This window comes from Aulonocara sp. 'chitande type north' Nkhata Bay, linkage group LG8 (genome assembly GCF_057382095.1).
Source record: "Aulonocara sp. 'chitande type north' Nkhata Bay isolate Kocher_YH1m ecotype deep benthic linkage group LG8, A_spYH_male_GT1.1, whole genome shotgun sequence".
Lineage (NCBI taxonomy): Eukaryota > Metazoa > Chordata > Actinopteri > Cichliformes > Cichlidae > Aulonocara > Aulonocara sp. 'chitande type north' Nkhata Bay.
The window spans coordinates 10,633,847-10,775,282 of NC_141351.1; the positions used below are offsets into that span (position 1 = coordinate 10,633,847).

The following is a 141,436-nucleotide window of genomic DNA, read 5'->3' on the forward strand; positions in this document are numbered from 1 at the left end:
GCCTTGAGACCTTTGTATGGTATGCCATACAGATGAAGCAAAATGGGAATGATAATATACATGGCTGACATACCTATGTACAGTGATTAAAATGACTGTATTCCCTTGGTATTGAAGGCTCAGAACATGAATTGTGACACAGACATTTTAAACATTTGAGCCAACAGCTTGAAATAATGAATAAACTTGAAATAATGAGTAATAATACTGATCACAGAGAGTCAGCAATGTGCATTTCATTTGATATTCTGGTCAGGCACTTAAGTCTGTTGTCATTAGTAATCCGGGTCCAAACTCTTCCTTGGTACCCAAACTCACTGAAGCAAACATCACTGTAGCATCACTGAGAGAGTGATGATAACTGTAATGCACAGTTATCAAGTAAATGCATATCAAGTCTCCACAAAAGACAAATTCAATGACCAAGATCAAGTATTATTGTGATAGTCAACCTTAACGACACACAGTTAAAAGCAAAGCACCTCTCAATACCAGCATGAAAAATGTAAAAATAACACTTTTGTCATTGCACTATTGTAAAAAAAGATGCAATAATTTTTATTAATGCTAGAGTAATGGTAAAACTACATCACAGCACAATAATCTATGACAGAGTACACTCAAATGTAAGCAATTCACCTGCTCAGTTTCCTCTGGTGTGAATGACACTTTCCGTTATCTGTGAAATCAGCTGCTCTCAGTATATCACTAATCAGTGTTGGGCAGGAAGAGGAAAAACATGTGACTGTCTTCAACAGTTCAACATAATCTTTGGCAATCTGTACATGTATCACGTGATTTCACCTCTTCATCAACTCTTATGAGACATCCATGACAGGCTTCAACAGCTAGCAGATTACAGGCTACACTTCTGCAACAATAAACCAGAGCGTGCATTCCAGTGCAGGAACATATACATCAAATAATGATATGACTTTTTTCAAGTGAATATTTAAATGTGTCCCAAAGGATTTCTTTCATTCTTATCCACTAGATCAAGATGTTCCCCAAGCAAACAGGATATTTCAATGTGTATCGGCCCACACAGCCCCTGCCAGTGGCCACGGGACCAGTGAATCTGCATCCAGTGCTTCTCGACCTCTCTTATGTCTTCTGCTGCTGGCATGCCTCTGTGTCTATTTTATATAATTTGGACCTGTGATGAACTGCTGTGAAAAATATATATTGTACTGCACTTATTAATTTCTTTATATGTTAGCTTGGAAAGTGGTTTTTCATTGATGAGATTTGAATATGTACTTTATATGTACTATATGTATATCATTATAATGGTTGACCAGAAATGCTGCTTATTAAACTTTGAGGGGATTAATGTCAAGCTGGCATGATATTAAACCTTGAAACTAGGTTGCCAAACAAAAATAATTCTGCGCTTGCTATAAAATAGCTGTTTGCTTTGCTTCAGCAAAACATATCTTATAAGAAAAATAAAAAAGTCAATCACTAATTAAAAACATGAGTATGTTTTGAGTATAGGTGGTCATCTTGTGTGTTTGCTATACAAAAAGCAAAGAAAAATATATTTTTTAATTAAATGATCTTGTGCTTTAGCAGTGGAAAATGTTTTCTTGTAGCCAGTTTAAATTAAAACAACACTTGTCTGAAATTGTAATGTGTGATTCTTGTGTAAAGCTACAGGCCTTAGTTTTTCATGATACCATCATCCTGTAATCTCCTTGCAATATTACACCACCAACATCAGCCTGAACAATTAAAACAAGGCAGGATGGATCCATATTGCTATGTTAATGTGAATCTGATACATTTATCTATTTTTTTAATCATTACAATACACGGTTTTATGTCACTCTGGATAAAAACACATGCACAGTATATCAAATGTAAGTTAAACAATTAAGCTATGACATTGAGGTACAGGTAACTTACTCCAATTAAGCTGCTTTGTTGTTTTCTTGCATTAGGTCATTACAGCAGTACATTGTTCACCAGCTATGGTAGAAGGCACAGTACTTCCTGGAGCATGCTAAGCATACTGTAAATCTGACTGACCTTAAGTTACTTTTTCAAGATAAGTCAACAGAGTAAGAAGTGCTTTGATGGAAGGTGCTCTAATAGAGGTACCTGTTAACAATGATTATGACTAATGCTCATTCTGTTAATAGGAAGCATCTACTTGCATGACTAAAATGACCTCTGTAGATACTAGATAGTGACAGCAGGATTAGTATGTCAGCCAAAAGAGAGCAATGTGGGAGTGGTATCTTTTGTCAGTTTGATTTTACTGTCAGCAAAAATTACAGTTGATCAGGAACCAGTCTAGGTGGAGTATGTTACATAGACATAGATAATAGATAATCTGTCAAACCTCTATTCAATTGCATTACTTTTAACATTGAGCATAACCTTTTTTGTACAGTGACTGACTTCATAAGGGCGATGTTCATTGTCCCATCTTAGACAGCGCTCGGGTGCTTGATTTAGTGTGAAAGCCTCCATAAGGAGCTTCCTTGTCTTGATTTCAGTGGTTTCTATATTCTCCTTTGGCTAGGTTATTATCCCAGCAGGGGATATATGATCACCGGCAGGGCGTAGGTGATAACTGACCAGATCTTCTCCTTCCCATTCAGCTGACCCCTCTGGACTTGAGGTGTGTGTGTGTGTGTGTGTGTGTGTGTGTGTGTAAACTTCAGTCCTTTCTTTTTGAAAACAACAAAATGTGAGGTTGTATAAATAAATAAGTAAATACTGACAGTCGGGGATTAAATTAAATGGGAAGAACACAAATGAATTACCAACTGAAGCCTCATATACCTACATACTTACAACATAATTTCAATGGTTAACTAGATTTCACCAAACAAATATTTCACTGAACAACTGATATTGAACTGGGAGAAAAACAAAAGTTTCATATACAATGGAATTCATATTGCATCTCGTTTTTAGATTTCTTTACCACCTGATTTTGAAACATTTTTAAAAATTTACATGATGAACAATGCAATCTTAATTCCTCATCACAATCACTCTAGAAGTTCACCCCACTGATTTTTCATTTGAGCAATAATCACATATTTACATATGATATATTTTTCTCCTCTAATTTCAAACAATCTCTGGATATAGTTTGGAAGGAGATCATTTTGTCCTTTGTACAATATCAGTGTAGTGCTGAGTTAAACAAAATCGTAAAACTTTAAGGCATGCAATTTCATGAATATTCAGCTGCTTTGTTCATGACGATCTGATCCATTTATTATAGCTTTCTTTTAAATATAAATTGGATTAGTATTAGTTTTATGTTTCCCCAAGCCCTCTCAGAGTAGGTCATACATTTGAGTATTGGGGGAGCAATATAGCAATGATGATTAATGATTTTTGATTTAATATTTAATATTTTTACATTGCTTGTATGGGCCGTTCCAACATTACCATTTCCAGAAATATAGTTTTACACACTTCTTCTATTTAAACATCATTCATCACAATCTCTGTATGTGCTAAAAGTGCATCGATTGCTTCCATATGTAATGACTGGTATGTATTATGATCTGATATCTTTGTGTTGGTGTTGTGTTTTATGTCATCATAACTGCTGAACCAGGATAAACATTGCAACTGACAAATGACAAAGTCTGAGCATTCAGTTAGCATTACCCAAGAAGACAGCGAATGCTTTTAAATACAATCAATAGCAAACCAGCACGAGCAACTTGAACTTGGGTAACAGCAAACCTAACTCTTTGTTCTGGGGTTTTATGCAAGCAAAATGATTTTTTTCTTTCCCCCGTGGTTGGTCAGTTGAAATGATAATCCTGGACCAGCATTATTATGGTGATGCAGGAACAACAGCAACATATCACATCAGATACATGCATACAAGCACAAAACGCAACTAGAAGAACAAATCCTCTTTTTCCCCAAAATAAACATTTTCTCGACTTCTGTTTTAACTTCATAATTACACAGGATTTGTTTCTAAAAACCAGGATGAGTATTCTGCTCAAAAATCTTCTTAGAAAGTAGTCTGAGTTAGCATTTTCAACTATATTCACAAACCTAGAAAAAGGATGTTCTGGGCATGAGAAAAAATGGGAAGAAATGAGAAAACATTAGCAGGGACTTCCAGGGGAAAATTACAAGAGCAACTCTAAGCAAGCAATGGACTGAAATGGCCTGCATTTGTATAGCGCTTTACTTAGTCTCTAAGGACCCCAAAGTGCTTTACACTACATTCAGTCATTCACGCACACATTCACACACTGGTGATGGCAAGCTACATTGTAGCCACAGCTGCCCTGGGGTGCACTGACAGAGGGGAAAGGTGAAAGTAGTAACCTATGGTACAATACATTCTTCCAAGAGGTTTGACTGGTTGATGAAACAAAACAAAAACAAAAAATAACCAAAAAATAGAAAAGCTGCCTGTGCCAAAATGAAAACAAACAGAGTCACACACTGTGCATGTGTGCAATGTGTGCTTATGTAATCACTTCTTAAAAGGCAATAAATCAAAGTACTCGTTCCTTCCCTGGGAAGGGAAAAAAAACTCACCTTTAAATGGAAAAATACACCAGTAGAGCCAGACACAGGGAGGGGCAGCAATATACCATCACTACTTGGGCTGAATGGAAAGAGAGACTAGAAAGTCAAAGACAAGAAAACAAACTATGGGAGAGCGAAGACAACATTTAATGTCATGCAGTAGTGGCATGTACTGTTGTAGTAAAATTGGATGCACAAGTTTTAATTCATTTTTCTCTTTTCAGACAAGGTTGAAAGTATACATACAGGGTGATATATGTACATAACAGCCCCACTAATATTAGGTAAAATGAGACTTTTCGTTCACCAAAAAGCTTCTGGCATAATTCTGGCTGGATATTTGACCACTATTCTGGGTAGAGTTAGTGGAGTTCATTTAAATTGGTTAGTTTTCACAGATACACATTTTTTTGTATTTGAAAAAGGAAAGAAAGTGGCTGTGGAAAGTTCCCAGAGCTCTCAGAAGTCTGAGCTGGAATAATAACATGTGACACATTCTTTTAAGAGGCATGATTGGTTGGTCAAATTACAACTTGTTTAAGTGACACATTTTGGGTTCCCACAAGGAGGAAATTTCAGTCTGAGACCTCAAATGGAGCCAGAAGAAAAAACTAGATAATAAAAGAGATAAAAGTAAAGAAAATAATTTTAAAAAGAGAAGATTTTGCTGAAATGAAAAATCCCCTGAAAGCATTAAATGTGTGGAAGGGACAGAAGAAGAAAAACTAGGAAAAATGCTCAAGAGAAAAAGGAAAAAAGGACAAGGACAAGACAGATTAATCTTCTCAGAGAAATTGTTGTTTGTTTGTATCCTTCCTTAGAGCGTCAGTGTGTCAGAGCAGATCACTTTAGCATACCAGAATTTGGCTTGCATGCGCAAATATTACATTTTGAAATACTGTTCGGGAATTTTGTACTATCCCAAATCTCAATTCTTGGACAGGTGAAGGACGCGACTGAACATCGCTTTAATCTGACAACCAACAAGACCAATTGGAAGAAGTAAAGCACTCTGCTCCACCAAAGCATCGGGTTAGGCATAAGACTCTCACCTTAACTTTGGTAATTCAGTGGTGAGGGAGGAATGCTGATTGAGCTCTACTTGCTCTAGCCATCGGTCAGTTCAGGGAAATAAAACAGTAAAGTGCTATCTATCTAAGTTTCCCTTTTGCACCATAGAAGAAATAAGTGCTAGGAAGTGCTCTGATATGTCTTATCTGTCCAGAGAAAATGCAAAATGTGGCAAATGCATAACTCCACCAGGACTGAAAAACAAATTAGAGAAAAGAATTCTTATCCAGCACTTCCATTATGAACTATACAGGGTAGGCCATTTATATGGATACACCATAATAAAATGGGAATGGTTGGTGATATTAAAGTCCTGTTTGTGGCACATTAGTATATGTGTGGGGGCAAACTCCACAAGATGGGTGGTGACCATGGTGGCCATTTAGAAGTCGGACATCTTGGATACAACTTTTGTTTTTCCAATAGGAAGAGGGTCATGTGACACATCAAACTTGGTAACGTTATTCTTTCATGAGTTATTTACAAGTTTCTCTTTGTTCACAGCCGTTGACATGTCAAAGAGGTTAGCACGTGAGGAGCGGATCAAAATTGTGTTGATATCTGGGGAATGCAGTAACTGGGTCATTGCAGCAGATTTCAATGCAAGACACTCTACGAGACCACCCATCTCCCATGCTACAGTTAGCAAACTGTTTGCTAAGTTTTGTGAAACTGGTTCAGTGTTGGATTTGCCAAAATGTGGACGCAAGAAAACTGTCACTAATGAAGAAACATCATTGGCTGTCCTAGCTTCATTCAGCAAGAGCCCACAGCGTAGCACTCGCCGCATGTCACTGGAGAGTGGCATTAGTCGAACATCCCTTTGGCAGATATTAGCTACTCACAAATGGCACCCTTACAAACTCCAGCTGCTGCAGCATCTCAATGAGGATGACCCAGATCGGCGCACAGAATTTGCAGGACCCTCAGTTCACGCAGAAGATTTTGTTCAGTGATGAGGCAAACCTTTATGTGAATGGTGACGTTAACAAACAAAACCACCGCTATTGGTTTGACACTAACCCCACATTGGATGGATCCCTCCAAGACTGTTGGCACAACAAAAGTGATGGTTTGGTGTGGTATATGGGGTACAACGATAGTGGGTCCATTCTTCATCAATGGAAACCTCAAGGCCACTGGATATTTGAAATTACTACATGATGATGTGTTTCCCTCTTTATGCACTGAAGCTGGCACGTTCCCTGAGTTTTTCCAGCAAGATGGTGCACCACCACATTATGGGTGCCAGGTCCGAGCATTCCTAGATGAACAGTTTCCTGGAAAGTGGATTGGTCGTCGTTGGCCAGTTGAATGGGCCCCAAGGTCTCCCGATCTGACCCCCCTTAGACTTTTATCTTTGGGGTCATCTGAAGGCAATTGTCTATGGTGTGAAGATACGAGATGTGCAGCACCTGAAACTACGGATACTGGATGCCTGTGCTGGCATTTCTCCTGCGGTGTTGCTATCAGTGTGTGAAGAGTGGGAGAAGAGGGTTGCATTGACAATCCAACACAATGGGCAGCATATTGAACACATTTTATAAGTGGTCAGAAACTTGTAAATAACTCATGAAAGAATAAAATTACGTTGAAACCAAGCACACCATTGTTTTTCTTGTGACATTACCAATAAGTTTGATGTGTCACATGGCCCTCTTCCTACTGAAAAAACAAAAGTTGTATCCAAGATGGCCGACTTCTAAATGGCCACCATGGTCACCACCCATCTGGTGGAGTTTGCCCCCTCACATATACTAATGTACCACAAAAAGGACTTTACTATAACCAACCATTCCCATTTTATTATGGTGTATCCATATAAATGGCCCACCCTGTATATGTCACCAGTCTCATTATGTCCAGTGTTTATTATGTTTTTTTCTGTTGTGTAGTACTGTCTCTTAGACAAATATTGGTATGGCTGGATCAGTGTACACCTAAATCTGAGTGACAGTTCATGTCAATTAAATTTTATTTACATAGTGCCAAATCACAACAACAGTTTGCATCAAGGTGCTTTATATTGTAAGGTGAAGACCCTACAATAATACAGATAAAACAGAGAAACCCCAAAAGTCAAATGACCCCTATGAGCAAGTGCTTTTTTTCGACAGTGGAAAGGAAAAAAGTCCATTTTAATAGGAAGAAACATCCAGCAGAATCAGGCTCAGGGAGGGGCAGCCATCTGACGCAACTGATTGGGATGAGTGGATGAAGATAGGATAATAACCATTATGCAGAGAGGTGTATAAACACATAATGGGTGGAAAAGGTATCTGACTTGTACTTCTCACCTGACTGGATTCCAATTTATTATCTAGAGGATGACGAAGAATCAGATGCTTCAGTTTAAAATGTATGTTGTGTGTCTGTTTTGTTTCTCATAACAGTTGCTATACACTGTCAGTGCCTATTCCATCTTGTTGTTTGTGCAATATTTGTAGATGTGATGTACTTGCGTAATCTATGAATAATCGAAAGGCAGGACTGGAAAATGTTCAGACTTGGCTCTTGTCTGTGCCAAGCTTACTTGGCCAAATGGAAGGTGTCATAGTGTCATCAGAATCAGAATACTTTATTGATCCCTGGGGGAAATTATTTTTTGTTACAGTGCTCCATTATAAACAAACATTAACAAGACAGACAATACTCTAACTAAGAATAGTACAATATATACATATAGTTATACAGTGGAGCAAAAAAGTATTTAGTCAGCCACCGATTGTGCAAGTTCCCCCACCTAAAATGATGACAGAGGTCAGTAATTTGCACCAGAGGTACACTTCAACTGTGAGAGACAGAATGTGAAAAAAAAATCCATGAATCCACATGGTAGGATTTGTAAAGAATTTATTCGTAAATCAAGGTGGAAAATAAGTATTTGGTCAATAACAAAAATACAACTCAATACTTTGTAACATAACCTTTGTTGGCAATAACAGAGTTCAAACGTTTACTATAGGTCTTTACCAAGTTTGCACACACAGTAGCTGGTATTTTGGCCCATTCCTCCATGCAGATCTTCTCGAGAGCAGTGATGTTTTGGGGCTGTCGCCGAGCAACATGGACTTTCAACTCCCGCCACAGATTTTCTATGGGGTTGAGGTCTGGAGACTGGCTAGGCCACTCCAGGACTTTCAAATGCTTCTTACGGAGCCACTCCTTTGTTGCCCGGGCGGTGTGTTTTGGATCATTGTCATGTTGGAAGACCCAGCCTCGTTTCATCTTCAAAGTTCTCACTGATGGAAGGAGGTTTTGGCTCAAAATCTCACGATACATGGCCCCATTCATTCTGTCCTTAACACGGATCAGTCGTCCTGTCCCCTTGGCAGAAAAACAGCCCCATAGCATGATGTTTCCACCCCCATGCTTCACAGTAGGTATGGTGTTCTTGGGATGCAACTCAGTATTCTTCTTCCTCCAAACACGACGAGTTGAGTTTATACCAAAAAGTTCTACTTTGGTTTCATCTGACCACATGACATTCTCCCAATCCTCTGCTGTATCATCCATGTGCTCTCTGGCAAACTTCAGACGGGCCTGGACATGCACTGGCTTCAGCAGCGGAACACGTCTGGCACTGCGGGATTTGATTCCCTGCCGTTGTAGTGTGTTACTGATGGTGACCTTTGTTACTTTGGTCCCAGCTCTCTGCAGGTCATTCACCAGGTCCCCCCGTGTGGTTCTGGGATCTTTGCTCACCGTTCTCATGATCATTTTGACCCCACGGGATGAGATCTTGCGTGGAGCCCCAGATCGAGGGAGATTATCAGTGGTCTTGTATGTCTTCCATTTTCTGATGATTGCTCCCACAGTTGATTTTTTCACACCAAGCTGCTTGCCTATTGTAGATTCACTCTTCCCAGTCTGGTGCAGGTCTACAATACTTTTCCTGGTGTCCTTCGAAAGCTCTTTGGTCTTGACCATGGCGGAGTTTGGAGTCTGACTGTTTGAGGCTGTGGACAGGTGTCTTTTATACAGATGATGAGTTCAAACAGGTGCCATTCATACAGGTACGAGTGGGGGACAGAAATGCTTCTTACAGAAGACGTTACAGGTCTGTGAGAGCCAGAGATTTTCCTTGTTTGAGGTGACCAAATACTTATTTTCCACCCTAATTTACGAATAAATTCTTTACAAATTCTACCATGTGGATTCATGGATTTTTTTTTCACATTCTGTCTCTCACAGTTGAAGTGTACCTCTGGTTCAAGTTACTGACCTCTGTCATCATTTTAAGTGGGGGAACTTGCACAATCGGTGGCTGACAAAATACTTTTTTGCCCCACTGTATATATATATATGTACATAAAGTCACTTATTAATAAATAGCTGAAAAAGAAACATGTGTAGCTATAGCAGTAAACAGTGTGTTAAGTGGATGCGTTGTACAGGGAGATGGCCACAGGCAGGAAAGATTTCCTGTGTCGTTCAGTGGTGCTTTTCGGTAATCTCAGTCTCTCATTGAACGTGCTCCTTTGACTGACCAGCATATCATGGAGTGGGTGGGAGGTGTTATCCAACATTGTCTTTATCTTGGACAACATCCGCCTCTCCGACACCACCTTGAGGGAGCCCAGCTCCATCCCCACAACATTACTGGCCTAAGGGATCAGTTTATCGAGTCTGTTGGCATCTGCTACCCTCAGCCTGCTCCCCCAGCATGCAACAGCATAGAGGATCGCACTGGCCACAACAGACTCATAGAAAATCCTGAGCACTTTCTGTCAAATGTTGAAGGACCTCAGTCGCCTCAAAAAATAGAGACGACTCTGGCCCTTTCTGTAAAGTGCTGTGGTGTTTTTAGCCCAGTCCAGTTTATTGTCAATGTTTACTCCAAGGTATTTATAGTCCTCTACAATGTCAACACTGACCCCCTGGATTGAAACAGGGGTCAAGTGTTTCCTGGTCTTCCTGAAGTCTACGATCAGTGCCTTGGTCTTTGCCACGTTGAGCTGCAGATGATTCTGCTCACACCACGTGACAAAGGAGTCGACCACAGCCCAGTACTCTGTCTCATCATCCCTGCTGATGCATCCAACCACCGCGCAGTCATCAGAAAACTTCTGAAGATGGCAGGTCTCTGTGCAGTGGCTGAAGTCTGTGGTGTAGAGGGTGAAGAGGAAGGGGGAGAGGACAGTCCCCTGTGGTGCCCCTGTGTTGCTGATTACCTTGTCAGACACACACTTTGCGAGACGTACATATTGTGGTCTTCCTGTCAGGTGATCAACAATCCAGGACACCAGAGAAGCATCCACCTGCATCGCTGCTAACTTATCACCCAGGAGGGTCGGCCTGATGGTATTGAAAGCACTGGAAAAGTCGAAAGACATGACCCTCACAGTGCTCGCCGGCTGGTCCAGATGGGTGTAGACACGATTGATCAGGTTCCCTCCTCACAATTGGCACATAGCGGGGGGTGAGGTGAATCAGGTTATGATCTGACCTACCAAGTGGGGGGAGGGAGAAGGAGCTGTATGCATCCTTGACATTAGCATACAGTAGGTCTAGAATTTTTTCTCCCCTGGTCGGACAGTCCACATATTGTCTGAATGTTGGTAGTGTATTGTCCAGTGATACATGGTTGAAGTCACCCGAGATTACAATAAAGGCACTCGGGTGCTGAGTCTGTAACCAGGCTATGGCAGAGTGGATAGTGTCACATGCAGCTGTGGGGTTAGCAGAGGGAGGAACATAAACAGCCACCAAGATGACGTGAGAGAATGTCCTTATAATCTTTTAATACAGAATATACTCAACAGTACAAGGAAGGAATGTTCTGACTGTATCTCTTTTGCATTGTTTCTTTATTTGGGGGATTAATAACGATAGTCTTTTTTAATTCTTTTTTTTAAAAAAGCCCATTTGTTTTGTTTTGTTTTTTGTTGTTGTTTTTTAAACACAGGACTTCCTTTATGGTAAATCTCAGGATCAAATTATAGCAGTATTGAATTTTCATAAGATTTTTGTATCTCATCAAAATGTAAACCTGATCATCTTAGTATTGCAACTTTTACTTGCAAACTTTCTTTCACCAAAGAGTCTAAATTTCTAGCATTCCCCTGTTGCTTGCTTCCTCCTAATTTCTTGTTAGGAAACTAAATGGAAAAGGTTTACCACTTAAAGACACATCAACATCCTGTGGATTTTTTTAGTCCAACAGATCAAAAACAAAACAACATGTAAAAATAACCTCTCTTCAAATCTGAATGGCATATGTACACCACAACACTTCCATATATGAGTGATATACACACAAAAAACACACGGGAAGTGACTGAGGTAGCTGAGTGTTGCAGCTTTAAAAGGATGCATTCAAACATTCACTAGTAAGCAACACACATTTAATCTCAAAACTCTCTGGAAACAAAATACGGAAGTTTACATCAGATATTTTGATGTATCAAAACTACAAACTTACATTGTTTCCTTCAATGAATTGTCACGGTTCTGGGTCACCGACTGTGGTGAGTGAAATGGACACTCTTTCTGTTCCTTCTGACTCAGGTGCTAGGTTTATTTTTTCAGGAGCTATTTTTTGTGTCTCCTCGGAAAATAACAAGGATTTCTCTGTCTCACCCATGGTCATTGCTCCTAAGACTGCCTTTGTTGAGCCAACGTGTCGTGTTAATGACTGTGATCACGCTGTTGTTTCCATGCCCGGAGTAGCTGAGCCTTGCACTATGAACATAGGGAATTTAAGTGTTAGGGAAGCTTTTTTGTCTCCGTCAGCTCCTTCAGGGAAAGCAATAAACCTTTCTGAAACAGGGTTTTCTGACCATATTGTCCCGTCCTCACTTTCACCCCAGTCAAACATCAAGTCTGTAAAGTTGCCCGCAGTTCAGTCAGCCACTCCACCACCTATCACGCCTCCACTACAACAGTCTCCGCTGCCTATAGCTCAGCTGCCCCGAGCTCAGCAGCCTACCCACTCATTCATTCAGTCACCATCATAATTACAAGCAGGGGACACACTTCATCATTACATCTGCTGGTTCATTTAAGCTGGCCATCTCAGAGACAGTTGCTTCCTCTAGGGCCTCCCCAGAGGCTGGGTGTCAGTCACCAGCCAACTCTGGACCTCTAGAGGTCAAGACACCAACACAAGCAGCTTCACTGGGGAACTTTACTGAGCAGTCTCAGCTGTCATCCCCTGCTGAGAGCTCCAGTGAGTTCGCCCTTCTGCCTCCGTCCTCTGCTGGAAGGTCAGAAGGACCCGTTCAGCCGTCTATATCTCAGCTGGAGGGCCGGAGGAGCCCGTCCAGCCTCAAGCCACGTCAGCTGGGGGTTTGGGAGAACCCAGCCAGCCTCAAGTTTTGTCAGCTGGAGGGCCCAAGCCACCCGTCCAGCCTCAGGCCAAGTTAGCTGGAGGGCCCGAGGAGCCCGTCCAGCCTCAAGCCACGTCAGCTGGGGGTTTGGGAGAACCCAGCCAGCCCCTGGTCTCGTCAGCTGGGGGTTCAGGTGAACCCAGCCAGCATCATGCCTTGTCTGCTGGAGGGCCCGAGTCGCTCATCCAGCTTCAAGCCAAGTTAGCTGGTGGGTCCGAGGAGCCCACCCAGCACCACGCCTCGTCTTGTGGGGGTCCTGGACGACCCAGCCAGCACATCCTCATGTCAGCTGATGGTCCGGGGAAGTCTGTTCAGCCGTCACCTGCTGAACCATCCCCTGCGACTTCTACACCGTCACCTGCAGCATTCACATCACTGCCTGCAGCCTCACCGCCTGCTGCATCCACATCACCGCCTGCTGCATCCACATCACCGCCTGCTGCATCCACATCACCGCCTGCTGCATCATCGCCTGCAGCATCATCGCCTGCACCATCATCGCCTGCAGCATCGCCACTGTCAAGTTCCGCAGCCGCCACCCTGCCGTCAGGTTCCACAGTGTCTTCATCCACGCCTGCAGTGTCAGCCTCATCCATGCCTGCAGCGTCAGCCTCATCCACGCCTGCAGTGTCAGCCTCATCCACGCCTGCAGTGTCAGCCTCATCCTCGTCTGGTCCCGCGGTTGCCACACCGTCATTGGACCCGGCTCGTCCTGTTCCAGGCCTCTAGTTGGGCGTTATGGCCATCAAGGCCGGCCTCCGGAGAGAGTTTGTCGCCACCACTGGCTTCGCGGCCGGCCTCCGGACCTGCTCAGTGGCCGCCACTGCCTTCCAAGTGGCCGGCCTCCTGATTGGTTTTGTCTGCACCGCCGCCGTTGCCTTGTGCACGGTTGGCCCCCAGAACTGTTTGCCCGTCGTCACAGTTGCTGTCCGCACGGCCGGTATCCAGAACTGTCTTGGTCCTTGTGTTGTCGACCCCCGGGTCGACCCCCTGAACTTTTCACGGACTTTTGTTGAGCTCTGGTTTGGTTTTTGGTTTTGATTCTGTTTTCCTGTGTTCTTGGACTCATGAATGGTCTTGTTTTGTGTTGGACTGTTTTCTTACGTTTTTGGACTGATTTGGACTCTTGTGCTCCTTGTTTTTTGTCTCGCTGTGTTTCTCTGTGTGCATTTAAGTCGTGTCTTCTGTCATTGTAGTTGCTGGTCCACCTGTGTATCCACCATGTCTCACCCGTGTGTTCTCCCTGCTGTCCATCATCATTCTCCTCTGCTCGTTCTCATTCTTGTTCAGGTTTGTGTTCTGTATTTAGTTTGTTCCCAGTATAGTTTAGTCCTTCCTCCGTTTGCAATTTGTCCATTTTTAGTTTTGTGCTTAATAAACCACCTTCTCACCCTTACACGTGCCTGCAATTGGATCCTCCTTTATTTTACCACACGGCTCATCTCACTCGCTGTGACATGAATAGAACAAACCAGAATTTCCAGCACAGGTTGAAGCATGTTTAGTCCAACAAAAGCTAAAAGAAGCCACATCATCATACTGTATGTCATTAAAATGGGCAGTGAGCATTCAAAATGTCATAATCTCACAACTCGCCCAGAAACTGGATACACCCCCACCACCTGAAAAAAAACCCAATAAGCTTCAGGATTTATTAGAATACCTATCATAGTTGATATCAGAGTTGCTAACCCATTTACATTACTTGATTTGTGCAGTAACAATTTGGACTCAATATATGCTGACTTCATACCACCATGAAAAGCTGGTTGGATACACAAAAATATGTAAGACCACCAAAAGAACCTACATTGCTGATGGGAGTGTCTGCACTGGAGAACTGAACAATGGAAGAAGGTGGCTTGATCTGATGAATCAGGTTTTCCTTTGTATCATGACTAAGGTCGGGTGGGTCAATACACTCCTAGGAACATATGTCAGCAAGATGCACAAGAGGAAGAAGACAAACTGCTGAAGGCAATGTGATGTTTTGTTTGATGCTTTGACATCCCTGGCCCACTCGAGGTCAGGGATGAGTTCCTGCCCCAAGTGGAGGGGTTTAAGTATCTCGGGGTCTTGTTCATGAGTGACGGGAGAAGGGAGCGGGAGATTGATAGACGGATTGGTGTGGCAGCCGCAGTGATGCGGACTTTGTACCGGTCTGTTGTGGTGAAGAGAGAGCTGAGTGTAAAAGCGAAGCTCTCAAATTACCGGTCGAGCTACGTCCCTACCCTCCCCTATGATCAAAAGATGTGGGTAGTGCCTGAAAGAACGAGATCGCGGACACAAGCGGCGGAAATGGGCTTCCTCCGAAGGGTGGCTGGCCTTTCCCTTAGAGATAGGGTGAGAAGTTCGGCCATTCGGGAGGGGCTCAGAGTAGAGCCGCTGCTCCTCCACGTCGAAAGGAGCCAGTTGAGGCGGCATCTGACAAGGATGCCTCCTGGGCAGTAGCGGTTTTTGATACGGGAGACACGGGCGGTTGCCCGGGGTGGCATCGTGGTGGGGGGCGGCATCACGGGCATCAGCAAAACAAAAAAAAAATAAAAATTGCTCGTACTCATGCTGCCCCGACATCAACCAGCGCATATTGGGAATGGTACAGGCACCGATCAGTTTTCTATCATACGTTTGCTGGGGCGCCCTCCGTTTGCGAGCTGCACCTGCTGCTTGCGGCACAGGGAGGAGAGGGCGGGGCGGCGGGGGATTCTCTGGCTGGCTGGAGCAGCATCTAATAACCAACTCGCAAAATAAAACAAAATAAAAACAAAACAACAAACACGAAAACACCAGACATTATGATACAGACTTATAATTTGCACCGATGTTTTTTTGAAATTATTATACGCGAAAGTGTGCGCGAGAGCCCTCGGTGCGCCTGCTTGCTGCTGAAGTCAAAGTAAACTTTATTGTCATCTCCGCTACATACAGTCCAGTATATAGAGAGACGAGACGACGAGGCTCCAGTTACAGCAGTGCAAGTAAACAAACAATAAATATAAGAACAGTAAGAAAATAAATATACGCTTTAGGACTCGGGGTAAAGGGATCAATAACAATTTAAAATTTATAATTTACAGTTTGATGATTTAAAGTCTCATACACAACCCGTCGAAAGGGGAGGGGGGCTGCTGCTTCCAAATAGAGCACATTTCATTCATAATGTTGTAAATTATGTATTCATGATTTGAATCCTGGGTTGTGTGAAATCCTAGAAATAAACCCTAGACAAAGTGAATATGTGAACTAAGGTGTAGGTCTATTAGGTTATGTTGTGGTGATCCTCGGGTTGGGGAATGGGTGTTCATAATGGAGTTCAAAATTAAAACCAATGGAAGATGGACAAGAAAAGTTCAAAGCCATCAGGTGCTCAGTTTAGAAAAAAGAGAAAAGAAGAGGAGAAACGAGCAAAAGATAGAGGTAAGCAAATATGTCATTGGATAATGGCAGGTCATCCTGAAACAATCAGAATCAGAATACTTTATTAATCCCTAAGGAAATTATGTGGGTTACAGTTGCTCCAAAAAGAAATGGTAAAAATAGTAACAGTAACAGACTAAACTCCAAACAATATATTATGTTACAGATTTTAATATTAATTAGTCATTGTCAATTGTTGATTTGTCCTGTTCTCATTGTATGACGAATTATGATGGCTGTTTGGTAGCTGTTTGCATACGGTGCATACTCTCTCTCTCTCTTCATGTGTGTGTGTGTGTGTGTGTGTTTCTCTGGTGAATTTCGACAGCAGTTTTATGTTAATGTACAATCGTTAATATGTTTTATGTGTGTGTGTGGGGGTGGGGGTGGGGTGGGGGCGCGCCAGAGGGAGTGTTAGCCCGAGGTGCCAAACAGGCTAGGACCGCCACTGCTCCTGGGTGAGGTGTTCAGGGCATGTCCCACCGTTAAATATACTACGTCAGATGCTTCATAGACCTTTCATTTTTAATTTCACCTAAATTAACAGAGGAGATCCTGTTCTCTTCAGCATCATTAGCTGTGTCCAAATAAAACACAAAAAACCTCTTAAACTCATCCAGTTTAAGAAGAAGAGTATTTTTTACGGAGAAGTTCTGAGCAATTATGAAATTATGAACGTATGAACTGAATGGCTTTAATAATTAGGCTTGACAGAAGAATGAAGCTATTACCTGCAGGCTACTGTGTCCAATATGTCTATAACAATCAAAGCTTTGATTGTTCAACCAGCCTCGCAGGATCATTCAAGAAGATGAAACTGTAGAACACGCATCTCAGATTACTGGTTAGTGTAATTACCCGCATAGCATTCTTGTTAGTTGCAATGTATGTCATTTAATTAAAATTAAAATACGGCCATCGAAAACGAACTACACTATTGATAGCTCGAGTTCCAAAATTCAAAGCTGCATTCACACCTTTCAACAAAAAAACACAAGAAAAAAATAATAATTTCTTGCAGACCAAAATAGGCAAGCGTAAATACTCATGAATGTTAAAATGCATACTGTCGGGAATTGGCTACTGGGTTTCCAGGGAAACACTGATAAGTTGTGTTAGCAATCAGTCTCTTTACGTCCTCTTATTAATCATGAATTTGAATGAATTTTTCGACATTTTTTTCTGCAAAATTGAATTATTAATCTCGAAATATCGACTTTATTCTCAAAATGATCGACACTATATTTTTTTTCTTAATGTGGCCCTAATACTCCATCGTACTTCCGGAAATTTTTGGATAACGACCAACTCACATGTCACATGGAGGCGGTGTCCGGCCAGCTGCACAAAAAGAGGGAGGCTGAGGCTAGCTGCATCTGACAACAGGCTGAAAGGACGCACAGGTGCATCAAAGGTAAGACACTGCAGCTTAGGTGAGCTGGACAGAAGGAAGAATTAGGCTACAGTCTGAAAAATGCATGTATTGCATTCTTTTCTCTACTAACATCAGACTGTAGCATTTTAAATTTTAGCAATTTAACTTTCAAAGTTTATATATAGGTAAATTTGTCATTCCATATAGTAGCCTGTGATTGATTGATTCATGTTTGTGTTGCAAGAGCTACATTTTCGTTTTGATGATTTTATATATATATATATATATATATATATATATATATATATATATATATATATATATATATATATATATATATATATATATAAACAATGTGGCTTTTATGCTCGTTTCAGATGAAGTTGTTTGTAGTCGCTGCGCTTGCTGTGTGCGTCCTCGTACCCGCCGCTCACTGCGCATCCGGATCGATAGGTGTGTATTAGCTAAAGGCCTTTTTTTTCATGAAATATTTTGAATTAACTGTTACACTGAATTTGTACTTATGGGAATCTGAATGTCCTGTTTTTTCACCCCTTTTTTCATCCAGCCTGGTGTTATCACCTCCCATCCTGCAGTGAGTACCCAATATCTCCATTATCTATTATATGTTGCCCACTGAGTGACCCCTCCTCGGTGACGTTACGTGTTCTTTCTGCTCATAGATGACACAACCTGGTCAACAATTTCCCCGGAATATTGCAACGGCACCCGACAGTCACCCATTAACATCGTCTCAGCATCTGCCACACAAAACGCCAATCTGACTGAATTCACTTTTGTAAAGTATGACGACACCTCCGCAATGACGTCAATGACAAATACTGGCGACACAGGTGAGCCCGAGTTTATGGCTTAGTGCTTACAAAAGTTTGTTGTTGTGGGTTGTGAAGGAAACGGTTTCCGGGGCCTAATCCGTGGATCGACTTCCTTCGAGGCGTGGACGTCTATCAGCAGAGAATGTCCCTTAGTCTGTAACACAGTCAAATATATTCTCAAGCAATATTCAAGCATGCCATTCAGCGTGTTAGTACGAGCTCGGGAGCAGCTTGGGAGAACAAGAAAACAGAGACTGCTTTAGATTGTCTTCCCAAAGTGACTCAACTTTATTCACAAGTACAACAGTTTATATAGAGGGTAAAATTCATGAGACAGCAGATTATCAGTTTAAACCAGTACAGACCAAGATAAGGGAGCGTCTTCCTGCCCTTGGGTGAAGAAGCATCCTTTGTGTAGTTTATTAGTTCAGCTACAATTGTGATTATCTCAGCGACATATTTTCAAGGCACAAAACAAAGTGTTCTTTCATTAGTGAAATCTGAAACAAACCATTTGGCCTTCAACAGGCGTCTAAAAGATTAAGAAACTAATGTAGCTGAGGGAGTGATCTCTGTGGTATTTCAACCTTGTACCAGCCTGTGATTCTCACACATCAATTCTTGGGTCAAAGAGAAAAATAACTAAAACAAAGGGGCCTTATTGAATGACAGAGTTTTCCTGCATAATGTCACTATAAAACAATATCCAGTAAATGCTACCATGGTACTAAAATACCTAACAGGTTGGTGTTTTTTTTTTTTTTATCTTTGTGTTTCAAAACATATATTTCGACCTAGTTTAACAAAAATAATAATCATCATCATCATCATCATAAAGATAACTTGTCTTACTGGAATTTTTAGCGCCCTTCTCTTTTCTACAACTAAACGCACCCCCTTTGCACCTCAACATTCCCTCTTACTCCTCACCGGTTAGATGTAACCTTATTCTGTTTTTGTTTTTCCTCCTTCTTCCAGTCAAAGTGACCCTTAAGAGCGGAGTTAAGATTTCAGGAGGGGACCTGTCCGAGCAATACGACAGCCTACAGTTCCACTTGCACTGGGGCAACGGCTCCTCTGTGCCCGGCTCCGAGCACACAGTGGATGGAAAGCGCTATCCTATGGAGGTACAGATTTATTTTGATGCTGCTGTGTTTCTTCGATAAATTCATATTAAAATTGTAAATAAAATAAAATAAGCAAGCAAACATCTGTATGATCTTTATGAATTTATGTATTTTCCCAGCTGCATATTGTGAACAGCAAGTCATCCTACAATGGGAATACAAGTCTAGCCGTCAAAGACTCCACCGGACTCGCAGCTCTTGGTTTCTTCATCGAGGTAAGAGAAGCAGCGCACGAGATGATGTAATGCCTGTTGTGTTATTCAGTATTCCAACCTCACTGCATTTTGGTGAGGTGTTGTCCCTTGTTGGTCATTTCCTCTTCTGAGCTGTGGAAAACAATAATAATAATAAAATATATATATACTTTTTTTTCCAGGTAATGTCAGGCAATTCAACTGGCCAGCCAGAAAGCTGGCGCAATTTGACCTCTTACTTGGCCAACATCACACAAAAAGGTGATTTTTTTTTGTGGAAAACCTCCTCTCCTCTTTCTGACTCTAAATTGTGTCACCCATAGTTCCTTCATATAGGTCTTGTTTCTGTCTTCAGGCCAGAAAGTTTCAATTGCAGCTGGGTTTTCCCTGGACGACCTGCTCGTTGGTGTGAATCGCACTAAGTATTACCGCTACCTTGGATCTTTGACGACCCCCACTTGTAATGAGGCGGTGGTCTGGACCGTTTTTAAGGAACCAATTAAAGTCAGCAAAGATCTGGTAGGTGTTATTTCATTTCTTTCTTCTGTCTCTTAATTGTCATTGCTGTGAGCACAGATGGTCTATAAGTGGTTCATGAAGCTAATTGGAATATCATCACCAGATTGACCTCTTCAGCACCACAGTGCGTGTCGAAAACAGCACGTCACAACTCATGACAAATGTCTACAGAAGCCTGCAGCCTGCACAGCCAGTGTCAACTCAGAGCGTCAGGGCCTCTGCCTCCTCAACCTGCTTCTCCCTTGGCCTGCTACTTCTCAGTCTTGCACTGGGCTGGATTTGGAGCTAAAATAGAAAGAGAACGTCATCGTCAACCCGTTGCCTCACTTCAGAACATTCGCTCTTTCTCCCATTTAACTAAAACTGACCTTTGCTGATTTTTAGTGTAGCTCTCTGTGTTTGACATAATCACGAAAAGTGTGAAGAACAATTTTTAAAGGTGAAGGCTACCTCTGCACCAATGTTATCTCTCAACAATATCTCTTGATTATGGCTACCTGTGACAAAGCACTTACCTGTTATCAGATTTGAGTCTGAATGCATGCACGCACCTCATGCATGCAAAGTTTACTTTATGCAATGACATGCACAAGTTTTCATTTTGCGAGGCCAACATGGTGTGAACAATTAAGGCATGTTCCACATCTCTGTTGAGCTGCCAGAGCTAGGCGTGGGTGAGAAAGGGATGCATGATATACCTTGATGTTGGCACATGCAACTAGTTTAGTTTACCAGCTGATGATTGAAGGATATGGTGATTTTATTTCTTTGTTATTTGTATTTATTTTAAACTATTGTAACCTTTCTTGCCTCCATTAGTGCAGCTACTGCTGCATTTGAGGTGCACTGTGCTAAAACCACAAAATGAAAAAAGAAAACATGCCGATTCCTTTATGAAGTTCGTGTTTTGAAGGTTTTGTGTGTTACTTTCTCAGATGAAAAAAATTGTTTATCAGTGATGCACATTGCTTATGTCCTTAACACTGTACTGTATTGCTTCAACATGAAGAAAACTGACTTTCCTGATCTTCTTAAATGGCATTTAAAAAATTTTTGTGAATGTTTGTGCCGCTTTACTCTCTTTTTATAAATTCTTGGAAGTTTCTGGAAATTTTGAAATGATACATAGCTGGCTGGAGTGCTTCATAGGTGCATTTGTTACACCTAACTAGGCCAAGCTGTCTGAGCTTTTGAGAGGTGTCTATTCTAGTTTACAAAATGTGCTTCAACAATGTATTTTAGAACAAAGATCCCTAGTTTTATTCCCAACCTGTGAAGCTGCCAATTATTTGTCCACACTGGTTTTAACCTTGCATGACCCATGCCATTTACTAACAAAGCAGGGCAAACAGACCTGTTTAAACTCAAACCGCTTTGAAGGATTTGGCTGTGTGTGTGTAATGGTTAACTAGCCGTATTATCAATGAAAGGTTGGGGTTGCAGTTAATTTGATTTTAACTAAGTGAAACATATTTTTATAACATATTTTTCAGGCCACAAGACGAGCATTCTTATCACATTGCTCTTCTTTTTGTAATGGCGGTATTTGATGTCCTTGAGATAAATAGGTCCCTGCAAACAGGGAGAGGTGTTCCTAATAATGCTATCATCAATCTGTAACTGAACACACAAACAGAACTGTCACTGGAGAATGACAAGTATTTAATCATTGAAAATGAAACATCTTGAATCTGAACCAGATAAGACAACATGAGGTAACATGCCTTCACACTTGTGGCAAGGGCAGTGACGCCAAAGAAATATGTGTTAAAAGCAAACGACAAAGCTACAAACCAAAACCAAAAGTATAAAATTCAACATTAGGACATTTTAATAGTTTCTGATAACTTATAAATGGTTTTGTTTAAGATTTCTTTCACAGAGATTTTACAAAATGTATATTGTCACTTTACAGTAAGTCTATCTGACTCGAGCTGTGAAAACCACTGAAGGATTTGGTATGTTTCATCTGCAAAGTTAAGCATCTCAGCTTAACACAGCCCAGCCTTAAGAATATTCTACAATGACAGCTATTAATGTCAATGTAAAACAACCAAAACATTGTACATTTGTAAAAACTACACAAATATAAAAAAACAAAATCTTCAATTTACCATAATCCAGATCTGCTTGTGCACTATATATTTTGATATTTTAGCAAAAGCACCAAAATCTAATTATAAATAGATATATTTAAAGATGAAAATGACTTTTGCTGTTAAGTATGTTTGATTTACCTTTTTATCACCCCAAGCACAAGGCGGTGTGCTTGCGTGTGGTGTTAAATGACGTTTCTTTCTTCTGTAAAGCTCATTGTAATTCAATACAAAAATGTCGCAATATGTTTCAGATGAGAAACTGTATTTATAAAAACCCAGGGGGTTTAAGAGAGGCTTTTTTTGCCACTGGGACTCAATTTGAAACTATTGTGTAACTTTATGCAAGTAAGATGACATAAAGTCATTCTATTAATAACCCGCCAGTGGAAAAAAGGGAGAAGTAAACACTGACTCAAGAAAATTACAAACTCATGTTTCTTATAATCTCATTGGTTAGCAGCAAAATAAAAATCAAGAGGAGAGAGCTGCTTCTCAGCGATGAATGCGATCCCAAGAAGATGCAGGTGCATTTTTTTGGGAATCGAGGATTTGTTGGAGTGGAAGTTGAAGGAGGAGCTGGACATCTAAGCCAGTCTACAGCGATGGATTTTGGTGTGACATCATCTTGGTTCAGGTCTCCATTTGTGAGCATCCAGTAGGAATTATCCTTGAAGAAATAGGTATTTCCTTAACAACAAAAAGAAAAAAAGAACACGAAAAGCAATGCAGCTGTTATTTTGTTTCATCAAATTATGAATAAACCAACCCACACAAACTGGATGCTGATTAAAAGGAGTGGAAGACAGCAGCACATTGTAGTTTTTGTAACTACAAAGTAGTTATGTGGTTAGCTCCTGCACTTATGAGGGCTCAGAAAGTGTACTTCTAAATCCTGTCATTTCAAAAGCTCTCTTACCCTGAAGCCAAAGTTTTCAACAGCTTTATTAAAAATACTAAAATTATTGTACTAAATAAATACAAAAATTAAAAATTAGCCCTTTCTGGGTCAGCTGGGAGGCATCCACTGATTTTCAACAAATCACCCACCTGTTAAATTAGTCATATTTGGATTGTCATTCTAATATAAAGTATGCTTTGATGTGATACTACTACTTTTCATACTACATGAAGTAATGAAATAGGCTATGACATGGCATTTTTTTGTGCAGGAATCTTTCCTTTATTCATTTATCTACTTGAATCATGTTGCATCTCAGTGTAAGATGTTATTTAGAACTTCTTATCTTAATCAGCGCTCTTCCACTCCTTTCTGTGCGTCATTCCCTTGAGCGTCTTGGGTGTGACAGCTGACAAAAGCTATCTCCCAAAATAACTTCTCTATCATTGTTGTGTATTTATCTAGAGCAAAGGTGGACAATTCATTTTCCCAAAGGGCCAAGTGAGAAACTGTACCAATAAGCTTAATCCTTATTGGTGCCCAGTTTCTCATGTGGCCCCTTGGGGAAATGAATTGCTCAACTCTGATCTCAAGTTTGTAATAGAAGATCATCACATATGTCTCCATTTTAACACAATGTTACCTTCTCGCCAGCTAATGATGCCATCGATATGGGCAGGCATTCCTTCCCATAGGGTGTTTTCCCGTGGATATCCTTGCTCTGGTTGGATGGTCCTCTGTCCATTCTCAATGTTTTCGTTAAACCTCCAAAACTCCCCTCCGCTGAACAGGTATGTTTTGCCATTATGAGCCCAGTTGAAAGCAGCGTCCACCCTGTTCACTGTCTCACCCGACTTCTTCTTCATGCCCCAGTCAGAGAGAGGCCGAGGGTAACCGGCCATAGCCACTGTGTCCTTGAAGACCCAGTACTGAGCTCCTGGACATGGCGAAAGCAAAACAGAATATTTCAACAGAAAATCACTTAATGTGAGTCGGAACCATATCCTGGTGAATTCTTCGGTTTATCAGCAGAAAACCAAACTGGAAAGTACCGATAATACAGACCCAGTGATACAGGCAATGACCCAAAAGATACAGCAGAAGGTTTGAATGTAAAGAAGTGAAAATATTTGTCTGGGGCAGATCTGTTCAGGACATTGTCTTCAGCTGCATTTCACTTAGCGAGGACAAAACTGAAGGCAGGAAAGACCAAATACAAAAACAGCAGAAAACAGCAGCATTAAAAGCCTGGAACAGAAAGAAAACACCAGGACAAACTGGACCATATTGGCTGACTTTAAAAGTTTAAAAATAAGTATTTTATTTATTATTATTATTATATTAATTTGTACATATTAAAAATAAATCCTCATTGTTTTAACACCCTTTTTTGTTCTGCCTCTTAATTAAAAACTTACAATCTGCACTCCAGTTGCATCTCAATTGTTTCGTCTTCACATCTATTGTGGCAGCGTGTTGAGCCAAAATAATAAAAAAATGCATCACTGTCTAAACACTTCTTGACCTAAATGACGTATATGAAAATATTTATATATGATTTAACATTTCACCCCCCACTCAAAAAAACCACCATGTTTAAAATATAACAGACGTGAGAAGTCACCCACTTCTCACGTCTCTGAACGGCCAAAATTAGATCACCTGAGGCCATACATAACCACAAGATTTAGCTTCTCACCGATGAAGAAGATGATGCGGCTGTCACTCTTCCTCTCATACACAGCATCGATCTTGTTTATTCCTTCTGGAAGGCCCATCCAGAAGTTTTTGATCTGAGCCGGATTTAAGGACACCAAAGATCCATCTTGCTGGGTTCTCCAGAACTGTGCACCTTTTTGAAGAGAAGACACAAAAGAAACAACACGGATAAATAAAATAAAAATACATTTTTTTGACGAATGTGGAAAATTAATTGAGATGTATTTTTTATTCTGTTCAGCACAGATCCACTTTTTCATACCTTTAAAGAAGAAGACCTCTCCCCTAATGTTTCCTATAGCATCAAAGCCTCCCTGACACCGCTCTTGGAATGATGGATCAGAACTAGGAGAGAAAATTGAATCAAAATCAAGTTAAACTTTGCTTTTACTGCATTTGTTTGATAAATACACTAGAGGGTGCTGTGGGGCCAAGAATGCCACAGTGAGAGTCTTTAAGCTACCACTTAAATTAAATAGACTACTACCTTACGATTATATTCACAGAGATTTTTACCCCAAGCTTCATTCATCCAGGAACACACACATTCATACAAGTACGTTTTTTCTATACTTAAGTACAATGTCTAACATTTGTTAACACACGCTCAGACACCAATGGAGCCGTGAGGTTTTAGTATCTTTCCCTTTACGTTGACATGCAAACTGCAGCAGCAGGGTATCAAACTATCAGCCTTTTGACTGATAGGGGCCACAGCCTTCCCTAATTAGTCATTCTTCTTTTTTTTTTTATGTGACTCTGTCTGAATGCATTAATAGTATATTCATAGCTTGTAAAGTCAAATATTATGTGATGATTATCTGGATTAAAGTGCAATCCAGATAATCCCCCCACCCCCAATCCCTCCCATGGTTCAGCTCACTGCTGTGTTGGCCTCGGTGGAGGTGGACTGGGCAGGCGTGGGAAGTGGGGATCATCACCACCTGGTCGGTCAGCATCTTTCACACCTGCAACAGAAGAGTGACAGAAGACACTGTGGAAGAGGAAACGAAAGCTGACGACAGTATAAGAAAAACTCAGCAGGCAACCCACATTCTTCTCAGTGTGCAGAGGTGTTTGTCACACAGGATGCAAGGCTTTTTCTTTTTTAAGACATGAGGAAGATATTCAGTTACATCACTGCATGAATGCAGTATTGCACACAAAACCAGATTAAAACAGTGTTATTGCATTACTGTATTATTTTTATCTTTTGTAGACGTTTTACGTTTTATAGCGTATTAAGCTATAACAGAAATATATCAGTAATGAATATCTGAGAACAACTGTGTAAGAGTTTTATAAAACCTAAGTGTAAAGTGCAATTTTATAAACTAGAAACAAATAGCAGAGACAGCTTATATTTGCAGGACCACATGTCCTCCATGTACATTTGCCCAAATCAAGAGTGGTCATTAGGACTGTGCCATATATCATCTGTGATAAGCCCAGTATCATTTTTTATGTGATATAAAAATATCATATTTAGTTCATTTCAGTTTTATTTATTTAGCACCAAACCATAAAGCACTCATCTCAAGGTGCTTTACTGTAAGGCAAGAAGGCTATAACAATAGAGAGAAAACCCCAACAATCAGATGACCGCTGATGAGAAAGCACTTGGCAGCAGTAGGAAGGGAAAACTCTTTTTTAACAGGAACAAGGCTCAGTGAGGGACAGCCATCAGCCATGACCGATATTGATATGTCATGCCTTTAAGGGAGCGCGAGAACCCTGCAAAATATGCAAGAAAACTGTTTCCGCTGAAAGTGGAAACAATGACCTTAAATGTCTACATGGTGTGCTGCTCAGAGCACTGGCTAGCTGCGCTTGCTAGTAGGTAATCAGTGACTGTTGCTCATTAAAAAAGAGGGATTGAAGACGATGTTCATTAACCTACATAATGTAGGTTGCTAAATGTAAGCATCAATATAAAAATATTTATTATTTTTTTCAATATCATCATTAATATTCTTATCAAAAACTATGTTGAAATATCATGGAATATGTGATACATTTTTGAGGCTATATTGCTGAACTCTTGTGGTTGATATAACTTACATAAAAAAAATCAAGTAATATAATTCACAAATTCACAATCAGTTTGAAAGGGCAAATGGATATGAAGAAAGATTTATTGCTACAATAGTGGTATGATATGGCAATATGAGTGTAATACTCCACCACTATTTTTACATCATCAAGTGCCAGATACTGATTTGACGAGTGTACGACTAGTCAGACTGACCGTAAAGCTGCTGGATGGCGAGCCTGTCATCCATGGCCAGTTTAAAGTGGGCAATGTCTTCCACGGGACCCTGATAGTACGGCCTCATGATGGATGGATCAGAGGAGGAATGAGAAAGGCCCAGTGCATGGCCAAACTCATGCACTGCAACTGTGAACAAGTCAGTACCTCTGCTATCACCTGTGGAAGTGTGAAGGAAAAGTGTTACCGTTTCACAAGAAAGCAATTCAATTCAATTCAATTCAATTTTATTTATATAGCGCCAAATCACAACAAAAGTCGCCTCAAGGCGCTTCATAGATATAGAGAAAAACCCAACAATCATATGACCCCCTATGAGCAAGCACTTTGGCGACAGTGGGAAGGAAAAACTCCCTTTTAACAGGAAGAAACCTCCGGCAGAACCAGGCTCAGGGAGGGGCGGCCATCTGCTGCGACCGGTTGGGGTGAGAGAAGGAAGACAGGATAAAGACATGCTGTGGAAGAGAGACAGAGGTTAATAACAGATATGATTCAATGCAGAGAGGTCTATTAATACATAGTGAGTGAGAAAGGTGACTGGAAAGGAAAAACTCAATGCATCATGGGAATCCCCCGGCAGCCTACATCTATTGCAGCATAACAAAGGGAGGATTCAGGGTCACCTGGTCCAGCCCTAACTATATGCTTTAGAAAAAAGGAAAGTTTTAAGCCTAATCTTAAAAGTAGAGATAGTGTCTGTCTCCCGAATCCAAACTGGAAGCTGGTTCCACAGAAGAAAGCAAAGAAAACCCACTTAAAATTAGATAGTGGACATTCTGGGTAAGTGAATGATGAGGTTTTTTGTATTCTTCATATCCTTTTATATACCTGCGGAGCTCCAGATCTCATCGTCATCAAAGTGTGTATCACCAGATATGTCAAGTGTTCCTGGGAAAAAGGCATGGGCCAGAGTGCCACCTTGCCCATCAAAAGGGTACCCATCGTCGTGAAACATGTGGTCAAAAGACACTCTGATGTCCCCGTTAGCTGTGGCCCCATTGTTGTCTCTCCTCAGCTGACGGAAATTCAAAGGGGCCACGTCACTCCAGGCTTTGAAGGCATGAGTCAGGAGGCTTTCCACGTCATTGTTAGCCAAGCCGGGGGAGGTGGAGGGATTTGGGTAGCTGTGGATACTGGAGACAGAAAACTTAAATGCTGTGACTTGTGTATTTTTCACATTCCTCTTTTTTTTAAATCACACATGATGTTTTAATACTGTCCCGAATTCTTTTGATTGAGGTGTGAGACAAACAACCACTGGTCCAGATGTGTCAAAACAATGATTTTATTAAACACACGCGTGGAAAGAAATACACCATCACAATTCTCAGCATAAATCTCCGCTAGAAAGCACACTTCAAATGGTTTTTATATATCAGGGTTCACGCCTCCTCTTGTGTCAGGCAGATACATGTCATGCATAAATTACAGTTAATGAAAGTCACCTTTAACACACCTAAAGAGACATTTTCACCGTCTCCGAGCCAGATGTTTCCTGTGGATGTTCTCCTTCTCGCTTATCTCTGGAACATCACACATTCTGCAAAATCTGTTGCTTATGCAGGTACAAATTGCAGTTACAAGCAAGTCTCACCTCTACCCTAAAAAATAAATCTACGTAATGTCTGTGTCTGTAAGCGTGCTTGCTTTGACCTTTCTGCACTGTGTCACCTTTCACAATATGTCATCTAGACAGTCAGATGAAGCTTGTAACCCTCAAAAACAGAATGCCAACTCTTTTATGCGCACATTTGCAGTATGTGTAATAATATAATTAAAACTACATGTTTAATAAATGTTTTCAAAAAATGCCACTACTCAAAGATCTCGTTGTCTCACTCCTCGGTCCATTCAGCCACCTCCACCAACGGCATTATGGACCCTGGACCGATTGGCCCCGAATCCACAGCCCTATACATACACAGCTGTATACATACAGCATATTAAAATGTCATTAAAATTCAGCCTTGCAGAAGGCTTATGTTATCTAAAAGTGGAGCCTTCCCTTTTTCTCAATTTTTTTCTCCTTCATTACAAGTTACAGGTCAAATTTAACAAAACAAAAAACAATTTAAACATCAAATTCCAAGGTGTCACTTTGATGCCACATGCTGGTTTGCAAAGTCCTCAAATTTGGCTGAGGTAGACTTATTAAGATACGACATTTCAAGTCATAGGTGGATCTGATTGTACAGAAGAGGATTATGGCCACTCTTTTCTCAGAATTCTGGAAAAGAAGAAAAAAAGATGTGCTCTCTTTTTTTCTGGTGGCCCTAATCTTCTATTTTCTTCTGTATAATTGAGAAACCAAGCAACACTGCATTTATAGGCTGTAATATAGGCTTGTTGTTCTCATATTTGTGCAACAACACAAGAACACAAGTTATCATAGTGGAAAGCTTTAGAATTTTTAAATCCTGCATGCTAGCACTTACTTCAACCTTTAACCTTCAAATGGTAACAGGTTCTCCTCTTTTTCAGCATGTGGGTAAATTTTCTATAATAGAAAGGTGCTATATAGTTGTACTTATATTCAAACTGAGCACTGGTGGAAGACTTAAGATAACCTTTATTAGTCCCACACGTGGGAAATTTGTTGCTCTACCACTTGAGCCACATCCACTCACACATCATTCTGTTAGCACCACACACTATCAGATAGCTTCCTCAATAAAATGCCTCTTTAATCCTGACTTAGTTCCTATATTTGATGTAACATGACTAGCTTGTTGGCCATGACAACTTATGGGGTAAAAAACATGTCAAGTGTTCCTGGGATATTCCCATGATTCATACACATATGATAAAACCACAATGTCACAATCATCACACGAAACCAACCTCCATGTGAGATCTGTCTTATCCCACTTTAGGCCTGATAGTGCATATCTTTTCCTCCTCCTTCGCCTCCTCAGTATGTCGTCTCTTCCGACAATATCAGGAAGAGAGCATCGTGGTTTAGACATTAGTTTGAGCGTTTCCGGGTCTGGAAGAGAAGATGATTAAATATCATGTGTTGAAATGAAAGAAGGTGTTGCAAGAACTGCAAGGCCTCATGTGACCCCTGTCTAGAAAAAAAATGTACAGTGTTGTGCAAAAGTCTTGAGCCATCACTAATTATATTGCATTTTTCCTGTGAAAATGGGAAGAAGGAAATTGCTGAAATGTGCAAATATACACTACCAGTAAAATGTTTTGGAAACATTTTCTCGTTTAATGTTTTTTCTTTATATTGATGACTATTTACATTGTATATTCTCACTGAAGGCATCAAAACTATGAATGAACACATTTGGAATTATGTAGTAAACCAAAAAATGTGAAATAATTAAAAACATGCTTTATAGTTTACATTCTTCAAAATAGCCACCCTTTGATTTAATTACTGCTTTGCACACTCTTGCTATTCTCTTGATGAGCTTCATGAGGTTGTCAGCTGAAATGGATTTCTCTTTACTTAGCTGATTGGTTCTTGCCAGAATATGAATTAACAGTTGTAAAAATAGGGCTGTTAGCTGTGTACCAACCTGACTTCTGCACAACACCACTGATGGCCCCAACCCCATTAAGAAGGCAAGAATTTCCACAAATGACAAGTCACACCTGTGAAGTGAAAACCATTTCAGGTGACTACATCATGAAGCTCACTGAGGGAAGGCCAAGGGTTTGCAGCGCTGTTAACAAAGCAAAGTGTGGCTACTTTCTGGAATCTAAAACATGAGACATACTTTATCAATTTTTTCCTTGCTACATAGTTCCACATATCTTGCTTTGTATATTTGATGTCTTCAGTATGTATCTACGATGTAGAAAGTAGTAAAAATAAAGAAAAGCCATTAAATGAGAAGGCATGTCCAAAGTTTTGACTGGTAGTGTATATGGAAATACAATGTCATCAACATAGCCCGAACTCTTTTTTTAGGGACGTTTTCTTGTCATTTGCAGTTGTTATTTCTTGATATGTCAAGCTTTCAGCTAATACCTTTTTGGGAATAACCTTGGTGCAAAAAACTACCTAATGCCTGTGAATGTCAATGACAATGTGTTTTTGCAATGACCTGCAGGTAATAAAGTGTATAAAAAGGGTTCAAACTGATTCATTTGTTGGATTTGGTGCCTTTTTTTCTGCTTGATGGATGGGAGCAGCTACAATGTTTGCTTTCCTTAACATTTATGAACAGCTTTATTTATTTATTTAGTTATTTTATTATTTATATTTTTTTATTAGTTTTTCTGTTTTCACAAATAGTACATAATTACATAACATAATTAAGTGTACAATTCAGAACCAAAAATAAATAAATAAATAAATAAATAAACAAAAACAAATAGACTGATAACTAAGCACAGAACACCAGCTCAGTTCCATCTAAAAAATAAATAAATAAATAAAGAGAAAATACAATACAATACAATACCTGTGGTCCCAGTAGTACTTTGCAGTTTGAACACTCAAGAGAATCCTTGTAACATAATATTAGAAACATCAGGTTCCACATAATTCAAGTATGGTTCCCACACCTTAAAGAATTGATCTGTTTTTGAGTGCAGTATACATGTAAGATATTCCAATGGCACTAGATCCAACACTACTCTTTGCCAACCTTTAATAGTTGGTGCTTTTTCATAAATCCATTGGAGTAGTATATTCTTCCTTGCCGCATAGGTGAGAACACAGTACAATCTCCTATTATTCTTGGATATTAATCGCCGGCTGGGGAGGCCCAGTATGAGAGACAGAGGGTCCAATTCACAACCGAAAATCGTCTCCATTTCAGATAACACATTAGACCAATATTCTTGCAATTTCAAACATGACCAGAAGCTGTGAGTTAGGGTACCAATTTCTGTCTTACATTTGAGGCACATGGGTGAAAGGGTAGGATTATATTGATGATGTCTGCGAGATATGGATATATGCATTCTGTGTATGATTTTTAACTGTATTGCTTTGGTACGATTACAAACTGAGATTGATTTGGCATAACTCCAGACATCTTTCCATTCTTCATCATCAATTGCTATACCTAACTCCTTTTCCCATGTGCCTTTAAGCCTCTGTGACATCACTGAAAGTACAGAATATAAAGCATTGTAAAATATCTTCACAGGTACCTCTTTGTCTGTTAAAAATAATAATTTTTCAACAGGGGAGACTTCATGACTCTCACTAAAGTTAGTACTTTGTAAAATATAATGCCTTATCTGTAAGTAACGGAAAAAGTCATGTTTGGGGAGAGAATATTTCTCAACCATTTGGTCAAATGGCATAACTACATTGTCGGAGAATAAGTCCCTCAGTCTCTGAATGAACCGCTTTATGAACAGGTGGTTGGATGAAGGACTCCTGGCAGCTTTTTCCCAGTAAAAGTTTTTAATGTCAGTTAAAAATTGACATGGTAAATTCAGGTATTTTGCAATCCACATGAATTCTCCATCTATCTCATCTACACCTGGACCTCTATGTCTTATATGGCAACAACTGAGCATGAATTTAAAAAAGTATCGAAGCAAAAAAAATTTGCATTTATGATATTTTATAATCAAGTTATTCGAGATTAGGGATGGGTATCGTTTAGGTTTTATCCGATACCGGTGCCAAATCGGTACTTTTGAAACGGTGCCGGTGCTCAAACGGTGCTCAAACCGGTGCTTAAAGAATGGAGAACACAAAATTGGTCCAAAAACCTCTCATGGTCAGCTGGTTTTTTGTAAAAAGATAACAATGTTAGCCTTTTCTGCAGCTATGGGGCATATATGGTATCACTCTTAGCTGGAAGCAGTGCTTAAACAATGGAAAAAATACAAACTTTGTCCAAAAACCTCTCATGTTTAGCTGTTTCCCTCTTTTTCTTTGGTCATTTTAGCCTTTTTGGCCAGGGTGAAGGGAGTATCTGCCATCAAACAAGAAGACAGCCGCATGTAGCTATGATGATGTTTGCTAGTTCACCTTACATGCATTAATGTAATAACGTGGTTAGCCTACTCAACGTAAATTACACACGAACAACATTAAGCTACTCACGCAGAGAAGAACGGCTGCTGCTGTCATCAAATACGGCGCATTTCTCGGCTTTTAAAAAAAAAACGCTATGCGTCGCCAGGTGTTTCATCGGATTCGAGGTGTTACCTCCTTTGACAGTATCACAGTATCAGCTTAAAGCACTTGTTGCAGGCTGCTGAGTTTGCATATTTTGCTGTGAAGTACAGCTAGACTTTTGACCGCTTAGCCTTGGGCATTTTTAATCTGTAGCTCTGCATAAAAGAACGTACGTACCTGGGCCCGCCTACTATCCTCGGAAACGTAAAATGATTGGCTAGAAGTGTGTCACAGCTCAGGGAAAAAAAGCACCGAAATAAAGCACCGAAATGTGCGCTGCTTTTCGGTCTGGTTACTACCGTTTATGTCAGAACCATCATGGCACCGGACACCGGTACCCATCCCTATTCGAGATACTCAATGAATCATTGCAGATGTAGATAAGTGGCTTAACAAACATGAGTGAAAAGCCAAGAAAAACACTGAACTATCCCTAGAAAGTTTGGAGAACTATTGCTCAAGACCACTTAAAAAATTATTGATTGATTAAAAAAGTTATAAAACACTCTGGCTCCTTAGAAGCAAATTGCAAAGAAATGAGGGGTAACTCGAGAGCTTTGCACAAAGAATTGTGTATAAATACAGTAATACATTCTCCTAACAGATGTGAGTTAAGAATAACTTACCAAGCTTCCCAGTTTCCCGGAGCCCTCCGAATCTCTGCATGGTACGAACAGCTTCTTCAATCCCTTCTTTCGTCAGCAGCTGACTTGTATGTGGGTCAGGACGAGGAAGGTACCCATACCTACCGAGCCAGTCCTGGACACAAAACAAGAAGAAATTGGTTGATTTCCCAAACTTGATTACTAATGAGGCTAGAAAATGTAAATGCATCCTCACCACAGTGAGTCAGTCATATCTAGCAAGGGTCTACTTTGATGTCATAGGAGTATTTGATACGCACTGTATCCTGCTCCACTTATGACAACGGATCAATCTGAACAAGCGCAGCCCTTTTTTTTCATTAACATTGCATGATCCTCTCTATGTTAAGCAAGTTGATTGATAGCATAAATGCTGTAGAGCAGTGTGTACCACAAAATACACAAGCACACAAAATACACACTTTACACACATACACTGAAACAATGAAATCTCTTTCTTGAACGTGATTTTGAAACCTGCGGTACTCTTACATGTCCTCCACCCTGCAAGCTGCACTTTGACAGGAAAAAGGTGGTGGCTTATTCCATCAACCGTCCTCTTTGATCTCTGCCTTCAAACTCCCTTACTCCCTTACACACACACACACACACACACATGCACACATATACACACATATATCTATATCTATCTATCTATACATATATACATATATATAAAATAATTTACCCCCAGTGAGATTTGCAGCAGTGTCATCCGGGATTTATGCTCTTTTTTCAATCAAAGAAGTAAAACATTTTTCTTTCTCATAACCAAGCCACACATGATATACACATACCACGAAATATAGCGATATTAATTCATATTTGAGGAACTGGAAGTGGGAAGCTTATCGTGCTTGCACGTCACATTTCATGTGAAGTGTGTAACGTAATGTCTATTCTATTTATACAACTAGTGGTTTTTCTGATGAAGGACTAATCTCTCAGAATGGTCAAAAGAAAGTCCCCAAAGCGTTTCATATGTTTGATATATTCTTATAAACCTCAAGAATCTCATATTAAATACCTCTATCTCCCCCCCCCCCCCCCCCCCCCCCCCCCAACACACACACACACCCCTTGCCGTGGGTAGTTAATTTTACCATCTGAAATGAAAAACACGTGGAAATACAATTTCCGATAAAGTACACATTAAATGTCAGATTAAAATTATATGTATATGATATATAGGATTCAAAAGGATACAAAAACAAACTGATGCAAAAGTAACACATACCCTACACTTTCCTCCCCACTTTCAGATACATCAAAGGAATCCACACAGCTGCCGATAAACGTTTACAACTCATAGAGGAATTTTTGTGTGTCGTGAATATTTTGTACTCACCACGGCTCTGCTGTATTGGTCAGGCCCTGCTAATGTGCTTCCCGTAAAGGTCCATATCATTAACAGCAGAAGGCAAAACTCCATCCCAGTCACTGCAAGAAAAGAGGAGGAAAAGTGCTCCACATCATTAACAGGATGTTTAATATTTGGAGGATTCTTGTTTATAATTCCGCAGCTTTCTCTAAATCAGCACATATTCAGGGGAACAGAGACGATGCTCACCGCTTGTTCTTCTTCAGCTGCTTCAGTCTCTCTTGGGACTAGGCTTGGTGGATCGATCGGGGAACTGTTGAGGCGTTCCAGTTACCTCGGAAATGAGAGTTGAGGGCTTTCAATAGTGAAGTCGCATTAGCAAGAAAAAACAGGATTTGATTTTCTCTGGCAAGGTAGAGAGATTCATGCAATACTACAAATACGTGTTTTTGGATCACTGGAAATATTTCTTGTTTTTTGTTGCTTTGTTTTTTACATCACTACCAATAGTTCTTTTTTAAACTAAAAACCAGCTGCAGTATATCCAGGAATAGAGCCTGGACAATGATCTGCTTATGGCTATTTAACGAGTCATAAGTATAAATCAGTCGCAGTACACATTACACGTTTAATTTGACGTGTTCAATTTGAAGTTAGAAGTTTCAGAGTTCCAGTTGGAACCTCAAACGCCTCATGAAGCTGCCTCACAGTCGAAGATGGCTAAGTGTTCAAAACAGTGGTAAAACTTAAGCACTCTGGAGCTGTGTGGGGATGATGGACCCCACATGGGCCCCTGTTAGGTGTGCCCAATCAGGCCCAACAGTAGTTTTAGGGTCCCTAAATGGGTTTTCTATTACCCACAGAGAACCATATGGTAACCCCCAAGTCGGGGGGGGGGGGTTAATGGTTTTCAGTTGAAAAGCCTATTTTGGATTGCTACACAATTACATGGTATGAATTCAAGGTCCAAAGGGACAAATCTGCTATGGGCCCTGGATGGGTCAGCTTACATGAACACCAGGAATACCCACAATTGGCCTGCCCACAAAAAACACATATAGGGGCTTACGGTTTTACTTATATTTACATATACTGCTGACATTTTGGATTGTGAAGTTGGGGTTGGTGGAGCTGGTCAGATTTTCCAAGTTGGAAATCTGAGTTTCCAGTTAGAAATTCTGACTTGAACTGGAACACACTATAAGACATTGCCCCACCCCACCACCACATGAGCTGTTAAGGCGTGAGTAGGGGTTGAAATCTCTTGGAAGGACTCTCAAGCCTGCATTGCATGTGGCTGGTACCTGGTGTTGTTAGCCACCACATCTGTTCAGCAATGGCGGAGTAGAGGTGCATGGCCTCCTTTACTTATCTCTGTCTTCCATCATTTTGGTCCACAATGTGACCACTGGCATTTCTGAAAGAGTACAAACGCACAGCTGAGTCTTGTCCTGTTGCCGTGGCTCTCCTATGCTTTGCCATGTGTTTTGCAATGGTTTTCTGTTTTTTCCTACGTAAAAGTCAGAGGACTATTCACTGTACACTAGTCTATGCACTCTGTGGCTTATGTGAAGCCTCACATGATTAGTGGGTCAAAACATCTTCACATACCTAAACAAGTCCAGTTGCCTTCTTATCACGCATTCAAGCCAAGCAGCACAGGCTGTTTACATTTAGGTTCACAAACCTGTTTATTTACTTATTCATTTGTTTATTAATTTAAACATTTTCAAACCTGAAAATACAGACCAAATGAGACAGAGGACTCATGTACAATTCAGTAGAAATAGAAAGAACCTGTGGCTTTGTGGGCTCTCACACTAGACAAGATTTTTCAGGTCCGAGTCAGTATCACCATTTTTTACCTGATGCTTTGACCTGTCTTTGTTCTGGTACAGGTAATAAAATAGAAGAGACTTAGGGAGTCATTTCTTTAATTTTTCTTTAATTATTATCTGGGTCACATCAAATTATTGGGTTAGAGCAACCACAAACATCATCCTAATGTGTAGTAAACATACTTTGTGTGATTGTATATCCTTCTAAGATCCAGGAATTCATTCTTGTTCTCTGTGTAGGATATGAGTCTGAGACCTCAAGCATAGTTTATGCAATATATATGAGTCCTAATGTCCTATCAAGAGACATGTTGTGCTTTTGCAGTGATGCCACATTTGTAGGGTTTGATTTACAGACAACATGTAAATTCTTTTCAAAAATGAGAGGCACTGCAGCTTCCATGTTCCATAGCAACAATGGTTCATCTGTATTGATTGTATCTACAGTGGGGCAAAAAAGTATTTAGTCAGCCACCGATTGTGCAAGTTCCTCCACTTAAAATGATGACAGAGGTCAGTAATTTGCACCAGAGGTACACTTCAACTGTGAGAGACAGAATGTGAAAAAAAAATCCATGAATTCACATGGTAGGATTTGTAAAGAATTTATTCGTAAATCAGGGTGGAAAATAAGTATTTGGTCAATAACAAAAATACAACCCAATACTTTGTTACATAACCTTTGTTGGCAATAACAGAGGTCAAACGTTTACTATAGGTCTTTACCAGGTTTGCACACACAGTAGCTGGTATTTTGGCCCATTCCTCCATGCAGATCTTCTCGAGAGCAGTGATGTTTTGGGGGTGTCGCCGAGCAACACAGACTTTCAACTCCCGCCACAGATTTTCTATGGGGTTGAGGTCTGGAGATTGGCTAGGCCACTCCAGGACTTTCAAATGCTTCTTACGGAGCCACTCCTTTGTTGCCCGGGCGGTGTGTTTTGGATCATTGTCATGTTGGAAGACCCAGCCTCGTTTCATCTTCAAAGTTCTCACTGATGGAAGGAGGTTTTGGCTCAAAATCTCACGATACATGGCCCCATTCATTCTGTCCTTAACACGGATCAGTCGTCCTGTCCCCTTGGCAGAAAAACAGCCCCATAGCATGATGTTTCCACCCCCATGCTTCACAGTAGGTATGGTGTTCTTGGGATGCAACTCAGTATTCTTCTTCCTCCAAACACGACGAGTTGAGTTTATACCAAAAAGTTCTACTTTGGTTTCATCTGACCACATGACATTCTCCCAATCCTCTGCTGTATCATCCATGTGCTCTCTGGCAAACTTCAGACGGGCCTGGACATGCACTGGCTTCAGCAGCGGAACACGTCTGGCACTGCGGGATTTGATTCCCTGCCGTTGTAGTGTGTTACTGATGGTGACCTTTGTTACTTTGGTCCCAGCTCTCTGCAGGTCATTCACCAGGTCCCCCCGTGTGGTTCTGGGATCTTTGCTCACCGTTCTCATGATCATTTTGACCCCACGGGATGAGATCTTGCGTGGAGCCCCAGATCGAGGGAGATTATCAGTGGTCTTGTATGTCTTCCATTTTCTGATGATTGCTCCCACAGTTGATTTTTTTCACACCAAGCTGCTTGCCTATTGTAGATTCACTCTTCCCAGTCTGGTGCAGGTCTACAATACTTTTCCTGGTGTCCTTCGAAAGCTCTTTGGTCTTGGCCATAGCGGAGTTTGGAGTCTGACTGTTTGAGGCTGTGGACAGGTGTCTTTTATACAGATGATGAGTTCAAACAGGTGCCATTCATACAGGTAACGAGTGGGGGACAGAAAAGCTTCTTACAGAAGACGTTACAGGTCTGTGAGAGCCAGAGATTTTCCTTGTTTGAGGTGACCAAATACTTATTTTCCACCCTAATTTACGAATAAATTCTTTACAAATCCTACCATGTGAATTCATGGATTTTTTTTTCACATTCTGTCTCTCACAGTTGAAGTGTACCTCTGGTGCAAATTACTGACCTCTGTCATCATTTTAAGTGGGGGAACTTGCACAATCGGTGGCTGACTAAATACTTTTTTGCCCCACTGTATTTTGAAAAATCCAATTGTTTCTTCAATTTAGTAGAATGTCGGAAATGTACAGTAATTTTAACACTTAACAAAACACAACTTCACTTATTCAGTCTCTTTGTCCAGAGGGCTGAGTGAACTGCCAAAGGGAAGTGAAACTTATTATTTGTCAGGAAAGGAAACACATTAGAGCAGCTAGGAGAAACCTCAGAGGATGACAAATGCCAAAAAAATGAGTATGACAAAATATACAAAAAAATATACAAACTTTGCAAATACAAAGTTATTTGCAAACAGGGTGATAGAAATTAAATTGAAACTTTTAAAGACATTTTAGCCTTTTTTAACAGCACATGGAAACTGCTCATGGAATTTCTGGAAGTTCTGTCTACCTTTACTCATCAGTCTACGTCTACATTTCTGGAGAACGGATGATGCTGCATTTGGCTTGAGTGCTCTGGCATCTCATAGCACATTATGTTTGTGGGTCTACATTTCCATTCGCTCTGCAAAGCATAACTGGTGTTATCTTTCCCTGCCCCCTCCCCCCCGTCTTCCTCTCCTCCCGTATTTAATTTCTGTTCATCCTCCAGGGCCCAAGTGAGTGGAGCCATTAGCGCATAAATGCAGCCCCGCTAATGGCAGGCCAGTTTCCATCATGCCCACTTCATGTCGCTGCCCTGTGGGAAATGATCAGTCTTTTAGCTGCTCAATATTTAGTAGTAGTGGTTGACAGCATATGTTCCATTCATGCTGTTGAACAAAAGATTCTGAATGGTGAACTCTGGGAAATTGAGTTTAAACAATCTTGCTGGAATGGACAGATGATGTTTTCCAGTTTTCCTGTTTGTTCAAGAAACAGCCTAATACTGTTGGCCTGTACTCTACGGCACCATGCAAAAGTCTTGAGTCACCCATCATTTCTTTATATTTTGATAGATAAATGGGAAATAAATGCAAAAATGTATCAACACATACACACATGGAAATGCATGATAAAAGCCAGAAACAACGTATGTACAAATCTAGGGAGTATCCATCCATCCATCCATCTTCATCCGCTTATCCGAGGTCGGGTCGCGGGGGTAGCAGCCTAAGCAAAGAGGTCCAGACCTCCCTCTCCCCAGCCACCTCCTCCAGCTTGTCCGGGGGAATACCAAGGCGTTCCCAGGCCAGCCGAGAGATATAATCTCTCCAGCGTGTCCTGGGTCTGCCCCGGGGCCTCCTCCCGGTGGGACATGCCTGGAACACCTCGCCCAGGAGGCGCCCAGGGGGCGCCTCCTGGAGTATGACCCCCTTTATTCTTCTACACAGCCTGAACTCTTTTATCAAAGCCTTCTTCTCATTTCTTTAATTAGTCTCCAGTAAAAGTTCTCTAGGCTTCTTGTAGGACTTTCAACCCTGATCTTTGAATGTTGGCTGCCTTTCTGTTGTTGTTATTCCTGCTTCAGTAATGTTGATGTCTGGGTTTTAGCTCCTCAGACGGGGCTTCAGAGATCAGCTGAAGGGTCAGATGCGTATTTAGGATCTGACCTATCTCCCAGGTCCTGTGTCAGGTCTTTGCTGAATTTATTTTTCACATTTCATGCACATGACTTTTAGCTGTTCATCTTCTCTACATAGTCATTTTTTAGGCCTACTACTTCTTTTGTCCAGCACAATTTTTTAAGCACACACTGCACACCAAGCATGCCGAGGTTAACTGCAAATAACCTTTGATTTACTAGCCAATGGTCCAATTTGACTGTATTTTGGAATGAATAATGTTGCTACGTAAATAGCTGACCAGTTACTAGCCTGTTACCAATCTACATACACATCACTATTATCCTTTTCTTTTAAAACTTGTGAAACCATGCAAGTGCAAAACAATGTCACAAACGCAGACCTTTAATGATTCATTACACACAGTTTAATTTTCATTAAAGGGATCCAAGGCCTTCACAAAAGGGTTGACTCTTGGTAGCTATACAGTACTAACACAACACACAACAACAAAAACAACACAAAGGACTTGTGTGAACGAGTGAAAACACAAATAAATAAGGGCCGAAAGACATTTCGTATGAGATGCATCAATAAAACCAATAGTCAGAGGAAAGTGAGCAGAGGTTCAAACTCTGCAGATTACAGCAACAGCTTTTTGTACAATACTTGATTTCATTTCTGATAGGAGCTGATTGTCTGTAGCAGCTTGTTTTGGTCATGCACATTTGTTAAAGCCATTGCTGTTGTATTGACAGTGTTGCATTAACTTCACAGTTATTTACCTCTACTTCCAGCTTTGATTGTCTTTTGAGTGTTTGCACTATGTTTTTGTACTGATTGTCATAGGCTAATAAATATTTATGATGTGGTGTATCGTGTATATATCACTGCAAACTTTGTTATGGAATTGCTTCTGATTTCTTGATTGATTGAATAAAAAGATTACATCCACAGCATATAGAATAGAGACAAAATGTAGCTGATTTACAGTTTGCCCCCCAAAAATCTGCTAATGCCATTTTTATTATTGTGTAGACTGATTTTATGATCAGCCAGTACTGACATCAGCATTACTAATCAAACTTGTGCTTTGAGAGTGAATGAGCCTACAGCATGCTACATTCTTCCCTCCAATAACATCCGACAATATTTCACACTTATCTTCATCATACACAGATGTCTGTACAAAAATATGTGGTCTCAGTGTAATGTTGCTGGCAGGAGAGGCAGGATTTACACTTGTTATGGTATGTTTTGTTTTTTTGTTTTTTTGTTTTTAGTTTCAGTACAAGTGATTGCTGTAAGCAAGTCTAAAATCTTCACAGTAGCCTCACACAGCTTATGCTTAGCGAACAAGCTAGCTATCACAATATCTTTGAGCTGCTCAAGTAACAAGAAACTGTGGTTACACTTCACAATACACCTGACATACGCTGGCCTTAAGGATTGATCTTAAAGCTGAAGGGTAGAAGTAAAGTCAGGTATAATTTAAAACTCAAAGCAATCTCCTGCACCCTTTTTTGATAAACGATCCGAGTGCTTGTGGTGGATGGTTGACCTCTGGGAGGATGGTTTCGCTGGAGGTTAAAAGCAAGTTTTGCTGTTAAATCGATAGTCCTCTTGCGAATATTGTAGGGTCATCACCTTACAACATAAAACCCCTTGAGATGGCTTCTGCTGTCAACTGGCACTATTTAATTAAACTGAACAGAATAAACAACATTTTTGCAACATAATTCTAAAATGTAAACACTTTTTTTTTTCGGAAATGTGTATTGAGCTTTAGGAAGACCAGTATTTTCCTCTTTGTTCTTTTTAGTGCTTTGGCTTGGATCATATATACTTATAAAAGAAAAAACCAGACTGTGTAATGGAATTTTGGAAGGTTTCAAAGCTAAGTCTTAAATATCAAATGCTACATTAAACCCTGATTTAATCCTGACTCTAATCCTAAACACACCTCAGACTGATCCTATACCTAACCCTGACTTCAGCGCTATGTACACATACTATCCAAAAGTGCAACCTGATAATACTAAGATAACACCAGTACAGCCGGAGTACTGTTAAGTGCAACCAAAGCTGCTCTTGGCTGAATTTGTAAACATTTAATGCATTTTTGGGGTCTGCAACCCCTTCGAGGCCCCTCTATAGCTCAGCCCTGTGCTTGCTTATATTCTTTTCTTCGCACTCGTTTTATTTTACATGCCCTTTTTTTCCTTCTTCTTCTCTCGTCGTGCTGATTGGCAACGATTGTCTGTTGTTCACTGTAATCTGGCCCAGTACTGACCCAGGCTCTGACTCATGCTCTGCGGCTCAGTTCCTGGGACCTGGACTGGCACTGACACCCCAGGCGATATGAGCCCTGAATAGAGGAGAAAAACAGTCAGAAGCGTAAAGAGTCAGACAGAAATCACAGATAGAAATAAAGCAAATAACAAAGTGATGCTAATAAACGCTCACCCGTGTTGGAGTTGGCCGAGGGTGGAGACTGCAGATGAGGGGAGGAGTACGCTGATGAGTCAAAGCTGCGTGGTGCAGAAGGAGATGGAGGTAACATGCAGGAGTAGGAGGAGGCCGACTGGGGAGGAATTGACTGAGAGCGGACACAGGAGTGGAGGAGAGAAAGATGTTGGTACGCATTACATACAAGTCTACTTTTAAGAGCAGAATCATTGCTGTCTACTAGACCAGCGGTCTCCAACCTTTTTTGCGCCACGGACCGGTTTATGCCCGACAATATTTTCATGGACCGGCCTTTAAGGTGTCGCGGATAAATACAACAAAATAAAACTAGTACCGGTACCGAAAAAAAGAAGATTTATTCATAACACACGTGAAAAGACCCAGGAAAACAGAGTAAACGATAAAAACGATAACAAAATAATGCTGAAAACCGATAAAAACCCTGAAAACTATACATTTGACACCTGAGCCTCAACTCTCGCGGCCCGGTACCAAAAGACTCACGGACCGGTACCGGTCCGAGGCCCGGCGATTGGGGACCGCTGTACTAGACCATGTAGCACTAAAACAGTTACAGCAACATGGTTTGGGTTTAACCACACGGAGGTGCTAGAGGCTTGTGGTATGGTCGGATTGTGGTTCAGCGCGGCGGCAACAGCAGCATCACGCTTTTGTTTAATACTGCAGATGCAAAAAGAGTCAAGGTTTTCTTTCAAATCTTTTTAAAGATTTAAACGTTGCGATGATAATATTTTCAGAAATCAGACCGGGAAGACATTTCTAATGCATTATTGTTGAGGCTCTGGCACACATGAATTACAATCCACTGGAAACCCACAGAGCTGCGCATCCTACATCCCTCAAAGTGGGGATTAGCTGCAGGCTCCTGACAAAGAATGTGAAAGCAAACTGCATTTTCGTTAAAAAACCATTTCATATTCTATAACAAACCTTTTGTTCAAAGGCTTTTATACAATATTGCAAACCTTCCAGCTTTCAGAACAATGCCAAAGTCTGCCAAGGCCTTCAACCTGACACACCCTTTGCATTTTCCACAGGAGAAATGTTCAATGCAAAATGAATTTGGAATTCAGTGGTTGAAAAATATGATTAATAAAGTTTGGCTGATAAGAAGGAGCTATAAGTTGTCAGAAAAACAAGTGTACATCTCCAGTTTCGTGTATTGGGTGCTTTGCTTGAAGCCACATCTATAAGAACCTTATTAAGAACTGACTGGATCTATTTGACTGTAAAAATGTCCAAATTATGGCATTATGTCAGTCAAAATTTGAGAGAAGCAAAAAACAACCCTAATGTAATTCATATTCATTCACACGATGTCACAATCGTTCATCAGTTTAAAAAAATCTATCAATTTAAAGGTCTTTCAAACCATATGTCTCTAATATTAAAGAATACTGCTGTGACCACGTTTTATTATCAGCTGCAGAATCATTTATTAACTTTGATTAATATGAATTTCAGAGCCTAGAAGTGATAATAAACAGGTTCTGATCTGTTATGATGAATGTGATGTAGTTTGGAAGGTGCTGATGATAAATGATGAATGACGAATGATGAATTTCCAACCTGGACTCCAGATGAGAAAACTGACAGGGAGCTGTAGCTGGGCAGGGACGACTCAGCCTGACTCAACATGGACCCTGGAGAGAGAGAGAGGAAGAGAGCGAGACACACAGGGTGCACGCACAGTGAGCATGTGCGCACAAATTTACGCACAAGCATCTCGCAGTGGAAATGTTTTAATATAGATGCGCTCTAATGGAGAACCTCTAATGGTTTGCCAGCCTGCAAATGTCAAGCAGAGGGAGCTCTGAGGCTGGTAATTATAAACTACTAAAATATTCCTGTCACCAAATACATAAATTATTGAGAGAATAGGTAAAGTCTTGCTTTCAGGCTCCTCGTGTGCTGTATGAGTTAAGTCAACAAACACACCTGAACTGCTGCTGTGCTGCTGATGATAGACAGACGTGTTGAAGGAAGTGCTCAGGGGGGCTTGGCTCTGCGAGCAAGAAGTCACACCGCCTGACCTCCGCTGATTGCGCAGCTTCTCCTCTCTCCTCCACTTGGCTCTTCGGTTTGAAAACCACACCTGCCAATCAAAGAGTCCCGTTGCACCCGTTTGTCTTGTTGTTAACAACTACATTGGTCTATATATTTGGATTCTGTTACAGGTTAGGCCTAACAAATAAATGGGACTGTAGAGGAGGACTGAGAGCTTTCTCACCTGTATCCTGGCCTCAGGTAAATCGATCTTGTTCGCTAATCTCTCCCTTGCAAAAACATCTGGGTAATGCGTCCTTTCAAACTCTGCGGAAGATATAAAGCATCATCAAACACACAAAGTGAGTCCTAAGCCTGGCATGCTCTTCACCTATTTTGGAACCATCATATAATTTAGTCTGAATTAGAATTAAGCAAAAATTGACTTTTATAGAGTCATTTTAGCAGAAATCAACCAACTACATATTGGGTAATTACTGCTTAATATCAGCATTACTAATTATCCTTCTTTGGAACATATAAATCCAGGATGCTGAGCTGTATCCTTACAACCATTTTTGAAATATTTATCTGTTGCACTTTGTATAAAATATTTATGATTATGGAACACGCAGAAAGTTCATATGAAAGGATTCAAGTTGAGAAGCTGTCTAAGCACTTTATTTCACAGAAGGCTGAGTAAAAGTAAACTGAAGAAAAATCCTTGCAGGTTATTGTTTTTCTTAATTAGTATTGGAAAATTGCATTGTTTGTCACTTATTTGCATATAAAGTGACTTACTACAAGGTGTCTAACAAATGGTGTGGCTTGAAACCAGACACTTCGTATTAGTGAGAGTTTCACTTTCAGAGCATCAAAGGAGTTCATTTCTAGGTGACAAACTGCTGACATTTTTGTTGTTGACAAGTCGAAACGCGAATGTGCCTCACCCTGTAAGCGGCAGTCTGATTCATCCTGATGAACTCTGAAGTTTCAGATCTAGTTGTCTTTATAGTCTGAACTGTTTCCGTTCAAATGTTTTAGTAAAATGTCAAGAGAGAAACCGAAACCCGAAAAGTCAGTAAATGATCTGAAATACTTAATGAATACTTATTTAGCAAAAATAATGATACATTTGCAAATTGAGTCTTGCAAATTGTTATAATTGGCTTGGTTATAATTGGCGTCCGTGTCAACACATGATTGTTATTGTGCCTTGGCTGTGCAGTGAGGTCAGTGTACCTCATTAATGTCATTTGCACAGAGTGACCACAGTGATACATTTCCACTCGGCTGCACAGTGGACATTGCGTCCTTATTTAGCTCAAGGGCCCTTTGCAGCCATATCCAGTCAAGGGTGGCTTTCTGATCCCTCTCAGAGGGTATCGGGGCTACGAGGGCCAGATCTCGCTGCATAATACAAACGCGGCAAACACGCATTATCAAACCTCTGCTTTACATGTCCCTGGAGGCTATTCTGGACCAGATCGGGAATATTTGTGGAGTGAGGATTGTGGATAATTTGCATCTGGTAATGTTTATTCTCATCTGCAGGCTCTGATAAAGATGATGTCCTTCCAAAATATACACGGGATGATTTTTGATTTTTCTCATTTGCATCCCCCCCCTCCCCACAGCCATTTAAGAAACTCCTGCAAACAAGGTGTAACAAATATAATCCAATAGAAAAGGTGTTGTCAGGGGGGGGGAAAGCAGCAAGACAAGCTGTGTCATGACACGCTCTGGTCTGGCTCGCACCAGTGGAGAGCAGCGATTGGCTGCAAGGAGAGTGCTGTGCGTGCTTGCATGGCCTGACCTTTCTCCAGAGCCTCGATCTGCTCCTGCGTAAAGCTGGTCCTGTTCCTCTGCAGCTTCCTCTTGAGCTGCAGCCTCAGCTGAGACTCCTCGCCCTCATCCCGCTCCACGGGGACTCCTCCTCCTACCCTGCCCGCTCCACCCCCCCCTGCCTCGGCTCCCATGCTGCCCTCCGTGTCCAGCAGACATCCCTCAGACACTGGCAGCAATGAAGGTGACAAAAGAGATGTGTGTTACATGGGTGTGTGTCTCATATTTTAAGATCGTAAAGGCTGGTGATGTAGCCACGAAACGACTTTGAAAGTGGTTTAAAATCAAAGACATATTCCTTGTGATCTGTGAGGGCTGTGTTATGATCTAGTGAGACAGAAAATGTCCTCTCACCTGTGCTATGTTGCGTCTGGATGGCGGTGGGATCATGGTACCAGTTGTTAGGCCCACTCCAGTTAGAGCTGCTCTGTAGGTTCAGCATGGTTAACTTCTCATACATAATACGAGTGTCCAAACCACCATGAAGAGAAATAAAAGAGTCCCGTCCTGCGTGCGTGTTTGACCCTGTTTACTGGCACCTTGGCTCCTCTCTCCCTTCTTCAATCCTCCAAATCGTACCTCCTAAGGTGGGGTGGGGAGGCAAGGTTTAGGGGTAGGGGAAAAGAGGAGAAGAAGAGGAAGAAGAAGAAGGAGGAGGGGTTCATATCGCATGAATTCACACATGGTTGGCATTGTAGTGAATTAGCCTCATGATGACAGGCAGAAATGGAGTTAGTTACATGCTCGCTGTCGTAACGAGTGTGTGTTATACATTGCTAGGCTAGTATACCAGAGGGAGATGAAGTACATTAGAAACCACTCTGAAAGGCAGTACATTTGTGGTGTTACTTGCTTTCAGCTCCTTTCCCCCCCCCCCAGTAAACCAAAACATGTTCGCAAGTCTGTGCAGCCAAAAAACAGGCAATCACATACTGTACAGCGGCTTTGCGAGCAAGATCAGCCATAAAGCATCCAAAACAAACTCATGGTTAATGGTCACTGTGAAAGATAAAGTGCAAACGTATTTCATTTATCAGTGTTATCAGCTTAAATAAATATTTACCCAGCTCAGAGTTAAAACAAAAGAAACACAAAAAAAAACCCTGCTCTCTTTTCCTGTTGGTTTATGTTTGAGGTGGGAAGATTTCCTCATTGGAGAGTTATACAAGAAGGGTAAAGGTATGTCATTACGGAGCCACATCTTACAAACTACAGCCGTAATAAAATGTCAAAGGTCAAATGTGATTCCGTTAGATCAGGGTGCACAGGGATGACAATTTAAATATAAAGTCCAGAAATCTTTTAAATAAATATCAGTGGTGACGATGCTGACCCCATAGCCCGCGATAAACCGGCAATTAAAGAAGCAACCAAACGAAACACACAGCACAATTTCTTCAAACTTACCAAGCGTCCAGATGAAATGATGAGGGGGTCCTGTGTGTGTTACTCGCCTCCTCCGTGGACCTCTATTCCCCTGGTCCCCCAACGTCCCTTGTTCTCCAGCTTTGTTGACAATACCGTGTGTGTGTAGATGTGCGTGTGTGTGTGGAAAGAGGAGAGTAGGAGAGAGATGGAGAGAGTTAGACAGGGTGAGAGCAAGTGAAAGAGTGAAAGGGGGGGCTCTGGAGAGAAATGCGTCTGCGGGCACTCTTGTCCTCCGAGCGATGGGGAGAGAGAGAGAGAGAGAGAGAAAGCGAGCGAGAGAGAGAGAGAGAGAGAGCCACCGAGGGGTGACAAAGTGAGTCAACATCAGTGTCAAGTTTGAACTTAATGCCAGCAAGAGGAGGAGGGGAGGCCGAGAGACTAGAGCATAAAGCACAGATAATGGAACGATAGTGGCTGATGAATAGATGATGGAATTCAATTTTAGCCATAAATTACACATAAATATTAAGTACAACCAGCTGTCAAGTGTCTAGCAATCAGACACGTAACATAATTAAACTTGCTGTCCTAACTAGCGGGGCCTAATTTGTACTGATTCTTGTTTATAGATGTTTAAATGATGTGATTGACAAAACTTTGATAAAGCTTTGACATATCTATATGTACCTGCTGTCCTGCTGCTACTGCAGAGTCTTGTAGGCATGAGAAGATTCAGTGACTACAAGATAATTGGGAATCATGATGATTGTTGGGGAATAAGACTTTACATCATCGTGAAAATGATGTGAATTAATGTATGCAATGAAATTACTTAGGGACAGGTGTTAGGGCCATAGGCTTAATAATACATATTTTAATACAGAGTCATCAATTTGAACTGCTGAAAATATGTCAAGCATGTTACTTAATTAAAAAAAAAACATAAATATAACAAGTAAGCAAGCAAAATGTTTCTGTCTATTGTGTAATATTAAGGTTAACATTACATTTTATTTTCTTCCAGCTTGTCTAAGAAGCTGGATTGAGGAAGGATGAGCAATCATTTTACTACAAATCTCATTAGATACAAAAATATTCTTTATGACCAGATATAATTAAGGAAAAAAGTTCATTTGCAACCTATAAATACGCTATTTTAGCTATTATTATTAAGCTCATTATTATTTATTTATTCACTGATATTTAAACCTTTGGGATAAATGTACATTTGTTTTTCTGGAAATCTAAATTAAAACAACAGATAGTCTGTTTTAAATGATCTGTATATTCATTCGTCATTTTATCATTTTATAAAACTATGAAATTTCCCTTTTAAGACAAAAATGTCATAGTTTTATGATAATGTATTTTTAGAACATAAACATGTCACGCTATAAAGCAAGTTAAAATGCTGTTTAACAAAACCATTCACTAATTTATTCAGTTAATTATCTTTTACTTTGGCCTACAGCGGCGACTCGCCTGCATTATCATTTGTAGGATTTTCAAAGAAAGAAAATAATTAGGAAACATGTTTACATAACTTTCTTTAGTTTTCATTTTTAGTTATAATTTCAGAAGAAATAGATTTTACAATTCAGGATCCCTTCGTGTATCAGGTTTAAATATTCTCATTTCTCATCTTAAATGATGACTCAGGTATCAAATAATTTCTGGTTTGTTTTACCTGCCTGTGATCTAATTAACTGAGTCCAGCTATACAGTCAAAAGCTTTCAAAAGCAGCTATTTGATATCAGACAACCAAAGTTTTTAAATCTTTACACTGGTGTTTCGGGCCTGTTTAGATGCTGCAGATGGCCAGGTGGTTTGAATTCCAGCTTTTGGGAGAACACCCAGGTATTGTTCCCTGACCACAGAGGTATTGTTCCTCTGCTATAACACGCAGAGCTTACAGCTATGGGACAATGAACAAAGGCAGCGTGTGGCCCCACAGTGGGTTAAAGGAGCACCATACTGAAACCCTTGGCGATAGACACACAAGGTCTGAGTTTAGGTGTAAGTAATGACGCAGGTATGACGGTACACGGTAGAGTCGAAGCCCGAGAACAGAGAAGAATCAGGGTTTAAATATATCTCTTTGCAACGGAAGAAAGGAGAAGAGAGCGATGAAAGATGGGAGCAGAGAGGCAGAGGAGAGAGATGGAGAGAGTGAAGAAGAAGTATGTGACTTTGGGGTGGGTGTAGGGGCTTGGGGATGGGGAGGGTGCCAGCTTGTTTTATTTCCGGTTGACAAGACTTTGCGCTCCCTTTCTCTCTGTCGCTCCCTCTCTCTTTCATACTCTGCTATTCTTTCGCCGCTGCCCCCATTGCTTCATCCAAGCCCCCCTCCCTGCACCTCCCTCTTTCTCTGTTACTTTCCTCCAAGACGTGCCTCGGAGAAAAGAAAAAGACTTGACAAGTTCAAAGGTAAAAAAACAAGGAAGAACAGTGGTGGAAGAAACGTTTAGACACTTTAATTAAGAAAAAAATATTGAATACTTCTTAAAAGAAACCCTCACCCTGACAGGAATAACAGCATGACGTACTTTAAGCACGAATATTAGTTTTTATAATACAGAATAGATAAATTTCACAACTACTCATACATAATGCATATTGTGTGATTACATTGTTTTAAAAAAAGCTTTTTACAGTTGATTCAAATGAGACTTTATCTATTTCATGCTATTTCATAAATCTATTTAATACTTCATTTTTTGTCTCCATTTATTTATTTATACATCTATTAGTACATATTAACCGGCATCTGTGTGTGGACAGCAGAGAAATAATTTCATTGTACAGAGAAATGCTTTTCTTTGCACACATGACAATAAGTACTTTGAATCTTTAGTTGGTTTAAGCTACTTTATGTGCTTTTAAGAAGTTAAATCAGTGCATGGTTAAGCTTTCGGGCAATCTTATACAGAACAAGTATGTTTATCACGTTTCATGTAAAATAATAATTTTCAGAGGAAGTCATTTTACTGTAATAGGAGAACAAGGGGAACCAAACTGTAGAGCTTGTGCAAAAAAAAACAAAATCGAAAAAGAAGTTCCTAAAAATGTAGTAACAAAAAATACTAATAGTGAATACAGAAATCAGGGAATAAGTGAAAGAGTGTTGAGTAACAAAAACTGCTCAGCTGATTTAAAACTGGACCCAAAAATATAGCATTAACACATTACACACACACACACACATTTGCCCCACCCTCTTGTCTTTTTTTTAGCTTGTTAACCTTTTGTTTTTTTCCTGTATTCTGAAATCATTGTTGCATCTTATTGTGTTCCAGTTGTTGGAATGTGGCTTAACCTATGTGATCCCTATGTGCCGACTGGAGTAGTGTGTGTGTGTGTGTGTGTGTGTGTGTGTGTGTGTGTGTGTGTGTGTGTGTGTGTTTGAGTCTCTGTGCGTGTGTGTGACGGCGCGTGCTTCACTGCAAAGATTCATGTAGCTCCGGGACATGCATTTTTTTAGTGCATCTTGTTAGTTCATTCCTGTCACCTCTCTCTCCCGCTCTCTCTCTCCCTCTCTCTCTCGCCATCCCTTGCTTTTTCAGCGCTGAAGGGGGGATGGGGAAGGGGAGGTGGACTGGGCCGGGAGGGGAGGGAAGGGGTGGGGGCAGTGGAGGTGGAGGCAGTCACCATGGTTACAATGCCACGACAAATATTCATCAAGTTGTTAAAATAAAAACAAACGGGAGTGCATTATAATTGCTCTTACTGACTGGATCCAATAATGTGTTCATATATTATGAGTGAGAGGAGCAGAGAGGAATCGCTCGTGCTCAAAAAAAAAGGAAAGACAGAAAAAAGAGCCTGTTAGTGGTAAAAAGGGGATATCGGGTGTCCTGGAGGCAAACACAAGTGAGGCACACACTCACACGCACTCATTTCAACTCTTTTCTTTTTGTGTGTGTGTAACTTCATTTTCCCATTACCTGCGTATGGAATTCCCTATGAGTACTTTCGTGAGTCTCCCCTCTCTTTTCTCTTTGTCCCTCCATCTCTCGCTCTTCCTCTACTGTTGTGTAGCCTCGGGCGATACTGTGATGTGTCCTCCCTCTGTCCCTCCCTCCCTCTCCCTCTCTCTCTGTCCCTGTCACCTTCAATTGCTCTGTGAAACTAGACACACTGCCTGGGGCAGGGAGGGAGGGAGGGAGAGACACAGGCAGGGAAGAGAGGAAAAAGAGAAAGGCAAAAAAGAGAGAAAGACAGACAGCTTTATAGACAGACAGAAGGAATAAACATTTGGTGTCATGTAAAGAAAAATAGGATTACCACAGACCACATGTGTGGCCAACATGTAAAAACAAAATCAGCTGAGGTGATGTTTACAAGTTTGACAATAAGATGTAATCCTCTAATAATGTTATGGGGGAAACAACAGAAAGACTATTTGTCCAATTTAGTGCATGCTTGACCCTGGTTGTGTGTCCCTTGCACACCTGTTAAGCAGATATGGACTATGATCCTTTTGATCTATAAACACATAATATAAGCATGAGGGCAATATAGGTGCAGCTGAATCACACAGGGGCTTTTTAGAATGTGTGCAGTATTGTCAGTTTTATAAAATTAGTCAATAAAATATTTTATGGTTAACTTTGCTAACAGTCGCATGGAGTGTTTATAGGCATAACAATACTGGGTTCAAATGAAAGGCTTATTAATTACTACGCGCAATGTTAATGCAGAGGCAGATTAGACCACTGCCCAACACAACTTTTATACCACTGCTGCCCTAAATTAATAGTACTGGGGCCCGTTCTTCGTACGTGGCTTACTACATCCAAGATCAAATGACACATCCAAGACCAAATCATCGCGCTAACCGTGAGCTCGCTAATCCGGTTCTCCGAACACACCTGCTGTTGACGATCAGTACAGCTGGATGAAGTAATGTGAGATCACTGGGTGTCGTAAAAGGGGCTACGCATCGATAGTGGAAACATTGATCGGCAACCCTCTGATTGGTCGGCGAAAATGTCGAAGGAGCGCGCTCGGTATTTTTCGGCAGCAGAGCAAGAACTCTTGAGTGAGGGATTTCAGGAGTTTCAGAGTTTAATCAGAACGCAAGGGAACACTGCAAAGGCTGCAAAAGCAAGGAGAGAGGGCTGGCAGAAAGTTGCTGACAAATTAAACTCGTAAGTAATTTAATAATAACAATAATAATGGAGTGGATTTATATAGCGCTTTTCAAGGCACCCAAAGCGCATGACAATGCCACTATTCAGTCACTCTCACATTCACACACTGGTGGAGGCAGCTACGGTTGTAGCCACAGCTGCCCTGGGGCAGACTGACAGAAGCCAGGCTGCCATATTGCGCCATCGGCCCCTCTGGCCAACACCAGTAGGCGGTAGGGTAGATTTATCATATCACACTATATTATCCAATATTATATTACATTATATTATATTATAATATGTTATATTACATCCCCTTTAACATTAGAGCCACAACAGGACCCACTAGAACATGGGAACAAGTAAAAGTGAAATATAAGAATATTCTACAGAATGGTAATATTTATCACTTATATTGCTTTTCGTCTCTTGGAAAGAGACCCTGGAATAATCTGTTTGTTTGTTTATAACAGCAACCAAGAAAAGGGCAGAGCAAACAAAGACAGGTGGTGGTCCTGCACCCCCTCGTCAACAAGTTGGTTAAGTAGGCCTAAATAATACCCTCACGGGAAAATCGATATCTCTCTATGAGCACACTGTCGCGCTGAGCTAAAGGATCCTGTCTGTCCCGCAATATACGCTGAATTCTGAAAACTCTCCTTATCAATCTTGCACCTTCCGCAATGGGCTGCTCGCGTATACGGACAGGACATGGCTGCGACAGGCTTCCCAAATCCACCTTCGCTTTTATAGCCGTGGTCTCTCATCTTGATTACACGAAGTAATTTACAATTACTACTCTGAAATATGACTTACATCTGTAATAATCACATACATGTAATAGAATGTTAATAGTACATTTCCCTTTTTTAGGAAATGACCTGTATGTATCTGTGTGAAATCAATAAAAGGATCAAGTGCTGCATTATCTTCAGTTACATTGATGTTATTTATTTATGGTGAAACAGTGGTGGAATATCGCTGTTGCTTTCGTATAAATGAAGCGGACATACCTGCGTGCCCGCGATCTAATCCTGTTTACATAAAGTAAACCTGCTCCCGAGCAGGTTTACGCTTACGGCTCTGTTGCTATGACAGCAAGTCCCGGATGAACTTCGGGGAACCGAACGATCCAGGATCACGCGAAATCGTCAACAATCTAATCCAGCTAACTTACTTAGCGAGGTACGAAGAACGGGCCCCTGGTCATTACCAAAATATTTTTTCTATTTTTTTCTAATGGAAAAAGAGCACCAGTGTCGACAGGCTCTTTAAATAAAATTATATTTTTAGTGCTAAACTATGATTATTGTTTTTAGCCATGAATTTTCAAATTTACAAATTTGAATGAGTAGCCTATAGACAGATGCCTAATAAATAACAATATAATTTATAGTTTTAAACTAGATTTTGACAGATTTCTTCAATATTTGTGTTTTTATGTTTTATTGAGAGGTGGTCTAATAACGTTTTAGAATGTGCCTCAATGGTGATGTTCGGAGTTCTTGAAAAGTTTTGAGGTATTAATATGAAACTGTAAATTTATATGAATAAAAAGAATATTATATTATAACGTTATAATGAGATTAAACCGGTTATTTTCACTAAACAGTACACAATCAACTCATACTAATGCAGCTGGATATATAGCAAGAACATTAAAGCACAGCTCACATGACATTAACTCAAATAAAACAGTTACCAAGTAGTGGAGTAGTCTTGCTCCTCTTTACCAGTAAATACAGAAGTGAAACAAAAGTGCATTCAAATCAAAAACAGGCTTTCATCAACAGGCAAAATGTAAACAACTAAAATTTCTTGGTATGCAAAGAACACCTTTAATAAGCGGAAGAAAAAAAAAAACCTGATACCTGTAACTAAATAAGGGGAGGACAATCTGATTGGTTGGGTTTTCCATTCGGTAAACGTTATTGGTTCCAGCGGATTCAGGGGGGGGGGAGCAAGACTTTCGGTTGGCTGTAGGTGAGCACACAGGTAGACAGACGATTAGGCGCAAAGCGAATACTCGGAATCTCAACGATACTGGTAAAACCCGAAACCTATGATTGTTTTTTTTTGACGCCGTTAAGCAGGGAGGGCGACTTAGACGATTAGAAATGTAATTTTTTTTAAAGACTTAACTGCACAGCTGGAGACTTTGATTAATGATAGAGGACGCTGGGACATATTTACAGTGTTTTATAATTGAGAGATAACCGCCTCGGTAGTAGTTGAACTACATTTGTGATAGAAAACATCGAATCATGTTAGTGATACCGAGATTTTCTGCTGTTTTCTGGTTCGTAACAGGTGAGTAGGTTCCCGTTAGCTTCCCTCGCCATTTTTTTTTTCTTCCCCACCTGAAAAATATCTGCTGTCTGTTCTTGGCTGAGGAAGTCTTTCATTTTCTTTCTTTCTTCTTCTTATTTTTTTTTAAGTAACATTAATTTAAATAATAATAATAAGTTAAAAAAAAAGTCCAGCTACCGTGGTGTACCTATACTTTCCCTCCTCTAGGTATTTTGGCTTCTAACGCCCAAGAATGTGGACGACCACCATTAATGCAGGACAGGATTGTGGGCGGGCTGGATTCGTTACTAGGCGAGTGGCCGTGGCAGGTGGATGTACAGGTGAAGCCTTGGGAACTTAGATTTTTAGTAGATTTTCATGTATTAAATTGTAAAGTGTAGATTTGAATTACTCTACTCACTAAATCCTCATTGGTTACAGAAACACCCTGATGGTCATATCTGTGGAGGCTCTCTGATCACGGAAAACTGGGTTCTATCTGCAGCACATTGTTTCCCAGAGTAAGAACACTTTCCTCTTAGAAATGGGCCTGTTTCTGTTTTTTCTTCTTCTTCTTCTTCTTCTTCTTCTTCTTTTTGGAAGTCTTTCTTGTGTCCTCTCATTTGTTGAAAAAGAATGACATTAACTCATTCACTGCCAGCCATTGGCAGTGAATGAGTTAAACCCATTGACTCATTCACTGCAATTGACGGCTATAGACGTCAATAGCAGTGAATGAGTTAAAAACAGATTATGCTTGATTTGTTGTTGTTGTTTTTCACCCACATGTAGCATTCTTGCATACAAAAACCATCTTATAGACAAAAATTGTGAAACCTAAACCCAGAACTGCTACTTTTTAAAGTTTCTGTTTTCACCAGTCCTCATTTCAGGGAACACCTGCTTGTAAAGTAAATGTTTAGCCTTTAATTCATTGTCTCTTTGTCTTTTTTCCCCCCAGTCCATCTGATGTTAGTTCTTACACTCTCTATGTTGGTCGCTACCAGCAGAATAGCTTCAATCCATACGAGTCCTCACATAAAGTGAAACAGATCGTGGTGCCATATGGTTATACTGACCCTTACAATGGAAAGGATGTGGCGCTGGTGGAACTGGCCAGCCCTGTTACTTGGTCAGATTATGTCAGTCCTGTATGCTTACCCACCTCTGACACCCTGTTCCCAAGTGGCATGATGTGCACTGTCACTGGCTGGGGGAACATCAGGGATAATAGTAAGGCTTTCTAAATTCATGACTTTATTCATTGCATGCATACATATGACTTTTGGACAGCATTTTTATCACCAGATACCTATTATTTTAGAAATGTATAACATTTCATCCCTATGGCCTTAGTGCATCGTGCATACACTTGCTCATTTTTGTGATCGAGGCTTTATATTTATACTGGACACAAACACTCGCCATCCTTTTTGTTCTTCATCCTCTGTCCTCGTATTCCCCTCAGTCCCTCTGCCAGGAGTCGGGACTCTGCAGAAAGTGCAGGTGCCAATCATCTCCCAGAGTTCATGTCAGGAGATGTACCAAACAGACCCGAAGGAGCAGGTGGACATCTTGTATGACATGATCTGTGCAGGATACCAGGAGGGCGGCAAGGACTCCTGCCAGGTACTGTTGGATCAGCTGTTTGTGCTGTGTTTACATTAACAAAACAACAAGTGGCATTAAAAATATTTTGGATTACCCCCTTTTTCTTTTTTTTCCTGTAGTCAGCTAATCTCTGATTTGAGCAATCTTCTGTTTAAGCACTACTGAATTAATCTTTTGGATCCCCCCCCCCCTCTCTCTCTCTCTCTTCTCAGGGTGATTCAGGAGGACCTCTTGTTTGTCAGATGGTAAACGGGTCCTGGGTTCAGGCTGGGGTGGTGAGTTTTGGAACTGGCTGTGCTAACGCAAACAGGCCAGGTGTGTATACCAAGCTGACCAGCTACTCAGATTTCATTAGAAGCACAATACCAGAGATTCAACTCTATGGCCATGCTAATCAAAACAAGTGTGCAGGGGCTCTTGTTGTGTTGTTCAGCTGTGTGATCGCTCTAGTGATGGTACTTCAGAAATAAGACTCTGAAAGATGTAAAGCAATCGGAATTCGCAAAACTGATTGTAACGAGTATAGGTGGTTCAGATTATTCACAATCACAATATTTTACTTTGTATCTGACATGCAAATGATGACAAACTGATTTCTTCTATATGCTGAGGTTGTATTTTAAATCAAGTGAGTAAACATTATCTTTTGTACTTGAAATAAATTGTGGATTTGATACCTGAAGCCAACTTGGTGCTGTCTTCATCTTTGTGTTTGCATCAGTTTATACAGTCACTGGCTAAGGTTGGGCGACATGTAAAAATATTCCAACTGACAATCGTCAGTCCAATAACCAACGACTGATGTGGTATATGTCCATACTTTTTGATGGGTGGAGCAATGTAATCATGGACTGATATGCGCATTTAGAACACAGAATTACGGATGAACTACTTGCCAAATTGCAGACTGGAGGAGAAGGCACAGATAGAAATGGACTGTTACCTCAGCGAGGACGTTGTAGATGGAGAAAACGATCTACTGACTTGGTAGAAAATGCATGAAAAACATTTCATCCATTGATGTCACACATGGCATGGAAATATCTGTGTATACCAGCCACAAGTACACCTTCAGAACGTGTCTTCAGCACCGCTGGTAATATTGTAAACCATCTGTGCACACTGCTAAAACCTGATAAGGTAAACATGATGGTTTTCCTGTCAAAGAATTTCTAAGTTTTGTTTGAAGGGAATGTTTGAGCTTCTTTTCTTGTTTGTTTCAGTGTTAATATAGCTACTTTTTGGATTATTTATTTGAAATTTGCCAGATCGCACAAAGGACTTAACAACAGAGATTTTCTTTTTATGTTCGCTGGAAGAAACATTTTGATTTTTAACTTTTTAATTTTGTATTTGTTGTTTGGTCGAATGTGTAAGACAGATAAACACTGGAACAGTCTGTAAACACAGTTGTAGTGCAAAAAAGAAGGTAGTTTCGCTTTGTTTCCCTCCCCACCTTTGTTTTGTTTTTTATATTTAAATGGTTTTTTTTTTCTGAACATAGACTACTGCCGTTCTTTCTTTCTGTTATGAGTCTGAGTAAATGAATCGCTGCTGCATTTGGGCGCACTCTGAGGAGGGTGCATTTGCTCGCAGCTAAAAGAGGGTGTTGTTAAAACAGCGCTATTATTTATTTATTTTTATTTTTTCTGTTGACTGCTTCTATTAGCTTCAACCAACATTATTAACAAACTTACTCATGGGCAAATAAATAAATAAATTGGTTTTGTAAAAACAATCGACGATAGTCGATATATTTGTCCAATCGCCCAACCTCATCACTGGCCAGTTTATTAGTTACAAGTTACAAGGTTGGACCTCATCTTTCCATCAGCACTGCCTTCATTTTTCAGGTCACAGATTCAACAAGGTCTTGGAAACATTCTTCAGTTTGGTCCATGTTGACAGAATGGCATCACAGTTGCTTCAGATTTGTCGGCTGCACAGCAATGAGAAACTTCTGTTCCAGCACAATGGTGCTCTTTTGGATTATGATCTGATGACTGTTGAGGCAATTTGAGTACAGTGAACTCATGGTCAACAAACCAGTAGGATTTGAGCTTTGTGACTTGGCAGATTGTTCTGCTGGAAGCAACCACCAGAAGACGGTATGTTGTGGTCATGAAGGGAACAACAGCAACCAGCAGTTCAGTACTAAAGTGCACCAAGTGTGTTAATTTGGGGTTAAAGCAACTCCGCGTTGATTGAACTAATTGTTATCAGCCTTTCTGAAACCGAATATTCCGAGTTGGACAGTTCGGGGTTACTCAACCCTGAGTATTGTTTTTTACTCTGAGTTTTCTAAACCGGCTTCCTGAAATAGGGCCCTGTTGCTTTTCTGTTCACTCGAAGCAATCAGGCCATTCTCCTTTGCCATTGTCTACCCTTAGAACTGCTGCTCACTGGATTTTCTCTTCTGCCGACCATTTTCTCTAAACTGAAGAAAAATCCCAGTAGAACAGTAGTTTTTGACGGCCATGCCACATTCAAAGTCACCTAAATCCCCTTTCTTCCCGAGTCTGGTTCTCGGTTTAAACTTCTGCAGGTTGTCTTTATCACGCATACATGCCTAAATGCATTTGAGTTGCTGCCATGCAATTTGCTGATTAAATATCTACATGAACAAGTGGTTTAACATAACAATGTGCCCGGTGATGCGTGTATGGATTAAATCTTCAATTGTGTTCTTTCCAAAGTTCTTTAACACCTCAAGGGCCCCATATCGAATTCCAATACACAACTGTTCTTTGGTAAGTACTTTAAACTTGATCAAGAAAAAAAATTGTTGGCACGTTAATTAGATTATTTTTGTAAAGGATATTAAAATAATTTTCAAATGGCCTTGTCAATATTTATAGTAGATCACACAGAGCTGAGATGGAGGTGATAATACAGTTTTCTTTATTATTAAGAAAGCACAGCATGCCATAATGGTAAAAAAAAATTACTTTGTGGTAGTGCCTGTTTGAAAAGCTAGCTTTTAAATTAATTTAATGGGTTTTCATTGTTAAAAAAACAAACAAACACACAAATCGAGGTGTGGTGCGTCAGGCGTCAGGAGGGATGGTATCAGAGAGAATCATGGGAGAGCCGAGCTGTAACTCCTGCTGCAAAGATTCCAGGTCAGCTGGAGTCATGCGGTGGACCTCGCTCCAGTCAGATAACAATGAAGCCGAGAGGGGGGCTGAGTCGTAACTGAACACAAAAAGGAAAATGCAAAATGCAGGAAAAATATGAAAACTGATATGAAACTGAATAAGATAAGGCCACATAGCCTTTGCATGCAGCTCTTTCAGCAGTATTTTAATAAAAAAACAAGTGTGACAAAGTTGTTTTTCAGCACTTGGTCAAAGTTCCTTTAAAATATGCAGCTCTTACTCTTTTAAGTAATCATTTACACTGGTGCTTATTGTAAAAGTGACACTAAACACACATTAGCTAGATCATTAACTAAAACTAAACAACTCAAAAACCAAACCAAGGACGCTGACGCATTTGATTACATTATACTTTCAAAATGATGGCTAGTTAGGTTGTTTGTACGCAAGACTCATCCAACTTCACTCTGCTCCTTTAGCTGTTTACAAGTAGCTTTATAGAGGATTGTTATGACCCTTATTAAGATATAGTTGATTAGCTGACATACTTACACTACTAGTAACTAGAGATGGCACGATACCACTTTTTTATGTCCAATACCGATACCGATATCATAAATTTGGATATCTGCCGATACCGATATGAATCTGATATAGTGTTTTTTTTAATCAACAAAACTGTTTTTTAAATATCTTGCTGCATTTTGTATAAGTTCATACTCAAGTTTAAAACAACAACTACACTAAAGCTATTCTGTTATACCTGTATGCAAAAAAAAAAATTTCATAGTTCAGCAACACTGATCAATCTAATAAACTTAAACTTACTCCATCCTCCCTATTCTGGTATTTTAAAGAGTACTTAGCATAAATATTAAGCAACCTAACTAATAGGGTTCCAACTCCCAGCAACAACAAAAATAAATAAATAAAAAATAGGGAACCACCCCTCACGCTCCACCTCATGATGCTTAATCGACGTAATCAACCTTAATTTGATGCAGTGTGAAAAAAAAAATGCACAGAAATCAATTATTTTTCAAGAAATATTAAATAGATTCAACATCTTTCTTCAACAAAATTGCAGACTGCACAGATGGTACCTTCCCAAAGGAAAAAGTACTATAGCTTACTAGGGTATATTAGACTTAATAGTTACTATATACAGTAATTGACTTCTATTCATTTTACATCAAATTAAAACTTTGGGTGTCAGATAATTATTTATTAAAATCTAGACATTTTAAATGAGAATAAGAAAGAAAAGTATGTCTTTGTGCCCCCTTTTCCCTGTTAATGCCCTATCGGCCCCCCTGGCTAAACTTTGCTAGATCCGCCCCTGCACAGCTACCAGCCGTCAGCTACGTAGAAAAAGATCCTCGAGTAGAAAGTAATATTAAATAAATTCTAACAACAGCTTATCAAGCTTAAACCTGCTGCTGTTGTTCAGCCGCTGGTTTCCTCTTTCTGCTGCAAAGTGGGCCAAAAGCAAACAAGAGAGACGGACTCGCGACAGAAAAGCCGATCAGCTGATCATTAAGCAGTTTCATGATTGAAGTAGCAGCAAGAAGAGGCAGTCGCTCCATATATCGTTTGTTAAGCTTAACGCAAGAATGCTTTACAAACATTCAGAGATGGACTTACACACTTGCTTTACTTCTCTCGGGATAACTTTGTCGGAGATGAAATGCCGGGTTGCTAGCGAAGCTCCAAATGCTATCCAGACCACCGACAGGTCCTGCATGCCACAGCCGCTCTATCACGTGATGCATACTGCTCCGACGTGCTAACGTTCTGAGGTGAGTTACGGCGTGTTGCAAGTTTTGTGAGGTGCTTTCGTGATATTTAATGGATCGGATTACATTTTTTATTTTTTTCCGATATCCGATCCAGTAATTTAGGTCAGTATCGGACCGATACCGATCCGTAATATCGGATCGGTCCATCTCTACTAGTAACCATAAACTATTCAGGTCAGTGTGTACTTATGCCACAAATCCAGTGGAAAAATAGGGTCATGTTCTCAAATATGACCTGACTTCTTTTTTTGAGACCAGAGAAGTCGACCCTGCAGGCTACTAGAAAGAATGCATGTCTGAGGGACTTACTATTAAATATCTTCACTTTTCAGAACCGGATGTCAGTTCTTTATATTCAGTTCATTGGGTTTCCTTTAGTCTCCTTTCTGAGACTATTTAATAATTTAAATAGTACAACAAAGCAGATGCACATAATGTTTTCATATGAATGAGCAGGAAGTGTTTATTTTTTCTTTCTATAAGAGCTGCGTCAGACCTCACCTTTCTCTGTCACTGTGTTGCAAGTCTGTAAGAGACTGGTTGAGAAGGTCATCCAGGTCAAAGCCCAAGCCGTAGCCAGCCCCGCTGCCCTTAGGGGTGACTGAGAATGCAGGGGGTAAAAGATCCTCTACCTGACACCAGAAAAGAAGAAAAGATTGGCTCAACTGAACTTTGGACCCTTTAAATCACTTTAAGACAAGCAGGAAACTGTGACGTTTAACCCTGGTATTTGTCTAAAGAAGACAACATTTTTAAGGGGAAAAAAACATCGGTGTAACTTCTTTGTAGCAAAATGCACTCTGTGCGGGGAAAAGCTACAGTAAAATAAAAATGCACACCTGGGACTTTGAGAGCTGCAGTGTCACCATATGAATGTCAGGGGCAATGGAAGGTCCTTGCTGTCCAGTATCTGTGAACCCCAAGCTGGACTTTGGCTGAGAGGGGACTCCTAAAGACCCACAGAGAGGATTTGTGGTCTGTGGTGCAGTTTTCTCTCCTACAGAGGGACAGATCTTCTCCATTTGTCCAGCACTTGCAGTCAGCGAGTTGTGGTGGGAGTTGTGATTATTCTGCCCCCTGATATCCACATTCCTGTTTGTATCTCTGGTGCTCAGTGGCGGAGCTTTCGACAAAAAACCCTCCAGGGCAAGCAGCTGTGACTGAGGTTGAGGGTCGAGCTGGGTTTGATTCTGAGGCTGGAGCTGTGGCTGGAGAAAGCTCGACGGCAGCGGCTGTGATGTCCTGTCTGGCTGCGCCCTCGTCTCTAATTGCTGCCCATTCCAATTCCCCAAACAGTTGAATCCACTCTGCCCATTGCTCTCACTGTGAGGTTTGAGTGTGTCGTTTTTAACAAAGCCACTAGTGACAGTCATTATATCTATGCCTCCACTTACAGCGACAACTATATCTGCTGGAGGCTTCGTCTGGCTCATGGAGAAAACTAACGATGGTTGCCGGGTGCTGGGAGCCTGAAACAAGCCCGGCTGGTTAGGTTTAACTTGAGACATTAACTGTTCATGAGACTGAACCTTCCTCGCTTCCTTATCTGTTTTGTTGTTCAGTGCTCCTTGAATGTTGTCACCCATAACTACACCTCTCTGTACATTGCAGTCCTTATTCTTTGCACCGTCGTTATTAGAAGGCTGAGATTTCTCATTGCGACTGTCCATCATCTTTGTCCAGCGCTGCAGAAGACTTTTATCGTTGTCAGTCAGCAGAACCCCGCCCAGCGAATCCCCTTGTTTTCCCTCTCTTTTTTCTTTTTCTCTCATTTTCCTCTCCCTCTCTCTCGCGCGCTCCTGCCTCTTCCTTCTTTTCTCCTCTCTTTCTCGTTGACGCTCCTGGGCTGTGACAGGCCGACGCGACTCCGGAACAGAAGACAGGGAGGACGGCGCAACTCCTCCTGCGCCTGTGTCGGTGCCCAGAGCCGAGGTGCTTCCATCTGCAAAGAAAATATTACATTCAGATGAAGGCGGTCTAAAATTTTAAGCGATTAAAAGCAGATTATGGGAAAGAACCAACTTACCACCCCTGGCTCTATTTCTGAGAGCTGATTTCAATAACGCTGCTTTAAGTGCAGCTTTAGTGTCTTCTGAAATAGCACCTTCTTTTCTGGTTCCCTCTACTGCACATGAAGCAGGTCTGGCGTTCTTGGACAGGGACTGTGAAAGGGATTGAGAAAGTGACTGGGCCTGTGCTGCAGAGAGAGAGAGGGAAGGCACAGTGGTGGGGAGTGTTGTCACTGCCTGTGCTGGCTTTGTAGGAATGGAGTTTGCAGGCTGGGCCATGCTCTGGCTCTGGGTGTTTTGAGCTAGAGGACCCTGACTGCTTGCTAGCTGCCCTTGTGTCTCGCTGTCTCTCATCGTCTCTGGTGGAGCGTCCTGACTAGACACCGGTGTTGTTAAATCTATAGTCTCTGGCTGACCGTTCTCCGAGTTGGCACTTGGCATGTCCACGTCAACCGGGCCACTTTCACTTTTAGAGAGGAGAGGTAAATTGTGATTCACATGGGGTGGGGCGACTTCTAAAGCGGATGCAGGCTTACTGAAGGTCGTCATGTGATTTGTAAATGCGTGGCTCCCTTCTGCTGGTGTGTGGTCTTGTTGCCGCTGAGATTTCACCTCTCTCATTTGCTGTGCTGCTTGTGGGTGCTGCGCCAAGGGAACCACTGATGATTCGTTCAGGTTGACAGTTGCAGGCTGAGCACTGCAGTGGTTACTGCTTTGTGCTGCAGCTCCACCTTTCACCCTCACCAAAGGCCTGAACTGCAGCCTCTGACGAGAGCTTTGTTTGTTTCTGTGAAAGTCCTGGATCTCCATCAGAATTGCCTCTTTAATTTGTTCCTTGTTCAACTGAAGCTTGTCAAACTCAAAGTCAAAAGCTGGCACACAAATTGGCTCGTCATCTGGGTCATGGTATTTAGCCAGGTAAGGATGCTCCAGAGCTTCTGTCACGCTTATTCGCTGGCGAGGGTCAAAGCGCAGCATGGCCGCCAGCAGGTCTAATGCTTCTGGTTCAGCTTGTGGATATAGTTTGGCCAAAGGTATGGGCGATCGTGATGGAAGACTCTGAACATATGCGCGGACCCTGTCAGCCCTACTAGCACCAATTAGACCCTCGGGAGGAGTGCCTAACACATTCAAAATAAGCTGGAGCTGGTGTACATAGTGCTTTCCAGGAAACAGCTGCTTACGGCCCAACATCTCAGCAAAGATGCAGCCCACAGACCACAAGTCAATGGCCAAGCTATAGTGATTCAGAGACAGCAGGAGTTCAGGAGCACGGTACCATCGAGTCGCCACATATTCAGTCATGAAGGAATGAGACTCCTCAGGGTGTGAACTGAGACCCCTTGCCATGCCGAAGTCACCGATTTTTAGTTCACAGTTTTCGTTCACCAGCAAGTTGGAAGGTTTGAGGTCACGGTGGATGACGTTGGCAGAGTGCACATACTTAAGGCCACGAAGGAGCTGGTACAGAAAGTAGCGTGTGTGCTCTGGTGTCAGCGTCTGGGCAGAATGGATAATCTGGTGCAGGTCACTCTCCATGAGGTCCAACACCACATACCTGCACACACAGGAAAAGCAAAAGTAAGGTGAACAACATGCGCACTTGGCAATATATATTTAAATACTTTTTATTTATAAACTGTTGCCCAGGGCAGACAGGGGACCAGTGGCACGTCATTCTTACCCAATGAAATAGACTTCAAAATAAATTTACTAAAACTTATTACTGTTCTAAACAAGAGTCATTAAGATCTTGTGTGCACAAAGATGTCAGGTCAACAATTTTGATTTACACATAACTGGCTTTGTTTTTCACATTTTATAAACCGTTTTAATTTTATTTAAATGTACAAAAAACATTGTGCATGTTTTTTTTTATTTTATTTGTTTGTTTCTAGATCAGGTGGCCCTTTTGTAGGGGGCAGGGGCAGGACAGTAAGCATGCCCTTGTACAGTAAAGGGGTTGCATGTCATGCATTCCTCAGCTCTGATTAAAATCTCTTTGAAAAAACTGCCAAAATTCCTCCCTGCAGGAAGAAGCCTGGACATAACAGAACAACATCCAATTTGATGACTATGTTTCCAGCTCTTGCATTTATTAATAATCTACAGATCTATCTGTGGACGTGTTATTAGCCAAAGTTAGAAAAAAGAAAAGTACATACACAGACTTGAAGGCAGAATGAGGGAGGTTTGGCTGCAGGATGTCTTTGATGGCGATAATGTTGTCATGTTTAAAGTGTTTAAGAATCTTCAGTTCTCTCAGTGTGCGTTTGGCATTTGTCACCACTTCAAAAGCGTTGGAGATTTTCTTTATTGCCACCTGCTGGCCTGCAAAGTGTAAATACAGAACAGAATTAAGGGAGAGACACATTTGATCATTTATTCGGCATTGTACTAAAGACAGAATTAATTATATATATATTTTAAACTAAATTAGCCCTACCATTGTCCCTCCTCCTGGCAGAGGAAACAACACCATAGGCCCCGGTGCCAATGGTTTCTATGATGTCATACTCCTCTCCGACATCAAACTTCACATCTAGAGAATGTGCTTTAAGCAAAGCCAGGTTTTTAGCTGCCGTGCTGGTGTCTGCGTTGCTGCCCGGTACCTCAACTCCCCGTGGGTTCTGGTTTTCTCTGGTTTTGTCTGTGGCCATTCTTTCAGGTGACGCCACAAGTTGACCATTTTTACTCTCTCCGCCCTCCTTAAGTGACATTTTTCTGTAAAGAATGAAAAACAGAAAAGTTTAAAAAGTTATTTGTTTATTTTTTTTTAATTTTCAAACAAACAAATGGAGTATAACACATAGTACATCAAAAACAAAATATCCAGATATACCCCATTTTAAACTTTTTACATTTTGGGAACAAAAAAAACAAAACAAAAAAAAAACGCATAGGGAGAGAAGGCAACAATGTCATACATAGAACTCAACAGGAAATAGAACACAGCACTCAAGTCTCTAAACAGATGAGATTTCAACAAAGTCCGGTTGAAGAGGCTTAATAAAATTGACCCACTCACACCATAACTTGGCAAAAACATTCTTCTTAAGACATATTGAGAATGTAATTATTTCCATTGCATAAATCTCATTCACAATGTCCCTCCAATCTGACATAGTGGGGGGCGCGGGAAGGAGCCGGCATCTTGTAACTGCTTTTTTGGCAGCTGTCACAAGAATCATAAAAAGATATTTATTTCTCATGTCCTGCAGATGATCAAGATTAGTTAGGAATATAGTAGAGAATTGTAAAGGTATATTATTTGCCTTAAATATGGTGATTAAGGCTTTGTGGAACTCGTGCCAAAAGGGCTTAATCTTCGAGCAATCCCAGAATATGTGCCAGTGCCCTGCCTCCTGTGCCCCACACTTTCTCCAACAACCGAGGGTACCCGTGTGCCAATAAGTCATCTGGTTTGGTGTTATAAAAAAACGCATCAGACATTTCCAACTGAAATCCCGCCACACATTAGAATTCGGACATTCCCATATCGATTTACATGCCATCAGCCATTCCTCTTTTGATATTGAAATGTCACCTTCTTTTTCCCACCTTTCTTTAATATAAATAGTGGAATGGGGCCTCCTGGGCAATAGCCCATTTTATAATTTACCAATCATATCCTTAAGTAAGGTAAGCTTTCCGAAAAATTATTAAAACTGGATCATCTCTGTTTTGGTAAGGATGTTTAGCTGGAGGTAGTTCCTCATCTGGATGTATCTAAAATAGTCTAAATTATTAAGCTCAAACTCCGTCTTCCAATATTCAAAATCCTTAATGGCCCCTGGGCCACGAGTTTGAGACCCCTGGTCTGGACTGCCCTATATTTGTAAACAAAAAAGTTTCTATTCACAGAAAATGTCACTGTTGTAAAAACAGAGCTTTCTATAGTGATATTTAAAGAACAAACTTTTATGCCAGTTTATTTATTTACTTAATTATTTGGGGGGTAGTATGAGTGATCATGGGAGAGTCAACAAGACAAAGCTGTAATATTTATTAAAATAAATGTAAACATACAAAATGTATGTTCTCCTTTACATTTTCGATTAAAGTCTCTGCTAGGCCGATTTTAGCCCCCGGACCTTATGCTTGACCCACATGTGTTATGCTGGAGTCTGTAGCAGCAACACTATGCAGTGTTTCTGTCATCATTAAAATCAGTTTTACTGAAAACTAAAATTAAGCCCATATAAAAGCATTTTCTTTGAACACTTGTGCGCATGGAAGCCATCCCAGGAGTGCCTCTGTTAATGTGGGTACTGAGGAACAATAGAGACAGCACCACCACATGCCAAAGTTTTTCTCAATTGAGATTTAGGAGAAAATCTTAAATAAAAAGAAACTGCTGCTTCTGGTAAATAAAAACACACTTTTAAACGCTGATAAACTGTGTGAGAGTGACCTGGTAGGCTCAAACTAGGTGTGATCAGTAACTCCACACCCGTTAGGCCTGGCAGTGAAAGTGGCCAAAACCAAACCTGTAGCTCTCTACTAACGTCTCCACAATGAAGCTGGAGTCTTCATGCGAGAAGCTGAAGGCCAAACCCAGCAGAGGCTGTCTATAAGAACGCACTAATTTCTGTACTACATAGTTATAAACTAACCGCACGACAAAGACGTAACCATGATCGCCACTAGTCGCAGGGGCGTAGGCTAATAACGTTACCTGAAGCTGGAGCACTCTAGACACAGAAATCGTTAAACCGCATTTCTGTATATTATATAACAAAACGGACAAACGCTGACACGTGTTTTCTGTTAAAGGAATGTGCGCTCACCTTGTGAGTCACCCACAACACCCGCATTGACGTTTTAACCCCGTAGTAGCACGACCATCTTTTGTTTTTGTCTGCCGCTTCCTCATATAGTTCCGCGTAGGGGTTGAGTGCCATGTTGCGGACCAACCACATGCGCTGACATAAAGTAGTTCGTCCAATAGGAACAGAGGACGAGTTGGGAGACGGCACATTACTGGTCAGTCTCCGCTTTATTTATGTAAATATAATTATGTATCTTTGTGATTTTTTTTTCTGTTTCTGTTCTTTCTGTTTTCCCCACAGTTCAATTGCTTTAGGAGGAGTCAGATTTGTGCAAAAATACCTGTCCGTGCTGGTGCTTTATATTAACTTTATATATAATATATAATAACATATATCCAACTCAGCCCGAAGGCTGCTCAAACAGATGACAAATGGCAAAGCTGGAGAATATACTAACTACTAACCATAGAAAATTATATTACTGAAATCTCCCAAACTGATAGTATAATTCACAGCTTACTAAGCACGTTGTGTTACTTTATTTAAAGAATTAAGCAGTTGTTACCTCTAGTTAAGCTCAATTTTAATGACGCATTTGCGAGTGGATATGTTTAAAAAAATCAGACACTTTTGGTTAAGTAAAAACAAACAAACAAACAAACAAACAAACAAACAAACAAACAAACAAACAAACAAACAAACAAACAAACAAACAAACAAACTCTTTCAGGTATAATAGTTTAGCAGTGGAATATTCCAGTGGCGTGAGATGAACAGCGAGGGTGGTTATTAACATTCCTCAAATCTCAAACAGACTGAAGTCCACAGAAAAATACAGTGCAAACACCCATCTGCCAACATCTAGACTCCACCGTCCAATGAAAAGCAGTCGCAAAACTAGCACAGACCAATCAAAAGCGACAATCTGAGCACGAACACGTCGTCTTGACTAGGACGGTGACGCTTGAAAGGAAACCAGACTGGACCGTGCAGTTTCAAAACATTAGTGCAATAAATTAATCTTTTAGTGTCCTAATGGGTGCCATTCAGGGGTTCCCCAAATGGGAGCGAAAGGTACGCATGTTTTTGTGCCTTTTCGGTTTGGTTTTGTCTGTTTATGCCCTTCACGTCGAGGTATCCAGGGAGAGAAACCCAGATTACAGAGCGCTGTGCGACCTGGGGGAGTCTGTAAGCTGCTCCAGAGTTTTTACCTCAAGGTATGATTTGACTCCTGCTTTTTGTTTTCCCTCATGCCTGCGCTTTTTGTGCAGAATCAGCTTACCTCGATCTGTTTTCAAGTGACCACTGATCCATATCTGATCCTAACCTTGTCTTCCAGCTGATAATTTAGCATATTTTTTCTAGCCTTTCTACCCCCATTGAATTGCCACGTGTTCTTAATTTATCTGAAAAAACTTTAAAGCAAGTAGCTTCCCGTTTCACATTGTGAGCATACAAGGTATATACATTTATTTTGACATTTCTTGTCATTTTTAAGAGAATAAATCTTTATTACACGCTTAATGTTGTACACTCAAGAAATAATTCTTTGCCCTCATAAACATGAAGCAATAATTTTAAGTAAAATTTAGCTGTAATGTATAAAATCGAAGGTTTATTTATTAAAATAAATAATCATTAATTAAAATATGTTGATTATAAACTGTGTATACCATTCAAGTAAATTTCATTTGCTTAAATTTAACATTTAACATTGTACTTATGTAACAAAATTACATAGAACATTTACATGTATTAAGTTACTGAAAGTAAGCATTTTGGCCATAGATACCTTTTGTGTACATTTAAATGGTCATATCACATTTCATATCTCTGTAAGGCTGATTATATTTCATTGGAATAAAGAAAGAAAGAAAAATATTGTTCATTTTATTTTGAAGAAATTGCTGCCCTGACTGTTACTTCTTTCTTTCTGGCAGATGGGGACGTGGTTTTGGTTTGGTCCAGTACTTTGTGGCCAAAGATAGTCCTCTAAACCAGCCCAACAGTGTTCTTGGCATCATATTTTACACTCTGCAGATGGGCCTTGGTTAGTCTGTGATTGTCTTCTTTAAATTACAGTGCATTGCTGACAGCTTTTTATTCAGAATATCATTTGCAAGTCAATGTGTTTGTGATCCATGGCAAGCACAAGTATTTCAGGTATTTGAAGATTGCATAATATGTATATGGAGCAATACATTTACTCCACTCTGGACGTGAGACTGTGTGGAATTTCCCAATGATGTACTATGTTTGACTGAGGTCCTGATATCCTCTCTATTTGACTTTTTTATTTACAGGACTGTCTGTGTCTAAAAAAGCAGCAGCTTTTTTGGTCTTCTCCTCCTGGGTCTCTGTGGCCGGTTCACTCTATCTTGCATCTATTCTCGCATTTGTTCTGGGAGACTTCTGCATGGTCTGTGTCTCCACGTATATTGTCAACTTTGCATTGCTCTACACCAACCTGAAACGGAGGAGAGCAGTTCAGGAAATTAAGGAAAAAGCCAGATAGAAAGTGTTGCCTGTGAAATGTAACAAATGTTCCCTCCCTGCCTTCCTGAAACCCCGCTGGATTCATCTCACAGTATTTTGCCAGTGTTTACATGAGTTTACATTCAGTATTTTCACAGAAAAACAACTGGAGATTTAACTCTAATATCAGAATATCTATAAGTTGGTTCTCAATACAGAAACTTTGTTGTGCAGCAGCTACTTTTGTATATTGTTATTAACTTGTAATGATTAAAACACATTTTTGAATTCTGACTGTTGTTGTGATTGAATTCTGGGCTGTTATATGGTCAAATGTGTTAAAAGTGGCTATACAGGTCTCCACATTACATTTACTCAGTCCTACCAGCAGATGGAGATAAATGTCTATTTAATAGCAGTTCAAACAAACTTTATTGGAACGACTTTTCAAGTTACCCGTCCTCCCCAAGAAAGTCACCGGACCTACAAAAAACAAAAAAAAGGATGATAAAAAATAAACAAATATATCTAATAAAGTGTGCATCATTAAATATGTACAGTTTTTAACTAATTTATTAGACCACATGTCATAAAAAAGAACAAGCAGTGGCAGCTCATTAGCTCGCCTTCAAAGTAAAAATCTGATTATTAAAATTAAATTTATTTCAACTGTGGTTCAAAAGGACAACGACAAAAACAGTTAATATGGTAAAATGTGTATTGTTATTTCATGGTGCAAACACCTCAATTTCTTACATTTAATGCTTTGTCTATTTCTTACTTACCTGAGAACTGATGAAAATAATAAGTAAGATGACAAGTTTGAACCGTTTGCGCAGGAAAATGTACCGAGCCTTCGAAACAATCTGAAACAATCTCCACAGTGACATCTGCTGGCCAATGTGACTATCGCCACATCTTTTTAATGCTGCTCTGTGAAACAAATGAGGCAGACAAGCCCCGCAATTCCAACAAAACGACTTATTATAACAGTAATGGTGATGAGCACATCTTTTGGAGAAATCCAAATCCAACCAAGGCAAGAAAAACATTGAGACTGTTAAAGACAGCAGGCAGTAACCGTAATAAACAGTGTGCTTCAACAAAATTATATTGACTATTGACATATTTTACTGAGCTCACCCACCAGTCTCCGTTTTTCTCGCCATGTCTATATGAGAGTAATCGCTGAATAAGATATTTACACATTATTTATATATCTATACAATATCTATCTAATTACACTTTTAATTCCAGTCTTTAAGTGATTAAATGGTGTATATTGGTCTTTAAAATTCACAGCAAAAATAGTAATGAAAGATGTGGTATTGTTTTCTTTTACACATGTGAGTGTAATAAATAGAAGAGGTAGTATCAAAAACATTAATTCAGTAATTACAAATGATTCTGGTTCATAAGAAAATAGAATCCTGGCGCTTCCCATGCATACTGAAAACACATTAATGCTCTCCTTTGCAGATTTCACATTTTTCAAAACCATCCTCTGGATTGGACTCATTTACAGGCCAGCTTTGGCCTGTAGCCAGAAGGGCAGAATGACAGACTTGCACTAAGTTCTCATAATAAATAAATAAATAATAAGAAAGAGAGACTAATTGGCTTGCTGAAGGTGGGCAAGAAGATAATGGAATCAGAGTGATGATAACAGAATTAAATTTAGATAAGTATAGCACATGTAAAGTGTAAACACTCTGGAATCCAGGCAGACACGAGAGCACAGACTTCTTGAACTTTCTGTAGCATAATCAATCAAAAGTAAAAGAAAATACAAATCTAAAAAATACAATCACTTTATGCTTCCTGGCTTCACTTTTTAATAACTTCGAGTGTATGAAAATCTGTTCAGTGTGATAACGTTTGTAGAATTCAAATCACTGGCCCTCTAAACTGTCATTTGAATCATGTTGGTGTGTCATCCTAGACCGGCTTTCAGTCACATCAAGTCATTCTCTATGACTTAACTAACTTTGACTGTAATCAAAGCTTTCCATAACATGACTGTTGTCATTTTATTTCACCCAAAATTAGTCAGAATTTCCTGAGAAGGTAGCCTGGGATTCATCACCAGCAGACTAACTTGTAAACATGGTGAGATTATATCAAATTTAAGTGATTTCTGTAGATATACACTGACCAACATTACACTAACCTTATTATAAAAATATATCAGTTTATATGTTGTGTTATTTTTAGTAACAAATAAGTAATATTTTCCACTGCTGAAAACTTTTTGTTTTTATGTAGCTTCCAAAAAGATGGCAGTTCATGAATGACTGGACAGCTCAAACGAAATTACGCAATATTTTCTCATGAAAATTTCTCATTTCATTATTTCCTCTTTTTCTTAATCACCACAGTTTTCTTCCTGATACTTTTCCAATTTAACACTAGTGACATATCTTGAACTCTTCACTTCCCTATACTTCTCTTTTGTAACAAATTTTGACCAGAGATAACTAAGTTTGACTTTAGCATGTTTTGTTTTGGCTCAAACAGTGGAGTGGGGTAAAAATATGAAGGTTAATGCTTTGCATTTTACTGCAGGTGAAAGAGTATACACGGCTTGTCCTTGTGGCATGTGCACAATAACTCTCCTATAAACCTCTTTCAGATTTTAATGACTGATTAGTTGCATGAACTACAAAAAGTAACGTTGTCTTCTAATTCTGTTTTCCCGACTACCTTGTTGGAAACAGTACAGGTTACAGTGAAAACAGTTCCAGTGTTGATGTCTTGATGTCACAAATGTGCTTACACATTGAGCTTACACAAGTAAAACAGGAGAAAGAAGATGAAAAAGTAAATTCTTGACACAGTTCTGGTGTGAAGACTCAAAACACACAATCACACAAAAGTGCAAATCGCTCTGATTAACACAAGGTCATTGCCGTGATGTAAAAAAGTGCTGATTATGTACATTTTTTCTCCAAATAGCACCAAAAATGTTAGCTAATCCTGGCTATATTTAGTTATTTTCCTATTCTGGTTGAACTGGGCTTTCTTTGCATTTGCTGTGCACAGCAGACGTCCAGTGAACAAGTTAGAAGGATTTTGTCTGTCAATGGTCAACAGCCCATATTCAGTTACAATATATTTATGAAGTGATTATAACTCAGCCTTTTACTGAGTTGAAAATTGTGTTTCACAATGAAGAAGTAAAATAACACACACACACACACAAATGTATATATATAAAAATGCTCCCTCGCCCCTGCGGGCAGTCTTTATCCTTCAAGCTCAGGTCCTCTACCAGAGGCCTGGGAGCTTGAGAGTCCTGCGTAGTATCTTAGCTGTTCCAAGGACTGCGCTCTCCTGGACAGAGATCTCGGATGTTCTTCATGGGATCTGCTGAAGCCACTCGCCTAGCTTGGGAGTCACTGCACCTAGTGCTCTGATTACCACTGGGACCACCGTCACCTTCACCCTCCACATCTTCTCAAGCTCTTCTCTGAGCCCTTGGTAATTCTGCAGCTTCTTGTGTTACTTCTTCCTGATGTTGCTGTCATTCAGTATCGCTATGTCAATCACTACAGCCATCTTCCTCTGCTTGTCCAACACTACTATGTCCAGCTGGATAGCCATCACCATTTTGTCCATCTGTATCTGGAAGTCCCACAGGATCTTAGCTCGGTCATTCTCAGCCACCCTAGGGAGTTTCTCCCATTTTGACCTCAGGACTTCGAAGCCATACTCGGCACAGATGTTTCTGTATACTATTCTGGCCACTTGGTTATGGCGTTCCATGTATGCCTTGCCTGCTAGCATCTTGCACCCTGCTGTTATGTGCTGGATTGTCTCAGGGGCATCTTTACACAGCCTGCACCTTGGGTCTTACCTGGTGTGATAGACCCCAGCCTCTATGGATCTTGTGTTCAGAGCTTGTTCCTGTGCTGCCATGATTAGCGCCTCTGTGCTTTATTTCAGTCCAGCTTTGTCCAGCCACTGGTAGGATTTATGTATGTCAGTTACTTCCTCTGTTCTTCCATGATGGTTCCCCCTCCTCTTCCTTTTTCTTGGGTTTCTGCTGCCTGAGGTATTCGCTGATCACAGGGTCTGTTGGGGCCATCTTACTGATGTATACATGGATGTTTGTTGTCTCATCCTGGACTGTGGTGCTGACACTCACTAGTCCCCGGCTTCCTTCCTTGTGCTTACCATACAGCCTCAGGATGCTGGACTTGGGGTGAAACCCTTCATGTATGGCCAGGAGCTTCTTTGTCTTGATTTCAGTGGCTTCTATCTCCTCCTTTGACCAGCTTATTATGCCAGCAGGGTACCTGGCCATGGGCAGGGTGTAGGTGTTGATAGCCCTTATTCTTACCGTTCAGCTGACTCCTCAAGACTTACCTGACCCTCTTCAGGTACTTGGTGGTTGCAGCTTTCCTAGCGGGCTCCTCGTCGTTCCCATTTGCCTGTGGGATTCCCAGGTACTTGTAGCTGTCCTCAATGTCTGCAATGTTGCCTTTTGGTAGTTCAAGCCCCCTCAGTTTTTCCCTCTCTTTGGTATCATCCAACTACACTTCTCCAATCTGAATAGTCATTCCGATGTCACTGCTGTATATCCTGGTGGTGTGGCTCAATAAATCGATTGTCTCATTCACTCTTGGCATACAGCTTGATGTCATCCATGTAGAGAACATGGCTGATGACTGCTCCATTCCAAAGTAGACAGTCTTTTTGATGATATCACTGAGGGGGCTCAGGCCTTTGCAGAACAGTAGTGGGGACAGTGCATCTCCTTGGTAGATCCCACACTTGATGGTGACTTATGTAGAAATATAACAGAAATATAAAGCAAGCAGAAAAGCAAGAATAATGAGATGAACTCGCAAAAAGTTGTAAGGTCTAAAAGGTGTAGACTTAAAGTGCAGCACAAAGCTTCTTCAGATAGATGATAAAATAGCACAGAAAAATATCTACAGAAACTGTGCCTGAAAAAGGAAAAAAAAAGTTTAGTTGATTGGAGGTGTGGTGCTTGTATTTGGAAGATTTTGCTGTGAACAGCCAACATGCAGTCAAATAGAAGGCAGGAGAATAAATCGGCTGTTCTCCACAGAACCATCGAAGCTGTACTCTGAGTGGCAGGGGAACAATATGAGAACAGCATCTCAGACTCGACCAGACTGAGCAATACTGGAAGAGCATAAGGGAGAAGGAAGCAGGACAGAACAGTAATGCTTGGTGGCTAGTGGATCTACTAGCAGACCACAGCAACCTCCCTGAACAGAGTCTAGTGTGGACAAATGTCGAATGAAACACATAAAATTGTATGCAAACTAATACATACATACATACATATAAATACATAGAATCAGAATTAAACCCCTACAACATTACAAAGACACCTAATCCCCACATTTATCGCCTGTCTGCATGTATGAGGACATGATAACAATCCACCCTCCCTAACCATCATCTGGTGACTGCTATTTTTAATTATAATGACCAAATCCAGTGATTTATATCATGAGCTGTCTTTTGCAGGAACAAGATGAATAACTCAACTAGCTGATGCCAGACTGTAGTGTTTTTTGTTTTGTTTTGGTTTTTTTTTTTAGACTTTTCTTTTAGATAAGTCATACAGTACTCTCAGAAAGTGTTTTCCCCCTAACATTTTGTCACATTTTGTCATGGGAAGCTCATCATACAATTGTGTAAATTCTTTTTTACATTCTACACTTAGAATGCCCCAGGGACAAATTAAATTTTCCATTTTCAATTCAATTTATTTATACAGCACCAATTCACAACAACAGTCACCTCAAGGCACTTTATATTGTAAGGTAGACCCTAGAATAATACATACAGACAAAAAAAACATCAACAATCATATGACCCACTATGAGGAAGCACCTTGGTGACAGTGGGGAGGAACATCTCCCTTTTTATGAAGCGCCTTGAGGCGACTTTTGTTGTTATTTGGCGCTATATAAATAAAATTGAATTGAATTGAATTAACAGGAAGAAACCTCCAGCAGAACCAGCCTCAGGGAGAGGCGGCCATCTGCCGCAAGCGGCTGGGGTGAGAGAAGGAAGACAGAACAAAAGACATGCTGTGGAAGAGATTAATAACAAGTATGTTTCAATGCAGAGAGGTCTATTAACACATAGTGAGTGAGAAAGGTGACTGAAGAAGAAATACTCAGTGCATCATGGCAATGCCCCAGCACCCTAGACCTATTGCAGCATAACTAAGGGAGGATTCAGGGTCACCTGATCCAGCCCTAACTATATGCTTTTTAAAAAGGAAAGTTTTAAGCCTAATCTTAAAAGTACAGATAGTGTCTGTCTCCCAAATCCAAACTGGATGCTGGTTCCACAGAAGGGGGGCCTGAAAACTAAAGGCTCTGCCTCTACTTTTAAATACTCTACGAACAACAAGCCTGCAGTGCGAGAGCAAAGTGCTCTAGGTGATACGGTATTCACTATTTTGGATTAATTGAAGGCTTTTCAGGGAGTTTTTATGACATCCTGATCATAATGAATTACAGTAGTCCAGCCTAGAAGTAATAATTGCATGAATTAGTTTTTCAGCGTGATTCTGAGACAGGATATTTCTAATTTTAGTGAGATTGTACAAATGGAAGAAAGCAGTTCTACATATTTGTTTAATTGAAGGTGCATATCCTGGTCAAAAATAACTCCAAGGTTCCTCACAGTGTTACTGGAGGCCAAGGTAATGCCATTCAGAGTGATGATGATGCTGCCCAGGGGAAGCATGTATAATATAAACAGAATTGGTCCTAGCACGGAACCCTGTGGAACTCCATAATTAACCTTAGTGTGTGAAGAGGACTCTCCATTTACATGTATAAATTAGAGTCTATTAGATAGATATGATACAAACCACTGCAGTGCAGTACTTGTAATACTCTATTGCTGTAATGCTCTAATCACTCTAATGGAATATTATGGTCGACAGGATCTAATGGTATCGAACACTGAAGAAGATTTGTAACATTTGTAACCTTCACTAAAGCTGTTTCTGTGCTGTGATGGGCTCTGAAACCTGACTTAAACTCTTCAAATAGGTCAGCCCTCTGCAGATGATCTGTTAGCTGTTTTATAACTACTTTCTCAAGAATTTCTGAGAAAAGCAAGGTTGGAGATTGGCCTATAATTAGCTAAGACTGCTGGGCCAAGAGATGGCCTCATAAGATGGCCTTATAAGTTCCAGTTGAACTACTGCCAGCTTGAAGGCCTGTGGTACATATCTAATTATTAGAGACTGGTTGGAGTAATTAATTGTGGGACTTCTTAGAGCAGTCTTGTAGCAATGGGCTCTAAAAGACATGTTGATGGTTTGGAGGAAGTAATTACTGCAATTAACTCAGACAGAACAATTGGAGAAAAAGACTCTAAATAAATGGTACTGAAAGGAGCTGTAGATAACACTACATGTGTGAGATGATAATGAGTAATTTTTTTCTCTAAAAATTACTCTTAAAATTAAAATTCTCTTAAAATTTTATTTGTGAAGAAGTACATGAAGTCATTACTAGCTAACGTTAAAGGAATGGTTGATAGGCCAAATTTTCAGTTTTGGGTTGGTGAATGGTCTGGCCTGCAGGCAGGGCAGTTCAGCACCTCGACTCGTCTTCTGCAAAGGTATGCCTTTGTAATCAGTGCAGTTTGTGGTTAAACATTGTCTTGCTAAAATATGCAAGGCCTTTTTTTAAAAAAATATGCCATCTGGATGGGAGCATATGTGTATATACTTTTCAGCATTAATTGTGTTTTTTCCAGATGTGAAAGTCACCAGTTCCATTAAACTGAGTGCTGACAACAAACCAGCAATTGAGAAATTTTTTTTTTCTTTTTTATGGTAGATTTCTTTAGTTTAAGACCTTCATTCTGGGCCTGTGGTACATTTAGAGCTCCAGATTTACCTTAATAATGTCTCTTTGCGTTTCTACATTCAGTTTCTGATCATTCTTAACAGGTTTTAATTAGTTGAAGAACATTCCTATAACACAATGCTTTCACTGTTATGCTGACTTGTATTGAGCAGCTGATTATTGATGCCACACTCATCATGGTAGAACTGAGACCAAACATCTGACCACTGCCATAAATCTAAGATATGCTGGAGTGTTGCACTGAGATTGTTTACAGGATTTCTGAAGCTTAGTTGGAATGATCACCAGGTTCTTTGTTACTTCGAGAAGCCTATCAGACTACTTTCGTTGGCCATTGTGGCCATTCTTTATAGCCTTAGCAGATCTGTTGGTTGATATTGTGAATGTCTCAGAGCTCTGCAGAAAGTTGCTTCAGTCTCACGGTGCATTTGGCTTGGTTATCTTACAAAATATTTTAACATGGTTATAGCTGTATAAATCTTTGATTTCAGGCAGTTTAGAATATCAGAGGTGACTTTTTAAAAAAGTATTTTATAAACATCTATAGATATTATGTTTCTGTTTTGTAACCATGAAGTATGGAATGATTCATGACGAGGCAAAAAATTAACAGGAACAATTTTAGTGTTAGGGTGTAAAGGGAATTAGTCATAATGTTTTCTGAATGTGATGTAAATAGTTGTCACATCATGACAACATGATACTGGATAGTCATTAAAACACATGACAAAACCAGTAAATATTTTGTCACTGAAATATCATTTTATGTCGATATAGTAAACTGACTGACTTGTACAGAATTTCACCACAATCTCAGCAGATGACGCTGACTCAGTCTTTGGATATTTTACATATTTAATCTCCTTATTTGGTTCACAATCCACAGGGAGGTTTTTCGATGACTTTGAGAACATTAATGTGGAAAGAAGTACAGAACTGTAAAAAGGGCAGAAGTCTGTAACAAAAACTACTGCCAATATTCGTGTTTATTACAAATATGACATATAAAGAAAATTATATATATTTTTTAAATTGCACTGTGGTCTTTAAATCTTTGTCCCAGAAATTAAAGGTAGAAGGAAATGCTTCAGTTTTCTGGCGGTGGGATGTGCACATGGGCAGGGCAAACATAGTGGCAGGTGACACTCTGCTTATATATTTGCCACTCACTGCTAGCTGGGTGACAAGTACAAAAGAGGGACACACAAGAACTGTGAATTTACACAATGGCGTTGAGGCAGTGGACTCGTTTATTTGCTTTGGTGAGCCTCCTGGCAGCAGGTAAGTCAGGCTTATGCCAACATGTGCATGCAACATAAATGTTTTGACTTAAAATATAAATGCAAATATATATTTTCACTTAAAACCTTTTAAAATTGTCTCCTCTCATGAACAACACTGATCCTGTTGTGTTTCTTTCCAGAATCAAATGCTCAGCCTGATGGTAGGTAAAACAACAGTTTCTCTGATTAAAAAAACAAATCATTAATTCAAATTTATTATTTTTTAATATTAATTATGTATTTTAAAATAAAAAAATTAACCGGGATCCAGATAAAAACAGAAAAAATGTTTTCCGTGTTCCTACAATGATTTATGTTGCTTCTGAAGTTTGATCCTGCTGATCTTTGTTTCAGTATGTGGCACTGCTCCACTCAACGGCAGGATAGTCGGAGGTGAAGATGCTCCACCTGGATACTGGCCGTGGCAGGTCAGCGTGCAGCTACGTGGTAAACATTTTTGTGGCGGTTCCCTCATCAACAAAGAGTGGGTGATGTCTGCTGCTCACTGCTTCTCTGGGTGAGTAACACAAACATCTGTTTAATCTTTATACCTAAACTGATCCAGCTAGAACAGGACTTTGACTAACATTTGTCTAAAAGGCAAATACCAGATTGGAAATTCTAAAAATTATGTAATTCCTGAAACATTTCATGAACATAAATGTTGAAAAACTGACCCAAGCTTTCTTACTCTTCCAGCTCAAATGCAGCATAATGACAAATGTTTACAGTACATTTTTTTGTCAAAACGTCTATATTTTCTTTTCATTTCTATAACTTTAGTTCAAGTCCTTCTGGGTGGACGGTTTCTCTTGGTCTTCAGAGCCTGCAGGGTGCAAATCCAAATAAGGTGTCCAGAAATGTTGTCAAAATCATTTTGCACCCAAACTATGACAGTAAGACCTACGACAATGACATCACTCTGCTCAGACTCTCCTCACCAGTCAGATTCACTGACTACATCAGACCTGTGTGCCTGGCAGCGAGTGGCAGTGTGTTCAACAATGGCACTGATAGCTGGGTGACTGGCTGGGGTGCAGTCAAGGAGGGAGGTGAGGCTGTTGTTGGTGTTTCAGTGTTCATGTGTTCTGTGGTTCATTGGTTTGTGTGTAAACAGCTCCTCGTCTTGCATCCCATCAGTGGCCTTACCCTTCCCTCAAACGCTGCAAGAAGTGGAGGTGCCAGTTGTGGGAAACAGACAGTGTAACTGCCTGAATGGAGTGGGCACAGTCACAGACAACATGATCTGTGCTGGTGTTCTGGCAGGAGGCAAAGACTCATGTCAGGTAGGCTTCATCATCTCATTTGGTTACATAACCAGGTGTTTCAAAGATTCTCAGATGTGTCCTCTTTATCTCTACAGGGAGACTCAGGAGGTCCAATGGTGAGTAAACAGGGCTCTGTTTGGGTCCAGTCTGGAATTGTAAGTTTTGGATCTGGTTGTGCTCGGCCCAATCTGCCAGGAGTCTACTCCAGAGTGTCCCGTTACCAGTCCTGGATCAAGTCCCGCATTCGCTCTAATAGGCCAGGATTTGTGCAGTTCATCTCCAGCGGGCTGGATCCTGACAGCAGCTACACCTGTCCTGGTCTCTAACAAGACTCTTAAGTGAGTCTGAATATGAATGGAAAAAATAAATATATATATAGCTTTCAGACTGTGCTTGGATCTCACTGATTATGAATCCTGTTTTACATCCACAGGGACATAAGAGCAGAGTCTTCATGGTTCCAAGTTGCTGTCGTAACAATCACTGGACGTAAACTGAGCCATGCAGATGTTGACATCTTTACCAAAACCTGAAGATTTGGGTCATTCTTTCAGGAGATTGTTAGTGAAACATCATCTCCTGCAGCACTTTTGACAAGATTTCACCAGATTACTGAGTTTCCTTATTGCTGTCTTTTGCTGTCCTCGTTATCTCCATGTTCCTGTTGTTATGGTTTGTTGTTGTTGGAGGTTGAATTAGTTTGTTATTACAAATGACCAACAGATGCTAACAATCTTCATTAGCACCCATTTATATTTATTTAATGTACTAATAATGCTCAGATCAAAATGAAGAAACTAATTCATATAACCTGATTATTTTGTAATATTTTGGTATGTTTCTGTGAACTAATTATACATAAATATGTCTGTTCTGTGCATTCTCATGCTGTTGTCTAAATATAAATGGTATGATTATGTAAATTTAAAAGTAAATTTAAGAACTAAATTTAAATGCAATTCTAATTACATATAGAATATAATAAACATTCATTAAGCAGAAAAATGATTTTGTTTTTGACATCATTCAAAAGTAAATATTATATATATTATTTATTTGTGAACAATTTGCATCATAAGTGACAATTTTAACAAATCACGGGTGCTTTTTTCACAAGCTAAATCAGTTTGAGCATATATATTTAATTTCACACAAAGGTATATTAAAACATACAATGTCCGTGAAAATATAAACAGAAAATTTTAAATTTAGATGTGCAGTCATGAGCATATTCTTGATAAGCTATTTTAAATTTCATTCTATAATACATCACAATCACAATCTCTTCATCACTCCATCTTCTCGAGTAGTTACATTAAACCTTCAGTCTATTTTATTTAAGGATCCAAATTATAAGAATTATACATCAGATATCAATTCCTGATGACTTCTATTGTGACTCCTTAAAGAAAAATGTGTCTGCTTGTTATATTTCGCCTTCAGGTACCTGTGTGATCTAAGCAGATAATTAACAATTGCATTTTTCTGCTCAGACAGACACTAAAAAACTATCCACATCCCTAAATGCACCGAGTTTCTGCCATGTGATTGGCTGATTAGATATTTGCATTAACAAGCAGCTGAAGTGGTGTACCTGTGAAGTGCATGGTCAGTGTATGTCACAGTCTGGCTACAGACTCATTTTTTCTCAGTTGCAATGTATATACTAAACTGCATTTAACATCTCACGATACACTACAGATACTCCTGCAGTGCAGTCATGTTTTAGAGTCACTGTGGTAATTGTGCTTTTAATGCTTTTAATTACCCGTCTAATAATCACCCTCTACATCAGCCCATATACAACATTCACAAATTACGTGAGAACGCAAATGGACTGAGGGAAACAGAAGCTTAAATACACAGTACAATGACGAGGAAACAGAAAATACATGCGGAACAGAGCTGAGACAAATTAGACATGACGACACCAGGGAACCAAAACTAAACACACTGAGCATGGAACACAAGACCTTCACAATATAACAGGAAATGAATGAATGAATGACTGACACATGAGTTTGACAGAGGAGTGGAGGAAAGGCAGACGAAAGGGAGCAAGGGAACATGAGGGAGAGAGAGGAGACATGATGGGCTCAGGAAACATAGAATGGAAAAGAAGGAGGGAGACAAGACGCAACGGCTCATACAAACACATAAACACAGACACAGAGAGAGAGGCAAAGACACAAGGGGAAACCTAACAACCCAAGAACTAAACAGGGAGTATAAAGAAATTCAAAACAGAACAACTAAGACTATAAATGAACCTGAACATAAACCATAATACAAAATATCACTAGAATAGAAGAAACTCAACATGATGGGTGAAAAGGACCCAGAACCATGACATTTTTAACATTCCCAAGTCATCAGAGGGCTATTTTCTCACACAAAAACAACAATTATAATATCACACATTTAGAAGAGATGCAAACTAAATAAGATCTGAAGTGTAGTTAAGATGTAATAGTTTGCATAGTAGTTTAAAACCAAAATATTGCTCATAGACAAATAGTTTTTCATTGGGTGCATAAAAGATTAAGTGCAGGGTTAATACTAGGCATTTACATTGTGCCGATGGAGCTCTTGGAGTGCAGTGGCATTGACGTATATGCTGTCTGGCGTCTCGTATGTGTTCTCACATATATCCTCATAAATGTTCTCTTCATTCGTGTCTTTTGGTTGCAGACTGTCCATAATGCACTGGTGCAGGAAAATGTACTGGGACTGAAAAGGAAATACCAGACGTTTTTGGTTATTTGAAATGCAGAACTACTGCCTGTAAAGATCATAATATATCATAATATATTATGATCTTTACAGGCAGTAGTTCTGCCCTAACCCCTAACCCTAACCATAAAATATTCTGCAGTAGATCAAAACCGAAACATTAAGTCATTAATCAACATCTGAACATTACCTGATGCTGCTGAAGTGAGACAGAGCAAAGTTACAGGGGTTTTATTAGAGACACAGCTAAGCATTTTGCAATTTTGGATGATTTTAAAAAGTTTAAATTTGTTCAGTAGCCTATTGAACAGCAGAAATGAGTCTTTCTTTTCGGAAGCAAGTGAAAGGGAAAAAAAAAGCAGCGGCCAACAGCGCTGTAAACAACGGTAGCCTTGTGCATAATAAGCAAGCGAATAATGCAGAAAAAAGATTTTTAGATGGGAAACTGTTCTTGGAGAGAGACAGCGAACTCTGCATGAAGTGTGATTTTATCGTGGTGGGAGCAAAACAGCAAAACTAATTCATGACGATGTTTACGTGAAGCGAAATGTGAAGCGTAGTTTGGATCTTCATTTGCTGCTGGTTCAGTCAATATTGTTTGGAGAGAGATAAAAACCTGCAGCTTCTGAATCTAGCGCAAAAAGGGCGTAAATACAAATCGGGAATCAGGGAATCAGTGAGCTGTCAGCTTTCAGCCCCGACCCTGCCCATGCCGTCGGGTGAGAGATCTCACTGCTTCTGATCTGTCGATGGGTCCGCGCTTTGTGTTTGTGTCTTTGTGCAGAATCCGTGTACCTGCTTTCATTTACTGTTTTAGCTGTTTGGTGATTGTTGAAATTTTGTGAGGTTTAACCTGAGATTCTGGCATTTCGGGAAAAATATAATTAGTATTAAAAATCGATTTAGGGTTTTAATGAATTGATTTTACGTTATCCAAGCCCACCTCTACAGCAAAACACTTGATTGAAATTTTATTATAGTCCTGTTTGTGACATTCTGGACAGTATTTGTCTTTGTGTCTATGTCTACATCTTTTTAAGTAAGAGAGCTAAAAAAAAAATTTCATAAAACAAAGCTTGTTGGACCTTTTTGTTTATTAAAAGAATTGGAATGCTTTATTTTTGAGACTGTGCTGCAATGTTGAAAGAAAGCTATAAAATCCCAGGCAAGGAAAGTCGCCTTCATGTTTTTCTGTTTTTTCCTCAGTTACTTTAACACAAAGGCATCTGCTGTGATGCTTACACTTTTGATAAATTCTCACAAGTGTCAGCTTTCTTTTTATAGATATAAAAATATGTACTGATATGTGATCAGAATTATAATATTTCTGACTGAGGCAAAATTTCTCAGATTCAAATCGAATCGAACCGTGGATCGAATCAATTCGGGACCATGTGAATTGGAATCAAATCGCCCTATTTTACTGTAACATGTACAATGAACAAACTGGGCATTAAAGATTTTTTAAAAATATTTTAAGGAGTCATCTGCTGGTTAATGTGTACAAAATTTGAAAACAGAAATTGAACAATAGAAAAAAATCTTTCAAACTCATATTTTAAGATGAAAGGATGGACAATAAGGACCTCAATTTAAAACAAACAAACAAACAAAAAAACAACTGCATATCTTATGATGAATAAAGTGCTGTCTGTGTGTTGTGTCACCAGCTGTGACTATAAAGAAATACATTAGCTAATTAAGGAAGTGGTGGCTCAATCAGAAGCAGTTTAACACAGTTACCTCCGTCTGCACCATGTACGGTCGGCTCAGTCTCATCTTGTGTACGAAGGCATTGATGCCGACTGCTTGTTCTTTCTCCAGCTGCTGAAGCAGCACATCCAGGGAAATGATAGTGCCAGTTCTCCCGACTCCAGCACTAAGAGAGACACAAACGTCATAATAAGATAGCAAAAGGTTTTTAAGGTCACATAGAAAGCTCTCATCACTGTGTCTGTGCCAAAGTTATTATAGTTAACAAAAACTAAACTAGAACCTATAACTAGATGTGAAAACAATGTGGAAAACAATACTGTACACAACAACAACAAGCTTCAATAAAATTATAGAGGAAATGTCTTTAATTATAGTCTTTGTCCCTTTGGTCAAATTTGTCATCACAGCCTGCTCAGTAAGGCTTTAGTGCACGTGTTTGCAATTTGTAATGTAATATCTGCTCAATGCTTTTAAAAATATACCCCTGACAAATACCCTAAATGTTATAATTATTAAAAAAACAACAACACACAAACTAATGAAAGCTTAAATAAAACGGAACATTTCAAAACAGTAAAAACCAAAGTGAAACTAGTAAATGCAAAATGAAACTAAAGTGAGCTGAAAACAAGACATCAAGACAGAAAGAAAAATGGATTAGAAAACACAAAACCTGAATGACACTGTTAGTCACAAAAGACTTTTAATCACAGACAGGAGTGTTTGGGAATGTGATACCAACCCTTCACCTGCTCCTAATACGCTGCCTCGAAACATCACATTATATTTTTACAGTATCAGTCAGACACTGTCCATGCTGTGTCTCTATAAAGTCTCACATATAGTAGAGTTTATATGTGAGTACGTAGTAATTTATAATGTTGTGGTTAATTGAATGCCTCCTCTGCAGATCCCAGAAGAGGTCTGACTATAACTGTAACACAGCATGTTGTATTCTACAAAGTCACTGGAGCACAATTGTGTCGTTGGTGGTATTTATATTTATGAGAATGATCCCAATTTGTTTCAGTGAGTTTTCATAATCTTACAGGATTGAAGGCCACAGAAGGAAAGAAGTAAATATTAGGATGAACTAGTTGCTCCTAACTGAAGATCTTTAAACTCAGCACTTACACAAAAAATGACCTTTAATAAATTATGATTTAATATTAGTAAATTCTTTATGCTGACCAAATTTATGGTCTCCAGCTTTTATGTCACTTCTTCTTAATCTAATGTGAATGAGACTAAAGAAAGCGTGCCTGACAAAACAAAAAGCCCAAAACACCTGGATTTAACCAAGCAAATAGTCTATAGCTTTCCCATTCATACTTACTGCAGTAATCAGTAATAATGTTTAATAATTTTGGCAACCAATAGCTTATTTAACCCTAACCCTGAAGTAGCATCTTATTTATTAAGCGGTTATTTAGGAAGACATATCCTGTAGTAATGAAAAATATGTTAGTCCATTTCAGAAAGGTCAAATTACTGGCCTCCATCAAGCAAAGAAATATAATTGCTGAAACTCCTAAAATGGGTTAAGACATTTCTAAAGCATTAAAAAAAAAATTATAATATAATAAAATCTAAAAATTAATATTAAAATCTGGAGAGAAAGTAATGAGCCATCATCTTTTGAGAGTAAATATGGTTGCAAAATATTCTTGAATGATTGTGATTTGAGCTCAGTTAAATTTAATTTGAGCTCAGTTTGGTGAAACCAAATCATAAAAAACAAAACAAAATACAAAACTATTTGACTTGCTTTCACCACTCAGTTCAAAAAACAGCAGCCGTGTGTGTGTGTGTGTGTGTGTGTGTGTGTGTGTCTGTGGGGTCATTAGTGATAATTCAATAGGATAGGCACCATCAATGTTGAAAACTATAAATATGTTTTAGAGCAACACTTTCAGATAAATATCCCAGAGGTCCTGCAAGTGGCCCTTTTACCTTCTTTTACTTTACTTTTATTACTTTTAATAGGCCATTTGGAGGATCTCTTGGAACTTAGGACTGTTAGGTTGAAATTGTTAAATGTTGTCATTGTGTTACTTAAATTTGTACGCCTTGCCTTAAATTGTATGATCAAAGACATTCTTCTGTTTCTGTTACCATCCCCAGCCTGTTGAATGGTGAGGGAGGTAATTAGCTGTAGTGTTTAACTGTAGAGACATCCTATGTGAAAATTCTCTGTCCTTATTTAGTGAGTATGTTTTACTTCCTGCCATTTATGTCCTCACCTGTATATGGTAAACCGTTGGAAGAAGCTAAGCCAGATAAAGGGGTGAGGGGAGATGACCCTTTGTGATCATAAACACACACACACACACACACACACACACACACACACACACACACACACACACACACACACACACACACACACACACACACATATACACAGGCTTGTATATGCACACACACACATGCACACACACACAGTGCCTTAGTTTTATGACGCACCACAGGGTGGTTTTACAATGGGTGTTTGTGAAACTGTGGGTGCTGGTTCTTTGGAGTCGTTTGCTATAGCATGTGAAAACCGGTTGAGCTGTTCTGCCTTGCATTCTTCATGGGTGATAAGTCTGAACTAGCGGGCCTGCTGAAGCGCAGACTCAACAAGGACCATTCACTTTTATAGTTTAGCTACTCAGTTCTCTTAGATGTTTATAGGCTCTTAAAAGAAGAGGGGCGATGTCCCAACTTTATTGACTTGTGTTGCTGCCATCAAATTTAAAATGAGCTGATATTTATTGTTGGAATTTGGGTTGTAAGTGATGTGAGTTTACCTAAGTTTGTTGACAAGATCATCTAAATGTTTAATGACATATGTCTGAATACAGACAGTGGAAAAATGTCAGTCTTAGTTTTACTGGATCTCAGTGCAGCATTTGATACAGTTGACCACAACTTATTACTCAAACGACTGGAGAACTGGGCAGGTCTTTCAGGAACTGTACTAAACTGGTTCAAAACATACTTCGAAAACAGGAAATACTTTGTATCAATAGGTAACTTCACATCTGAGCAGACAAGTATCACATGTGGAGTTCCCCAAGGTTCCATCTTGGGACCCCTTCTGTTTAACATTTACAGGCTCCCACTGGCACAGATTATAAAGAACAACAAAATAAACTACCACAGCTATGTAGATGACACACAAATATATATCACAATGTCACCAGGAGACCAAGGCCCTGTACAGGCTCTTGGTAAATGCATCGAGGAAATTAATGACTGGTTGTGCCACAATTTTCTCCAGCTAAACAAAAACAAAACTGAGGTAATAGTCTTTGGCGCCAAAGAAAAACGATTACAGGTCACCAGAGAACTTCAATCTATACATCTAAAAACCACAAACCAGGCGAGAAATTTGGGTGTAGTGATGGATGCAGACCTAAACTTAGAGAAACACATTAAGACAATAACAAAGTCAGCTTACTATCACCTCAAGAATATTTCAAGGATAAAAGATCTGATGTCTCAACAGGACCTGGAAAAACTAGTCCATGCGTTCATCTTTAGTAGGCTTGATTACTGTAACAGCATCTTTACAGGTCTACCTAAAAAATCAGTCAGACAACTACAGCTCATTCAGAACTCTGCTGCTCGAGTCCTCACTAAGACCAAAAAAGTGGACCACATCAGTCCAGCTCTGAGGTCTTTACACTGGCTGCCTGTCCGTCAGAGGATAGACTTTAAAGTTCTGATGCTGGTCTATAAAGCTCTGAATGGTTTAGGACCAAAATACATCAGTGACTTCCTGACCCAGTATGAACCTTCCAGATCCCTCAGGTCATCTGGATCCGGTCTTTTATCAGTTTCCAGAGTCAGAACCAGACACGGAGAAGCTGCATTCAGCTTTTATGCTCCTTATATCTGGAACAAACTCCCAGAAAGCCTCAGATCAGCTGAAACACTCAGTTTATTTAAATCCAGGTTGAAGACTCACCTATTCTCAGCTGCATTTGAATAAAGCACCAAATCCACACTTTTAAGCTTAAATTTCAAAACTTACATTTAACTACTGATTTTATCTACTGTTCTGATTTTATCTGTTTTGATTTTATATACTGTTTTGTTTGTTTGTTAATTAGTTTGTTTGTTTGCTTGTTTTAATCAATTTTAAATCATGCTTTTTATTTGTTTTTGTTTCTAATGTCTCTGTAAAGCACTTTGAATCACCTTGTTGTTGAATTGTGCTATACAAATAAACTTGCCTTGCCTTGCCTAAAGTAAAGGTGGTCCAGTATTAGAGTGTGTGACTTTAGCTGGGTGGATATTGTATAAAAGCAACCCTGCACCCATGTAAAAGGAAACACTTATTTCATACCTGGAGTGAACCACAGTTGGTGCTTTGCCCCCTTCTCTCTCTATGTGCTGTCTCACCAGTCCTCTGAACTGGATCAGGATCTCTGTGCACTCTGGGACTCCATGATCAGGCCAGGCAGTAAAGTGGAAATGTTTAACTGTCTGTTCTTCTGAGGTTTTTCTCTGTGAGGAACATTCATATACAGTTACTTTAGGCCTATGTCTTGATATACAGCATAATATTTTAGGTATCAATCAACCATTATTCTTTTAAAAGCAACATTAACAGTTAAAGCCTTCAGTGTTTTCTATTCATGTTTTCTAGCCTTACTTAGTACCATCTACACACACACTCAGAAGATATAAGTAAGTTTTTATACATCTTTCAGGTTGAATTCTCTCAGCGTCCAGTTGGTCTCCTGTTGCTCAGATCTCATGGTGACCAACAGCTCTCCATAAAGGCATGACTTGCTGTCTGCAGGCCAGTATTGTTCACACCTGGTCTAGAAAAATGAGCAAAAAGCAAAAAAAATACACATACAAAATGTATTTTAATCATAGATCTTGATCTGTTCTTTGTGAAGTGACCAGTATGTTTCCTCCTGACAACAACTTCCATGAAAGACTATCAATAAAACATTTTAAGATTTTCCTGAAGACTTACCCGCCCTCCTTCAATGCAGTTGGTTACCATAACGATCCTCTTAACTCTTTGTTCCCAAATCATTCTCCAGAAATCATTAACAGTAGAGGGCAGAGGGCCCTGAGTGGCAATGTACTCTCTGTTACTGCTGTAGCCCTGAAAAGCAGTGGACAAAGTTAATATGTAGACTAATTTAGCTTGTATATCTTCTGCTCGTTATAGAAATGAAAAAAGAAAGCTCATGAAATCGCACAAAGGTGCTTGTTTATATGCTTTCTGTATGGTGTAGTTATAAAGAGATCTTCACTGAACTTTATCTTAATGTAACACTTACCGGCATGTAATTGGCATTGATATAGTCTGAAATTCCATCAGGATCTGATGTAGTTAGCTTCACACGACACCAGTCATCTAATATGAGAAAACAGGTGATTTAACTCCAGTGCACCTCCAGTAGTCCTGACATAGACTGCTAGACTGAGCTCACAACAGCACGGTTCAACAGTCAGAGGAGAGACTCACATGGCAAGACGTTATTGAAACGATTCTTCGCTTTGTTTTCAGGTAGAATAGCAGTCTTTCGTGTCTGGTCTGTTCCAGCAGGAGCGAGGCACTGCATGAACGTAGCAGATAACAAAGCATGAAACTGAGATACTGGCCATCATAAAACAAATAAAATGGTAAGAAATAAAACAGTAAAGACACAAAAACAGGAACACACAGAAGCAGAAGAGGAAAAAAAATCTTGATCTTTTTATGCACCTCATATTCCTCGCTGAAGCCTCTGTTCTCGTCCAAACTCAGCTGATGGAAGTGGTCCGGAAACTTTGCAGCAGGAATAGATCTAAAAATAAATAAATAAATAAAACATAACTCTCTCAATTTTATTAATTAATTTTGCCATAATTAATGTTTTTCTTCATTGTGGGTAATTGTCATTGTAAAAAAAACACTTACTTGCTCTGTGTGTTAGATACTTTGGATCCACCAATGAATGAAGACTTCTTTCTGCTGCAGGATCAAAATTAAGACATTAAATTTGATAAATGTATTAATTTAATTTACTTTATTCTTGTCGGTGAAGTGAGACCCACCTAATAATATCTGGTCTTTTGAGGAAAATTAAGACAACCAGAGCAACCAGGAGACCAAAAAGAAGCACACCAAATACGGACCCTGCAATAACTCCTAAAGGGAGCAAAAGCATAATTGGCAATGAAGTTGAAAAGTTTAGAGGTTTATTTTTTACACTTGCGTGAAATGAAACAATCAAGTCAAAGTTGAAAATACTGTATACTGTTATGATTACAAGCAGCAACATGGTAATATAGTTACTTTTACTCACCCCTTGGATCAGTTTGGCAGTAAAACACATGCGGTTCAGAACTCCTCACCCCAGACATTGAAGTTACAGACACTTTATATTTTTTGGCAGGTTGGAATCCATTGATTGTGATCTCAGTTTCAGGACTAGCTACTGTGTGAGTCTTTCCAGTCACATTCACCTCCGCATTAGTCCACTCGCCCTCTGGGTCTGTCCATTTAATAAGAACAGAGTATCCAGCTGCCCAGTACTCACAGTGAGCATTTAGATTAGGAGGAACTGAGTAAAACAAGAAAAAGGTTTTACAGTCAAAACTAAAGCAGAAAATATATGACTTATAGTAAATATAATGAAACTTTTTATACTACAAAACTTTGTTCTAAAGTAGAAAAAGTAGAAATTTGTTCTAAAGTAGAAAGATTATTTGTCTTACTTTTAGGTCAAAGCAGTGCTCTTATTCTTTAAAAAGTTAATAATAAATTTTTGGATTTTCATATAAAAACAAAGAATGAAGACCTCAAACTTAGACATTGAAAGAATTACTCAGTCTGTATATAATTATAATTAAAAAACAATCTGTAGTAATGATTGATTAACAGCTCAAGTCACAAAAATAATTCCTGCCTTACAGAAGTTAGAATTTTCTGTTTTAGCCTTTTTAATTTGTTGAGATTATTTATCAAAACTAATAAGTTAGTTAATGATAAAATGATACTTGGTTGAAACTCATGTATTCATACTGAATCATATTAAATATGTGTGTTAACCTGTGGTATATAAATTGTACATAAAATTATTTTTCTGCAATAAACTTTTTCAAGATTAAAATTTGAATGCAAGAGTAAAAATTAAAAACTAAATCACAAGAATTCACACTTCATCTTTCAGGAAGTTATTACTTTAAGTTCTTAAATACTAATTTACAGATTCTAGTCCTTCAAATGGTTTCTGTTGTACTCACGAATTGTTAATTTGTGTTCACACTGCAAGAAAACTCTGGAAGACTTTTCATAGACAAGAGAGATGTTATAGGTGGCACCAGGGTAAAGTCCAGTAAACGACACATTTTCACGTCCATCACTGACATGAACGTTAGATCCATTACGGGCCGTTGCGGTCGAAAACAAGCCTTCAATCTTTGCTTTGATTGATGAGTTGGTAACTTTCCAGTCTGCACTGGCACAGTCGATGGCTGAAAGGGGTGAGAAAATAGTTATACGCAAGAACCTGATTCTTTTTTTATACAACTCATTGAATAGAGACAAGAAAAAGTTATAAAAGTCTAACACAGAGATGTTTTGGGGGTTTGTTTACCTGTTACTGTGAAATTCGTATAAGGAGTGCTCCTGAGTCCAGCAAACACTGTGGTTAAGCTGAAATCATACTGTGATCCAGGCTGAAGAGATGTCACTACTTTTCTGATTGTATCTGAGGAGACGTCTGACACACTACTTGGCACATCACCATTGATTTGAAGCTCGTATTGCCAGGCTTTATTCATGTTCTCCCACTCTAGAGTTATGCTGTTAGCAAATCGTTCAGTCACACTGACCCAAGGCACCACTGGTGGAACTGAAAAAACAAAAACAAAACTCAGAAGTGGAATTTGTTCATCTTTTTCTTTTAAAATGAAATACAGGAGTATAGAGCTAGTTCAGTTATCACAAGCTTTTACATACTTAAGCCTGAATAGGTGTGTGAGCTAAATGGCACTCAGCATTAAAATTAATTGAATAAATAATAACTATATATACAAATAATAAAATAATTACATATAAAATATAATAATTAAGCATGCTGCTTGCTAAGAGCACATCATTCATATTTGCTGCTCTATTACAAGCACAAGCCTATCATCAGGGTTAGATGCACACTTCCTTCTTCTCAGAGATATGGTTGGTGGGTGGAGCCTTGATGGATAAATGGCACTGCAGGCCAGAAGGAAAACATGGACATTTCACTTGGACTTATATTGCCCTTTTAAATATATTGTATCAGGAGCTAAAGATGAAATAAAGACAATTTTACAAAGGAAAACAAACAGTTTAAAAAAACCCACTTGATTACATACCTGTCGGTGCACTAAAGTTGTATCCAGAGCTGCTGACGTTCTCAAACACAGTAAAGAGGGTAAAATTGTAGTTTGTCCCAGCAGTCAGAGAAGAGACCACACATGTAACTGATGCACCTGATGTCGTGCATCCGTCCATGTCATTCTTGCCAATAACAATACTACCGCTGTCATATTCTAGGATGTATGTTAGCATGTCGTTAACCTTCTCCCACATCAGAGTTATACTGTTCTCATTTTGTGTCACAGTCACATTCTGGACATTTTTTGGAGCTGAAAGAGGACAAAGAATGATTTCGGAAGCATAAATAGATGTTACTTTTTCCTTTCAAGGCACTCATAGTGACAAAGCAACACACATAGGGGAGATAGTTGTAACGTGGGTCAGTTGTAACACTTCCAATTTCTCCAATCAGGGCTAATATGTTCAGGGTTGGAATATGTTCAAAAGCTAGATTTTTGCATTCTGTCACACACACACATAGCTACATAAATGGCTCTAAGTGCATTCATGTGTTGAATAAACAAAGATTACATGTTAATGTTTTGTTAGTACCCTTATTTCATTGTGTTACATTTTACCCCAGGATATGTTACAACTAACCCAGACTATGGGGTTAATTGTAACATTTCACTCTTCGTGTTTGAGACCATACCATGCAATGGGTAATTGTGCTGCAGAGAAAATAGCTGCACTATTTAATAGCAGAGACATGTAAATACTTTGCATTACATTTTGAATCCACTACCTTAAAAGAGCTTCAATTTACAGACAGAAATGTCAAAAATGTTACAACTATCCCCGGTCTCCCCTATGTTAATAAATAAATGAAGCTCTGGTCTCATTTAGTCTGATTCAAATGCAGTTGCTGTGAATTATAAGGAGCTAAAGATGAAATAAAGACAATTTTACAAATTCTGATTCACAAATGACATCCTTAAGTAACCATTTTGGTTTCCTAAGTTTTAGTAAGGATGTATTCTGGGATGTTTTTAACCTTTTCCCACTGCAGTGTTATGCTCATCTCATTTTGATGCACCACAGTCACATTATTAACACTTTGTGGTAAGATAACAGCGGAAAGTGGCTTTGACAAAAAAAATCTCTCCATCAGCTAAAGTTTCAAGTACTAATGAGGCGTCCATCTGGGCTAATTTATCTATAATACAGAAAATATGTCTTACCACCATCAGTGACTGCGATGCAGTTTACTCCACTGCTTCTGACATTTCCAAACACAGTGAAGAGAGTGAAATTGTATCTGGTTCCACTGGTCAAGTCTGACACTCTGTATTCTTTTTCAGAATTACTAATATTGATCTTGCTCCCATTAAACGCAAGAATGTATTTGTCAATGTTGGGGACTGTTTTCCACTCCAGAGTTATGCTGGTCTCATCTTGTCCATTTTTCTTAAAGTCGTCAGCATTACGAGGAGCTAGAATAGAAAAACGCACAAACAAGAAACTGTAACAACATTTTCTGTCAGACACAGAAACATGGAGCGAGGCTTCAGTTTCAGTATTTTTATCAGTCCTTTTGAAAAATATTAGGTGAGCTACACTCTTCTGTTTCTGAGAAACCTTAAACATCATTATAGAGCTCTGCCCTTGTTCATGTTGTAGAGGAGCATCAACTGTGGAACATTTTAAAGGACTATGACTGTTTTAGATGTTTTTAATCTGTTAACCTCCACCAGGTTAGCAGTAAGCAGTCTAGGATTATAGGTCGGGTTAGTATTTGACATATTCAAATTGGAAAATTTGACAAATGTTTATGTTATTATTCTGTAGGATGTATTCTGGGATGTTTTTAACCTTGTTCCACTCCAGTGGTATACTCATCTCATTTTGATGCACCACAGTCACATTATTAACACTTTGTAGAGCTAAAGATAAGAGAGGAAAGTGGCTTTGATTTTAAAAAAAAAACACACAAAAAAAAACAACAACTCTCCATCAGCTAAAGTTTCAAGTACTAATGAGCCGGTCCATCCTGGTTTATCTATCTATGTTAGAGAAAATATATCTTACCAGTGACTGCGATGCAGTTTACTCCACTGCTTCTGACATTTCCAAACACAGTGAAGAGAGTGAAAGTGTATCTGGTTCCACTGGTCAAATTTAACACTCTGTATTCTTTTTCAGAATTACTAATGTTGATCTCTCTTTCATTAAACACAAGAATATAATTGTTGATGTTGGGGACTGTTTTCCACTCCAGAGTTATGCTGGTCTCATTTTGATGCACCACAGTCACATTATTAACACTTTGTGGAGCTAAAGATAACAGAGGAAAGCGGTTTTGATAAACAAACAAACAAAAAAAAACACACAAAAAAAAACAACAACTCTCCATCAGCTAAAGTTTCAAGTACTAATGAGCCGGTCCATCCTGGTTTATCTGTCTATGTTAGAGAAATTACATCTCACCAGTAACTGCGATGCAGTTTACTCCACTGCTTCTGACATTATCAAACACAGTGAAGAGAGTGAAATTGTATCTGGTTCCACTGGTCAAATTTAACACTCTGTATTCTTTTTCAGAATTACTAATATTGATCTTGCTCCCATTAAACGCAAGAATGTATTTGTCGATGTTGGGGACTGTTTTCCACCCCAGATTTATGCTGGTCTCATCTTGTCCATTTTTCTTAAAGTCGTCAGCATTACGAGGAGCTAGAATAGAAAAACGCACAAACAAGAAACTGTAACAACATTTTCTGTCAGACACAGAAACATGGAGCGAGGCTTCAGTTTCAGTATTTTTATCAGTCCTTTTGAAAAATATTAGGTGAGCTACACTCTTCTGTTTCTGAGAAACCTTAAACATCATTATAGAGCTCTGCTCTTGTTCATGTTGTAGAGGAGCATCAACTGTGGAACATTTTAAAGGACTATGACTGTTTTAGATGTTTTTAATCTGTTAACCTCCACCAGGTTAGCAGTAAGCAGTCTAGGATTATAGGTCGGGTTAGTATTTGACATATTCAAATTGGAAAATTTGACAAATGTTTATGTTATTATTCTGTAGGATGTATTCTGGGATGTTTTTAACCTTGTTCCACTCCAGTGGTATACTCATCTCATTTTGATGCACCACAGTCACATTATTAACACTTTGTAGAGCTAAAGATAACAGAGGAAAGTGGCTTTGATTTAAAAAAAAAACACACAAAAAAAAACAACAACTCTCCATCAGCTAAAGTTTCAAGTACTAATGAGCCGGTCCATCCTGGTTTATCTGTCTATGTTAGAGAAAATATATCTTACCAGTGACTGCGATGCAGTTTACTCCACTGCTTCTGACATTTCCAAACACAGTGAAGAGAGTGAAAGTGTATCTGGTTCCACTGGTCAAATTTAACACTCTGTATTCTTTTTCAGAATTACTAATGTTGATCTCTCTTTCATTAAACACAAGAATATAATTGTTGATGTTGGGGACTGTTTTCCATCCCAGAGTTATGCTGGTCTCATTTTGATGCACCACAGTCACATTATTAACACTTTGTGGAGCTAAAGATAACAGAGGAAAGCGGTTTTGATAAACAAACAAACAAAAAAAAACACACAAAAAACAACAACTCTCCATCAGCTAAAGTTTCAAGTACTAATGAACCGGTCCATCCTGGTTTATCTATCTATGTTAGAGAAATTACATCTCACCAGTAACTGCGATGCAGTTTACTCCACTGCTTCTGACATTATCAAACACAGTGAAGAGAGTGAAATTGTATCTGGTTCCACTGGTCAAATTTAACACTCTGTATTCTTTTTCAGAATTACTAATGTTGATCTTGCTCCCATTAAACGCAAGAATGTATTTGTCGATGTTGGGGACTGTTTTCCACCCCAGAGTTATGCTGGTCTCATCTTGTCCATTTTTCTTAAAGTCATCAGCATTACGAGGAGCTAGAATAGAAAAACGCACAAACAAGAAACTGTAACAACATTTTCTGTCAGAAACAGAAACATGGAGCGAGGCTTCAGTTTCAGTATTTTTATCAGTCCTTTTGAAAAATATTAGGTGAGCTACACTCTTCTGTTTCTGAGAAACCTTAAACATCATTATAGAGCTCTGCTCTTGTTCATGTTGTAGAGGAGCATCAACTGTGGAACATTTTAAAGGACTATGACTGTTTTAGATGTTTTTAATCTGTTAACCTCCACCAGGTTAGCAGTAAGCAGTCTAGGATTATAGGTCGGGTTAGTATTTGACATATTCAAATTGGAAAATTTGACAAATGTTTATGTTATTATTCTGTAGGATGTATTCTGGGATGTTTTTAACCTTGTTCCACTCCAGTGGTATACTCATCTCATTTTGATGCACCACAGTCACATTATTAACACTTTGTGGAGCTAAAGATAACAGAGGAAAGTGGCTTTGATTAAAAAAAACACACACACACACAAAAAACATCAACTCTCCATCAGCTAACGTTTCAAGTACTAATGAGCCGGTCCATCCTGGTTTATCTGTCTATGTTAGAGAAAATATATCTTACCAGTGACTGCGATGCAGTTTACTCCACTGCTTCTGACATTTCCAAACACAGTGAAGAGAGTGAAAGTGTATCTGGTTCCACTGGTCAAATTTAACACTCTGTATTCGTTTTCAGAATTACTAATGCTGATCTCTCTTTCATTAAACACAAGTAGATAACTGTCACTGTTGGAGACTGTTTTCCATTGCAGATTTATGCTGTTCTCATTTTGACCAACGGCCTCGAATTCTTCAGCATTACGAGGAGCTAGAATAGAAAAACACACACAAAAGAAACTAAAACAATGTTCCCAACAACATCTTGTATTTTGTTTATGTTTTAATTAGACTGAATGTTTTATTCAGTGCTCACTAACCTGTCACAGCACTGAATCTGTATCCACTGCTGTTGAGTCCATCAGACGTGGTGAAGAGAGTGAATATGTAGTTTGTCCCAGCAGTCAGAGAAGTGACCACATGTACTATGGGTCCTTCTTCAGTTTTAATAATATCTTCTCTTATATTACCATATTGCAGGATGTATGTTGGGATGTTCTTAACCTTGTTCCAGGTCAGAGTTATACTGTTCTCATTTTGTGTGGTCACATCCACTCTGTCAACATTATCTGGAGCTGAAAAAGAAAAGACACACAGTGGTTGTAGTTCAAAAAAAGTTTAAAAAAGAACAAGAACTGAAGCACTGACTATACTGCTTTCACTCCTTTTTTGTTACATTGTCAGGAGCTGTGATGATTTGAGAGTGGTGTTCACCTTTTACCACAATAAAAACCCAGAATGACATTCACTTCAGTTTTACCGATCACCAACAAAAGTCTAGTATAGTGTTTCATTCTTACGGGCTTTTGCTGTTGTAGATGTTGTTTGCACTGTTGAAGTCTGTGGAGTGGGATTTGTTTGAGCCAGTGGAGTAAATGTTTGTGTTGTTTGAGTTAGTGGAGAGGTTTTTTGTGTTGTACCTGTCAGCAGATTGGTTCTTAGTCTTGTGCTTGTTTCTGTTTTTGCTGTACTTTTCTGTCCTGCTTTCACTGTCGTCGTCACTGTTGATGTGATTGTTGTATTGGAGTCAGTTGTGCCCTAAAAGCAGAAAAAGAGTGAAAAATACAGAATCTAAAATCTGTGAAAAAAAATCACCATTGAATACCCAGTTAACACGAGTCTGTGGCAGAGTCACAGAGCGATGTTTGCTGCTTTTAATTTCACATCTACATTATATCACAAACATTATGTGAACAGTAATACTTCGAGATATCCTCTGAGCTTTCTGCTTTATAAGAACAAAAACTTTCACTAAAAAAAAAAAAAAATGATGTGCAGGAAACAAATAAGTCAGTGTCAAATTATTTTAGCATTTTATGTGTCAGCTTCTACAACTAGCAACATCTATAACATAAAAATCACAGAGCTGGCAAAAAATCTATTAATTAAGTGTTTGCTTTTACTAAAAATGCAAATCATATGTATTATTATATTGTATATTATAGCTACAGTTACTTACATTTACTGGCCTATGAAATATCTAACACATTTCTCCTCGGACACACTCTTTAAAATTCCACATCTGATTTGATTAAATCATGAGCACTGCACCATGTAAGTGTTTAAGATATTGTTGAATTTTCTTCTTTCATCCTCTTTTTGTTCTCAGAGGAAACAGATCGGTGTCGCAAAGAAGGAATAAATTCATGTTTCAAAATCTGGAAAAGTCCAGAATTTTCATGCCATTTAACAAGATTTTGTTGTTCTTGTATTTCTGTACAAACCAGTATTTCACAAAACATAACTATAGTGTTTCAAATACATAATGAAGCATGTCATGCATTTAGGCTTCACTGTGGTTTTGACTGCACTGCTTCCTTTTGTCGAGGGTAACCTACACTGAGCTTCGCTATCTGATCACCATCAAAGTGAAAGGTAAAAAAAAACTTACCCAGAGTAGACTCAGGAAGACACAGAGCAACAAGTGGTCTGAGATAAGGGATAAAAGCTTCATCGTCTTCAGGACTCCTAACTGGCACACATACTTTGAACTTGTTCAATTCCTTTGTTTTCCCCGGATAACCTTGTAGCTGCTATTTTCAGCACCTCTGCTGGTATGTTGACAAAAACCACACTTAAGCTTGGCAAAGAATTTCTCTGACATGCACTATGATAACTTTAATTCAAAGTTGTTGACTTTTAATTCTTAGCTACATCCTCCTCTCGTAACCTCTGGTCCCTTTTCATATTGGCAAATGACTAAGTAAATAACTGCTTTTCCTTTCTGGCCTTGTACAACTACAGAGACCTTTGCCCCGCCTGTTACTTCCTTATTAACGGTCATGCTGTGCTGCTTGTCAAAGGTACGTCAATCAAGAGCATTTGCCTCTCTTACATGTTTATTGGAGGTAATTGCTGCATATCAGCTGCTATTTATCTGTTCATGCTTGTGGCCGCTTGTGTGCCTTTATTATGGGCAAATAAAAGATGAGACGTTTTTGTTTATGATCACAGGTAAAGTTGTGAACTGCTACTTTGAATAAATAATATTTGTGTTGTTTTATTTTAAGAATTTCCAGTCTTTTTAAGGTTTTAAGTAAAATCACTGTTTAGGTTCCTCCGCTGATTGCTTTCACAGCAGAGTGGATCTCCTTCTTGTGTCTTAGCACTGTCTCAGAAAGTTGTGATATTTATCGCTTCCTTGTGGTTGATCTCAATAAGGAACTGCGAACAGAAACTTACCCTCATACTGTTAACTGCGCACAAAGTCACAACAGTCTTTATGGTGTCATATTTTGAGTAGCGCTCAATAAAAGTGCTGATATTTCAAAGAAAATTGTTGTCCACTGTGGAAACATGATGGGGAAGTTAGGATTCATAAATGATAATAGTTTTCCTCATCTGTTAATATGGAGTCATTTCAATTTTTGAGCTTCCGTGTTATACTGAGGATAAAGATAGCTCTTTTTAAACAAGTGCATACATTGACTATTGATAGACAAATAACAGTATTTTATGACAAGGGGAGCCATCTGCACAATCATTCGCATGTTTTTAAGACTTGTGAAAGTTGGGTTGGGTGTCCAGGTAAGGGAGCAACCTTTTATGGGTGCAGCTTGTCTCAGACCCAGACCACTTTGTCTTGTCCCCTTTCTGTGTGTGTCAGTTGTAATTAACTCCGAGCAAGCCTATATGGGGATCTGCAAGTTGGGACTGTAGAATATTTAGCTGATTTAGAGTTTAGAAATGTGTTAAAATATAATGTAGAACTGTTGTAGAGACACTGACACTGCCCTCACTATAATAAAGGCTGATTGTAGGAGTAGATTGTAGACCTCCCCCACTGAGTGGAAATTCCCCAGAGGAAGTTTTAGGGTGGGGGTCTCAACATTTGTAACTATGGTCTGGAAGTGAGAGGGGTTTTATGACCTCTAGGGAGTCACCTACACCCACAGTGTTTTAACGGTCATGCACACACATCCACACGCACACTCACTCATGTGCACACACATACACACAGGTATGCGCACACACCCACAAGGAGCAACAGGACAATTGACCTACTGTATGCTAATGTGAGAGATGCATACAGAGCCACCCCCCTCCCCCCACTAGGGAAGTCAGACCACAACCTGGTTTACCTACAGCCACAATACACACCCCTCGTCCAAAGGCAGCCTGTCACAACGCGCTCCATCCGGAGATGGACCCCAGAAAAGGAGGATGCTCTGAGGGACTGTTATGACACCACAGACTGGGATGTGCTCCTGAGCCCACATGGTGAGGACATAGAGGGGGCGACACACTGTCTTACAGACAACCTCAACTTTTGTGTGGACACGGTCGCCCCTGCTAAGACGGTACGGTGTTATCCTAATAACAAACCGTGGGTAACACAGGAAGTCAAAGCTGTCCTCAACATGAAGAAGAAGGCTTTCAGGAGCAAAGTGAAGGAGGAGATGAAAGCAGCACAGCGGGAGGTGAAACGCTGCCTGAGGGAAGCAAAGGACACCTACAGGAGGAAGGTGGAGCAGAAGTTGGAGAGGAACAATATGAGGGAGGTCTGGAATGGTGTGAAAACCATCACAGGCCACAACACCAAGAAAAGCACAGTGGGGGGGACTGTGGAGAAGGCAAACGAACTCAACAACTTCTTCAACAGGTTTGACCAGCCCACAACCCCCCCACCCTCACCCTCACCTTCACTACAGAGTCCAATCCCCACTCTCCTACCTCCCTCGCTTCCCCCCCTTCCTGACACCATGACACCCCCCTCCTCCAATCCCTCTCTCAGCAGCAAGACATCTCCCCCCCTCCCCTCCTCCCAAACATCTCCCTGTGTCACAGTGGATCAGGTCAGGAGACAACTGAGGAAGCTTCGCCCCAGAAAGGCAGCAGGCCCAGACAAGGTGTGTCCTAGGATGCTAAAGGCGTGTGCTGCTGAACTTGGGGAGCCGCTACAACGAGTCTTCAACCTCAGTCTGCGACTGGGGAGAGTGCCCGCCCTATGGAAGACATCCTGCATTGTCCCGGTCCCCAAAAAGAACCGGCCCAATGAGCTGAATGACTTCCGACCAGTGGCACTGACGTCACATCTTATGAAGACTCTAGAGCGGCTCTTCCTCAACCTCCTCCGACCACAGGTACAACATGCCCAGGACCCACTACAGTTTGCATACAAGGCGGGTGCCGGAGTGGAGGATGCCATCCTGTACCTCCTACACAGAGCCCACTCACACCTGGATGGGGGAAAAGGCACGGTCAGGATCCTGTTTCTTGACTTTTCCAGTGCCTTTAATACCATCCGGCCCTGTATGCTTCAGGAAAAACTGAACAGGATGCAGGTGGACCCCTGCCTGGTGGCTTGGATCTCCGACTACCTCACCGACAGACCACAGTACGTCAGGCTGAAGGACATCACGTCTGACACAGTGGTCAGCAGCACAGGAGCACCACAGGGAACTGTGCTGCCCCCTCTTCTCTTCACCCTGTACACCTCTGACTTCTGCTACAACTCTGAATTATGCCACATTCAGAAGTTTGCAGACGACACAGCCATCATGGGGTGTATCTGGGATGATCAGGAAGAGGAGTACAGAAGTCTAGTGAGGAACTTTGTCGCATGGAGTCACACAAACCACCTGCAACTCAACACCTCAAAGACTAAGGAACTGGTTGTGGACTTCGGGAGGTCTAGAGCAGGTCCACTGCCGGTTCAGATAGAGGGGGAGGAGGTGGAGGTGGTCAACAAGTACAAGTACCTCGGGCTGTGGGTGGACAATAAACTGGACTGGTCATGCAACACAGAGCACCTGTATAAAAAAGCCCAAAGCCGACTGTACTTCCTCAGGAGGCTGAGGTCTTTTAACATCTGCAGGAAGCTCCTGAGGATGTTTTACCAGTCGGTGGTTGCTGGAGTACTTTTCTATGCTGTGGTGTGCTGGGGGAGCAGCACAGCAAAGAAGGACTCATCCAGGCTGGAGAAACTGATCAGGAGGGCTAGCTCTGTGGTCGGCATGAAGCTGGACACTCTGCTGACAGTGGCAGAGAAAAGGACATTAAAGAAACTGATGGACATTATGGACAATGCCAGGCATCCTCTGCACACGGCCATTAATAACCAGAAGAGTCTGTTCAGTGACAGGTTGCTTCTCCCAAAGACAAGAACTAACAGACTTAAAAACTCCTTTGTCCCACACGCCATCAGACTGTTTAACTCCTCTCTGAAGGGGAGAGGGAGGGGAAACAGGAGGACAAAGGAGGGGGGAACAACTAAGCTGTAGTGCCTCTTCACCTCACTGTGCAATACCTTTTGTGTAATACTTTTGTAAATAGTCAACAGTGCAATAGACCTCAATACTTGAAATGTGCAATTCACTTGTATTTTTATTTTTTATTCCTATTTATTCTATTTATCCCCTTCGTATATTTTATTTATATTGTCTCTGTATTTATATATATATATGTGTGTGTGTGTGTGTGTGTGTGTGTATATATATATATATATATATTTATATATATATATATATATATATATATATATATATAAAATATTCTGTAACTCTATACACAGCAAATTCAAAAGTGTTAAATGTTTTGGTGTTAATAGTCTTCTTGCAAAAGTAGAGTTAATTTTACCCTAAGCAGAGTCACATTCTTTTAATGTAACTCTGAGGTGTAAAATGATAGTAGTTAAAATCGAGTGTTAAAAATGAGTGTTTCTCTGTCAAATCTGGAGGTGTTACAATGGAAACATTAACTCTTGACCTCTTAACTCTGAACTCCTAGAAGGGCTATGACACCAACAGAGTAAATTCACAGACTCCGCCCCCAGCACGGCTCCAATCGAAGCTGAAGTGAAGCCGTTTCAGAACATTTGCTCTACATATTTGAGTTGTTTGCCATGCTTGGTAAGTCATTTTTTCAAAGATTGTTTCAATTATTATTATGAGCTTTTACTTCTGTGGCTCTTTGGAGTTGAGACAAAGCTGTGTGAAAGGCATTAGCCATGTTGCTCGGTGATAGCATAATATTCTGTTTTAGCTAGCTGAAAGGTATTGTTTGCAGGCAAATACCACAGCCTTGAAAAAAAGCTTGCATGTGAATTTTCAGTCAAACTTTTGGTCAAATACACCTAAAACAATGTCTAGAATGTGAAATGTTGGTATAATGGTGCTACTTGAAGCCTGAAAACGATCGCCCATAAAAATAAAAAAAAACGAGCAAACAGCAGTAGCAGACGTCCTGACTGGATTCTACGTTAGCATAGATCCCTCCAGAGTTTTGTGCACACGGTTTAGGTAAAAATGAAAAAGGTTGAGGTTTTACATTTAGTTCAGTATTACCTGTTGCCTGTGTCTTTGTCTTTTGGGAAAATACTTTACACAAGTAATGGCTCAAAGAGGATTCCTTTTTTTTTTCTTTTTTTTTTACTGTGCTGCAATTGTTTACTGGATTATTAGTGCCATTAATTAGTGTCAACTAATTTTTATTCAATCTCCACACAGGATATGCTTGTGAAGATGGAATATGGGGGAGAGCAGAAGTGCGTTGAAGTTCCACAAAGGGATGAATGAAGGACATGCATATTGTATTGAAGAAATAAGTGATGAGAATGCTGTTATTTGTATTTACCAGCTCACCTATGTCAGACCTTTTGATAAACAAAACTCTAATGAAAGTGAGAACATGTATACTGTTACATCTTTCAGAAAATGTTTTGAAATTGTGGTGCACAGTTCAGAATAAATGTTTTTCAAAAACCATTGCATCTTTTTAGTAAATGTTTATTTCCAAAATAAATTTTTAGAAGTTCAGAACGGTGAAATTCCCGCTTTTTAGAATGAATTAGAAGATAACTCTTACGTAGTTAAACTAAAATACTCTTTGAGAGTTAATATATAAACTCTTAACACCAAGTGTTAAATTATCAACTCCAGACAGATTTGGTGTTTAACACTAAATCAGAGTTAACGTACCAACCCTCCAAAAAGAGTTAAATTAACACTCTCTGGTGTGGACCCATATAGACACTTTAATAGTGTTGAAATCAAATCCGACAGTGTTAATTTGGACATGCTGGATTTGCTGTGTAACTTCTGTCGGTGCTGTGCTTTTTTGGAAATCGAATTTCCCAGAGGAACCCACCCGAGGGATTAATAAAGTTCTATCTAATCTAATCGAATCTAATCTACACTCACTCACGAGCACTCACATAGACACAGACACAGAGTTTCCAGCACACCGTGGGGGTTTTATGATGGGGACAGCCTCTATAAAGCTGGCTGTAACTAACAAAGGGGTGAAGATTTGGAGAGGGACACCGGCCTCGTCTTCCCTTCTAGAAGTGCATGCTTAAATGAAGATGAATAAAGATTTTGTGAAAATGACTACTGAGTCCGGTGCCATCTCTGAACGCTCGAGGAATGAAAAGAACCAGGGTAAAACTGATTTCGCAACAGGACATACCACAACTCCGGATCATTGGAGGGGGGGGGATTTAACTCTTTTATGCATGCTTGTGGGCTGATCAGCCATTTTTTAAGTTACCCCTTTGTCTCGATTAGGTAGGTCAGTTTGTTTGTGTTAGTAGTACTGTTTTTTGCTAGCTTTTGAGTAGAGTTCTATGATTTTGACCTCTTTTATCGTCCCAAGATTGAGATTTTTCTATCCAATTTAACCAACTTAGTTTTGGTGTTAACCCTTTAAAACCGGTCGGAGCGGGCACACTCTGTTTTGCGTAACTATTTTTAAATCGCGGTAGCACTGCAACCACATAAGCCAGCGCAATAATTTTTTTTGCATATGAAACCGGAGGAGTTGTACTTACTAGTGATGTGACGTCCTGTATCGAGGCTTCAAAGCTTGTGTCGAGTAATTGAGGGGGCATTTCCGCGATGCGCGTATCGAGGTTTGCTTCATTTATGGGAGGAGCTGAAAATGATGACGTCCAAAGCCTCGCTGCCCGGCTGTACCACGTGAAGACAGACGAGACAGTTTGGAGAGAGTTTGGAGGTTTATGACAGTGAGGAGAGAAAGCCAGGAGAGAATGGAGCCAGCTAAGAAGAGGAGGATGTCCTCCCCTGTGTGGGAACATTGGGATTTTATTCCTCCCAACAAGGTATGCAAATTTCTACAGAAGATGTATTTTCACAATACTGATGGTGCAATACAATTTATGTTAAGCGGCTTTACTTTTGTACAAGGTGAAGTGTTTGCTATGTGCCAGGGAGCTGGGGCCCGTTCTTCGTACCTCGCTAAGTAAGTTAGCTGGATTTGATTGTTGACGATTTCGCGTGATCTTGGATCATTCGGTTCCCCGAAGCTCATCCGGGACGTGCTGTCATAGCAACAGAGCCATAAGCGTAAACCTGCTCGGGAGCAGGTTTACTTTATGTAAACAGGATTAGATCGCGGGCACGCAGGTATGTCCGCTTCATTTATACGAAAGCAACAGCGATATTCCACCACTGTTTCACGATAAATAAATAACATCAATGTAACTGAAGATAATGCAGCACTTGATCCTTTTATTGATTTCACACAGATACATACAGGTCATTTCCTAAAAAAGGGAAATGTACTATTAACATTCTATTACATGTATGTGATTATTACAGATGTAATTCATATTTCAGAGTAGTAATTGTAAATTACTTCGTGTAATCAAGATGAGAGACCACGGCTATAAAAGCGAAGGTGGATTTGGGAAGCCTGTTGCAGCCATGTCCTGTCCGTTTACGCGAGCCACCCATTGCGGAAGGTGCAAGATTGATAAGGAGAGTTTTCAGAATTCAGCGTATATTGCGGGACAGACAGGATCCTTTAGCTCAGCGCGACAGTGTGCTCATTGAGAGATATCGATTTTCCCGTGAGGGTATTATTTACTTAACCAACTTGTTGACGAGGGGGTGCAGGACCACCACCTGTCTTTTTTTGCTCTGCCCTTTTCTTGGTTGCTGTTATAAACAAACAAACAGATTATTTCAGGGTCTCTTTCCAAGAGACGAAAAGCAATATAAGTGATAAATATTACCATTCTGTAGAATATTCTTATATTTCACTTTTACTTGTTCCCATGTTCTAGTGGGTCCTGTTGTGGCTCTAATGTGAAAGGGGATATAATATAACATATTATAATATAATATAATGTAATATAATATTGGATAATATAGTGTGATATGATAAATCTACCCTACCGCCTACTGGTGTTGGCCAGAGGGGCCGATGGCGCGATATGGCAGCCTGGCTTCTGTCAGTCTGCCCCAGGGCAGCTGTGGCTACAACCGTAGCTGCCTCCACCAGTGTGTGAATGTGAGAGTGACTGAATAGTGGCATTGTCATGCGCTTTGGGTGCCTTGAAAAGCGCTATATAAATCCACTCCATTATTATTGTTATTATTAAATTACTTCCGAGTTTAATTTGTCAGCAACTTTCTGCCAGCCCTCTCTCCTTGCTTTTGCAGCCTTTGCAGTGTTCCCTTGCGTTCTGATTAAACTCTGAAACTCCTGAAATCCCTCACTCAAGAGTTCTTGCTCTGCTGCCGAAAAATACCGAGCGCGCTCCTTCGACATTTTCGCCGACCAATCAGAGGGTTGCCGATCAATGTTTCTACTATCGATGCGTAGCCCCTTTTACGACACCCAGTGATCTCACATTACTTCATCCAGCTGTACTGATCGTCAACAGCAGGTGTGTTCGGAGAACCGGATTAGCGAGCTCATGGTTAGCGCGATGATTTGGTCTTGGATGTGTCATTTGATCTTGGATGTAGTAAGCGACGTACGAAGAACGGGCCCCTGGGATATAACAACACCTCATCCATGCTTAGGCACTACAGAGCTTTGCATGAGAATAAGGGGAACACCGATTGTGGCGCAAGACCAGGTGAGCCATCAAATGCCATGATAATATAGCATGCCGTAATGTTACTAAATGATATAACAATATTATACAACTGTTATAAGTTACGTGTGTGATATTTATATTTATATTGTGCTGTCTTTCCTCAGGAGAACAATCTCAAATAGATGAAGACCTGGTTAGCATGGTGATTAAGGACTCCCAGCCATTTAGCATTGTGGAGGACAAAGGATTTAAAAGATTTGTTAAATCATTAAATGTTTTAAATGTTCTTCCCACTAAAAAGGCCATAAAAGCAGTGAAAATTTAGTTTTTACAGAATAAAATGTGGGCAGGACTGAGGCTCAAAGCCTCAGTGTGTAGCTGTCAATACCTCAACATTACAAAAGCACAACCACTGTCCACAACCCAACCAGGGCCTCATGAGCCTATACTGGTGTTATTAAAAGTTATCTTTGACTTTATGACTTTCTGTGTCGTTTCTGGGATGCTTAGGACTCATATTGCACTGCTGGAAATAGTTTATTTTGATGCATATGCTGCTTTTTTGCAAATTTGCATTATAATATTTATTTTCGTTTTTCCTGCAGTATATAAAAATTGGTGTATTTCAAAAATAAAACTATGAAGACACTCAAAATAAATTTCCGGTGGTGGGAAACTATTTTGTGCAACTTTTTTGTATTTACAGTTTTGAGAGATAAGCCTCTTAAATTTCTCTAACTAGAAATATATGTTAAAAAAACAAAAATGATTTTCAATTTTTTTGTAGTTTATTGCACTTTTTTGCAATTTATGTAATTGCTATGCACTTAATGCAGACATATTATTAAAATTTGGGCTATAATGGTTGTATTGATGTATAGCAACTTGAAATGCTCCCAAAAATGGCACTACAGCATGTAAAAATATAATATAAGCTCTGGTGGACTTGGTTCTATGGTAGCCCATATGGAAAAGATATATATAAATCTTATAAAGTTTTTATCTGTCTTTTATGAAACTTGTATGAAAAGCATACAAGAGTGAAAACACATATAAGATCCCTTGAAAAATTATATAATGAAACTTGTATGTTTTGTATACTTACTAAAAAAATATATATGAAAGTAATGAGAAAGTGGCCACTTTCATGAGTAAATCATATATGTTTTTACTATTTCTTTTCCATATGGGAGGTCTTAAAAAGTTAAATAAAAAAACTTTTTTGGGGGGACTTTCCTTCACTGCTCAGTCCATCACCACAGAACATTGTCATTGAGGGTTCCAAGCTTACATTTTCCTAACTACTGAATGGGGGTGCCTAAAGAGCCAGTTGTTTGCTTGTTCTCTACTTCAGGAAGCAGTTTTCTACCTTCCAGTCTTACATGTTCCAGCCCTACCTCCCCCACTCTCTCATACAACACATCACTTGCACACAATTGAAGGAAATTAATATGGTAAGCTGTGAAAATCTATGAATAATGTTACTGTTATTTAATGAAATAATAGTGAAACAAACCCCTCAGTTTCTTACATTTAATTGTTTCTGTTTCTTGATTAGCTAAGAATTGATAAAAACACAGTGCGATGTGAGCAGATATGTGAGCACAGATCTTCTTTGTTTAACTTACTGTAAAACAGAGCTTCATATTAAACCTTTGCACTCTGCATTTCTTTTTAGTGTGTTAAATTTTGAAGAATTTAAATTACTGTCTCTTTAAATTGTCATTTAAAATAATGTTGCTGCATCATCCTAGGCCAGGTTTCAGTCAACAGTTTTTCAGGATATGAATCAGCCTGTATGCCTTTGACAGCACAGGTAACTGCAGAAATATCTGTAGATTTATCAACTGCAGAATAACGTGCTAACATGGTGACATTACATTGACATTACACTGGGAGGATTGCTGAACGCTGGATGATTGAGCATGGATCAAGACAACTTGAGAAACATTTTTTGTTGATCGATGTAGCTGTTCCAAATGACAGCAACATCAGGAAGAAGGAACACGAGAAGTTCGAGAAATACCAAGGGCTCAGAGAAGAGCTCGAGAAGATGTGGAGGGTGAAGGTGACAGTGGTCCCAATGGTAATCGGAGCACTAGTTGCAGTGACTCCCAAGCTAGGCGAGTGGCTCCAGCAGATGCAGGGAACAACATCGCAGATCTCTGTCCAGAAGAGCGCAGTCCTAGGAACAGCTAAGATACTGCACAGGACCCTCAAGCTCCCAGGCCTCTGGTAGAGGACCCGAGCTTGAAGGATTAACCACCCACAGGGGCGAGCAGGGAATTTTTTAAAAATATATCTATATATATATATATATATATATATTATACGGTATTGAACCGTTCGATACAGTGCTTTCGGTTCGGTACGCAGATGTATCGAACAATACAAAATTTTTAATTTATTTTATCAACTTCTCTTCTGATGATGCTGTCTGTGTTGAGAGCTCATTGGATCTACGCTCGACTACTCCGCCTAGGCTGCACTGTCAAGCGCAGATTCACTGAGCGCAGCGCAAGCTAGCGAGACAGAAGCTCGTTGCAACATGGCCACTGCCTCAACGCTACCCGAAATTGAACCTCCCCCACCCTCATTCATATCTGGCCTTTGGAACGATTTTGGTTTTCATGTGAAGCATGACCCTGAAGGTAAGCGCGTCATGGACAAAAGTAAAACATTATGTCGGATGTGCCACGCAATGCTCAATTGGTGGGAATTAGTGCGTTAGCGCAGTTAGCTCGTTAACGTGTTGACGCCGTCCAGCCCCATGCACGGGGCGATACGCGGTAACTTGTTAACGGAGATTTGCCGCGTTATGGCGCTAATGTCATTTTAACGAGACTAACGCTGACAGCACTAGTGGGAACACAACGAATATGACTGCACATTTACAACATGATCCTAGTGCAAAGACAAGTGGAAGCAGACAAAAACAACAAGCACGCATGCTACAAACTTTACCCGAGTCATTTAGACAGCGGTTAGCACATGATTCTCCTTATGGGGACCTGAAATGTTTAATATGCTGCTGAGAATATACCCCAGAAGATAGATAGTTAATGATTTATGTAATAATTTAAAATAAATTATTTATGTTTTTATGAAATACAATATAATTATGATATTTTAAAAATCTGTTTGCAATTCTTATAATAATAAACATTAAAATGTACCTAAATATTTGATCATTAATGCATTCTGTAAATGTGTATATCAACAAATACTGTAGAATTATCATAGACAACAGTAATGTATGATTACACTATCTTGCACTAACCTCAGTATTCCAACTGTAGATTGTATAGATATTGGATTTATGTGGTAGATGATTTTAGTTATCATCCTACTGCTATTTGTGCATCCGAATCGATTCAGCCTTTTAAATCCTGATTGAAAACCCATTTATTCAATCTAGCTTTCCCTGGTTAGTGTCGGTATCCTGCAGATGTTCCCTTATGTAGTTTTAATCATTTTACTTTATTGCTGAATAACCTCTTAGTCAAGTTGTGTTTTGTATTTTCTTTTATTTTTTACACTGCGTTGGTGTATTTATACCCTGTTATTGTTCCTATCTCTAATTTATTGTATGACTGTGAAGCACTTCGGTGAACCACTGGTTTTTAAATGTGCTATACAAATGAAGTTGTATTGTATTGTATTGTATTGTATCATTGTGAGTTCTTTGATGTTGTGTACCTGTGAGTAAGTAGGACTGATTCTTCCTCCTCCTTCACCATTAAATATGTAGACGCTGCCTTCACCATTATTCTCCAAAGGTGCTCCAACTGCCAAATCCCTGAATCCATCTGAGTTTAGATCAGGCAGCACAGCAAGAGAAGAGCCGAACCTTCCTTTGACAGCTGCATGTCCTCTTAGTACTAATGGATCATCAAAATTACACTCCACAAACTAAAAGCAGGAGAGTGAATATTTTATAGTTAATAAAAATTTGACAAATAAAACGATTAATTTAATTGGATTAGATGAAACTGTGATTTACCAAACCAGTTAATCTGCAAACATAAACTCTTCCCTCTCTATCAGGCTCCATGTACATTGGAGCAGATATGAAGATTAGATCAGTGATGTCATCATCATTTGTGCCCATGGTACACACCTCTGCCCCGAAATATTCCCCAGTCTGATACTGTGTAAGGAACACATTATTATTCTTTTATTTGAGAAAAATAATTTATATATTATTTACAAGGTCATTCAGATCTGTCATGCTGCAAATTCATACCTGTGATGCCAAGGGCTCAATTATTTGATTTTCAAAGTTTTCTCTGTTAACAGCGACTGTTAACTCCTCTGTGTTTATATCTTGGAGCACCAACAACTGTCAGACAGCTGCTTTGAGTTTTAGCAATTGCCACTGAGTAACCTAGAATTTAGGTATTTAAAATGAGAAAAAGGATTAAGTCTCCTCTTTTAAATTGTGCCCATTTTTCAAACTCATTGGTGTGTTTTACATGACAGAATTACAGCAGAGCTGTTTATATACATGAACACATTTGTATGAATTAGATTGTCAAAGCTGTAATATTCTTACCAAGATAACTGTCAGGCTCCAAAGACACATCCTCATATGTTTTCACCTTCTGGCCTCCTGTTGTGTATTGCACGTAGCCTCCCTTCCACTGGTTTGCACCAACAATAGACATCTGAATTCCCTACAGTGTAGACAGAAAATACATTTAAAATACAATTTATTTTCACTTAAAATCCGGACTGTGTTTAACTGTTTATTTGCCTTTAGGCCATAAAAACTGCCACAAAGGCACATGTGAATCTTTCTTTCTATGACTAAACTGTCTGGTGATTTTCAGGTAGTTTTAATTACCTCAGGCACATGAACTGCACTGAATCCCTCTTGAGATATTTCCATTTCCAGTGACTCTCCACTGCTTTGAGATCCTGTAACAGAAAAATAAACAAAAAGGTAAAAGAGAGACACAATACAACAAATAAAATTTTACAGGTTCATTCTTTCATTATGCTTCAATTAATTATCTTAAATGATGTTTTTACAGTTTATTATAAAAGTGAGCATTTATTGTTCATTTTACAAATGTACAGTTACGTTTAATTTAAAATGTGACTTTAATGAATAAAATACAATAAAGTTAATAGAATGTGGTGATTTAGTTTCTTCTTAGTGTAGCAGTTTACACATTAAATGAACGTTTACTGCTTCAATTCAAGAAGGACGCAAATCCATGTAATAAATGTGAAATAAAATCCTTGTAAATAAGTGATCAGCTCAAAGTAGCATTCAATACAATGTAATTATTTTCATTTTTCGAACATTTACATTTACTTTAAGAAAATTGTAACAATAAAAAAATGTTTGTACCTTCGATGGAGAAAATTTTGTCCTGCAGAATGTGTCTTATTACTTCAAGTGTGTCAAAGTTCTTCACTTGAAAGACGTGTTTGACTGAGGGAGACGATGCAATGGTGTGCAGTTCTCTTCTGGCATAACGGTCAGTAAATACATCCCCCACCTATGATTGTTGACAAATTTGTTTGAGTCCTCATACTATGCATAATGTTTTGCTGACTTTATTAAAATGTCATTAAACTTGATTTTTAATAAAATTTACACACAGACATTAAACTCTCTAACCCTGAATAAAACCCAAATCCAGGATAGCATTTATCTCATGCTGTAAAATAGTTTTAATATATTTTCCTCTAGTAGCTAGATTTGTTTTACACACATATCTCATGTTTCCATCAATATTTCAGCTCTTTAATTTATTTAAGAAACTTAATTTCAAGTTTACATGGTCAGCTTATATACAAATGTGTGGCCAGTATATTCAATTCAATTCAATTCAATTTTATTTATATAGTGCCAAATCACAACAACAGGCTCCTCAAGGCGCTTTATATTGTAAGGTAGACCCTACAATAATAGATAGAGAGAAAAACCCAACAATCAAATGAAAATGAAAAAACCCAACAATCTTTGAGCAAGCACTTTGGCGACAGTGAGAAGGAAAAACTCCCTTTTAACAGGAAGAAACCTCCAGCAGAACCAGGCTCAGGGAGGGGCGGCCATCTGCTGCGACCGGTTGGGGTTAGAGAAGGAACGCAGGATAGAAGACATGCTGTGGAAGAGAGACAAGAGATTAATAACAGATATGATTCAATGCAGAAAGGTCTATTAACACATAATGAGTGAAAAAGGTGACTGAAAAGGAAAAATTCAATGCATCATGGGAATCCCCCAGCATCCTATGCCTATTGCAGCATAACTAAGGGAGGATTCAGGGTCACCTGATCCAGCCTAAACTATATACTTTAGCACAGGAGTCGGCAACCCTGGGTTGGGTTAACTGATGGCACGACCATAGCTGGACTGGCCATCAGGCAAACCGGGCATTTGCCGATGGTGATTTTTTGTTTTTATGGGCCTGAACTTCACGTAAGAAGTTATGACCTGCAGTCTATCTGGGTCAGATAGGAACCAAGTTTAGGTAGAGTTTATTTTTGTTATGCTGACTTTTTACAGTCAGTTACAATAACTCGTACTGCGTACTAGCTAGCATGATGGAGTTTCTATACAGCTGGGCGGGTGCTATGATGTTACTGATAGTGAACTTTATTTTATTCATAAGGTTAGTTAGTAGAGTTGCCAACCGTTCTGTAAAAGACGGAATCGTCCCGCATTCAGAGAAAACGTATTGAGCTGAAAAGGAACACAGTTTGTCCTGTACTTCAGCTAGAATGGAAAAAGACACAAAGCTGAAGTAATTCTGCGTCTTTTCACTGCACAGCTGTTTCTTCTTCTCTCATTCTCCCCCCTCCCTCTCCTTTTGCTACTTCAATCACGAAACTGATCAATGATGAAACTGATCAGCTTTTCTCTCTTGCTTATTTATCGCCCACTTTGCACCAGAAAGAGGAAACCAGCGGATGTCGCACTAAACAATGGCAGCACGTTTAAGCTTGATCAGCTGTTGTTATAATTTATTTAATATTAATTTCTAGTATCAGCTGATGTTTGCTGGAGCCACAGCTGTAAAAGCTGCTGGTCATGATAGCGGTTTGGATATGTGGTGAGAGGGAAACATGAAGATGAAACCAGGAGATGTCCTTACTGAATCATCAGAGCTGAACAGGTGATGAGAAACAGGTTTACCTTGAATGAGTTGAAGGGAAGTTATGAACTGTTTCTGAGAGACAAATAACACCAGGATCCTTTTCTAAGTAGCTGACAGATGGTAACTGTGCAGGGGCGGGTCTAGCAAAGTTTTGCCAAGGGGCCAGGTAGGACATTAACAGGGAAAGGGGGGCACAAAGAAATACTTTTCTTTCTTACTCTCATTTTTAAAATGTCTAGCTTTTAATAAATAATTATCTGAATCTTACAACCAAAGTTTTTATCTGACGTAAAATGTATAGAAATCATAGATATACCAACAAGAGTGTTTTCCTATAACACCTGGTGGGCCGGTCTCTAGTCAAAATGCCTGGGCAGTTTTTTTGTCCCAGTCCAGCCCTGGGTAAGACACGCGGTGAATTAATCTGAGAAGGCGAATTAAAAAATAAATGGCCGTGCCAGCGGTGCACATCGCAAATTAGCTCCCATAGACCCATTAGTTGTGCTGCTTCTTAATGACGGTATCTTAGCTAACAACCCCCAATTACCAGATTCAACTTGTAATTGGCTAAAAATCACTTAGCCTACTGGTGAGAGGGACGTTGCTAGCTGGCAGTTTTTCCAATGTGGCAGGATGAATATTATGTCTTGGTTCATCCCACTTTCAGTCAGGCGCATTAGGGGGCGCTAGTATAAATAGGAGCAGCCATCTGAGCACCCCTGAATCGCGTACCTGTTATCTCCTTTCGGTCACCTGACTTCGCCCGGTGTTGCAGGTAGGAGCTGCGTACATGTCGTTGTTGCCTCAGCCTGAATTGGCAGTACTTGTGTTGATTGTGGTGTTCGTGTTACAGAGATCACCCGTGGATTTCCTTCCTGAAGCCTCCATCGTGGCTGGTATGTGTGTATTTGGTGCTGTGCGTACATTATTTAGCTGTGGTAAACCAGTGTTGTTTATAGGTCATAGCTGTAGAAGCCTCCTATGGGCTACTCTGTTCATGAATTGAGTGACGCCGTTTAATTGGTACGTAACTCAGCTTCGTTGTGATCTCTGCCTTTTATTGTTGTTTTATAGTAAACGCTTATTATGTATTGCAGGAAGTGTGGGCCTTAGAGGGCAGCCAGTAGCTTTACAGCAAGGTCACTACGGTTTTCTATGCTACGCTAACAGAAGTGCTGCTGCTTTGCCTTTTACCGTCTGTTTCCGTTTGCGAGGGTTATTTTTCCCTGCTGCTGCCAGCCTCTTAAGAGTGGATGTCAGCGTGGACAGCGGCTACATACATGCCGGCTACGGGAGTCAGCTGGCGTGCATGTTGATAGACTGAATTGTTAAATTAAAGTAGTCGGGCGGACAGCAAATTGGAGTAATACGGTAACTCCGTCTGCTCTAGATTTAAGGTTTTATTTAGTTTGTATGTTCGGTTGTTTTGATTTGTAGTTTATTTTTTTTGTTACACCACCGGTAGGAGGCCCTTTATCGAGTTGCGGATCACCAGTGTGTTCCTGCAGTTGGGCTAACCCCAGTGTGTGCAAACTATTTTTTTTGGAATATATTAAAATTTTCTTTGTTTCTTTTATTCAGATGTGGAGGGCCTGACGTGGAGGAGACCGGGGTGCCTTGGTTGTGGGATCCTTTGAGTGTTACACACCTGCATTTTTAGTTTATTAGTGTGAGCGTGTGATAGTGTGCTGCACTTGTGTATTGGTGAGTTTTCTTTTCTTTTTGAGCTGTTTTTGTGCGTGGCATCCCTGCCCCTCCACTGGCAAGCCTCGGCTCGTGTTTTTATATGCTGTTTTAAATCATTATTAATAAATTGTCTGTTTTATCACTGATAAAACAGTATATTGAGTATAATGGATCTTAGTGTCTTCCTGGTAATTAGCATTATTTAGATCCAGTATTCTCTGGGTGAAATTCACAGGGTGGCATTGTCTTTTAAATTGAGTATTTATTCCATCCCCACCTCTTGCTGCCACACCAAGCGACGTTGACATTTCCACATTCCAACACTTCAAATGCTTCAGGAGCTGTCCACTCATCAGCATCAGCACCACGTATATACATGGATACATCTGAAGACTCGAGACAGAATTCACAATTTGTTTTTGGGACTTTCAGGTGTATGGACCAATGTATTTTTTTCTGATCAAACCAGAAAGCTTTAATGAGCAGCTGGATTTGTCTTGCATTAACTGGCTGGACACAGAGGACATCGAAGTGCACCTGATTGAACCAAAAAGCTCGACTTTGTGGGGGTCAAAGTTTGCAGAACTACAAACGCAGTTGGAATCCATAGCTGTGCGTGTTCATGGAGCTTGCATTTTCACCTGCTGGACATCACTACCTGACAAGTTTAACTGTCTTCAGAACATTGCAGAAGCATTATTGACAGTACTTGGCTCTACATGTCTGTGTGAGCAGATTTTCTCTCACATGAGTGTCCTCAGGTCTGAATGCTGGACACTCGTAGACCTGTGTCTCTGTATTAACAAACATGCCATATTGGCCCAGTTTATTTTTCTTATCATTGTTGTGAGGAGACCATAAATAGCATTTGCATTTTCTGTTGTACAGTTCATTTGCTGTTATGGAGTTCTTGTTATGGATAAAAAGTATCTTTTTTTTGTTTCAAAATAGCTGATAACTATTCGCTGATAGCTGCCAACATCTGCGAACAAATATAATCCTATAAAGTTGTTCTATATAGTGTGTAGCTGTTGATATAGAGCGTTATTAAATTTATTGCTAATGCAATCATATGCCACATTGACTTCTGAGGAAATTTTGAATGGCACTCATCTATGGGCTCAAAATGTGGTCATAAATATTTTGTACTTGTAAATCGGTTTTGTACTTGTAAAAAAGATTTGTATGTGTAAAAAAGATTTGTATGTGTAAAAAAAATTTGTGCGTGCGTAAAAAAGATTTGTATGTGTAAAAAAGATTTGTGCGTGGACTTAGCCCAAAAAAACCCTGCAAGTTACAACTACAAATTTTGACCCTATTTTTCTTCCTTTAAGCTGATTGGTCAATGTCATGTCAATCACAAATTAAACAGGTATCTGTAGTTTCAGTTACTTTTACTCGCCAGATTTGAAAACAAATGTAGTTTCTACTCCTTACTTTTTCAAGCGTGTTTGATTCTTATGTGCAGTTATTGTTGCTCCAAACTGACATAAAATTCGGTTTCAAAAATCAAACAGACTTTTAGGGAAGAAGCACTGATGATGCATGATGAATACAATAATGATGTATTCATCATTAGTTATTATGGCACACAAAGAGATAAAAGAAGCCAAAAACATTTATGCATTATTTACAACACTATTAACACTGTTCTACAGGGTAAAAGTGTCAGGAAGTTGTGGTTGTGGTACTTTTATATCTAGCAAGTATATAGCTAGCTAGTTCCATTAGCACTTAACTCCTCGACACGTCAAATGCTCAACAGACTTAAACTAATACCAGTGAAGAAGGAAATTCAGCAGTGTTCATATTAGCTTAGCTTAACTTTTTAAGTGGCAGGTAATTTTAGATGTAACTTTGAAAACAGCCCAATGAACATCAGAAATTACACAAATTTTCTGTGCAGTTTGCCGCAGTCACACTCCTCAGCTAGTTAAAGCTGCAGCTGCTGCGTTTAACTGGAAGAGAAATAAATTTGAGATAACTTCAGTCAAAGATAGAGAAAGATGAATTAAGGCTGAGAGGAAGAAGAGGCCACAGCAGCAGACCATATGATTTGGGCGGGCAGGCAACTTTGACAATTCAATTCGGCTCAGTTTGGCTTTCCATGAAAAAAACAAACAAATTAAAATTAAATAAAAATAAATAAATTTAAAAAAATTTAAAAATTGTTTAGATTGCTGTGATTATACTTAATGTGTGAGTGCAAGTGCTCATACATGCTATACATAATTACAACCATACTGTTCACACACACCTGGTGAGTTTAACTAAGGCTGCGTTCACACTGCATGCGACCCATATCCGATCATGGTATGACAGTTTGAACAGCACAAGTCCGATATTTTCAAATCCGACCTAGGTCACTTTTGTATGTGGTACTGAATCCGATACATATCTGATGTTTTAAAAAGCGACTGCTGTTTGAATGGTCATGTCGCATTAAATCCTTCTTTTACATCACTGACACAAGACAGAAGCCAATTATCAGTGCTGGAGTAGACAAACGAGAAATCATGGTGGCGGAAACTGGAGACGGAGCGAGTCAACCCATATGGAAAAGAAATAGTAAAAACTTATAAAAGACTTGCATAAGATGTGGCCTACTTCATGTAGTGAATCATATAAGGCTTATATGATTTACTCATGAAAGTGGCCACTTTCTCATTACTTTCATATATTGTTTTAGTAAGTATCCAAAACATCCAAGTTTCATTTATATGATTTTTCAAGGGATCTTATATCTGTTTTCAATCTTGTATGCTTTTCATACACGTTTCATACAAGACAGATAAAACTTTATAAGATTTATATATATCTTTTCCATATGGGTATGGACAGAAACTGAGGTTTTGGACTTGATTAGCATATGGGGAGACAATTCTATTCAAGCTGCGCGGAGGTAGCAGCCACTGCTCCAAACAAAGCCATTGTTAAAGCACAGGGTCTCTTTTTTTCACAGTGTCCTTCTTTCTCTAATTAATTTGTCAAAATTCTGTCGGTTATGAGTGTGCAGAAATTGATAGACTGCTGCAACAACACCTACTAGCTCTAGCCATTTTTACTTCCGTAAACAGAGCGTGTTGTGTGTGATGTCTTCTTTTGCGCATGCGGGCCGCTTTGAGGGTCATAAACCGCTCACACTAGAGCGCGTTTGCTGTCTCATTTTATTTGCAGTGTGAACAACCAGACAAAAAAATTGGATTTGATCAAAAAATCAGAATTGAGCATTAAGACCTGCAGTGTGAATGTAGCCTGATTTTCCTGTGTAAATGTGGATGCTACTGACTACTGACTGTAGTGTATATCAAACCATCTAACATTTCACAGGAGGGAAGTGAAGTAATTTCAAACTTGTTATGGTGAAAAAAGTGTGATTCTTCAATACTTTTAACATGTTGTCATCCAGATTTTTAAAGCTACAAAAGATGAGTCCACAATTGAATGATAAAAACACAATTCATACACAAAGTGACCTCTGGTAAGAACAACCATAGAGAAATTGTGTGGCTTTCTCTTTGCTCTGATTACATGCATTTCTAACACTGGTTCACAAGTCACACTGCTACATGAAACTTATTCACACCCTACCAGACGACACACGTCAGATTTGGCTAGAGCAGTAACATCTGCAATGTAGGCAACAGCAAATAGATCGATTTTTTTATTGCCATTGTTTTTCTCTGCCCGTTTACGCTCATTATAATTTATGATGAAAAAGTCTGTAGTAGGAGATATTATTTTATTATAATATTAATAAAGACATTCAGTTAACTTTGCACAAAAAATGGTAAATGTCCAAGCAACATCCATACAGTTACTTTTTAATTTTTACTTTATGACATTTCAGAGCTACTTGCTTTTTTTCACTTTTGTTTCAATAAAAACCTTTTACGTGACTTTTTAAAACACAAGTATCTGTTGTTTTGCTCAAGTGATGTGTGTACTTTGTCATTTCTATCAGGCATCAGTGTGCATATCAATGCTCAGCAACACCAACAAGCCTAAAAGACCAGAGTACAACAATTTGTTGTACATGTACAGAAACAATAAATTTCCATTCTACCCTGCTCTAAGTGGATGATTGCAAATTCTTTCCTTTATTAAGAAAAACATCTTCAGTTTATCTCTGAATGCTGCCTGGCTGGTGGATAACTAACCAGCCAGCTCTAGTTCTTTTGAAGCCTTATTACATCTCTGCATGCTTATTAGCAGAGGTGTGGACTCGAGTCACATGACTTGGACTCAAGTCAGACTCGAGTCATTAATTTTATGACATTAGACTTGACTTGAAAAAATGTTCTAAGACTTGTGACTTGACTTGGACTTTTACACCAATGACTTGGGACTTGAATTGGACTTGAACCGGTTTATTTGAAAAGACTTGATATTTTACCCCAAATATAAAATTTAACATGCATATTATATAGAGATTGAAAATGTGACGTCATTCACGGGTAGAACCGCAAAGGATTCTGGGAACTCGTGGCAAGCGGTACTAGCGCACACAGACTTTCAATTGAAATCAGTTACACAGCGATAAAAAGAAACACAAAAATGTCAAGAAGCCGTTGTATTATTAACTGCATGACAGCCACGGGAAGCCGACGGGTAAAGAGATCGGTTGTTATCGGATTACGTCGTTGAAGAGAAATTGTTCGAGCCATGTTTCCGAAGTAACAAAGAGGTGACTGGATTGCAGCCATTCAAAGACCAAATATAACGTCCCAGAACACTCCAGCTCACAGGTTAGTCTGCTCCAAGCATTTACACGAAGGTCAGTCTTCTGTTGTAGTTATTACGTATTTTATCATAACATAATTGTTGATGTAGGTTACAAGCAAGTCTGGCGCTGAACAGAAATTGTCGCGCTATGCTCCTTTATTTATTGTGCATAAATAGTGAATTGTCCTGACACAATATTGCGTTTCGCTTCTGTTATTATGGTACATTGACAAAAACATATACTTTTATTCACAGGATAAAACAGGTTTTTTGTATCACCAATTGCCCAGTACGATTACAGCATACAGTATTATTGTCACTGCTCCATTTCTGTGATGGGTACCAGAAATTATTTCCACTACTAATTAATTACCGTTGAGCTCAAAGGTCCTATTAATAAACGGTTAAGGAATGTGTATTTATGACGACAATTTGTGAGACTGGTAAACTTATGATACGTACGATGGTCTTTCGTTCTACACGGTGCATTTCAAGGTCCTGCACCCATCCGTCGGTAAACTGTACCTGGGCTTGTTGCAGTGACCTGAAGTTACTAAACTTCATGAGTGTATGCACTCACTCCAAGAACCGTATGATTATAAATATGCATATAAATATGCTACGATGAGATAGCTGACTTCATCTAACTAGCAAATGTTGTACAGGCTACGTTGGTGATACAGTTTTTTTTAATGTGTATGATATTTTTGTCATGCGATTTTAAAGCTGGTCCTACAACCGCATCCAAGAATAACATGCAGCTTATCTCAGAACTGTCGGTGAAAATTATTCTTGGAGCTAGGTTTAATTGAGCTGCATTTTAAAGAGGTGCAATTTCACAATTTGTGTATATTTTCTAAGTTCACTATTTTGTCATGTGTTGAGAAAAACACAGATTTTAAAATTACATGGTCTAATATTTACATTTAGCATATAACTGCAACATTATTTTTTCTTTTTTTTCTTTTTTAAAGACTCGAAAGGACTTGAAATTCAAAGCTTCAGACTTGTGACTTGACTCGGACTTTTACACCAGTGACTTGAGACTCGACTCTGACTTGCCTGACATTACTTGAGACTTGACTTGAGACTTGAGGATAAAGACTTGAGACTTACTTGAGACTTGCAAAACAATGACTTGGTCCCACCTCTGCTTATTAGTTCAAACTGCTTTTCAGGAAGTCACTTCTTTTGCATGTGTGCACCACTGATAAAAATGAACTTGTCAACCCAGCATAACACCCAATAATAATAACCACATCCAGTTTCACATCAGTTTTTTGTAAGTCTTTCTGTGTGTGTGCATGTGTGTGCGTGTGTGTGTGTGTGTGTGTGTTAAATGGCATATCTAAGAGAAGGAAATTTAATCAAATGCAGCTCTTTATGGTTTCATCAAGATTTATTTTTTTTAAAAAGGTCCAATATAAATTATTCTGTTGAACACTGTTAAACATGAAGTAAAACAGGAAGCAACAGAAAAACACTGAACATGGAGACAAAGACTGAATAAATAAACCAAATGCAAGATACACTCAAGAACTAAACTCAGTTAGCTACAAAAAGCCAGACAGATTTACATATTGAATCATTAAACCAGTTAAAGATCATTAAACCAGTTAAAGATTTACATATTGAATCATTAAACCAGAAAGAAATGACTGTACTTGGAAGTAATACACCGCTACAACAAAACCCACAAAACTCAACAAGCCACCAGAGCTTCATTGTGTTTAATATGCCAAAAGTAGACAGTTAACATGTCCCTGGAATTATAAACACATTTGTGATTCACGAACAACCTTAATTTCATTTAAGTTCCTTTATGTTACAACAGCTAAAAGGTTCCCTTGCTCTTGCAATGCTTGGCCATGGCTCACATGCACCACAGCTCAGGACCTAGATTATTGGCCAACCTTAGCCAATCTTAACTCAGATTGAAAAACTTCTTCAGAAAATTTCCTCAGATTAAATCCAATTCCCTTTGGTGGACTTTGACTAGGCCACTCCAAAGTCCTTTTTGTTTCTCTTAAGCCATTAAGACGTCAACTTGTTGGCGTGTTTTGAATCATTGTCCTGCTGCAGAACTCAAATCTGCTTCAGCTTGAGGTCCAAAACAGATAACCAGACATTCTTTTTCAAGAAACTTAGTTCATTTACCACAGCAAGTCTTTCAGGTCAGTTTAACACACAGGTTTGGATTTTTTCCCTTTAATAATAAACGCCTTCATTTATAAACTGCAATTTGTGTTTATATGTGTTATCTTTGTCTAATATTTAAATTTGTTTGATGATCTGAAACATTTAAGTGTGGCAAACATACAAAAACAGGAAATCAAGAAAGGGGTGAACACTTTTTCACAACTGTATATATGCAGACTATTTCACCTTATGTAGGCATGTTGTGAGTAAAACCAGAAAAGCAAACTCTCCACCAATGATTTCCTTGGTGAAATTTGGTTCAGGATACACTTCTCCTGTATATAAACATGTATGATGAAGGCATTAGAGATTGTGTGCCCTGAAAAGCGCCAGGCCTTTGCAAATATCAGCCTGACAAGAAACACAGTTGCCGACAGGATTTCTGATCTTTCAGCGGATTTGGACAGCCAGTTGAAGTCATTTATTGTGTTTTCAGTTGCAATTGATGAAGGCACGGACATTACAGATGTTGCACAACTGGCAATTTTCATCCGCAGAGTTGATGACACATTGACTGTCACCGAGGAGTTCGTGGAGTTGGTACAGATACAGCTGATATTTTCACCGCACTCATCGGCGCGCTGGACAGGGTCGGAGTGGACTGATCCCGCGCTGTCAGCCTGGCTACAGATGGTGCGCCCTCAATGATCGGGAAGAAAGCAGGCGTTGTAAAAAAGTTCAGAGATAAAGTGCAATCTGCAAATGGAGGACGTGATTTTTGGACTTTTCACTGTATTTTGCACCAGGAGGCTTTGTGTTGCAAGTCACTGAAAATGGATAACGTCATGAAGGTGGTCATCCAAACTGTTAATTTCATCCGATCCAGAAGCCTCAATCACCGTCAGTTTGACAGTCTTCTCAGAGAGAAAGACCACATCTATGGCCTGCCATACCACACTGAGGTAAGATGGTTGAGCCGAGGTGCTGTGCTGAGGCGTTTCTTTGATTTACGAGAAGAAATTGAACAGTTTATGGAAGAAAAGGGCAAACCACTGTTAGAATTTCATTCCGCAGAATGGATGCAGGACCTTGCATTTATGGTGGATGTTACAGAGCACCTGAATAACTTGAACAAACAGCTGCAAGGAGGCAACAAAGTTGTCACGCAGTATTATGACAGCATACGTTCTTTCAAGTTGAAGCTGTTATTGTGGGAGATGCAGCTCGCTGGTGGTGATGCAGCCCACTTCCTCTGTCTGAAAAATGTGTGCACGATCCAAAGTGTGGCAGATATGAAGCGGTTTAAAGATAAAGTAACGGGACTGTTACTAGAGTTTGAGCAACGATTTCAGATTTTTGGTGAACTGGAGAAAGACTTCAAAGTTTTTTGCTCACCATTCACCGTGAATCCCCGTCAGTATCCAACTTGAAATAATAGACTTGCAGTGTGACTCGGATTTGAAGGGCAAATTTGCCGCAGCTGGCTTGAACACATTCTATCAGAATCTCTTGCCAGGTTACCCCAACTTGACAGCCCTCGCTGCAAAACTGTTGTGCATATTCAGAACCACGTATCTTTGTGAGCAAGTTTTCTCTGTAATGAGCATAAATAAAACAAAACTGCGCTCAAGGCTCACGCACAGGCACTTGAATCACATCCTGAAGTTAGCTGCCGCTCAGGATGTGAAGCCTGATATTGATGAGCTGGTGAAAGCTAAAAGATGCCAGGTATCAGGAGTCAAATAAACTATGCAACCCCACTGAAAGTGCTGCATGAGACACCCTGATGTAGTTCTGTGATCTGTGATATACTTCTGTGAATCGCCTCTCATCCGAGAAGCTTCTTCAGTTCTAAGGGTCAAATGGTGGAGAGTGTCAGATTTAAACCCAGTGGGAGTTTCCCCCCAAAGAGGGACAAAAGGACCCGCTGGTGATCCTCTACCTAATCACATGAGCCAAGGTGTGAAAAGTGTGCAGATGAACACTACTACTGAATGGGAGTGCCTAAAGAGCCAGTTGTTTGCTTGTTCTCTGCTTCAGGGAGCAGTCCTCTACTTTCCACTCTTACATGTACCAGCCCTCCCTCCCCTCACCTCCCTCATACAACACATCACTTGCACACAATCAAAGGAAATTAATATGGTAAACTGTGAAAATCTACCGATAATTTTACTGTTATTGAATGGAATAATTATGAAACAAACACCTCAGTTTCTGACATTTAATTGTTTCTGTTTCTTGATTTAGCTGAGAACTGATAAAACACATTATTATGCTGTCAGATATGAGAACACAGATCTTTCTTCTCCAACTTACTGTAAGCCAAAGCTTCATATTAAACATTTACTGTCTGCATATCTTTTCAGTGTGTTAAATTTTATAGAATTTAAATCACTGTCTCTTTAAATTGTCATTTAAAATAATGTTGCCGTGTCATCCTAGGCCAGGTTTCAAAAGATGGCAGTTTATAACAGCTGACTAGATAGCTCGATTGACCGTGGAGTCAGTCAGCTTTGACCTGAATGAATACCAAACTACTTTACTTATTCTCCAAGCAGGAATGTTAACAGAAGTTAAACAAGAACCAGCTAGAAAAATATTAACAAAGTAAACAGTATGCTCAGTTGTTCTAAAATGTCATGAAAAAGTCAAAAAGCATATCTGGACATGCAGACAGAAGATATTATTCGTTTTATTCAATAATAAAAGTAATAGGTGCAACATGAACTCTTGGATGAATGTGTAGTTTTGTTTATTGTGCATGCCATCTTTGTCAGATAACATATTAGTGATGAGTTGTACTCTAAAGATATTAATATTAATCCTTATTTATTTCTATCAATGACATATGTTAACATGTTTAATTAGAGAGTTTACTAAAAGTACTAATTTTCCAATTCTCTAAAGCTCTACTGCAGTGATGACATGTATTCCAAAAGATATTCTCTCATCTAACACATCGTTCTAAAATTTCTTATAGATATTCAGTTGAATTGCTTAACCTGCAACCTACAGACAGGCCTCCATACAGAACCCAGAGGGATGTTTTTGCAAGTGTTTTACTGACATTGTAAATCAGTTTACTCAGGATAAAAGTTTCAAGTTGTATCACAGAAATGTCTAGATTTTTGTTTTATAAAATATGCAATAATGATAATAGTATAGTTTCTTTAAATGACATTAAATACATAATTAATAATTCTGTGAAGTTTTGCTATTTACAAGTTCTAAATTAAATTTTAAGTAAACTGTGCAGTTATTTAATTGCATTCCTCATCAGAAAAGTTTGTTTTATTATTGCTGTCTACAGAGCTCTGCAGACAGCAGCTTTGGTCTCATGGTTTGTAATTTGTTCTTCACCTCCATGTGGCTTGGTTATCTTACAAAATAAATTAACATGACTTCATCTGTATAAATCTTTGATTTCAGGTAGTTTTAGTATATCAGTGACTTAATTTAAGGTGATTTTTTAAATAGTCTGAATACTTTACAAACATTTAAAGATTACATGTTCCTGTTTTTTACCCATGAAGTATGGAATGATTCATGACAAGGAAAAAAAATTGACAATAAACAATTTTAGTTTTAGGGTGTAAAGGGAATGAGTCATAATGGTTTCCGAATACAGTGCGAATAGTTGTCAAATCACTGGAGTTCTGTAGTCTTTGTGCCAGAAATTAAAGGAAGAAGGAAATGTTTCAGTGTTCTGGCTGTGGGGTGTGCACGTGGGAGGAGCAAATATAAACGTGACACACGGTTTATATATTTGCCACTCACTGACAGCTGGCTCACAAGTATAAAAAGAGGGACACGCGAGAACTGTGCAGTTACACAATGGTGTTAAGGAAGTGGATTCATTTATTGGCTTTGGTGAGCCTCCTGTCTGCAGGTAAGTCAGACCAACATTTGCATGTAACATAACTGTATGCAAATATAAAGTCAGGATTTCCTCTCTTGAACATCACTGATCCTGTTGTGTTTCTTTCCAGAATCAAATGCTCAGCTTGATGGTAGGTAAAAATAAGAGTTTCTCTGAGTAAAAAAAAAAAAAAATTTCATAAAAGTTATATTTTTCATTTAATTATCTATGTTTTTGACATTACAATTCATTTCATCAGCGATACAACTACAAACAAGGAAAAAAATGTTTTCCATATTTCACAATGATTTATGTTGCTTCTGAAGTTTGATCCTGCTGATCTTTGTTTCAGTATGTGGCACTGCTCCACACAGCAGCAGGATAGTAGGAGGTGAAGATGCTCCACCTGGATACTGGCCGTGGCAGGTCAGCGTGCAGATATTTGGTAAACATTTTTGTGGCGGTTCCCTCATCAACAAAGAGTGGGTGATGTCTGCTGCTCACTGCTTCTTTCGGTGTGTAACACAAACGTCTGTTTAATCTTTATGCCTAAACTGATCCAGCTAGAACAGGGTAGAGGTGTGCAGATCGATCCAAATATCAATAGTACTGATATCAACTCTGACATTGATATCAAATCGATACTAACGCGATGCGATCGATACTTTGTGTTTGTGGGCACAAGTTCAAGTGGAGGTGGGGTGGGGGAATCAGTGAATAGCAAAGGTGATGTCTTTCAGCCTGCTGGTTCCAGGGCAGAGGCTCATTAGTCCCCTTCCCGATAGCAGAAAACTGGAAAAGCTGTTTGACAGATGAGTGGAGTTATGGGGTGGGGTGGCTGTAGCTCAGGTGGCAGAGCAGGTCAGCCACTAATCAGACGGTCGGTGGTTCGATCCCAGGCTGCATCCTGGCTGCATGCCAAATATCCTTGGGCAAGATACTAACCCCGTGTTTGCCTACTGGTGGTGGTCAGAGGGCCCGGTGGCGCCTGTGTCCGGCAGCCTCGCCTCTGTCAGTGCGCCCCAGGGCAGCTGTGGCTACAATGTAGCTTGCTATCGCCTGTGTGTGAATGGGTGGATGACTGAATGTAGTGTAAAGCGCTTTGGGGTCCTATGGACTAGAAAAGCGCTATACAAATGCAGGCCATTTACCAGTTATCTGTAATGCAGAGGAGTTTTTGGGTGAGGTGAGTGCAATAGATGTCCTGGAGGGAGGGAAACGAATCACTCACAATCCTCTCTATTACTCTCACTACTCAATATAGCTTTTTCTGGCAGGACCCAATCAGGAGCCATTAGATACAGTAATGCAACTGGTGAGGATACTCTTAACAGTGCCTTTGTTGAAGGCGCTCATAATGGGGGTTGAAGCTCTTGCACTCCTCAGTATGTGGGGAAGTAGAGTTGTTGTTAGGCTTTACTGACCAGTGATGCTGTGTTCTTTGAGCAGGAGAGATCTTCTGAGATGTGCACACCAAGAAACTTGAATCTAAGAAAGCTGCCTATATAGGTTAAACGTACTGACATCGGTATTGGCCCTGTATTTATTTGATATCAGATTGATACCAAATCTGCAGTATCGCAGAACACTGGGCTTTGACTAATATTTGTCAAGGAAGGCAAATGTCAGAATGGGAATACCGAAACTGCCAACATTCCTGAAACATTTCATCAACATAAATGTTAAAATACTGGCTCATGCATAAATACAAATGTTTACAGTTCAATGTTTTGTTTTGTTTTTTCATCAAAACTTCTATATTTTCTTTTTCTTTTTTTTGACTTTAGTTCAAGTCCTTCTGGGTGGACGGTTTCTCTTGGTCTTCAGAGCCTGCGGGGTGCAAATCCAAATAAGGTGTCCAGAAATGTTGTCAAAATCATTTTGCACCCAAACTATGACAGTATGACCAACAACAACGACATCGCTCTGCTCAGACTCTCCTCACCAGTCAGATTCACTGACTACATCAGACCTGTGTGCCTGGCAGCGAGTGGCAGTGTGTTCAACAATGGCACTGATAGCTGGGTGACTGGCTGGGGTGCAGTCAAGGAGGGAGGTGAGGCTGTTGTTGGTGTTTCAGTGTTCATGTGTTCTGTGGTTCATTGGTTTGTGTGTAAACAGCTCCTCATCTTTCTTCCCATCAGTGGCCTTACCCTTCCCTCAAACGCTGCAAGAAGTGGAGGTGCCAGTTGTGGGAAACAGACAGTGTAACTGCCTGAATGGAGTGGGCACAGTCACAGACAACATGATCTGTGCTGGTGTTCTGGCAGGAGGCAAAGACTCATGTCAGGTAGGCTTCATCAGCTCATTTGGTTACATAATCAGGTGTTTCAAAGATTCTCAGATGTGTCCTCTTTATCTCTACAGGGAGACTCCGGAGGTCCAATGGTGAGTAAACAGGGCTCTGTTTGGGTCCAGTCTGGAATTGTAAGTTTTGGTTTTGGTTGTGCTCAGCCCAATCTGCCAGGAGTCTACTCCAGAGTGTCCCGTTACCAGTCCTGGATCAAGTCCCGCATTCGCTCTAATAGGCCAGGATTTGTGCAGTTCATCTCCAGCGGGCTGGACCCTGACAGCAGCTACACCTGTCCTGGTCTTCTAACAAGACCCTCAAGTAAGTCTCAGGTTCCAGTTTTTCAGTACCAATAAATGAATATGGATAAGTATATAATGTTTTCAAATTTTCTGTATGTGTAATTCAATTCAGTGTTATTATACAGCACCAAATCACAACAACAGGTGCTTCAAGGTGCTCTATATTGTAAGGTGAAGACCTTACAATAATAGAAAATAGAGAAAACCCCAACAATCATATGACCCCCTATGAGCAAGACCTGTGGTCAGTGGGAAGGAAAAACTCCCTTTTAACAGGAAGAAACCTGGAGCAGAAACAGACTCAGGGAGGAACACGACCGGTTGGGGTGAGGGGAGGAGGGTCATCTGATCCAGCCCTAAGTGTTTGCTTTATCAAAAGAAAAGTTTTAAGCCTAATCTTAAAAGTAGAGATAGTGTCTGTCTCCCAAATCCAAATTGGAAGCTGGTTCAACAGAAGAGGGGCCTCACAGCTGAGAGCTGTGCTTCTCATTCTACTTTAAAATAGGCTAGGAACGACAAGTAAGCCTGCACGAAGCACTCTAATGCTGTGATACAGTACCATAAGGTCATTAAGACAAGATAGCGCCTGATTATTCAACACCTTACATGTGAGGAGAAGGATTTTGAATTCAATTCTGGATTTAATGGTGGAGCCAATGAAGGGAAGCAAATATAGGAGAAATATGCTCTGTCTCTAATCCCTGTCAGTACTCTTGTTGCAGCATTTTGGATTAACTGAAGGCTTTTCCGAGATTTTTTGGACATCCTGATCACAATGAATTACAGTAGTCCAGCCTTGAACCTAAAGCATTTGCTTTTTTCATTTTTTGTTTCTTCTTTCAGTGTCAGTTTGTGGCAACACCCTCGTGAACAGTCACACAGGAGGAGACAAGAGCACTGTACCCGAAGGAACTTGGCCCTGGATGGTAAGTCTTCACCAAAATGGAGTACACAAATGTGGAGGAAGCTTAATATCTGACAACGTTATACTCACAACTGCACAATGCTTCTCTACGTAAGTACACAAACAGCATTTATAATTTTTAATTTTAAAATATGAGCTGTTTGAGATTTGTCTTTTAATTGTGTCTTCAATCCTCCTGACAGCACCAGTCCAAATGCCAGTGAATGGAATGTGTTTCTTGGTCTTAGACTCATAAATGGTTCTGAAGAGTTTGAGACATCTTTGGGTGTTTTGAACATTACAGTGAGCAAAATGACTGGCTCCAATATTGCACTATTGGAGCTGTTTGAATCAGTCAGTTTCAACAATTATATCCAGCCTGTGTGTTTGGACATTAGTGATTCAAAGTCTTTCCCCATTGGTAGTCAGTGTTTGGTGACAGGCTGGGAAAACAAGAACAACAGCAGAGGTAAGGGTTTGCTGTTTTAAATAATTGCAGTGTCTGAATATCTTTGGTTGCATTTGCAAATATGACTCCTACAGGTGCTGTTCTTCAAAACATGAAAACTCAAGTTGCAAGTTGTGGCAATCTTTTTGATTCAGATCAAATTTGTACTCACACCATGGACCTTCAAGAGGTAAAAACAATATTTATAATTGTATCCTAAATGTGCTTGGACTGATACTTTCAGGCTTGGTGTTTGTTGATCACTGATCATGAATCCTGTTTTATATCCACAGGGAGGTCAGGGCAGCCCATTGCTGTGCAAGTCAGAGTCATCATGGTTCCAGGTTGCTGTTGTAACAGTCTGTGAAAGTAGACTGAGCCATGGAGATGTTGATGTCTTTACCAAAATCTCAAGATTTGGGTCATTCTTAAAGGAGATTATTGATGAAACACCATCTGTTGCAACACTTTTAACAGGAAGTTCACCTGATTTCTCAGTTTCCTTATTGATTTTTTTTGCTGTCCTCATTATCTCCTTCCTGTTGTCATGATTTGCTCTTGTGGGTGGTTGGTGTAGTTCATTATTACAAATTACCAACAGATGCCAAAAATCTTTATTAACACCCATTCATATTTACTTAATGTAGTTATGATGCTCAGGTCGATATGAAGAAAATTATTCATGTGAATATTTCTAATGAAGTTTAAAAATCTTTTTTTTTTAATATTTTGGAGTGTGATGGTATGTTTCTCTAAACAAATTATACAGGAATATGTCTTCTTTGTGCATTCTGAAGCTGTTGTCTACTTAAAAATTGTATAAATCGTGTAAGAGCAAAATTGAAATGTAATTCTAATTACATACTTATTATAATAAACATTGATAATCCATCCATCCATTCGCTTCCACTTATCCTTTTCAGGGTGGCGGGGGGCGCTGGAGCCTATCCCAGCTGTCATAGGGCGAGAGGCGGGGTACACCCTAAACAGGTCGCCAGTCTGTCGCAGGGCCAACACACAGGGACAGACAACCATTCGCACTCACTTTCATTTGCACATTCACACCTAGTGACAATTTGGATTATCCAATTAACCTATCCCCACAAGATGCATGTCTTCAGACGGTGGGAGGAAGCCGGAGTACCCGGAGGGAACCCACGCAAACACTGTTGTGCGGCAACAGTGCTAACCACCGTGCCACCGTGCTGCCAAAAAATGATAAAATAATGTTATTTTTTTGTTGTTGTTGTTTTAGATAACTCAGGGCTAAATATTGCATATTTTGTTTATTTGTGAGCAAAGCCATTCACATTATCAGTAGTGATGTGCGGATCGATTCCTCCGATACCAGTCATTTATGTTCTAGAATCGATTCTCACATTAAAATATCGATATTTTAGTAATTTAGGGTAAATTTGTAGTTTACCATTAACATGAACACAGTGGAAAGTAACTATATCATTCAGATTGTCTACATTCGAAGGAACTACTCCCTCTTCCGCCTTTCATAGTCATGTGCGAAATACGGCTGCATAAATGTCTCGCAGCCCCTTGGCGTGCGCACTCACAACAATGGCTGAGCGTAACTGGAGTCATGTGCGCACGTATTTTACATCCACAAACAGCCCAGACGTGGTTTGCGATACATGTGGCAAAAAAGGGAGGTGTTGTAGCCACACCACTAACATTGTCAAACACCTCAGAGTAAATCATATCACAGAATATGATGAGCGTATGTTGAGGGACAGGTGCTGCTAGGGCGAGACAGACGCCTCTCACTGAGTCCTTTAGTGCTGCAGGCAGGCAAGGTGTTCAAATAGCGCACAACTTCAGTTTTTTTATTTCTATATGATGAACTCTGCATTATTAAGTGATAAGAACAAGTAATCTGTTGTCCTGTAATCATTATGATGCTATAATTTGAGATACAATAAATAAAATAAGTTTTTGCACAAAGTATCGGATCAGTATCGTCGATACCACCCTGAATTTTACTTGGTATCGGATCGGAAAGGAAATCAGTGGTATCACACATCACTAACTATCAGTGACAGTTTTAACAAATTACAGCTTTTTCCACAAGTTAAATGCTTTTAAGCATATATACTGAATTTCATAGATTTACGTTCATTTTCTGTGATTAAAGGTGTGTCTTTGCAATGGAAGTAGTAGTGGTCCACAATGGAAGCAGGTACATGGTGACATCTGGTGGCCAAAAATATGAAGTGCAGCTTGAATCCACAAATAAAATGAACCGCTTCATTATGCTTGCCCACTCTGCAGAGTTCACAATTTTGTGGGCCACCGTTGTGTTGCTTTGAACATGTATTTTTGGGCGGTGAAAAAATTATCATATGTATTTGTTTAAAAATAAATTTGATCAATAAACTTTCCTTATTTAAACATGCCATGGTGCGGTCTTTCTTTGCCTGTGATTACTTGATGTTGGTAAATACAATAGATGAAAAATACATATAATATACATATAAGACAGCTAAGACCTGGCTCTCTGTAATAACTGGGAAAAAGACCAAAATGCCAATGTAAATTAATCATATAAAATGGTTCATTTATGAGTCTATCACTGAACATTTATTTGTGATAATACGATAATGTGGAAAAATGTAAAAATGTGTGCATGACTTGCATGACTAGTTGGGATTTAAGTTTACAAACTGACAGTTACTTAACACAATGTACCACTGAAACACAGCAAATATTATTGCTGAAAATGGGTCTCTGCAGATATTCCTTTGAAACTCATTCATCATTTATGATAAATGTTACTTTTAAACATTCATATTTCTGATTAACCCTTGGTAGAACCTCAAAATCCCATCCTTTCGTGAACCTCGGGACCAAAAAATGGTCCCGCCCCAAAAGTGCTCTAAAAATGTTATATATCAATATTTTTTTCTACTTTAAATTAGTCAATCTTTTAAAACTACTTCTGCTTAAAATATCCATGTCAAGTTTTAATTATATTTTCATTATTTTAACCCTTTAAATCCCAGTTTTATTACATGAGCGCCCTGTTTTTTTAGCCCCAAAAAACAAAAAACTTGAATATTTTCCAAAAAAAACATTTGAGGTAATATTCAATTGTTATTATAATTAGGCCTTTAGATGGACTAAAGATTGGCACCAAGAGTCATTTCGATCGCCTTTTATTTTTTTTCCAGGAGCGCATTTCATAAAATGCACACTATCGACCACGCCCAAAAAGTGCAATAAAAATATTAAATATTAATTTTTTTTTTCACTTTAAATTGGTCAGTCTTTTAAAACTACTTCTCCCTGAAATATTCATGTCAAGTTTTAATTACATTTCGCGGATTTTAACCCTTTATATCCCGGTTTCGTCACATGAGCGCACTGCTTTTTTTGCCCCAAAAACATAAAACATAAAACATAAAATATTTTCCAAAAAAAACATTTGAAGTAATATTTTATTGTTATTATAATTAGGCCTTTAGATGGACAAAAGATTGGCACGAACATTAATTTCGATCCGGTTTTAATTTTTTTTCCAGAAGCCAAAAATGTCCCCAGGCGGCGCTGCTGCTCCTGCTCCCCCGGGGAGGAGTGCCTCTGCCGCGGGTGTGTTTCGCGCAGCGCCGGAGCATATGGTTCGGTTCCCGTGTCTGCAGCACACACTTCCGCTACCACGTGAAAACAAATACGTCATTTCCTGTTGATTAAAAAAAAAAAAAAAAAATCAAACGAACCTAAGGGCAGAAAATGGGAAAAAAATACATGTTTGAAAATTTGGCTATACTCCATTAAACACAGTGGAAATGGCGTGGAATTAAAAAACGCAAAGGCCACGAAATGGTCCCAGGTTCTACAGAGGGTTAATTTTAAAAATATGAAATAAATTTCAGCATTTTTAGAAAATAAGATGTTTCTAATTCACTTCAAACTTTTGAGCTGTAGTGTAGAACGCAGTGATAGTGTATGGCTCTGGATTATAGTGGATGATATAGGACTATCAGGACATGGAGAGACGATAGACGCTACCAGAGCTTCAGGTTTACATGTGAAGTCAATGGAGGAGCGCAATGAAGCACGACTGGGGGTCGCGCGAAACTTCAGAAGCACATTTGCATCGCGAAAACGCTTTTCTGCCTGATTCGCGCAACCAAGTAGTGCGACTGACAAGTTTGAAGCTTGAAGTAAAATACGTGCTGCAGTTTATGTGGTGCATTTTGTGCATTTGCGCTTATCGCGTCTACCGCTGGAGTTGGAAAAATCTGAACTCCAGCCTGCAACATCCAATCAGGAGCCTGGTGATGTGATGCTCTGACCTATTTCAAAGAGGCAGGTCCAGCCGAAGCCATTCATTCTATCAATCAGTAGTTTTCTGATGAGGCAGGCTCTCCAGGGCAGAAACAATGTTCTTATTTTTCTCCTCATTCTCCCTGAAGCTTTTCCAATTTAAGCTGGGTCCTTTTATATTTATGTTTAATGTTTTTTCTGTTTGAGTATCTTAATTTTATTTCAAATAAATTTTTGTAATGACTTATGTGTAAAGCGTCCTTAAGTTTACACTGCTGCTCTAGAGACGCTCTCTTCAAATGCTAGATCGACAGCTGCCATCTTGCAAACATACCGTCTGGCACTACTTCCTCCCACATTTCCGCTTCACAGGCGTGAAAATTGCACATTTTAAAGCGCCACTAGTTCGCTTTGGACCCGCTTCGAGGTGCGAATGTGCACGCGACCAGCTAGGGGCCTCTGGCGCTTTTTGGTCGCGTCTATTGCGTTCGGTGTGAACGCACCGTTAAAACATTATGAACTGTCTTGTTGTAGAGAAAGTGGAGTCTTTCATCCTTAAAATGCTACCAACATTTCTGATGAAAGAGCTAAAAAATATAGTCTTGGATTTGAAATGATGACAAAATCCTCATCCGATACAGACAGATACATACATACAATAAACAAGTTTGAGGTCAGATTAAAAAGTCATTGTTTTAAATAGTCACTCTCGTATTCAAAGGTCACACGGTCATGTTACTTTTAAACATTTGTATTTCTTTAAATTTCTGATTAATTAATAAGTTTCCCTACAAATCAAAGCAGGGAACACTCTTACATCACACTGACTGGAAAAACCTGTCTTTCATTTTTACCTCTAAAGTTTTATCTGCTTTTGCCCTCTCACTAAATATTGAAATAGTGCTAAAAATACATGCCAGAGTGTCATAGTTCTGTTTGACTTACCAGTCTTTAGAAATTACATAAAGTTAAATTATGTTTACAGTCAAAATCATGGAGATACATAGAAGATTTCAAAGAGTTAACTAATACTGTGAAAGTAGACACCGGCGAGGACAGGTGGTGCTTTAAGTAGGGTAAAGCTGGAAAAAGGAGATTGTCTTTTTCCACATCTTGAAGTTCAGGCTGCTAAAGAATCTGCTCCTCTTTGTTTTGCATGATATAAAATGAATACTGCTTTATGTCTGAGATGACATCTTATCCAGTACACTGGATTCATTTAGATGTGGAAAGACATTTCATTGTCAGCTCATTAATTAACTAATAACAAAGATATAAATAAAATACACAGACCATTAAAATAAAGGTTAGATTTGATTTTAAAGGCCCAATCTTTCTTGCTGGACTTACAGGCTTGAAAATCTACATAAATATATCCTCTTAAGACAAATATCTAGTGGTGGTTTCTTATTTACAATAGATGCTCCAGTTTTATGGTCCCGAGTCTTGAGGATCCTGACGACCAGGTAGGAACCTTTGTTACAGATCATAGCAAATGACTAGGCAAGGGAGTGATTTGAGACACAGCAAGCTGTTGTCTATTTAATTAATCAAATGTGGTAGCATGGACATTTCTACACACCATGTTCACCCCTGAAATTATCAGGATGGTCTACATCTGTCATTCAGATTAGATGTACAGCTACAAATGTCATCTTTGTTACTCTGCTGAGGGTGCACCTGCAGCCGTCCCTGGATCATCTTCTGTCATTTCAATTATCATCTGTTTGTATTTACTCTTGAAAAATCCAGCCTAGAAGTGAATGAAAAAGCACATAAAATACAGCAATCATATATTAGAGTTCCAATAAAAATGTAACCAAGCTGACAAAAAATGAGAAAAAAAAAACTTGTAAACTTTTAATTGAAAAAAGTATAAAAAGAGTCTTTCACCTTATACAGGCTAGCGGTGAGTAAAGCTAGAAAAGCCAACCCTCCCAGGGATCCTCCAATGATCGCTTTGGTGAAATTCAGCTTAGGATACACTTCTACTTCTGCCTCAATCTGACAGATGAAGTGACAGAATGTGAATAAAATTAAAGCTCTTAATATGCCAAACAAAAGAAAATATTGTATAATCACCTTGTGAACAGGAGGATTGTTGTCAGACCCTGCTGAAAAGTAGATGTACTGGTTTTTGTCATACTCCAGACTGGCAGTGCTGGTCAAGAGGAATTTGGCAGACTGAAGCCCAATCTAAGGGAAAAAAATACATCGCGAGTTGACCCTAAATTAGATACTGTTTGATTTAACAGGTAAATAGTTATGTATCTAAACATTTAGCAAACAATCCAAAACACATTAATTTAACATAAACTACCCATCCATTACCTGCTCTATCCATCCTGAACTGAGGTTGGCAGAGATTTCATACATCCTACTCTCCCGTATTCCCATGAAAGTGTTGCACTTGAACACTCTGCACTTGGCTACAGAGCAGTCCTGAGAATGATTTAAACAAGACTGAATCCAACAAAAACTGTGATAGCTGAATTTGAGATAGGTGAGGTGAATGTTAAAATCTAAAAGAGGTTGAATTTCAAAAGCTCAAGTGCAGAGGTATACTTACAACCACCTTATTTTTTCTGATCTGAGAAACAAAAGTTTTGACAGGTGGTTCTTCGTCAATTCCTCTCTGACAGTCTGCAATCTGAAATACATTTAATTCAGGTATGCTTGGTTTTGTCCCAATTATACCACATCCATTCATCCATTTAGAAATGATGGGTGACTCAAGACTTTTGCACAATACCTGTAGACTGATCAAATTCACCCAAATGTCTTTTTTACCAAGCTTCACTGGAATCCTGATCACCACAGTGAAATTAAGTGCTCTGATATCATTTGTAATCTGATAAAGAAAAGGACAACCAAGCAATACAATTAGATTTAGATTATACAGAACATATAAATGCACATATATAGATTTATACAGAACTTATATTTTGACCTTAATTGATTGCTGGACTGGTTTCTGCAAATCACTCCTCCCAAATGTGAAATTGTTGTAGCTGAGAGAGCTAAACAGACATATTTAAAAAATTAAATAAATACCATGTAATACAACATTTGTTAATTTCTAAACGATGCTTTTTATTTCAAGTGGAAGAACCCATACCTTTCAAATGTCATAAAAATGCTATATCTCACATCAATCGATTTATTTTTATAGAGTTCATTTGTAGTGGCATGCTCCTGATTTCCACTGAAATGAAGAAGTGAAATGATTCATATTTTATCTGTGGGACTATACAAAAATATACCAAAGGAACAGTACCTGGTGGCATTTGCAGTGACAAAGAGCTTCCTCTCAAGCTGACTGTTGGTGTCAATCCCATAGGAGACAATGAAGGAAGCCTTAATTGAATGGAGGAGACATATCAAATTGCGTCATCTCTTTTTGCTGTAAACAAAACTATAAAGAAGTGAGAGAAAGATATTCTAAGCAAAAACACCTTAGTTTTGTTCTTGAAAATTGGTTTGTGGATAGTGCAGTCTGTCCTTCCTCGTGATAAACCATCTTCACTGTCCAAAGAGTTGCACCCAATTCTTCCCTTTGTTATAAAAATAAAATTACTGCTGGATGTATTGGAAGAGCAGCAGATCAGTGATGAACTTATACAGACTTGATCCTGATGCCTTACCTGCTGAATGGTGAACTTCCTGTAGGAGAGTCCAGCTGGGTACGTGAGAATAACACGACTGTTGTAGGAGTTTTCTCCTCTGTTCTCCACTGTGACTGTGACATCCAAAAGCTCATCAATGCCCACTTTAACCTCTGAGGATCTGTCAGAGTATTAAGGAGGATGAGAATAAAGGAAAAGGAATACAAGCACAAGCAAAACAAAGCTCTATACATGAGCCTCACCTGGTGAACGTAAAATCCACTTTAAGGTTATCAACACATTTGTTGTCAGTGCCACAGTTGATGTCAAACCCTAACTGTGGAA

The 141,436-nt window shown here is 39.6% G+C and overlaps 10 protein-coding genes and 2 pseudogenes across 15 annotated transcripts in view; 6 read left to right on the top strand and 6 right to left on the bottom strand.

The window, feature by feature from the left end:
• Positions 1 to 17,734: 17,734 nt before the first annotated feature.
• On the top strand, positions 17,735 to 21,702 carry LOC147323226 (carbonic anhydrase 4-like). Its single transcript, XM_086303472.1, has 9 exons — positions 17,735 to 17,760; positions 18,099 to 18,174; positions 18,290 to 18,316; positions 18,405 to 18,575; positions 19,536 to 19,684; positions 19,804 to 19,899; positions 20,061 to 20,139; positions 20,234 to 20,397; positions 20,501 to 21,702. Exons 2-9 carry the CDS (start codon positions 18,099 to 18,101, stop codon positions 20,684 to 20,686), a joined length of 948 nt encoding a protein of 315 aa, XP_086159598.1. The 5' UTR covers positions 17,735 to 17,760; the 3' UTR covers positions 20,687 to 21,702.
• A 345-nt stretch (positions 21,703 to 22,047) lies between these two features.
• mmp25b (matrix metallopeptidase 25b) lies at positions 22,048 to 35,817 on the bottom strand. Its single transcript, XM_086303462.1, has 11 exons — positions 35,697 to 35,817; positions 35,475 to 35,566; positions 34,109 to 34,241; positions 30,224 to 30,368; positions 28,211 to 28,515; positions 27,362 to 27,541; positions 25,997 to 26,081; positions 25,376 to 25,458; positions 25,094 to 25,246; positions 24,038 to 24,331; positions 22,048 to 23,183 (listed from the first exon to the last, which is right to left on the bottom strand). Exons 2-11 carry the CDS (start codon positions 35,556 to 35,558, stop codon positions 22,918 to 22,920), a joined length of 1,728 nt encoding a protein of 575 aa, XP_086159588.1. The 5' UTR covers positions 35,559 to 35,566; positions 35,697 to 35,817; the 3' UTR covers positions 22,048 to 22,917.
• Positions 35,818 to 41,195: 5,378 nt separating this feature from the next.
• pax10 (paired box 10) lies at positions 41,196 to 52,570 on the bottom strand. 3 transcript variants are annotated; one of them, XM_086303478.1, is made up of 9 exons: positions 52,436 to 52,563; positions 48,530 to 48,628; positions 47,477 to 47,704; positions 47,094 to 47,291; positions 45,522 to 45,604; positions 45,230 to 45,386; positions 44,861 to 44,934; positions 43,268 to 43,400; positions 41,196 to 43,169 (listed from the first exon to the last, which is right to left on the bottom strand). In XM_086303478.1, the coding sequence occupies exons 3-9, from the start codon at positions 47,580 to 47,582 to the stop codon at positions 43,069 to 43,071; spliced, it is 852 nt and encodes a 283-aa protein (XP_086159604.1). In that variant the 5' UTR covers positions 47,583 to 47,704; positions 48,530 to 48,628; positions 52,436 to 52,563; the 3' UTR covers positions 41,196 to 43,068. The 3 variants fall into 3 exon arrangements, with proteins under 3 accessions (XP_086159604.1, XP_086159605.1, XP_086159603.1); XM_086303479.1 differs by lacking the exon at positions 48,530 to 48,628 and having other exon boundaries at positions 52,436 to 52,570; XM_086303477.1 differs by lacking the exon at positions 52,436 to 52,563 and having other exon boundaries at positions 48,530 to 49,703.
• Positions 52,571 to 53,447: 877 nt separating this feature from the next.
• Positions 53,448 to 58,205, top strand: LOC147323229 (serine protease 27-like). 2 transcript variants are annotated; one of them, XM_086303475.1, is made up of 6 exons: positions 53,448 to 53,641; positions 56,141 to 56,253; positions 56,354 to 56,433; positions 56,874 to 57,145; positions 57,381 to 57,541; positions 57,736 to 58,205. In XM_086303475.1, the coding sequence occupies exons 2-6, from the start codon at positions 56,185 to 56,187 to the stop codon at positions 57,991 to 57,993; spliced, it is 840 nt and encodes a 279-aa protein (XP_086159601.1). In that variant the 5' UTR covers positions 53,448 to 53,641; positions 56,141 to 56,184; the 3' UTR covers positions 57,994 to 58,205. The 2 variants fall into 2 exon arrangements, with proteins under 2 accessions (XP_086159601.1, XP_086159600.1); XM_086303474.1 differs by lacking the exon at positions 53,448 to 53,641 and adding an exon at positions 55,252 to 55,933.
• A 1,790-nt stretch (positions 58,206 to 59,995) lies between these two features.
• mapk7 (mitogen-activated protein kinase 7) lies at positions 59,996 to 69,340 on the bottom strand. The gene is made up of 7 exons (XM_086303446.1): positions 69,220 to 69,340; positions 66,876 to 67,153; positions 66,595 to 66,760; positions 64,447 to 65,987; positions 63,260 to 64,362; positions 62,922 to 63,052; positions 59,996 to 60,718 (listed from the first exon to the last, which is right to left on the bottom strand). The coding sequence occupies exons 2-7, from the start codon at positions 67,147 to 67,149 to the stop codon at positions 60,571 to 60,573; spliced, it is 3,363 nt and encodes a 1,120-aa protein (XP_086159572.1). The 5' UTR covers positions 67,150 to 67,153; positions 69,220 to 69,340; the 3' UTR covers positions 59,996 to 60,570.
• Positions 69,341 to 70,135: 795 nt separating this feature from the next.
• vkorc1 (vitamin K epoxide reductase complex, subunit 1) lies at positions 70,136 to 71,964 on the top strand. Its single transcript, XM_086303487.1, has 3 exons — positions 70,136 to 70,418; positions 71,142 to 71,251; positions 71,505 to 71,964. The coding sequence occupies exons 1-3, from the start codon at positions 70,237 to 70,239 to the stop codon at positions 71,714 to 71,716; spliced, it is 504 nt and encodes a 167-aa protein (XP_086159613.1). The 5' UTR covers positions 70,136 to 70,236; the 3' UTR covers positions 71,717 to 71,964.
• Positions 71,965 to 74,943: 2,979 nt separating this feature from the next.
• On the bottom strand, positions 74,944 to 75,763 carry LOC147323232 (uncharacterized; annotated as a pseudogene).
• A 4,839-nt stretch (positions 75,764 to 80,602) lies between these two features.
• Positions 80,603 to 82,980, top strand: LOC147323233 (testisin-like). Its single transcript, XM_086303476.1, has 7 exons — positions 80,603 to 80,837; positions 80,980 to 81,000; positions 81,194 to 81,356; positions 81,623 to 81,891; positions 81,980 to 82,125; positions 82,203 to 82,445; positions 82,541 to 82,980. The coding sequence occupies exons 1-6, from the start codon at positions 80,783 to 80,785 to the stop codon at positions 82,431 to 82,433; spliced, it is 885 nt and encodes a 294-aa protein (XP_086159602.1). The 5' UTR covers positions 80,603 to 80,782; the 3' UTR covers positions 82,434 to 82,445; positions 82,541 to 82,980.
• Positions 82,981 to 83,184: 204 nt separating this feature from the next.
• On the bottom strand, positions 83,185 to 101,671 carry LOC147323234 (receptor-type tyrosine-protein phosphatase H-like). The gene is made up of 21 exons (XM_086303490.1): positions 101,344 to 101,671; positions 100,253 to 100,490; positions 99,773 to 100,027; positions 98,576 to 98,821; positions 97,340 to 97,585; positions 96,941 to 97,186; positions 96,094 to 96,345; positions 94,909 to 95,181; positions 94,152 to 94,409; positions 93,799 to 94,029; positions 92,859 to 93,116; positions 92,608 to 92,701; positions 92,471 to 92,524; positions 92,276 to 92,357; positions 92,036 to 92,126; positions 91,848 to 91,924; positions 91,535 to 91,669; positions 91,251 to 91,373; positions 90,893 to 91,053; positions 86,584 to 86,719; positions 83,185 to 84,837 (listed from the first exon to the last, which is right to left on the bottom strand). The coding sequence occupies exons 1-21, from the start codon at positions 101,404 to 101,406 to the stop codon at positions 84,667 to 84,669; spliced, it is 3,690 nt and encodes a 1,229-aa protein (XP_086159616.1). The 5' UTR covers positions 101,407 to 101,671; the 3' UTR covers positions 83,185 to 84,666.
• Positions 101,672 to 125,759: 24,088 nt separating this feature from the next.
• Positions 125,760 to 126,835, top strand: LOC147323235 (general transcription factor II-I repeat domain-containing protein 2 pseudogene; annotated as a pseudogene).
• Positions 126,836 to 129,117: 2,282 nt separating this feature from the next.
• LOC147323236 (polyserase-2-like) lies at positions 129,118 to 134,091 on the top strand. 3 transcript variants are annotated; one of them, XM_086303492.1, is made up of 11 exons: positions 129,118 to 129,294; positions 129,395 to 129,415; positions 129,617 to 129,709; positions 131,052 to 131,118; positions 131,199 to 131,320; positions 131,409 to 131,554; positions 131,632 to 131,875; positions 132,700 to 132,871; positions 132,964 to 133,229; positions 133,304 to 133,398; positions 133,502 to 134,091. In XM_086303492.1, the coding sequence occupies exons 1-11, from the start codon at positions 129,240 to 129,242 to the stop codon at positions 133,757 to 133,759; spliced, it is 1,539 nt and encodes a 512-aa protein (XP_086159618.1). In that variant the 5' UTR covers positions 129,118 to 129,239; the 3' UTR covers positions 133,760 to 134,091. The 3 variants fall into 3 exon arrangements, with proteins under 3 accessions (XP_086159618.1, XP_086159617.1, XP_086159619.1); XM_086303491.1 differs by having other exon boundaries at positions 129,121 to 129,294; positions 129,617 to 129,779; positions 131,052 to 131,320; XM_086303493.1 differs by having other exon boundaries at positions 129,205 to 129,294; positions 129,617 to 129,690; positions 131,052 to 131,320.
• A 4,509-nt stretch (positions 134,092 to 138,600) lies between these two features.
• The window catches only part of LOC147323237 (integrin alpha-M-like), a 12,222-nt gene continuing 9,386 nt past the window's right edge, over positions 138,601 to 141,436 (bottom strand). The window contains exons 19-30 of the mRNA XM_086303494.1: positions 141,355 to 141,428; positions 141,131 to 141,272; positions 140,942 to 141,040; positions 140,764 to 140,843; positions 140,605 to 140,691; positions 140,437 to 140,506; positions 140,239 to 140,337; positions 140,056 to 140,136; positions 139,818 to 139,928; positions 139,569 to 139,682; positions 139,380 to 139,490; positions 138,601 to 139,239 (exon numbers count right to left, since the gene is read on the bottom strand). Coding sequence (XP_086159620.1) covers positions 139,147 to 139,239; positions 139,380 to 139,490; positions 139,569 to 139,682; positions 139,818 to 139,928; positions 140,056 to 140,136; positions 140,239 to 140,337; positions 140,437 to 140,506; positions 140,605 to 140,691; positions 140,764 to 140,843; positions 140,942 to 141,040; positions 141,131 to 141,272; positions 141,355 to 141,428 — 1,161 coding nt within the window. The 3' untranslated portion in view covers positions 138,601 to 139,146. The remainder of the gene's footprint in view (positions 139,240 to 139,379; positions 139,491 to 139,568; positions 139,683 to 139,817; positions 139,929 to 140,055; positions 140,137 to 140,238; positions 140,338 to 140,436; positions 140,507 to 140,604; positions 140,692 to 140,763; positions 140,844 to 140,941; positions 141,041 to 141,130; positions 141,273 to 141,354; positions 141,429 to 141,436) is intronic.

Bases quoted from the DNA above. Each gene is read 5' to 3' on its own strand.
- LOC147323234 (XM_086303490.1), bottom strand. From the start codon at position 101,406: ATGAAGCTTTTATCCCTTATCTCAGACCACTTGTTGCTCTGTGTCTTC. The intron at 92,525-92,607 runs GTGGGTCTCACT...TTGATCCTGCAG, and splicing joins AAAAGACCAGATATTATTAG to CAGAAAGAAGTCTTCATTCA. The intron at 91,374-91,534 runs GTAAGTCTTCAG...TCATTTTTCTAG, and splicing joins ACTGCATTGAAGGAGGGCGG to ACCAGGTGTGAACAATACTG.
- LOC147323233 (XM_086303476.1), top strand. From the start codon at position 80,783: ATGGCGTTGAGGCAGTGGACTCGTTTATTTGCTTTGGTGAGCCTCCTG. The intron at 81,357-81,622 runs GTGAGTAACACA...CTATAACTTTAG, and splicing joins GCTGCTCACTGCTTCTCTGG to TTCAAGTCCTTCTGGGTGGA. The intron at 82,126-82,202 runs GTAGGCTTCATC...TTATCTCTACAG, and splicing joins GAGGCAAAGACTCATGTCAG to GGAGACTCAGGAGGTCCAAT.
- vkorc1 (XM_086303487.1), top strand. From the start codon at position 70,237: ATGGGTGCCATTCAGGGGTTCCCCAAATGGGAGCGAAAGGTACGCATG. The intron at 70,419-71,141 runs GTATGATTTGAC...TCTTTCTGGCAG, and splicing joins TCCAGAGTTTTTACCTCAAG to ATGGGGACGTGGTTTTGGTT. The intron at 71,252-71,504 runs GTTAGTCTGTGA...TTTTATTTACAG, and splicing joins CACTCTGCAGATGGGCCTTG to GACTGTCTGTGTCTAAAAAA.
- LOC147323236 (XM_086303491.1), top strand. From the start codon at position 129,240: ATGGTGTTAAGGAAGTGGATTCATTTATTGGCTTTGGTGAGCCTCCTG. The intron at 129,416-129,616 runs GTAGGTAAAAAT...TCTTTGTTTCAG, and splicing joins ATCAAATGCTCAGCTTGATG to TATGTGGCACTGCTCCACAC. The intron at 131,555-131,631 runs GTAGGCTTCATC...TTATCTCTACAG, and splicing joins GAGGCAAAGACTCATGTCAG to GGAGACTCCGGAGGTCCAAT.
- mapk7 (XM_086303446.1), bottom strand. From the start codon at position 67,149: ATGTCACTTAAGGAGGGCGGAGAGAGTAAAAATGGTCAACTTGTGGCG. The intron at 64,363-64,446 runs GTAAGTTGGTTC...TTTTCTTTGCAG, and splicing joins CAGAAATAGAGCCAGGGGTG to ATGGAAGCACCTCGGCTCTG. The intron at 60,719-62,921 runs GTGAGGTCTGAC...TTTTGTGTTCAG, and splicing joins CAACACAGTGACAGAGAAAG to TTACGACTCAGCCCCCCTCT.
- LOC147323226 (XM_086303472.1), top strand. From the start codon at position 18,099: ATGAAGTTGTTTGTAGTCGCTGCGCTTGCTGTGTGCGTCCTCGTACCC. The intron at 18,317-18,404 runs GTGAGTACCCAA...TTCTGCTCATAG, and splicing joins TTATCACCTCCCATCCTGCA to ATGACACAACCTGGTCAACA. The intron at 19,900-20,060 runs GTAAGAGAAGCA...TTTTTTTTCCAG, and splicing joins CTCTTGGTTTCTTCATCGAG to GTAATGTCAGGCAATTCAAC.
- LOC147323229 (XM_086303474.1), top strand. From the start codon at position 55,888: ATGTTAGTGATACCGAGATTTTCTGCTGTTTTCTGGTTCGTAACAG. The intron at 56,254-56,353 runs GTGAAGCCTTGG...CATTGGTTACAG, and splicing joins CGTGGCAGGTGGATGTACAG to AAACACCCTGATGGTCATAT. The intron at 57,542-57,735 runs GTACTGTTGGAT...CTCTCTTCTCAG, and splicing joins GCGGCAAGGACTCCTGCCAG to GGTGATTCAGGAGGACCTCT.
- mmp25b (XM_086303462.1), bottom strand. From the start codon at position 35,558: ATGGAGTTTTGCCTTCTGCTGTTAATGATATGGACCTTTACGGGAAGC. The intron at 26,082-27,361 runs GTCAGTCTGACT...CTTCTGTTGCAG, and splicing joins CGCCATCCAGCAGCTTTACG to GTGTGAAAGATGCTGACCGA. The intron at 25,247-25,375 runs GTATGAAAAAGT...CTCTTCAAAAAG, and splicing joins AGAGGTCTTCTTCTTTAAAG to GTGCACAGTTCTGGAGAACC.
- pax10 (XM_086303479.1), bottom strand. From the start codon at position 47,582: ATGTATGAGAAGTTAACCATGCTGAACCTACAGAGCAGCTCTAACTGG. The intron at 47,292-47,476 runs GTGAGAGGACAT...CATTGCTGCCAG, and splicing joins CCAGACGCAACATAGCACAG to TGTCTGAGGGATGTCTGCTG. The intron at 44,935-45,229 runs GTGTGTTTGTTG...CTCTCTCTCCAG, and splicing joins GCAGCACAGCAGCAGTTCAG to GGTCCATGTTGAGTCAGGCT.